Source organism: Chlorocebus sabaeus, chromosome 15 (assembly GCF_047675955.1).
Source record: "Chlorocebus sabaeus isolate Y175 chromosome 15, mChlSab1.0.hap1, whole genome shotgun sequence".
In the NCBI taxonomy this organism is placed as follows: domain Eukaryota; kingdom Metazoa; phylum Chordata; class Mammalia; order Primates; family Cercopithecidae; genus Chlorocebus; species Chlorocebus sabaeus.
The window spans coordinates 25002578-25146756 of NC_132918.1; the positions used below are offsets into that span (position 1 = coordinate 25002578).

Genomic DNA, 144179 nt, shown 5'->3' on the forward strand with positions numbered 1-144179 from the left:
TATATTTTTTCCATCTGTATTTTCATCTCAGCATACTACTACTGTAATGCACATCAGTAATTCATTCCTTTTACTTTAAATTGCGTGTATTGCTTACATTTTATATGAGGATAAGTTACAAGTTATTAAGTACATGCTTAATATATTATTAAGTGGGTGCTTAATTTAGGATGTTATGTAAGTGCTGTCTGCCACTCTGCATTGTACTTACTAAAAAAAAGAATGTATGTAATTTCATGAGAATTATTGGTGGTTTATTATAGTTATATATTTTACATTTTAAATATATATTATTTTCTCTTTTTAGATGGCAAGAAAGAAATTTAGTGGATTAGAAATCTCTCTGATTGTCCTCTTTGTCATAGTTACTATAATAGCTATTGCCCTAATTGTTGTTTTAGCAACTAAGACACCTGCTGTTGAAGGTAAGTAGTGCATTAAAAACATGTCTACATTATCGTGAAGTTAGGAGGAAGTTACTCCACAATAGTTATAGGTTTTAAAAAATAATCTGTGTAAGATGAAACACTCATAAAAAAATCCAGGGTCAGTTACACAACTACTCCACCTTTTTCTATTCATTATATTCAAGTTATTTCAATGACGAGCTATTGTAATTAAGGAATCCATGTTCTTTGACATTAATTGCCTTCCCTAGCTACTTGACAAAGAGCAAAGAGGCAATGGGATCAAATCGTTAATGTAAGGTGGAATAATAGCTTACTGGCGTGAGCATCATCTCATTAGTGGAAAAACCTGGGTTTTTGCTCCAGCCTTCTCACACTAGCAAAGGAAATGAGGATTTGAGCATATATTCTTTGTTCTGGCTAGATTTTATTTTAAGGAGAGAGAGGTTGTATGAAAAAGGCAGGTAGAGGAAAGTTGAAAAAAGACTTGGATAGTTTAATTATCTTTTTCCGAATATTTTAATTCCAATTTAGAGTTGGTACATATGGAACGCTGAATCTCTTCATTATTCTCTCTTGAGCAAACCAGCCTTGTAAAAGATGTTACACATTATCTTCTAGACTATAGTTAGCATTTCTTATTCCTGGTAGTCTTTTGTTTTGCCTACTTCCAGAAACTGAGAGCTTACTCTATTATGAAGCAATAGATTTTAATGATATCTCATTGCTGGAATGTTATTTATATGGAGTTGGTATCTACCATTCTTTGCTATTCCAGCTTTCTCTACTCTACCTATCAAATTATTCCCTTGAAAGTATGTACTTTCACCTATTTTCCTCTTCTCTAATTTCTTCTCACCTTCTCTTTATGCTTTTCGTAAATCATATTGCTCCATCTTGTTTCTTAAGCTATAAAATACAAGTTGTAAATACAGTATGAATGTATATTTTGTTACCTTTTGAATCTACACCAAGTTGTTTTGTAAATATATTTTGTATTTCTGAAGAAAAAGTCGATAGGATTCTACACTGTCAATTTTAAAAGTATGATTGGATCTTTTCCTTTTGATGACTAGTGCTTGAATTTGTGGGTCTTTTTTAAATGCAAAATTTATTTTAAAATTTTCATTTTATATGAATACATGTATTATTTCAAAAAGTACTTGTTACTTGAAAAATCTGAGAAAATTAATTTAATGTCATGTTTTATTTTATTGAGTTTTTTCCTCCCCCAGAAATTAGTGATTCTACTACAACTCCAACTATTACTACTACGACTACAAATCCTTCTGATTCAGGAAAATGTCCAAATGTGTTAAATGATCCTGTCAATGTGAGAATAAACTGCATTCCAGAACAATTCCCAACAGAGGTCTGCAACAAAAGTCTTTACTATTTTTAATGAATATATAAATTATTATATTAAGATAATTGTTCAATGTAGGATCAATCTTATTTAATAAAGAGCTAGACATAAATTAGGCTGCATTTATCTTTTTATCATAGCTCTCTATTAAAAATGATAGATAATAGAAGTTACTGAGTTTGCTTTCCTTTATCTCTGCTCAATTTAAACTAGCAAGTTAATATTCATCCATATTTAACAAATTATCATTAATTTTATAAATCTTCATGAAATTCTATCATCTCAAATCTACTTATTGAAGAAAGTATACCTTTGATAATATAGAACGTTTAAGAGATGATATGTATGTTCCAATAGAGTATTTGTAATGATAGCATTAAGAAGTATCTATGGAACATAAAATGATACTCATTTTATGAAAATTATTATTTGTTTTTAATTTAGCAATTAGAAGTGAAGAAGAGAAAATGGAGAAAATTAACGGTAACCAATTGGATTCATGTAACCCACGTTCAATCTTCCTTTATTCCCACACAGATTTGTGTGGGAAATCTGTGTGGGAATAAAGGTCTATGTGTGTGGGTGTATAGGCACATATACATGTGTATCCTCGGGGAATTGGTTTCAGGACTTCTGAGGATATCGAAATCTGCAGATGTTCAAATATCTTATATAAAATGGCAATATTTGCATCTAACTTATGCACATTCTCCTGTATACTTTAAATCATCTGTAGAGTATTTATAAATCTAATACTATGTAAATGCTATGCAAATAATTGTTATACCGCAGTTTTTTGTTTACATTATTTTTATTACCATGTTGGCATTTTTTGTTCCTTGAAATATTTTTGATCCACAGTTTGCTGTATCCACAGATGCAGAGGACTGACTCTATGTACTGACATTTTGCAAATATTTGCATTTGCAAATATGATATGCAATTATAAATTTCACCTTCTCCACTCCACCTTACCACACACAAATTAACTGAATAAACTATAAAATTTATTTTGTTCCTATTCTATCTTCCCTACATCATAGTAAGCATATAATTTTCTAATTAATTTGCCACAAACAAATTTGAAAGAGATGAGATTTTCCTTAGAGTAATACTATGAATAGTAGGCCTTATAGCTTACCCACTGATAGAATAGCTAAATAACATAGTATTTACTGTGATACACTGAGGAAAGTGGCCAGATATTCTCTTTACTTAACCTTTTTAGGTGGAGCTTGCAGTGGGCCAAGATTGAGCCACTGCACTCCAGCCTGGGTGACAGAGCGAGACTCCATCTGAAAAGAAAGAGAGAGAGAGAGAGAAAGAAAGAGAGAAAGAAGGAAAGAAATGATTGAAGTTGAACATATAATTCTATGAGGAACAATATGGGTTTTGAAAGTCTTATAGGGAAACAACATTTGAAAGTGAATGGTTTATAGTTTTGTTGCCTACTATTAATCTTCACTGTCAACTTAAACTGTTAGATTGCTAGATTGCTGAAGAATGTTTTCAGTGTGAAATAAATTATATTTGTGAAGTAAACAAGTTAAACTTCAGCCAATATATTTATGCTTGTTATTTATAAAATGACAACTTACAGTTTTAAAAGTTTAACTTAGTATATCTCAAATGAATTTGAGTATTTTCTTGACATTTTTAACTAGGAAAGTGCAACCTAACAAAATGATTTTTTTTTTTTTTTTTTGAGACGGAGTCTGGCTCTGTCGCCCAGGCTGGAGTGCAGTGGCCGGATCTCAGCTCACTGCAAGCTCCGCCTCCCGGGTTTACGCCATTCTCCTGCCTCAGCCTCCTGAGTAGCTGGGACTACAGGCGCTGCCACCACACCCGGCTAGTTTTTTTTTTTTTTTTTTTTTTTTTTTTTTTTTGTATTTTTTAGTAGAGACGGGGTTTCACCGTGTTAGCCAGGATGGTCTCGATCTCCTGACCTTGTGATCCGCCCGTCTCGGCCTCCCAAAGTGCTGGGATTACAGGCTTGAGCCACCGCGCCCGGCCATGATTTTAAAGAGATTATTATTTAAGTGGTACCTTATTCATAAAGTTCTGGACTTATATGGAAGCTTAGAGTGTTTTTCAAGGCTAAATTAATACTCCAAAGTCACTTTGCTAGTTTATAGGCAAAACTGGAATTAGAATAGTAGTATGTAAAGTTCAATGTCAGCTCATGTTTCACGAACTCAGTAGTCACTGTTTTTTAATGAGCATGTCATAATTTTCTCTAAGTGGATGAATTTTCAAGGTTGTATTTTTCTATTATACAAAATGGATTTAAAAAGTTAATAATAAAGGAATGGAAAATGAAATCTACCTGAAATTAGAAAATGGGCCTAGATATTTGCCTTTTTCTGCTTTAGGAGATGTTGCAATTTTCAAATACAACTTTTATTCAATCTTTGTCACTCAGGGTTTTTTTTTGTTGTTGTTGCTTTTGTTGTTATTTATAGTTGTATATCTTTAATAATACTTTTCATTAAATACCTTAAATATTCTTTAAAATACTTCAAATGTTAATTTTCCACCATCTTAAGTGATCCACTAAATAAATAATTTTCATCTTAAATATATACACTTACTCTTTTAAATATGAGAAGCATTCCATCTGACTACATATTATTTGTTCCAAATGTAGTGATAGAGATTGAAGTTGGTTAAAGTAATGATTTTCAAAAAATGTCCTTAATTAAAAAAAAGATTTATCTTGAATTTTCATATACACGAGGATAGATCATGATTGTTAAATATTTGAAAATTGGTTATATTAAACTTACTGTATAAATTATTGTATACTAGAAATGGCATGTTTATTGTATATTAGAAAGGGCATGTTTACTTAGTGCACAATGATGAGAAAATATAGAATAATCAAATGATTACCTAGGAAACAGCCATAATTCCATGCAAAGTGCATTAGCTCAGGTTGCCATAACAAAATTCCACAGAATGGTTAGCTTAAACAATAGCAATTATTTTCTCACAATCTTGGAGGCTAGATGTCCAAGATCAAGGTGTCATCATCAAGGCTGGTTTCTAGTGAGGCCTCTCTTTCTCGCTTGTAGACAGCTGCCTTCTCATTTTGTCCTCACAATGAGTATTTCCTCTTTATGAAGAGAGAGAGATCTCTGTTGTCTTTTCCTTCTCTTAAAAGGACACCAGTCCTAATGAATTAGGGTCCCACCCTTATATTTTTATTTAAACTTCATTAATCCCTGAAAGGACCTATCTCCAAATACCTTCACATTGGGGGTTAGAGCTTCAACATATGAATTTTGGGGGCATAATACAGTGAATATACATATCTATGTATTGTATACACATATGTTACTACATATAACATTATTACATTTAATATATATAATCACATAATTGTATATCATATATGATGAAATATGTTACAATATGATAAATTTATTATACTTTCATTTGCTAGAGTTTAACTGTGTCAAATGAAGCCAAAAGGAAAATAATTAGATAAGAAACTAAAAATAATGAGACCTGAAAAATAGGAAGAACAACTAAACATGTAAATAACAAGTATCAAAATCTTCACAAGATAAACTGAAATTACCAATATTTTTAAAGCAGCAACAGGGATATATGTTTTTAATTAATATATTGATGTGTATATGTAGTAGGTTAAATAATGTTTTTCAAAAATTCATATCTACTTGGAGTCGTTGGATATGACCTTATCTGGAAATACAGTTTTCCAGAAGCAATTAGTTAAGATGTAGTCGTGGTGAATTAAGTTGGGCCCTGGGCTGAATGACTAATGTCCTTATAAGAGGAAGGAACCACACACAGAAACAGACAGGGAAGAAAGCCATGTGAAATGGAAGCAGAAATTGGAAAAATACACCTATAAACCAAGGAACGCGAAGGATTGCCAGGAGCTACTAGGAGCTAGAGAGAGACAAGAGAGAATTATTTTGTGAAGCCTTTGGAGGTAGCATGGTTGCGCTGACACCTTGAGTTAGGACTTACAGCCTCCAGTACAGTAAGAGTAAATTTTTGTTGCTTTAAGCCACCTTTTCCAAGATTTTATGAAAGACATAGGAAAATAATATGGTATATTTTCAGGAAATGAATGTAAGCTTATTTTACTCTATATTTTTTAATTATTTAAATTGTGATTATAGTGTGCTTATTTCTTTCATTTTATTTTTTAATCTTAACATCTTTATGTGTTTATATATGTATTTATGTAAATGTATTTAGACTTTTATATACAAATCTTTCGTAGAGACTGCTGTAAATAATATTTTTTTGTACAATTGTCTCTTTGTATTGCTAGGAATATTTCTTCAGGTTAGATAACCGGAGATAAAATTGCCTGATCAAAAGTTGCACACACTTTAGGCTCTGATAAGTAATTAGATCCAATTGTACCCCAGTTTACAATATATATGTGTGCAATATATAAATATATACCCAAACACACACATATATGTATATAAGGTGTTTAGAGAGATTTTATATATATAAATATATTATATATAATTATATATGATATAATTATATATGTATTTTTATTATACATAAAATAAAAATGTGTGTATTTTTATTTAATATAAATATATATTTTATATATAATATATACTTTAATATATAAATGAATATATAAAATCTGTATTTTATATATAATAAATATACATATATTCCATATACTTAGCTATTTAAATATTATATAAAATATATAAATATATAGTACATATACTATATATATTATATATGTGTGTGTGTCTGTATCTGATACCATTTTAATTTGAGGATGAAATAGCAGAAAGGTTAGTGCACACTTTCAGCTGATTAAAATGGAGGTTTTTAAGAACTTATTTTCATGGAAAGTAAGCAAAGGGGAAAATCCTACAATTTTTCGAATTATAAAAGTGTGTCACACTATTAAATTTACATAGTAAGACGACTTGTAATGATACTGCTGTTCATGCATAGCATCAATATTTAGCTAAACTATTTATATATAAACATTTATAATTTTTCTCTCACTTCACATAGTATTTCATATGGATAATAAAATTACTGAGAATTCAGTATTTTGCTTTATTAATTGAATGCAATTGCAGCAACTACTTGTGATACTGGCACATAAACTAGTTAAGATAGTTTAATTAAATATTGAACTAGTAAGTAGGTAGAATTAAATCCCTTACAGATTTTAAGTGGCTTTACATTCAGGGCCATATTTTCATCCTTCTAGTTTAAATTTCAGCTTGATAGATAATTAGTACAAAATAAATATTTCATTTCTTCCATATGAATACCATGACAACAGAATAAATTATAATCGTTTGGAGATAAGGTTCCTTTAAAATACGTGAGCTTACAAAAATTTGTATAGATACGTGATTTTAATAATCACATCTCAGGTCATAAATTACTGACAGGGTGTAATTAATTCAATTTATTAAATGTATTTCTTCCAGGTAAAAGAAACAAAAGAGCAAATGCTATTTTACCATATTATACATTTGAAAAAATTAGATTATTTAAAAATATTCATTTATTGGAAAAATAGAGACTGGGACATCTAATAATAGTACTAATGATATAATTCCTTTTAAAATATTTTATCAGGGAATTTGTGCACAGAGAGGCTGCTGCTGGAGGCCATGGAATGACTCTCTTATTCCTTGGTGCTTCTTCGTTGATAACCATGGTTATAATGTTCAGGAAACGACAACAACAAGTATTGGTAAGAAGTCCTTTACCGTGTTGATTCAATATGATATATTGTAAGTGAAGCAAAAACGTGCCTTAATTTTTTCTTTGGAAAAATACCTTAAATAGAATCAAATAAGAAATATGTTCCTGAGAATGTTCAAATTTCTTATTTTTGCATGATTGTAACAAATTTTAAAAGTACTCATTTGTGATAAATACAGTAACATAAATATATTTAATAATTGTTAACATTATAAATCAAGTCACTCATGGCAGCTTTTTTTATTCTTTAAGGATTTGAAGCCAAATTAAACAGGATACCTTCACCTACACTATTTGGAAATGACATCAACAGTGTTCTCCTCACAACTCAAAGTCAGACATCCAATCGTTTCCGGTTCAAGGTTCGGTTTTTAAGGTTTCCAAAGAAGATTTAATACTAAAAGACATTTGATGGGCCGGGCGCGGTGGCTCATGCCTGTAATCCCAGCACTTTGGGAAGCCGAGGCGGGCGGATCACGAGCTCAGGAGAACGAGCCCATCCTGGCTAACGCGGTGAAATCCTGTCTATTAAAAATACAAAAGATTAGCCGGGCGTGGTGGTGGGCGCCTGTAGTCCCAGCTACTCGGAAGGCTGAGGCAGGAGAATGGCAAGAATCCGGGAGGTGGCGCTTGCAGTGAGACATTTGATGAACACACCTTTCATCCTACAAATATATTTTCTCTCTTGAGAAATATTTATTCCAAGGCGAAGGATTAATTAAACTGCACTTCTCTCAGATTGTTTACGCAAATATAACATACAAATAATAATAGTGTGCTCTGTACTTATTTTTGAAGGATTTAAATAATATCATTCATGCAAAATATTTAGCTCAGTGCCTTGAAGAAAATAAGCATTCTCAGGAAACATTTAAAATTTATTATTTAAACTACAGGCTATGATAGAATATTAATCTAAAATTTAATTTGAGAAAAGTGTTAGTGTTGTATACATGCAACATAATACTTTCTTTCATTGATTATAAATTTTCTTCATGATTTTAAAAAGTACGATTCTTCTTTTTTTTTAAGAATGTAGTTTACTAGTATAAATATTTTGGATTTGGAAGTAAAAACAGCACCAAATTATTTGTACATCACCTTTTTAGCAATAATTTCACGGAAACCAAATTTTTGTTTTTCTCAGTGATTCAATTTTATTTCAGTACTTCTTTTTAGTTTCTCTAAAAATTTTTAAACAAAATTTCTTATCTTTATGGATAAGATAAGTTTCTTATCTTTATATAGTTATATAAGGACCCAAACATTGAAAAGCATTGAGAATGATTAACTTCAGAAAGGTCTAGTATTTAGTGTCTTGATTTACTAGTATACAGTGATTGATTACTAGCATTCAGTAATCAATATTTGGTAATAATGTCATTTTTATATCAGTCAGTAAAAATCTGTACTTAATTTTATACACAATACTTCATAACCAGCTACATCTATGTATTTCTTTAATATTTATACACTTTGTGCATAGCCACTCAAAAATGTTAAAATTAAGGTTCTGAATAGATTAATACTCTTCTATGAAACTAATCACCACGTTATTTTTTGTTCAGAACTTGCATTTAATAGTTCAGAAATGGAATATTAAATAAAAGTCTAGAATCAAGTAATGTTAACTTGCTTAAATCTTTCCAGATTACTGATCCAAATAATAGAAGATATGAAGTTCCTCATCAGTACGTAAAAGAGTTTACTGGACCCACAGTTTCTGATACACTGTATGATGTGAAGGTTACCGAAAACCCATTTAGCATCCAAGTTATTAGGAAAAGCAATGATAAAATTTTGTAAGTATATTATTTTACAATTATATGAGTTTATTCTGTTATTATAGAATTGGAAAGTCTTAATTTCAAGACATTTTTGGTAGAAATAAATTTCCTCCCAAAAGAGGGTAAGTGGATAGGTTTATAAAGATTACAGTGATAAAAGAGTTTGGTTTCTTGTGGATGAAAGATGCTGGAGCATAAATCAGAATCTACAAATAAAGGTTGAACAAAGATGAAGGTGGAGAGCTTCACTAATGCAACTCTAGTCTTGCATATATTTGTGCATACATAGAATAGCTCTTGTGTCTTTCCCCCTATATTTATCATATTGTGTTACCAATTTGTAGAATCAGACAGTTACTATTCAAAGATGAAAGAGGAGTTAGTTCCCATATTAATATTAAAATAGTTTATATATATGTAGAATCCAATATAGATTGAACACCTTCATTATGATTGTATGAGGTGTGTAGGTGCAAGAGACTTAGTAATTTCCTATGAATGGTTTCAAGATAATTGCCCTTGTATCCCCAAGAATTGCTAATAAAGCAATTGTCAAGATTAAATCTCAGCAATTACTCTTACTAAATGTATTTTAGTACTTTGTTAATGACTTTGTGTTAAATCATAAAAATATTAAATACCATGTGAAATAAGCCAGACACAGAAAGACAAATACTATACGATCTTCCTTATAAGTGAAATCTAAAACATGTTGAAATCACAGAAGCGGAAAGTAGAATTATAGTTTCCAGAGGCTGGGAGTGGAGGGGAATGGGGAGATGTTGATCAAATGATTAGACAGAAACAACATGTTTTTGAGACCAATCAACATGGTGACTATAGCTAATAATAAAATAATAATTTAATGTATATTGCAAAAGTACTAACAGACTACTATAAATTCTAAATGTTTGCAGTAAAAAGTATGTAGGGTGATGGATACGTTAATTAGTTTTATCATCAAATCATGTGTATCAAAACATCACATTGTATCCCATTAATACAGACTCCCTCAGTATCCATGGAGACTGCTTTCAGGACAACCCCCGCTCCCCCACTGAGTATACCAAAATCCATGGATGCTCAAATTCCTTGTATAAAATTGTGTAGTATTTGTATATAACCTACGCACATCCTCTTGTATACTTAAATCATTTCTAAATTACTTATGAAAATGAATGCAATGCATATTATATGTAAAGAATTGTTATACTAAATAGTTTAGTGAAGAATGATAATAAAAATATGTCTGTATGTATTTAGTATAGATACACCATTCTTTTTTTTTCCCCCCCTCAAATAGTTTCCATCCCTGGTTGATTGAATCTATGAATTCAGAACTCACAGATATGGAGGGCTGACTGTATATACAATGACTAATTGTCAATAAAAATAAAAGCATACAAATCTTAAACGTCATTTAGCATTTCTTGTAGTACCTATTTCATCTGCATAAAACATAAAACTTTTTTAGGGGAAAAATGCTTTCAAACTTAATTTTTAAGGGTGGAAGCCAGTAAAATACTGTATTTTAAAATCTAGTACCCAGAGCAAGCAGAATTGGGTTTGAAACTTGGCTCTCCTGCCAACCAGTTTGTGGTCCCTAAAAACATCAATTAATTATCCCAGTTTGTGTCATCTGTGAAATGTGATTGATAATGGTAGTTATGCTTTAAACTTGTGATGAAAAGTAAAGGAAGAAATGGGTGTGAAAAATATTGGCAAAAATTGTGTCGATGCAGTGAACAAATTTTTTTTATGGGGTAATTTGTGTGTTTCTAAGAAGTGACCAAAGCTAACCACAGGTGTGTTTAAAATGAAATATTCTGGATAATGTTAACATAAACCTGTATCTGGTAGAACTATATATATATTTATTTCTTTATTTCTTTATTTATATATGATTAATATATGATTATTTCTTAATTTTTTTATGGTGATTATTTCTTTATTTCTTTTATATGATTATTTCTTTATTTCTTTTACGGTGCAGGTTTGACACCAGCATTGGTCCCTTAGTGTACTCTGACCAGTACTTACAGATCTCAACCCGTCTTCCAAGTGATTACATTTATGGTATTGGGGAACAGGTTCATAAGAGATTTCGTCATGATTTATCCTGGAAAACATGGCCAATTTTTACTCGAGATCAACTTCCTGGTGATGTAAGAAACTGTTTTTCTTGTTATAAATATAATCATTATAGTGCAGCAGATGATAATCTTAGCATATTTGAAAACATCGTTTATTTTAACTGATCAACTAAACTATTTGAATGTCACTGATATCAATACAAAAGCTTGTTGTTGTATTGTTTAGCTTGAGAGTGACAATTAATAGGTTTTAAATGGACTCAGTGACTAACAGATTTTGTGAAGTTTTTCACGGGATTTCCAGTTTATAAATGGTTTATTTTGACTTTCATGATCATATTTTATTATTCCTTTTCAAATCACCCTTGTACTTATACCCATCAATGGTTAGCCATTGCACTAGAATAATTCTGTTTTACATGTCTTCATACAATATAATGTCTGCCTAGCTACCAGATACTATCTCGTGCATCTCTGTCCTTCTTATTGTTCTATAATATATGATCATTTTCCATAACTTCAAATCTTTGCACAGTTTGTTTCTTTTCTGATAAGTACAGAAACCTGATGTTCTTCATCACTAATATTATATCATTCAGCTCTCAACCGAAATTTGATCTTGTAAGAACTTCTCCCAAACTCTCCAATAAGGACTTAGTCTTTATCTTTATACTTGACTTAGTATAATAATCATATTAGTGTGTTACTCCTGTATATGTTTGTTTCTATGTTTTTTGCTCAAAAATGTGAGATTTTTGAGAGCAAACATCATACCTTTAAAAAATATTTTTGATTCATGATTGACTTTGGTCAAATGTTTGTCAGTTATTTCTTTTTAATTGGCAATGCTGTTTCTATATCAAAAATAAACCAGTGATTAGTTGTTTTAAAGAGTTTCATTTGGTACAGAATTTCTAATGAATTTTACTAATTTCTGTTTACAGCAGAGTGAGATTAATTAATTAACACCAGAGACAGAATGTCAGAGCTAATTTCCATACATTCTTTCCTTTAAAAATCCATATCCACTTAGTCAGGAAGTCTTTTTCCTTTCACCATATCAGTGTATTTCCAGTTTGTCTCTATCATGTAAGCTCCTCATCAGCTCTCAAGAAACAGACTACTAAATTTTTATGAGGGTACATATCATTTTGGAAGCTCCTGCAGTACCTTGGGCGTACATGAGGCCTAATTGATAAACATGCCATTACCTTATCATGACTAAGTTATTATTTTAATTTTTTATTTTATTTATTTATTTTTGAGATGGAGTCTAGCTCTGTCACCTAGGCTGGAATGCAGTGACATGATTTGGACTCACTGCAACCTCTGCCTCTTGGGTTCAAGCGATTCTCCCGCCTGAGCCTCCCAAGTAGCTGGGATTACAGGTGCATGTCACCGCGCCCAGCTAATTTTTCGTATTTTTACTAGAGGCAACATTTCACCAGTTAGCCGGGAAGGTCTTTATCTCCTGACCTCGTGATCCTCCCACTTGGGCATACGCTATTAAAACTAATGTAATTATAATAAAACAGGACAGTTAAGTAATATATTAATAGTATATGTTATATATTTTATACATTACTATATTAATAATGTTAAAAAGTTTGAAGTTTTGTTTTACCTATAATATTTCATTGGTATGTATAGTGAAGACAATTAGTATAGAAACATGGGAAATAAATTATAGTAACAAATTAATTCATGAAGAGCGTATAAAATATATAATCTTTTTGTTTTAAATATATTTGAAAATTTTATTTTCACATTCTTGCCTTATAGAATAATAATAATTTATATGGCCATCAAACATTCTTTATGTGTATTGAAGATACATCTGGAAAGTCATTTGGTGTTTTCTTAATGAATAGCAATGCAATGGGTAAGAATAATTTATTTGATAATATATTTATAGATTTCACTTGAAATGTTTTAAATGCTCTCTTTATTTCAATCATGCATATTGTATGTCAGAGCAAACTCTATTATAGTTAATATTAACGTATGAAACTGTTATAAGTAGATTTTGAAATTAAAGAGAAAATCAATTTTTGCATGCCAGTGAATCTATTATGGGGAAAGTATGCTATGTTGTGGCATTCAGGAACTTTATTTTCCTTTCAGAGGAGTACCAAAACACATCCATGCCAATGGGTATTTTCATTCCCTCAATCTCATTTGTCTAGATAAGTAAACATACCACTACAAATGAAAATAAAAAAGATGTCCATGAAAATAGAAGAGTAAATTTTTTAGTTCATCATAATTCATATAATGTAGTATTTCAGTTTTTAATATTATGAGTATAATATCTTTAATAGGTGAATTGATGATAATAAAAAATTGAAGAAATTAATCACATTTCAGCAAGATCAGTTTATTACATGGTTATCCAGTCAGTTACTATGTCTTATATTTAGAAAAGTTAAATTAAAACTTTTGACACTTTGTCCTTTAGAAGTTAATATGTGATAATATGACCTTTCAGAGAATCTTCAATTTAAATGACTAATTAAAAACGCAGTTTTAGAGAAACATCTTTTGGTGTCAGAGAATTAATCCTTTGCAACTAACCCTTTGCAACGCAATATCCAGGGGGAGCTTTTGCCACCATCTGTGAAAGAAAATAGCTGGGACATTTTATTATAAGCCTCAGACATGTTGGCGTTTTACTTTTTCCCTATGTTATTTCTGCATTCAATATTTCATTATTTCTTAATTATTTCAAAATATTGTAAAATAATGTCGTTAATACAAATTAATTTAAATGGAATTTGCAATTCATTCCTATAAGCCCTTTCACGATTTACATATAAGTTTCACAATTTTATTTTGTAGAGATTTTTATCCAGCCTACTCCAATAGTAACATATAGAGTTACTGGTGGCATTCTGGATTTTTACATCTTTCTAGGAGATACACCGGAACAAGTAGTTCAACAGTATCAACAGGTGTGTTTCAGGTCTATTTTATACATTTTTTCTGCATACTTTTATTTCATCTAATATGACCACATATTTAGATGACTTTATTTTACATATTAGGGGCCTCTTAGCTAAATGTTTTTGAAAATCTTAACATATTCAAGATGCAGCTGGGTGATTTTTGCTTTTCCCAATGAACTCTATATGTACTCAAGTTTCTATGTTTCTGAATTCAAAATTTCTTACTTCTAGGCAGCTGAGTTCAAGAATTGGATTTCATTGAGATTTTGAATATTAAATATTTACTTATTCATGACTTTATATTATGGAGTAAAGCAAAAGGAACGATCTTATTTAACACTGAGAATAGGCAATAAATGTAGAGGTCATATATCCTTTTGGTCAAAATCCTAGAGGTAACTGAGTTGTGGGAAAACCGATGAATTTAGAAATTCCTATTTCTGTAGTGGCCCAAGCAAGTTCAGTGCAAGAGAATATCAGTGTCACATTACAACGGATGATATAATTTTGCACATGGAAATTTGGATGTAACTGGTGTTATTTTTTTCCACTAAAAACTGAGTATTAGGTTATATGTGATGCATAATCATACTTGACATAAAAATTTTTCTTTGGTTTAGACATATATATATATATGTATAGGATCCATGATTTCTAGGTAACAATCAAGAAATTACTCATGTTGGGTTATTGTTTTCTATTCAAATGAAATAATAATAAATTCATAGTAGGTAAACTCCAGGAAAATTGACTCCTATCCTGGGGCCTTCAGAGGGTTGAGTTTGAAACCTAGTCTGAAACTGTACATCTCAAGTTACTATCTAAGCAACTCTTATTTATATATTAAGTAGCATCTTATATACCGGAGCTCAGTATGGGCTTTAGAGAGCTGGGGAATCCAGGACCTACACTGAAGATGATTCTAAAACTTGCACGTAATTTCTCTCTTCTAACTGTTGATATATATGATTCCTGTTGTTATAATGGAAAAGAAAATTATTTTCATTGGTATAAGATTTAAAGATTATGCCTATTTTAAAAATCTTATTTTCTTGATATACCTTTTGACATAAAATTCCCATTTGCAAAAATGATCTCAAAGGATGATTACTATAAAAAAACTTTTAAAATTAGGATCCAAAAATCTGAAATGAGAGTAGCTAGGGTTTTTTGCTGTTTAATCATTTACAATGTGTAATCATTCCCAAATTTGTTTATAAATGTAAAATTTAGAAAAGAAACACACAACATTTACAGTCTCTCTAATGTAAAATCATAATTACGGTTCTAGGCTGGTCTACATATAGACTTTGTGTGTGGTTATCACATGAACAAGAGGGAGAAACACTACTCTTTGACATTTCAACTGTCAAACATCAGTTGGCATAGCTATCTCCCACATGTTCAGTAAAGTCGGCAGAATGTCAAACTATTTCAAAAAAAGTATTGTTACATATATGCTGATTCTTCACATATATATGAGAAGAAATTTATGTCAGCATATATGTTGATTCTTCACACATATATAAGAAGAAATTTCAATCACATGTCTAAATCCTTAATTTTATGGGACATATGGTGTTTAGGAATATGGTATAAAAATACTAGTTCTTGAAAGCTTTATTTGATATAAGGTTTATCTGATACCAAGTTTGAAATAGGTTTAGTATTTCATTTGAATAGAAAACAATAACCCAACATGAGTAATTTCTTGATTGTTACCTAGAAATCATGGATCCTATACATATATGTGTGTGTGTGTGTGTATATATATATGCCTAAACCAAAGAAAAATTTTTATGTCAAGTATGATTATGCATCATATATAACCTAACGCTCAGTTTTTAGTGGAAAAAAATAACACCAGTTACATCCAAATTTCCATGTGCAAAATTATATCATCCATTGTAGTGTGACACTGATATTCCCGTGCACTGAACTTGCTTGGGCCACTACAGAAATAGGAAGAGATGGCAATCCATTTGCCTCCAGGAGGAAGAAATGAAGCTGAGGCACTGCATGTCAATAAGAAAGCGTCTATGCAATAACTGGGTGGGAGGACTGCAGAACATATATTTTATTAACATTTTTGCAAACCAGGAGATAGATAAGTGCCAAAACGTAGGGAAACAGAAATTCTGTACTTTCAAACATTTTTTTCTGTTTTTCTTATATGGTGACTTGTAATAGAAAATAGGATGGTGGTGGAAAATTTTCCCTTTTATCATCATTTATTTGTTGTTTTTATTGTATTCTCTTATTTAACTTTCTGCAATACATGAAACATGTCTCGGCAAATGCTCCTTTTTGGTATGCTGCACTTTCTAATTTTTAAGCACAAACTAAAACATGAAGTATAAGACTTTAACTTGTTAAAAATTTCATAACACATTCAAATAGAATAGGAAATTGTTTAGAATCCAGGTAACACTAATTGTTTGTTTAAATTATATAAACTTAAATGAATATTAGAGATACAAGAAAATAAAAGGCACATTAACCTTGGTTATTAATGCTAACTATATTTTTTTTCTACTCAAACTAATTATATTCTCATTTACTTTAAGCTTGTTGGACTACCAGCAATGCCAGCATATTGGAGTCTTGGATTCCAACTAAGTCGCTGGAATTATAAATCACTAGATGTAGTGAAAGAAGTGGTAAGGAGAAACCGAGAAGCTGGCATACCATTTGTAAGTAGAATGAAGGGTTCGTGGGAGTATATAACTTGAGTTAAATATTGTCACATAATAATAGCTATAGGAAATTGTCATTAATATCTACTATATACATTATATAATATAATTACAAAGCTACCTTTTAACTGTAAAGTATATTTTATCTCATATGTAATGCCCTTGCTTCCTGAAAGTACAAATATATGCTTTTGAAGAACCGATTGTTAGTTATACTAGAACAGAATACATATTCCACTGTAAACAAAACCATTTTTAGTTTTAAAAATAAACCTTAATTTTGGAATCTATATATTTTCAAAAAATGCTGAAATGTATAACTTTTTGATTTTTGTGCATAGAAATCTACGTATATAAAAACAATGCATATCTAGTCATTATCACTGAAAAATATGAATAATCACTTAATGGTTTTGTACTTAATAATTAGAAAAACCAGTTTTACAAACAATACAATTGCTTCTTTAGTGAAATGAAAACGATGGATGTTCATTTATTTTTTAAAGATTATGTTTATAATACACATTCGTTGGAGTTAAAGATTGACCTGACTGAGAGCTCTTTCAGTACTATGTATTGAAATACAATCTTCTAACTTTCAGGATACACAGGTCACTGATATTGACTACATGGAAGACAAGAAAGACTTTACTTATGATCAAGTTGCATTTAACGGACTCCCTCAATTTGTGCAAGATTTGCATGACTATGGGCAGAAATATGTCATCATCTTGGTAATAATCAATTATACATTAATACATTTTTAGTGTCTACACATGTGTAAGTTAATAGATTTTTGCATAGTTTCTTCTTTCTATTATTAGGATCCTGCAATTTCCATAGGTCGACGTGCCAATGGAACAACATATGCATCCTATGAGAGGGGAAACGCACAACATGTGTGGATAAATGAGTCAGATGGAAGTACACCAATTATTGGAGAGGTAAAATATATTCATTAAAATTGTATCACTCAAATTTTCTTCTCTGAAACGATGAAGTTTCTGTGGATGTGCATGTGTGTGTGTGTGTGTGTGTGCGCGCGCACACGTGTGTGTGTATGTCTGCTTTCAAGTCTGAATTTTGTATTTTAATTGTGGAGGAAAACATTAGACGAAGAAAATAATCAAAGAATTTATAAAACAGTTGTTATAAGAAGTCATGTAAAATGTAAAGATATACCAGATAAATTTCTCCATGGCTTGATCTTAGTAGATTGTATGTGTTTAGGAGTTTATGCATTTCTTCTAGGTTTTCCAATTTATTGGCATATAGCTTCTCATAGTAGCCTCTAAAAATTACTTGCATTTTTGTGTTATCTGTTGTAATGTGTCCTTTTCAATCACTGATTTTATTTATTTGGGCCTTGCTTTTTTTCTTAGTCTAGCTAAAGGTTATTTGATTTTGTTTATATTTTCAAAAAAACAACTTTTCATTTTGTTCCTCTTTTATACTTTTTTTTTTTTTCAATTTCATGTATTTCTTCTCCGATCATTATTTTTTCTTTTCTTCTACTAATTTTGGGTTAGGTTTGCTCTTGATTTTCTAGTTCTTTAAGACACATGATTAGGTTGTTTATTTAAAGTTTTTCAACTTTTTTAATGTAGGTATTTACTGCTATAATTTTTCCCCTTAGCATTGCTTTCATTTTATCCCATATATTTAGTACGTTGTGTTTCCATTATCAGCTGTTTTAAGACATTTGTAAAATTTTTTCCTAAATTTATTCATTGACCCAATGTTTATTCAGGAGCATATTGTTTAATTTTCATGTTTTTATGTAGCTTCCAAAGTTATTCTTGTTATTTATTTCTAATTTTATTCCATTGTGGTGGAAGAAAATACTTGATATGATTTCAATTAAAAAAAATATTTTAAGTCTTGTTTTTGACCTGACATATGGTCTACCCTTGAGAATAATTCTTATGCTTAAGAGAAGAATGTCTGTAGCCATTGGATACCATATTCTGTAAAAATCTATCAGGTCCATTTAATTTATAATAAAGATTAAAGACAATGTTTCTTTGTTAGTTTTCTGTCTGTCTGGATGATCTGTACAATGTTGAACACGGGGTGTCAAAGTCTCCAGCCCTATTACACTGAGTTCTATTTATCTATTTAGTTATTTGTTTTATACATCTGGGTGCTCCAGTGTTTGATGCATATATATACACACATATATATGTGTGCTATATGTGTGATATATATATACATTAATTGCTGAATTGATCCTGTTATTATATAATTATGCTCTTTTTCTCTTAATATTTTTTGTCTGAAAATCTATTTTATCTGATATCAGTATAGCTATTCATGCTCTTTTATGGTTTCATTTGCATGGAATATCTCTTTTCATTTCTTTATTTTCAGTCTGTGCATCTTTATAGGTGAAGTGTGTTTATTGTGAGCAATAGATCATTAGATCTTGTTTTCTAATCCATTCAGCTGTTCTATATCTTTTTATTGAAGATTTAGTTCATTGACATTCATTGTTATCATTGATAAGTAAAGGCTTTCTCCTGCTATTTTTACATGTTTTCTGGTTGTTTTATGGTTGTCTCTATCTTCTTTCCTTTCTTCTGTCTTCCTTTTAGTGAAGGCAATTTTATTAGGTGGTGTGTTTTAATTTCTTACTTTCTATTTTCTGTGTATATGTTGTAGTTATTTTGATTTGAAGTTACCAGGATGCTTGCAAATAGTATCTTATGTATTGTTTTAATATTCTGTGTTTTCTGTGTACTTACTATTCCCAGTCAGTTTTGTATCATGATTTCTTTTTTTAGTCCTTAACATCCGTTTTTTTGTTTGTTTGTTTGTTTGTTTGTTTCCATTCTCCTGGCTCAGCCTCCAGAGTAGCTGGGACTACAGGTGCCCGCCACCACGCCCGGCTAATTTTTTTCTTTTTTTTTTTTGGGGGGGGGGGCATTTTTAGTAGAGACGGGGTTTCACTGTGTTAGCCAGGATGGTCTGGATCTCCTGACCTCGTGATCCACCCGCCTTGGCCTCCCAAAATGCTGGGATTACAGGCATGAGCCACTATGCCCAGCCTTAACATTCTTTTCTTTCAGACTAAAATAATTCTCTTTAGCATATCTTATAGGATTTGTCTTGTGTTGATGAAATCCCTCAGCTTTTGCTTGAGAAAGGCTACATTTCTTTTCCATGTTTGAAGGATATTTTCACTGGATATTTTAAAAATATATATACTTTGCTAAAATATATATATTTTTTTCCTACAGCATTTTAAATATGTCATGCAACTCTCTCTCCTGGCCTGTAAAGTTACACCAAAAAGTCTGCTGCCAGATATATTGGAGCTCCTTTGTAGGTTATTTGTCTCCTTTATCCTGCTGCTTTTTGCATTCTTTCTTTATCCTTGACCTTTGGGAATTTAATTATTAAATGTCTCAAGGTAGTCTCTTTTGGGTTAAATCTTCTTGGTGTTCTGTATCTTTCTTGTACTTCAATATTGATATCTTTCTATAAGTTTGGGATTTTCCTATCATTTTTGCTTCTAATATACTTTCTACCTCTCTCTCTCTACTTCCTCTTTAAGGCCAATAACTCAGATTTGCACTTTTGAGACTATTTTCTACATCTTGTAGTCATGTTTCATTTTTCTTTATTCTTTTGCTCTTTTGTCTCCTCTGACTGTGTATTTTCAAATAGCTTGTCTTCGAGCTCACTAATTCTTTCTTCTGCTTGATCAATTCTACTACTAAAAGACTGATGCATTCTTCAGTATGTCCATTGCAATTTTCAGCTCGAATTTCTGCTTGATTCTTTTAAATTATTTTAATCCTTTCATTAAATTTATCTGATAGAACCCTGAACTCCTCCATGTTATCCTGGATTTCACTGAATTTCCCCAAAACAGCATTTTAAATTTTCTGTCTGAAAGTTGACATATCTCTGTCTCTCCAGGATTGGTCTCTGGTACCTTATTTAGTTCATTTTGTGAGTTCATGTTTTCCTGGATAGTCTTTATGCTTGTGGATGTTTATCATTGTCTGGGCATTGAAGAGTTAGGTATTTATTGTAGTCTTCACAGTGTAGGCTTGTTTTTGCCCATCCTTATTCATAGGCTTTCCAGGTATTCTAAGGGACTTGGGTTTTGTGATCTAAGTCTTTGCTAACTGCAGCTGTATCTGCTTTAGGAGGCAACTAAAGCCCAATAATGCCATGACTCTTGCAGACTCATAGTCTATGGCTAGGGCTGTTCTAAATGCTCCATCTATGGGTGTCAGCTGATTTCTGCCCCTTCGCACTTTCCGTTGTGGCAGGCCAACACTGAGTTCCAATGCAAAAGACCACAATCGCTTTGCTGTCCCTTCCGAATGTGTACAGATTCTCCCTCCATGCACCATGGACACTGTTGGGGAATGTGAGAGGGGTGATGCATGTATTCCAAGACTCTCTTTCCTACCCTCTTCAATGAGTCTTCCCTTGATATGATGCTAAAATCAGGTACTGTGATCACTCATCTGAATTTGGTTCTTAAGAAGGTGCTTTGTCGTGTGTGGGAGTAGTTGTTCAATTTGGTGCTTCTGCTGGGGAACAGTCATTGGAGGCTTCTTTTCAGCCATCTTGTTCTGTCTCTCTGCCGTAAGCTTCATTCTTACCACATTCATCCAACTTAAAGTTTCTGGTGAAAGTCTTTTAAATAATTATGAACTCCTTCTGCAAAAAAAGAAAACTCACGCAGTTTCTTACCCTTAATTGATATTTCACAGAATACATATTAATACCAGCTTTGGTCCTTATGGACAGATCAGACAGCCAATTTGAAATATTTGGATACAAAACAATATAATTTAGCTCAATTTATCTGAAATTAAATTCTGCTTGCCTAATGTTATTATTGTAAGTAATAAGTAAAATAATATAAAATAATTTCAAGAAGCATAAATCAGAAAAAGACAGCATAATACACACAGTGTTTAACAGCATGGACTCAGATATAAGAGTGTTTGGGCTTAAATTGCTGCTGTACCTGTTATTAGTGGTTTGACTTTGAACAACTTACTTAACTTCTCTGCATTACTCCTGTAATCTGCAAAATGACTTTAATTATAGTACCTACCTCATCTGTAAGTGGTGATAAAAATAGTACCTGCTTTCAAAAATTCTAATGAAGATTATATGTTAGTAATTATGAGAGTTTTTGAAATAGTGCCCAGTATGTATCATATTCAGGTTTATTCATAAAAAATAAACATAAAGACACTTAAAAAATTTCTTGGAAGCATATGCCTTTGGAAATAAGCTAATGTGCTTTATTTTATGGGATATAAAATATATTATATAGAATATTTATTATGTATTTATTAAGCTATCCTACAAGGATGCTCAAAAACAAATTTACAGTTAAAATAGCAGCCTTATGCCATGTTCTGATAATTTTTTCTTCCTAAATGCTTCATATTTCACTTTCTTTTTACTGCTCTTCTTTAAATGCGTTTTAAATAGTCATGATAGTCTTGTAAATTTAGATAATGTATGAGTCATATATACCGAAAGAAGTAGAATAACTTTAATTTTTTACTATTCTCAACTTCTTTACTTTGAAATTCCATTGATTTATTGTTCTCTTTTTTTATGTATATATGTGAATGATCTATTCTTCTAGGTATGGCCAGGATTAACAGTATACCCTGATTTCACTAATCCAAACTGCATTGATTGGTGGGCAAATGAATGCAGTATTTTCCATCAAGAAGTGCAATATGATGGACTTTGGATTGTAAGTAGCTATTTTAAACCAACAATTTTGGTCAATAACTGTAGAATTATTTATCTGTAAAAATTACTAAGTCAGCAAAATATATTTTTTCTGATGTATTCAACATAAAATTTAAAGTTACTATAATGTTTTTTCCTAGAATATATACCCATCATGTGCATAAGTAAGAAAAAAATGCCAATTAAAGTTTTTCTTTTTTAGCAATACACTTTATAGAATAAATTTTATTTCTGTATCCAAGATTTTGTTCCTTTATGTGTAATAATTTACCCAAAAATTAGTTAATAAGATTTGGTGATAAACCTATTGCTTATCAATTAGCAAAACATTTATTAAAGTTTTTAACAGTCAAGCAATGGCAGCAATATGATCTGAATAAGCCCCTGTCCTTGAGAGACTTCTCTTTAGTAAGCTATGGAACAGAACAAATAAAAATTGGCAATAAGTTAAGTATTACTGTATTTAAAAAAAGCAACAAACAGAATCCTAGTTTGCTCATAAACTTATTAAAGAAAAATACAGTCATGCATGGTGGCTCATGCATGTAATCCCAGCACTTTGGGAGGCTGAGGTGGGCAGATCATTTGAGGTCAGGAGTTCGAGACCAACCTGACCAACATGGTGAAACCCCGTCTTTACTAAAAATACAAAAATTAACCGGGCTTGGGGCACATGCTTGTAATCCCAGCTACACTGGAGACTGAGGCAGAAGGATCGCTTGAACTCGGGAGGTGGAGGTTGCAGTGATCCGAGATGGTGCCACTGCATTCCACCCTGGGTAACAAGAGTGAAACTCTGTCTCAAAAAAGAAAAAAAAAAAATACAAGTGTTTAAGAGTTTCTTTAATGAAGTTGTATATCTGTAGTTATTGAAGGCCTGCTGCTAGGCATGGAAACTAAATTACAACTGAGTATAATTTTGAAAAAATACATAATGGACACACTAGTGATGGCTATATTTTCTTTGGTGTTTTAGGTTCACACCATCTCTATTTTCCTTAGATGCTCATTATTGATTCAGTCGTTATTCTAATTATTCTCTTATTTATTAAATCAATCAATCATTTAGTTAGCAAATATTTATTTTGCACCATATGTCTATCAGACATGTTGTTGGGACTACAAAGATGGAAAAATTATGTTTTATGCTGACAATATGGATTTGGGTAAAGGGTTAGCATAATTTTCAGAACTCCTATGATGACAGTAACAAAAAGAAGATAGTTATTTAACATAAAATCACTGATATCACACCACTAATAACCAGCAATTGGTAGACATAAAAAAAAAAAACTGTTATCTTGAGCTTTATTTTAAGTTCTAGTTCTTGTATTATTTAACTGATACTGAAAGTTTCTTAAGTCTTTTATTTTTTTCCTAGTTAGGAGCCACTTTGATTACAGCAAAGTTACAAGTATAAATAATACTGTAGGAATAGTGAGACAGAGCCTGATTGTGTTATAGAAAGACAGAATATTGCATTTCTTGCAATCATTGAAAACTGAAATTCCTGATTGACCTCCAAAGTGTGGGAGAGAAGGTTATCTGAGAAAGGCAAAGTATTTCCAACACTGATACAGAAGCATTGTAACTAAGCCTTAAACACACAAACAAAAAAACACAACATAAAAAGCAGTGCAATTTCAAAGATCAATGAACTTCAGTGAACTAATACATATCATGGATAAACAGTGGATATTTTACTTCTAGCTATTAGTTAAATACTTGCCATATCACACTGCTAAGCGGTTTATCTAATTATTTCACTTTCTTTGGATTATTGTTTCTGATCCAGCTAAACAAGTTGTTATTCAACTGATAAAGTTTTAGATTTATGTCAAGTATAAAAATAGTTTTATAATTTACTAGATTGGTAGTTTAGTTCCATGCTAATATTTGTGAATTTTAAGTTTAAATATTAAAATCACTGCGGGAAATGATGTGAGCTTAATTGTCATTGAAATATTGTTTTTGTGTATAAAATATAATAAATTTGAATTCTCTTTTTTTATGAGAGATAATTCCCTAATAGTTGAGAAACAAAAGCCTACTGTACTTAGTATACTTAAGACCAAAGCTATGATTTCAAAACAAAAGTGTTAGTCAATAAAATTAAAATTTTAATTTTAAAAATTAAAATATCATTTCCATTTTTTGAATACATACGCATGTTTTGATATCATGTTGTTATTTTGGTTCTATTCTTAAAAATCTAATAAGCAAAATTATTCAATGAAAAAACTGAATAATTTAATGCATAGTATTTGGAAACATAAATTTTATTAAGAAGATATGTCCAAATAATTTTATATATCCAAATAGCTAGAAGCATATTTGGTTATATTCTTTCTACATTTCATGTGATTCTTATAAAAATGAAATTCTTTTACAATTTTTTTTTTTAAAATTGGGCTATATTTATCTAGATTTAGTTTAAATGTGAGTATAAAATGCCATCAGAATACTATCACAATTTTCAAGCAATTTTAAAGAAGCTTGAGGTACATTCTCAGAAACAAAGTTGACAATTTTTTTTTTTTTCTTTTGAGACTCAGTCGTGCTCTGTCACCCAGGCTATAGTACAGTGGCACTATCTTGGCTCACTACAACGTCCGTCCCCTAGGTTCAAAAGATTCTCCCTGCCTCAGCCTCCCGAGGAGCTGGGATTACAGGTGCACTTCACCACGCCCGTCTAATTTTTGGATTTTTAGTAGAGACAAGGTTTTACCATGTTGGCCAGGCTGGTAGGTAACGCCTCAGCCTCAAAAAATAGTTTTTAATAGACTTAACATGATTTAAATGACATCTACATAACTTTAGATGTGCTTATTACTATCAGTCTACTGAGGCTTTTGCCTCATGACTACAATGTTCCAAATCTACTAGTTGTAATATTAAAAATGTTAATTTAATGCACTGGTATCTAATATTAAATAACTATAGTTTCACTTAAATCATTTGGATATGTTAGAGAATTAAAGTACTTTTATAATTTTCAAAATGCCACTTAAAAATACACTACAATAGATAAATTCTTTTAAAATATGTGTAGTAAGTTTAATTTAATACAGTCTTGCTATATAGACATACTTTAGACATATTTAAGGAAGGTTACTAAAATATTAAATGACATGTTTTATGTAAAATATGGTTAAAATTGTGAAAAATGTTATTTTTTGACTCAGTAGGCTAAAAATGTATATTATTGATTCAAAAAACTATTTTCCCTTTTATTGTGAGTTGGCAAAATAATCACATTCTGATTCAATCATGTAAAAATGGTCGTAAAATAAAACTTTTAAATATTTTTGTTAATTATTTTCAGTAAAACCAATTAATTTTTTTTCTAAAATATTTGTTCATCCTTAAATTACATAATAATGCTTACTTCCAGTGATGAAAGATTTTGTGAAATTTATGGCAAATTTACACATATGTAACTCAAATAGAAATGATATTAATATCATAGTTGAGTGTTTTGCCCTTGTAATCCCTCAACTATACGATATACCCGGATGTTAAAGTTGTTTAGAAAAAGACTCTTAAAATTTGAAATAATGCAGCTCACTATTCCCAAATTATACATTTCAGCAGCAGTTTTTAAAACTTGAATTTTATTGATGGAATCATGAAGAAAAATGTAGTTTACCTACACTTGTTTGCTGTATATACCATTATTAATTTCTACTGGACATAGGAAACAAAATTGAATATAACATTCCAGACAATTTCAAAAAAATAACTCAATGTACCTTTAGGTATTTTGTACTTCGGAATAACTATATTAATTTCTCTCATTTCTGCTTACTCTGAAAACATTTGGGAAGTGGAAATATATACCATTTAAATCTGTCATGATAACAAATCTATTGTTTTTTCCCTTGAGCACCATTAATTTATCATTTCAATTCCATGTATCAAATTTCCTTAGCTTCTTTTTATATCCACAGTCTAGACACTTTTATGAGAATATTTTGAGAATAACAGAATTGAATAATCATATTGAGTGGGCTTTGGTCAGAAGAACTCAATATTTAGGGAAGCTTTTGCAAACTAAATAAGTCTAGTTGTAGTTATAATTTTATGAAAGAAATGTCTAACTATAATACAAATGATTCACCATTACATTTTTAAAATTATTTTATTAGTGTCTTTAAGTGACACCATCAGTCTCAGATCTTTTCTAATCTGTTGATAAATATTATCTATTTGGGGAGTCTCAGAAAGCAGTATAAAAGATAGGTTTAACAATTGCAAAGTTAATATAGGAGTGTTAAGGTTAAAGGGAGGATTGAAAGCTGAAATAAGAGGGGAAGGATTCAAAAAGGTGAAAAGCAGTGAGTCTTCAAATATGGGCATGATGTAGATGGGGAAAAGGAAATGTAATTAAGAAAATCTACTTTTTCTGAATGAAGTAAAATTACCAGAAAGACAAGGATGTGACTGAATGTGGTGCGTTTATATGAAAGGAGACAATTTATTATAGAGATGTGAAAAACAAGGCTCATAGAAGTCCTCGACACAGTTTGCAGAGAAGAAAGACAAAACACATATTTCTTGAGTATATGTTTGGTAATATATGATTTTATAAAATTTATTTTTTTTAGTGCAAAGACTTAACTGGTTTATGGTCTCACAGCTAGTAGGTAGTGGGACAAGATTGGGGCCTGTGTTAAAATGGCTAGAAAATCCATGAACATAATATCCCACCACCATTTCTTCAAGAGCTATTTAGGTCTTGGTTCTCAGAGTGTGATCGTGCTGACCTAGGTTTCCCTGAGTGTTTCAGAGATTCTGTGAGGCCATAACTATTTTAATTAAAACACTGAAGTCTATTTGCCTTTTTAAAACTTTCATTCTTTTATGAGTGTATAGGTGCTGTTGGTAGGCAAATTTTGCCTCTAGCAATGTGCTTAGCACATCATAGAAACTAGATAAAGGTTAAATGAAACAAAATACATTGAATCAATGGATATGCAAAGAATGTGTATAATAATGGACTCATAATGAGAAGACTAACAGCTATTTGGAAATGACTTAATACTTATAAGTAATATCATATATATATATATAAAATCAAAACTAGATACATGAACTACATTTTGATTGTTTAAAATCTCTCTATCCCATCTAAGATACTTATCTGATACAGGCATTCTGTTTATTTTTAGGTTGTTAGCTTATATTTATCTTCTAGGAATTAATGAGCATTATGGTTATCTTATATAAAACATTTTCAAAGAACTAGAGAGTTTCTGCTAATAGGATTTATAATTATGTAAAATCTGCGGTTCTTCATTTTGTATCCATTCAGGACATGAATGAAGTTTCCAGCTTCGTTCAAGGTTCAACAAAAGGATGCAATGCCAACAACTTGAATTATCCACCTTTTACTCCTGGTAAAATTTATTTGGTTATCTAATTACTGTTTTAATTTAGAATAATTTTCTGTTTTGCTGGTAATTTCTAGCATATATTTCTAAATTACAATTTTGGTATAGTTTTAAAACCATAAAATCAACTTGTTTATTTTTTCTTCAGCCAAATATTCTCTGCCTAAGATTGTATTAAAATAGACTAATCTATTATAAGGCTTTAAAATGGGTCCATAAATATATGATGTACAATATAGTTGGGTGTAGGTATATTTCTATATTGTTAAAGGCTATTTTGTTATTGAAGTTAGAAAACAGAGTATTTACCAATGTACATATAAATCTAATAGTTAATCCAAGTTTAGCAAGAGTGAAAGATGAGGACCTAATTGGAACTTAGTTTAGGTTTAACTGAATTGTCCTTTTTCATCATTTTCGACCAAATATGGAATTTCATAGCGCAAATGAAATGGGATATAACATTTGTGATGGAAAATATATATTATAACGTTTATAATGGAAAAATATAAGAAATGTTTCTTATGTATTTTCTCAAAGATATTCTTGACAAACTCATGTATTCCAAAACAATTTGCATGGATGCTGTGCAGAACTGGGGGAAACAGTATGATGTTCATAGCCTCTATGGATACAGCATGGCTATAGCTACAGAGCAGTAAGTGAAATTGCATTCAAATAATTCTTTCATATTTATTTTTTTTTAAGTTTTTGATAATCTATCAATGTATTAATAGGAAATAGTAAAGTTAAGAAAAAGAAAGATAACATTTTATGCCTGCTGAAAAGTTATGGCATTCATAATATCAGTTCTCTTACTAATATTCGTGAATTTGGGACTCATTTATTAAGAATGATGTGGTAGGCTGGGTGCGGGGGCTCACGCCTGTAACCCCAGCACACTGGGAGGCCGAGGCAGGCAGAGCACCTGAAGTCAGAAGTTTGAGAACAGTCTGGCCAACATGGTGAAACCCCATCTCTATTAAAAATACAAATCTACCTGGGAGAGGTGGCGGGCTCCTGTAATCCCAGTTACTTGGGAGACTGAGGCAGAAGAATAGTTTGAACCCGGGAGGCGGAGGTTGTAGCGAGCCGAAATCATGCCACTACACTGCAGCCTGGGCGACAGAGCTAGACTCAGTCTCAAAAAAAAAAAAAAAAAAAAAAAAAAAATTGACTATTTATATGTATTTTATATATATATATATATTTTTTTTTAACTGAGACCCTTTATTTTAACTCCTAGATTTAAATTATCCTTTTATCCTTCAAAATTTTTACCATTTCTGAATATAACTGTGTTTTAAGCTTGAATCTCACAATTGACCTGGGAAAATATTGCCCCAGGAACAGGTCTTTAACTATTTTTCAAAAAGAATGATTTTAATTAAAACATAGTTTTCTAATTAATATCCTTCTAAGTAATATTCTAGTATATTTTTTTATAAAATATGATATTAAACAAAAGAAGAAAATAATAATATGTTCATTATCTGCTAATTTTCAAGCATCGTTTATGGTCCTGTGATATTATAGTCAATAAACCCAATACTGTTTTGAATATACTTATGATTTTCTCATAATTAAACAGTTATGATTGAGTGTTTATTCAAATTTATATTTTTCTGGTCCTAAATCATACGATACTCAAACTTTTAAACACTGTCTTCATTGTGTTAATTTACTTTGTAAACTCAATAGAGTATTACATGTAGCGGTGTTTAACTTAATATATCCTAGGAAAGAAAAAATAGGCTATGTTTCAATATAATAAAGATTATAACATGGAAAAGCACTTGAGAATATAGTTACCCATTTCCTAATTGCTTCCAATTATGAAAACATTGTAAATAATAGTTGGGTAACATGAGTGATGCTTGTAGTTGCGGACAGTGGTTAACTTCTAGAAACAAACAAACAAACAAAACCCTCTTAAATACTTTTTATCCCTACCTTGTCTGCTAATATTTGAAGATGTAGAAATGAATGTATGATTGGAGTCACCACACTACAAAAAGTGTATTGGGTTCAAGTTCAGGTATAATATTTTCTATTTATAAGGGAATTCAATTAGTTTAAATCATATATTTCAAAAACAAATGCTGAGTGGATACCAAATGCACATGTTTATTTAATTTGGTAAAGGATGATTGGAGTCATCCAAAATTTAGTGATTTCTAAAAGTTCCCTTTCACTATATTTTACCAGAATATATTTAAATAAGTAAATATTAGTAGTGACATACAAAATTGATATGTAATTTTGACAAAATTATTATAAATATTATGACATAATGCATTAGTCCATTTTCATGCCACTGATAAGGCATACCTGAGACTGGGCAATTTACAAAAGAAGATTTACTGGACTTACAGTTCCACATGGTTGGGGGGCCTCACAATCATGGCGGAAGACAAGGAGGAGCAAGTAACATCTTATGTGGATGGCAGCAGGCAAAGAGAGAGTTTGTGCAGGGAAGTTCCCATTTCTTTAAAACCATCAGATCTCATGGGACTCATTAGCTATCACAAGAACAGTGCAGGAAAGACCCGCCCCCATAATGCAATCACCTCCCATCAGGTTTCTCCCACAACATGTGGGAATTGTGGAAGTTACAATTCAAGATGAGATTCGGGTGGGGACACAGCCAAACTATATCACATGGCTTGGAATTATGAAATTTTATAATCTAAATGCCAACTTTATTTTTTAAAATAATTTTTATTAATTAATTTGGTTTTATTTTTAGAGCTGTACAAAAAGTTTTCCCTAATAAGAGAGGCTTCATTCTTACCCGCTCAACATTTGCTGGATCTGGAAGACATGCTGCACATTGGTTAGGAGACAATACTGCTTCATGGGAACAAATGGAATGGTCTATAACTGGAATGCTGGAGTTCAGTTTGTTTGGAATACCTTTGGTAAGACAGTTGCATACAGTATTCCTCATAAAAGCAACAATTATGTTAATTTTTAATGTAATCTTAATGAAGTTTAGTAAAATGATCAAAAGGTATGTTACAGAAATAATTCAGCTTTTTATTTTTATTGAGCTTATGAAGAAAATAAGAATACAGATGGCATCTATAATTTTCATACCATTAAAGTGAGAATGTAGTACTAATAAAATTCAGTGAAATGAAGACAATTGAGGAAAACAAATATAAATATAAATGCAGCATAGAAAAGCTTATATAAAAGATATAAAGAAAAAAATAAGGTGGTGAAGAAAAGTTCAAATATATTGGTTATAAAAATAAATGTCAGAAGTCTAAGTGTATTTAAAATACTAGATTACCAGTTTAGATTTTAAAAGATAGTCTTTTGTTTAGAATATAAAACATAAGAACAGAAAAAAAAAATGTTTAAAATTTCAAAAGTGGAGAAAATGTGTACTAGGAATTGCGAACATAAAATATCTGAGAAGTCTAACTCTATCAAACAACAAAAAAAGTAGTATCCAATGTTGATATTCAAGACTAAAGAGAGACACTACATAACAAAAATAACGTACAAAGTATTATAAAACTGTAGTGATTTGTTTTTGTTCACATGCACAAATAAAACAAACACCAAAAACCCAATCAATAAAAGTAACACCCCCCCACACACACAATCTTGTGTTTGAAAATTGAAAAATAGGCTGGACAAGGTGGCTGACTTCTATAATCCAGCACTTTGGGAAGCCGAGGTAGGTGGATTACTTGAGGTCAGGAGTTTGAGACCAGCCTGGCAAACATGGTGAAACCCTGTCTCTACCCAAAATACAGAAAGCTGAGCATGATGGCAGGCACCTGTAGTCCTAGCTACTCAGGAAACTGAGGCAGGAGAACCGTTTGAACTTGGGAGGTGGAGGTTGCACAGAGCCAAGATTGGGACTCACATTTTTGAGACCTTGTCTGAAAAAAAAAATTGAAAAACGTATTATCAAATTCATTCATGAGTCAAAGATAAACTGAATAGAATTAAACAAACAAACAAACAAACAAACCTTAGAAAATTAACTTTTAACAATTTTACTTATTAAATCTTGGGAAATTTCAGCTGTTAGTATTTAAAGAAAAATCTACTGATTTAAATACTTAAAAAGAAAGAAATGCTGAACAATTAGTGAAGTGCATGAATTTAAAAAGTGGAAAAAGAAAAACAATAAACCTAAAGAAAGATATAAGTAATTAAACTGAGAGAAAAAATTAATGCAATGTAAGCAAAATCTCTAGAGGAAAAATTTTAAAATACAAAGCAGTTCTTCAAAACTTTTAATAGAATAGACTAATTTATAGCATATTTGTTAAAAAGGAAGGAAAAACAGGCAATATTCAAATGTATTTTAGTATAAAGTGTCATTTATTATAACAACCAATTAATAAACCATAACCAACAGTCAATATTAAAACTAAATGTAGGACTTTTTGAGAAAATGTGATAGCTAAGTAAATTAAATATATACCCTGTTCGATAATAAGAACACTCAATATATTAGGAATAAGCATTCTCTACAAAATGTTATCAAAGTTTTGTGGAAATCCAATTTAAACAATAAAAGGGATTTTGGGAAACATAAAAGGTGACTCTAAACTTCATATGGAAAACAACACATTTTAAAGAAGTAGAGAAAAAGAATGAGGATTAGTTCTAACCAGATAAAGCTACAATTATTAACACAACGATACTGGACTGTGAATATGCAAATAGATTAACATGGCAATATAAGACACAGGCCCATGCGTATATAATTTGTTAAATGACAACACTGAAGGAAAGTATCAACTATTTACATGGACTATTGACTCAGTATTTAAGAAACAATATACACCCCAATCAGACATAGATTTGGTCTTTTCAAAAGAAGACATTCATACAGCCAACAGACACATGAAAAAATGCTCATCATCACTGGCCATCAGAGAAATGCAAATCAAAACCACAATGAGATACCATCTCACACCAGTTAGAATGGCAATCATTAAAAAGTCAGGAAACAACAGGTGCTGGAGAGGATGTGAAGAAATAGGAACACTTTTACACTGTTGGTAGGATTGTAAACTAGTTCAACCATTATGGAAAACAGTATGGTGATTCCTCAAGGACCTAGGACTAGTAGTACCATATGACCCAGCCATCCCATTACTGGGTATATACCCAAAGGATTATAAATCATGCTGCTATAAAGACACACGCACACGTATGTTTATTGCGGCACTATTCACAATAGCAAAGTCTTGGAATCAACCCAAATGTCCATCAGTGACAGACTGGATTAAGAAAATGTGGCACATATACACCGTGGAATACTATGCAGCCATAAAAAAGGATGAGTTTGTGTCCTTTGTAGGGACATGGATGCAGCTGGAAACCATCATTCTTAGCAAACTATCACAAGAACAGAAAACCAAACACCGCATGTTCTCACTCATAAGTGGGAACTGAACAATGAGATCACTTGGACTCGGGAAGGGGAACATCACACACCGGGGCCTATCACGGGAGGGGGGAGGGGGGAGGGGGGAGGGATTGCATGGGGAGTTATACCTGATGTAAATGACGAGTTGATGGGTGCTGACGAGTTGATGGGTGCAGCACACCAACATGGCACAAGTATACATATGTAACAAACCTGCACGTTATGCACATGTACCCTAGAACTTAAAGTATAATAATAATAAAAAAAGAAATAATATAAAATGTGTCAATTTCTCACATCGTGCACAATAAACAGTTCCAGATAGATTAAGGGACCTATGTGTGTAAAATAAACTTTATCCATTTCAGAAGAAAATATAGAAGGATAAATTTATGACATCAGGTTAGAGAAATAATGACTTAAGCAGAATACAAGGAGAACAAATCTTATGGGAAACACGTATAAATTTGACTACAGCAAAATGAAAACTTCTGTTCCTCAAAAGACTATTTGAAAAGGTAAAAATTAAAGCAACTCACCAGGAAATGTGATTTTCAATTCACATAGTTGATAAATGATATTCAGTTTGAAGTGCCTACCTTAAATCTATAAAAATTAAGAACAATAGAAAAGAAGTAAAAGATATAAACAGGCAATTCTACAGAAAGAGGAATCTATCGGGACCCAATAAAAATATGAAAAAGTTCTCAACTTCCCTGTAATCAAAGAAATGCAAGTAAAAACCATGGTGAGATATATTTTACGAAGAAAGATGATAAAAATTTGTCTGAAAAATATCAAGAATTGGCAAGAAAATGAATAAGGGGAACCTTCATGTGCTATTATAGAGCTTGCAAATGGTTACAAACAGTTCTGATTATACAATGTACATTATAAATAAAAAAGAAAAATAATCCTGTGTATGTACACCATAGAGTAAGAACACATTTTTTACATATTCACAAGGATATCTATACAGGGTGAGTACCCCCTATCCAAAATATGTGGGACCAGAAAAGTTTCAGATTTCAGGTATTTTCAGATAATTTAGTGTTTACATATATGCAACAAAATGTCTTAAAGGAGCAAATTTATGTTTCGTATACACCTTACATACATAGTGTGAAGGTAATTTTATATGATTTTGTTGAGGAAACAGTTTTGACTGCAACCTGTCATTTGTGGTCAGGTATGGAACTTTCCACTTCTGGCATTATGTTGGCACTCAAAATGTTTTTCTTTGAAGCATTTCAGATTTTGAATTTCTGGATTAGGAATGTTCAGCCTATATATAAATTTCACAGAAGAATTTTTATAGTCGTGAGTTCCTATACATTGGAAAACTAGAGCAACATTAATACAACTGAATCTCACACAAAAAGGAAATTTCATTACAATGCATACAACATGTCATTTATACAGTTAAGAAAGCATGCAAAACAATGCTATATATTGTTTATAGATACATATATACTTACACCAAAAAAATAAAGAAATATTTGTAAATGGTAAACACTAAATTCAGGATAATATTTTCTGGAGAGTCCTTGAATAAGGATAATGCGGTCTTATATGGGTACACATTGTGCAAAGCTCAATTTTATTTGGAATAATTAATTTCAAAGCTCAATGTGAACACATGGTCACAGTTTATTATTTTATTCCTACAGTTACATATTATACTATAAATAGGAAAAATCAGATCGAAGAAGGTTAGTTTGGGATTAAGAAGCAACATATTTTAATACAATAATTTCATCTTTTACAATGAATTAATGAGAACATCAAAATAAAAAATGAGTAAAATGTAAATACAAAAGGCAAAGAAAATGCATAAAGGGACAATGAAGGAAACGTGTAAAATAATGCAACTAGAGACAAGGATGGAGCAAAAATGGAAAATAAATTAGTTTAAGGAAGTGCATATAAAAGGAGTAAAACAAATTGTAAATAATGCACATTAATCAGTTGAGGCATACAGTGTGATGCTCTAGCCAAATTTGAGAATCTTAATATTATAAATAGTAAATATATTTGTTATTTAGGTTGGAGCAGATATCTGTGGATTTGTGGCTGAAACCACGGAAGAACTTTGCAGAAGATGGATGCAACTTGGGGCATTTTATCCATTTTCCAGAAACCATAATTCTGATGGATATGAAGTAAGTGTCTCTTGTTCTCCATGTTGTGAAATAAAACACAACCATAGTTTTTATTAATCTCCTTAAATTAAATCTATACAGTATATGGTCTGAAAGATTGTAGCATAATTTATAAAGGATTGTTAGAAGTCCCTTTCTCAAGTCCTATACATATTTTGTATATTCTTACATTTAAAAAATAAATGGTCAAATAAGGAAATCATGAAATGAAATGTAGTCACAGCACAAATATCTTAGTTGAAACTAATGCATACACTGTACAAATGTATTAGATTACCAGTATTTTAAATTAGAGCCAAAGCTTTTAGAGTATGAATTCTTGGATTCTAACAATGTAAGTTCCAGGTAACTTTTATACGAAGAAAAGTTATAATATACTGTAATGTATTTCGAGTTTTTGTTTAATTCATATGAAACAAGAATTTAAAGATACCCACAACACAATTACAGTCCAATGTCTTGCAATAATAAATAGAACTGGAATGAATACATAGGGAGAAAAACAAAACTAACACTTTTAGAACACAGTTTTGGACTGGTAGGAGCAGAAGTGCAAGACAGTACAAAGCTAGTCTACCAGCCCTGGGAACTCAGGATACTGTGGGCTCATCATGATAAGCATGTTTTTCAGAGAGAATAATAAAATTCAGTTAAACCATTACGTCAATTAAGTACATATTGGTTAAGAAACCATTCAATGTTTACACACTGGTTGCATACAGGGCTTATAATGTGTTTGAGAAGAGGCACAACTACTGAGCTCAGCCTGGAGAGAGGCATGATCAAAAAGAATTAAAAGGTACAAATTGGAGATTAGTTTCTTCTTAATACACCTAAATGATATTTTCAGGAAATGTGCATCCATGGGAGATTTTGATAGAAATTGCGTGACACTCCATGTTCATAGAAACTGCATGACACTCCATGTTCATTTGTGTTCTCCAAAATGCTGATGATAAGACAGAAATAAATTTTGAAATTTATTGGTGAAATAATGTGAATGACAAAGAGAGTGAGCATGAGAAAGTGGGGAGAGCCTGCAGACCACGGTTCAGGTCTGAACTTGATGAAGGTGAAGGGAAGGTGGTTTGGGAGGGAGAATTCCGAATTGCAGTCTAGTTCTAACCAAGTTTCAGTCAGGTGAGTGGGGAGTCCTTAAGGGAAAGCTGACCATTGACCTTTCTTGCATCTCCCAGGAATGAGTCTGCATCGTGTTCTTACTATGCTCATTCAAGGCTGGGAGCAGCATTGAGAAACACGGTTTTCAGTGCAAACTTAATAGTGGATTCAGGGAGACAGTAGTTGAGGTCTTCAGTTAATATCGTTACCAAAAGCAGGAGATGTAAACCGACTTGTCCATATCAGTGTTACTTGGCTGAAGGAGTCACTTATCTAGCCTGAGCTCAGTAGAGAGACTGCACTTCAAATTGTAAGTCTACAGGCTGTCCACGTAGCTCTGTTCCCTGTGTTCCTGAGCCAGCAACCTACCTGTGATAATTCTAATAGCAATGGCACAAGACAGTAAGTCCTTAGGCAAGTCTATTTCAAGCCTCTGCTTTAATGTATCACATATAATAACATCCTATTGGCCAGTGTGGATTGCATGACTGAGCGCCAAGTCAAAGCATGGGTAGGTACACTCTACCTTCACTGGTAGGGATTACAACATTCCATGATAAAGGCTGTGGGTACAAGGAAGCATGAAACATTGATGCCAATAATTCATTCTACCACAATTACAAGATAAAAATTCTCTTTTGTTAAAAAATATTTATTTTTTCTGTGGCAATACTTCAAATATGTTGAATTGTCCACTTCAAAATTAAGTTTAATTAAAACATATAACAAAATCTAGACATATTCATTCAAACACTTTGATGATGAAATTGGAATAATTTTAATTTCTCATAAACAAGCTGAAATTTATGTAGTTTGCTTTAAAAAGCAGATTAAAATGCTTCCACTTTAATTTTCACTCATATTTTAGCTTTCTTATTTTAATTTCTCTTTCTATCTCACAGCATCAGGATCCTGCATTTTTTGGGCAGGATTCGCTTTTGGTTAAATCATCAAGGCACTATTTAACTATTCGCTACACCTTATTACCCTTCCTCTACACTCTGTTTTATAAAGCCCATGTGTTTGGAGAAACAGTAGCAAGACCAGTTCTTCATGAGTGAGTACTACGTACAATAATTATAATAATACTTTTTAAAGTATTTTCAAACTTATACAGAAAAGATTAATAGAGATAAATCAAGATATAAATTAAATTTCTGATGCTTGTTTTTACATTTGTATAGATGATTTGAAGAGCTATATAATGATACTAGTAAATATAATTAATTGGATAATATTTAGGTAGAAATGAGAGAATTAAATAGAACTTACAAGGAAACGATATAAAACATGTTAGGATATTACCTCAGTAAGAAAGATTAAGCATAATATTATTAAAAATATATCAACTAAATATTGAAACAATAAACTAAACATAGATCAAGAGTACAGTATAGTACTTACTAAAAAGGGAAATTGTGTTTATCTTTGCATATATCTTTGACCGGAGTGGGGCCTTTCTGTGATGAATGACTTAAAGATCCTTTTAAATTCAGGTAAAAACTAGAGTTTACCATGAAAAAGCTCTAAGTGAAGAAAGTAGAATATGAAAGATTTCCTATACTTTATGAATCTATCTTATAGGAGAAAATAATTAAACAGAAGAGTTTTTGTATAAATAAAAGGTAACCTTGTCATCTATGATAGATTTTTCTGAGTACGAGATAAATTTATTTTCTCCTCTTTTCTTCCTTCCTTCTTCCCTTCCCTCCCTGCTTTCTACTTTCCTTCCCTTTGTTCCCGCCCCTTCCTCCTATCCTCCCTCCCCTCCTTCTTTCCTTCATTTCTTCCTTTTCCTTTCTCCCTCTTCTACTCCCTGCTTCTTCCTTCTTCCCTTCCTCCCTTCCTTCTTGAATGTCAGATGAATAATAAAGGATGTAAGAACTATGGATTCAAAATGTCATCTGAAACAAGCCCAATTCAAGATAATAACAATTCCCAGGAAAAAAACTGAAAAGATAAACTGAACCAGGAATTTGGCTAAATTTATTTTTTCATTATTATACTTTAAACATTGTCATTGTTCTTAGGTTTTATGAAGATACGAACAGCTGGATTGAGGACACTGAGTTTTTGTGGGGCCCCGCATTACTTATTACTCCTGTTCTAAAACAGGTAGGCTCTACAGGTTTAATAACCTTATTGTTTAAACTGAAGTTTGTACAACTAAATCGACCCTACATTACAAAACATCTGAATAATAGATGATACTCAGTGGACTGTTTCAAGTTGATAAATATCAAGTCGGAATTCTATGATGTGAAACAAATTTCAAAAAGTTATAAAAATATTAAGTAGATCTATGCTTACCAAATATGTAATATCTAACTGGGGACAAGAAAATTATATGAAGTTATTGTTCTCCTGAAAAAAAAAAAAAACTATATTATAGAATCAAAATCAAATCATAATAACAAAGGGCTCTCATTTAAGTAGACATATACGTTGAAATTGTGCTTAATTGTAAATAAAGAGGAACTGGAAAACTTGCTGATCAGATGAAAATGTTGGAGAAACACTGGAGGGAGTTGGTAATTATTACCTATTTTTAAAAGGTGTATGTGTCCATGGACGTAAACAGAAATAAACATATTCACATTCACAATGACCATGTGGTTTATAACAGTACATATATATGCATACATTATTTTAATTGCTATCTAAATTAATTATTTCTTTACCTCTTTGCTTTTATAAGTTTTACATATATTATCTAAAGCTAATAAAATAGCATTTTGATTATTATCTATAGGAAATATCGGAGTGTAACAACATAAAGTTTTTTTCCCTTGACTATGAAAACCCAACTTAATATTTGACAAGATCCTCTCTGTTAAAAATTGAAATTAAAAAATACATATTATCTTTCTTTATTTTAGGGAGCAGATACTGTGAGTGCCTACATCCCTGATGCTATTTGGTATGATTACGAATCTGTAAGTAATCTTAACATACTAATGGACTCACAAGTATATTTTTAAACATTTCTACATAGAAACTTAATTCCATAGAAACTTAACTACATAGCATACATATTTTTAGAATTTCTGTTGTTAACTATAAAAAATAATTTCAAACTTTAGAAATATGTCAAAATTTTTATAAGTATACCCCTTTTTGCACATGAACTAGACTCTAATATGAAGTTATATTATTTAGCATAAAGAGATATTATTTATTTTTAAATTTTGGAAATAAAAGTTAGCAGTAATTTAGGAAGGAGTGGCAACTTATTTTAATGCTTTTTCTTATTTTACATATTTATCTTATTGCCAGAAGACTTGAGTACTGAGCTAATCTTACATATTTGTTTTTATATGGTATATTCAAATATTTGAAAAAGGCTTTTATTTCAACCTTGAAAAGGCAAAATAACAGCACTCATATACACCATCCATTTTTTTCAACTGAACAAGACTTTTTGAGCACTATTTATTTTAAATGATATTATTTCGTAAATCACTTACATTGGCTAAGTATACCCTTATTTTTACAGGAATAATGATTTTAAGAAAATCCTTCCTAAAGACATAGTTAACTTTAAACCATAACAAAGAATAAAAAAGCTAATTAAAGTACCGTAAATTATTGTAGAAAGAAAATGAGTCTCTTTATGTTGTTTTTTTTTTTTATTTTTGAGAAAGTGAACTTACTTTTCCCCTGCTTTGTTCAGCAAACTAGAAAAAAAAAAAAAAAAAAAAACAGACAAAAAACTCTCTTAAAGTTAGAAAACAATATATTGTATTCATTTGGATGACATAAATTGCTCATAATAAAAATTGTTTCTATGCATACCTTTTAATTCTTGTGAAATAGAGTTTAAAGTCTTCAATAATATTAAGAATGTTTGTAATCTTCCAATTATTAGGGTGCAAAAAGGCCATGGAGGAAACAACGTGTTGATATGTATCTTCCAGCAGACAAAATAGGATTACATCTTAGAGGAGGTTATATCATCCCCATTCAAGAACCAGATGTAACAACAACAGCAAGGTAAAATCATTAACTGAAATCTAAAATAAAATTCAAATTCTAATATTTCATATTTGTGTTAAGAATCAGAGATAATATTTAGCTTCTTCACCTGCAGATATTTGACACACAGAGGTAATACTGAACTATAACCATCGTAGTTATAAAAAGAATGAAATTATTTTTATTATTATAAATATCTTGATTTTCAAAATTTCTAATTTACTTAGAAGTTAACTTCCTGTATCAAAAATTTACTCACATTAGCATAATTAAAGATAATATTTGATTCTTAATAAATATACAAAATGTGAATGTTTGTTATATAATTGAGTAAAGTATTTGTTAATTTTTACATATTTGGATTTCCATACATAAATGAATCCCAATGTATTTTTTTCTGCTAAAATGCTTTAAGTTCATAAATGAATGGGATATTTCATGTTAGGTAAAGAGCAAGAGAGAAACTAAATTGCTCACTAAGTGTAAATCTCAGAAATATTTTCTAAAAGTAAAAGAAACTTGAAAATGCTGGTGCTCCATTTCGCATCATTCATTCTGAGTACAAAGAGCACAGAAAGTGCCGTATTGAATTCACATACTTTTCCCTATTTTGCCACAACCCAACAGGAAGTTACTCTTTATTCCTTACCCTACTGTATTGTCTTCATAACATTAAGAATATCTGAAATTATGTTATTTATTATTTTCTTTTATGTAGTATGTTAGCGATACACATTAGTAATTAGTAATTTAACTGTTTTGGCATTCTAGAATGTAACTGATTCACGAGTATGTTCTCAAAAAATTGTTATATATGAGAGCTGTAATGACCAACAGCAACATATAACTTGGTAAATGCATACTGGAAGGAATACATCCTATACAGTCCAGGACATGCCTGGACGGTATAGCCTTGGAGATAATATTTTATGGTAAAATGTAACTTAAAAAAAAACCATATTTCTTGACTACATCTCATTTCTCCTGTTGTAATAATTTCATTTATAATATTCTTACAGATTCCACTAAACATTTTTAAAATTTTAATCTTTTTTTTTATTTTTTTGCTCACAAGAAGTAGACATTGAGATTTAGGGTTATACAGGTTGAGTTGAGCCTTAATATGACACATTTAATTTTTCTTATTTGAATGAAAATATTACATTGTTTCAATTTTGCAAGTATCTCAGCCTTCAAAAAATCCATTATTGCATTTACTACATTTATTCTTTTGACTCATTTTCTACATGTATAAAGTACTTCTGTAATCACATAAGAACATTGATATCAGTAAATTATTAATACGTATAAATAAAAATTTATTGATGTCAATTTTCTTACCTAATTCAGGACCCATAAAACAGACAGGTCGAAGTGGACTTATTTATAGGATATTGTATTATAACGCATTTATTTTGAATCATATATGCATCTAATTTTTCTTAATAGCCGTAAGAATCCTCTAGGACTTATAGTTGCATTAGATGAAAACAACTCAGCCAAAGGAGACTTTTTCTGGGATGATGGAGAAACTAAAGGTAAATCTGAAAGCGATATGCTTTAAATGTTCATTCTGATAACTGGAAGTTTTGGCTTTATTGATATAGGTTTTTTCATTTTTAAAATATCACAATTTTTATTTTTAATTCCTAAATTTTTATCTGTTGCAGGTTTTTAGGTTACTTTAAACATTTTACCATTGTTATTTGCTTTATCTATATTTAACTAAAATATCCAGTTTTGTGCTTTCGTTTGTTGTAAGTCTTTGACAATCTATCTTTATCTTTTAGATTAAAATAGTCAATAAATTCTCAGGTATACAAATTGCATTATATTTTCAACTGTTTTGAAGTAAGATAGTGATTATAACTAAAATTTTGTCACTGTAAACAGAAAATAAAACCAATATTTAAAGATTTAGTTATTTAATGTCAAATTATTTGAGGTAAGAATGTCATTGTATCAATTGTTTACAATTTATTTTCCTTATTATCTTTCATTGTATTTCTTGAGCTCCAAACTTGAGAATTCAGTATACCAAAGGAAATATTTAAAAGTAATTTTATGCTATGGTATTTCTAATTATGCCATAGTAAGTTTGCCTATTTGTATTTAACTATTCACTTACAATTTTCCTTATAAATTTTTAGAAACCTTTTAGAAAAATCTCATTTCTTCTAATAGAGGGCTGTTAGGTATGTGTTTTATATATGAGTACAAAAGATTATAATTTATCTTCTATTTTAATTAACTACTTCTTAGGTGTATTAAGGAATATCCTTGTACAAATTTTAAAGAGTTACAGATAAATATAAGAAGGACAACAAGAAAAAAAAGACTATCCTAAATGCCTTTAAATGTATATGAAACACGTGAATATTTACGTATTTTTGAAAATGTGTGTATTTAAAAATTACCACAGGATTCTGTAATTCTCTCCTAAGACTTATATTCACCCTCAGTTAACATTCATTTAAACAAATTACATTTATTTATGGCCTTATATCAATGCATTAGCAATCAAACTTATTCAAAGGAAAGATCTGTTCTCTGGGTGATTTTCTCAATGCAAGCTGTGAATTAGTTATATCATTAACAGCTACTAATCATAAATGTCCTCTGTCTTTCAATTATTATTATTCTTTACCAGTAGTCCTTTCCTTGATAAATGTAGTCTTTTATACCATTTACCTGACTTCCAAATTTATATCTCCAAATCAGTCTTCTATGTACTTCTCTATTTGTTTGTCTAATAAAAATCTAAAACATAATCTGCCAAGATAGAACTTGGATCTTACCACCATATATATGTTCCATCTATGGTGTTCGCTTTGTCATTTGATGGTAACTTCATTGCTCCAGATGCCAACACCTTGGAATGGGCTATTCTCTCTCACAATCTAAGGATTTCATTGGTTCTACTTTGATCTGAATCTTCTCATCAGTTCCACCACTATCACCACCATCTTTCATGTTAATTTAGGACAATAGCTTTCTATTTGCCCTGTAGCTGTTTTCAATCCCTTTTTAAATTTTATTACAATCCAGCAGATAATCATTTAAAAAGGTGATTCCAGTAATTGCATCTCTTCTCAAAACCCTCTAATGATCCTCCATTTTACTCAATTAGGAGACAGTGTTTTATGGAGACCTAGAGAGCTTATGGTTTGTGCTTTAACATTTGCATATGTGCACACGCACACCCCAAACGCACACCCACACATCTATTATCCTGTATTGCTTTCTATTTCTCAATTTCAGCACACCAACCTTCTTGCTCTTTCTTAAAATACCCTGGGGTGTAAACACACTAGGGTGAGCCCTTCTGTGAGATTAGATTCCAAACCTATTCTCTGGCTTATGTAGTAAGCCAAAAAACTTCCTGCATGGAAGTTTTATAAAAGTGGATTTCAGCTGAACTTACATTATTTGTAGTTATCAATCAAACAATGTCGTTGAGATGATACCTCCATTGATAGCATGTGTGGTACAATTATAAGATTATTCCTATTACTCAAATTATATAAATATTCCAAATACATACTGTCTACTGATAAAGATGCATATGAATAGCTTACTTTCATATAGGTAAGTAGCTAAGAATATGAATAATATAATTCAGTCAGTTATCTAATATGATACCTATGTAGCTATGTGCATTTAAAAAGTGAAAGAAAACCAGAATTCTGATTAATGGATTTGTAAGCAAACATGGAGACAGTAAAGTGATCTTCAGTTCAGGTTCTGAATATAATTTTATTTCCTAAGACTAAAATTTTAAGCAAATTAATGTTGTGGAAAGTATATTATATCAATCCTAGGATTGCCTTTATATTTTAACACTGTTTATGACAAACTACTTCAGTCCTTATCTTCAGTTTTTGTTTTAAAGAGATACGTTGAATAAAAGTTTTATTATATATGGTACAGAATCATTGTATTCATCCATCTTCCTCATTAAAGTTTATTTCAATTATAGATTAAGGTTTATTTCAGTCTTCAACGTGTCTCCAGATTTATTTTTTCCTTGAATACAAAAATAATAGAAAAAAATAAACATAAAGATGCAAAATATATTATAGTATGCCATGTCTTCCTAAGAAAAATTTACTGTTATGAGGTTTACAAGGGAGAGAATATCATTCAAAACAATACATTTTTAATTATATATTATTTACTGTAAGTTTGGTTTTCTCTTAATTTCCAGAAATATCTTGGTAGTCTTTGAAAAAGTAAACAAGGCAAATATGCATTCATTACCTCTACTCACTGTGAAAATAAAATACCATTATTATATTAGTTAGAGGAAATTAAAACATTTACAGAGAAAATGTTTGAGATGCTTCATTAATAAACAGAATCTAATTTGTTCAAATTTCTTAAGTGTTATATAAGTGTAAAACCAGAGCAGAGAATTTAACATTACATTTTGTACTGATCATGATATTTTTCATTTCAGATACCATACAAAATGGCAACTACATATTATATACATTTTCAGTTTCTAGTGTAAGTATTCTCTTTGTACTTATAGCTAAATGTATAATTTGTTCATGCCTAGGTTATTCTTTTATAGTGAATATTTTGGAAAAGGTGTTTACATTTGCCTACAGATTTTAATGGAATGTAATGAAATAAGTTGTTCATTTAAATTGTTATATTTAAATTGTTAAATTATAAACAAATTATCTTAAAATTTTATAAAGTTTGTGATCATGTAACTGATGCAAAGAAACCTTTAGAGTTCTTAACATGTTATGTTTGGTTTTAGGCAACATGCCCTAGGAAAACAATTTCAACATATTTGAAAATATTTTAATGAATTAGTCACAGTAATAATTGGTGTGGATTTTGGTTTATTAATTTTGAATAGTTAATAGAAATGATTTTTTTCATAGATGTTGCTTTTTTCATACATTGTCTTTTGGCAAAGTTAAATTATTCTTCATCAATGTTAGGACTAGAATAAGAATGAGTATATATGTGTTGCATATGAGTAATTAAGGTTGTCTCTGAAAGTAAAATTTTCTGGCATATATATATAAATTAAAATAATTATTAATGAGTATATTTCTATGTGCTACTTGGATGAGGAGAGCTGGAAGGAATAGAGGTGTAGATGATGACATTTCTTTGCTGTGTCATATCGGTATTGTTATTTCAGGTTTGTATCTGATGACCTAATATATAATATCATATACTATTTTTCCCAGAACACATTAGATATTGTGTGCACACATTCATCATATCAGGAAGGAACTACCTTAGCATTTCAGACTGTAAAAATCCTTGGGTTGACAGACACTGTTACAGAAGTTACAGTGGCAGAAAATAATCAACCAATGAGCGTTCATTCCAATTTCACTTATGATGCTTCTAACCAGGTAATTACAATCTTTTAAAATATTTTAGCTATCATATAATCTCACATTTAACATTATATAACCATTCGGGCACTTATATTTCTCCTCTCAGTGTGTCTTCCTTCCTTCTTTTCATTGCTTCCTTCCTCCCTTCATTTTTTCTTCACTTTTTCTGAATAATATTCCAATTTATGTCAATACAATTTGTATTTAGATATCAACATGAAGGGAACTCCTTGCAATTTCTCTCTCCCTATTTTATTTTCTCATGCATACTAGTTATATGGGCCTTGCTAATATTTTCCATAAAATTCTTCTAATCTGAACTCTAACCTACCTATTGCACACAAAAGAAATTCCAAATGTTTTAGCTGCTTTAGACTCTTTAATATATTGGTTCAGTTCATTTCTTTAGTCTTTCTCCTGTTTCTTTTTTAGTGAGGTGTCATTGTCCTCAAAGTATATCTTGTACTCTTCTGACTTCAATTTTGCGTTTACACTTTTCTTCTCCTGTGGAAAGCCTTCCTTGTGTTGTGATTTTTGTTTCTTTTGATAGTTGTAGTATAGAGGGGAAAAGAATAACAAAATTGGATGCAGTGTTATTGGATGCACAGATTCCAGCTCTGCTATCTCTGCTTCTAAACACATTAAATAAATCTCTCATTATTTTAGTTTTCTCATTTGCAAAATGTAATATTTCAATCATAATGTTGCTTTGGGTAGTAGATTGATGTATTAAAAAAGAGACTGTAATATTTAAAAACATGAAAGCAATTATTTTTGTCATTTACCTTTTCTCCATTTATATAATACCAAATTATTAGTAATATTGCCATAAATAATTTCTGAATTGTTTAAGATATAGAACATTGTCTTATAATATTTTTGTCTAACTCATAAGACCTCTGGCCCAGGGTTTTTCAATTATTTATTTTCAGAAAATATGCACTGATTAATTATTTTTTATTTAGTGGGTATATTATGATTTATATTTCATAGCACTATAAGAACAAATTGATATAAATTAAGCAATGCAAGCTTTTTGTGAACTTTATGACTCTAATAGAGATTAAAAGAGGCAATAATAAAAAAATAATTATATTGGTTAGGTATACAATATAAAGGTCTGTCTGTGGCTATTTGTATGTCTACTTTTATGTTTATAAATATATATACATAAACACTAGAAGTATACCTTTATAATTCTGCTGTGCATAGATTGATCTTTATATGAACTTTCATTACTCAAAGTAAAGTTTTGCAACTATGTTTGGTGGATATCAAAAAGTAAGTTATGCAGATGAAAATCTGGGTGTGGGATAAATTTGCTCACATTATTCCCAAGGTATATAAGAAATAATCAAACATAATTTTGAAATCCCAATTATAGACATAATTGTATGTGTGTGCACATACATATGTACATATATGTAGATATACATAAATACACACATATATATTGCATATATATAATTCTATTTTTAAAGTATTTTATCAAAACTACTAATGATTTAATTTGAAGAATTGCCATAATTGCCACATTTCATAAAATGTAAATTTTTTTTTAAATCATCCGATGATCAGATACAGTGTTTAAAAGTTTTGTTTGTTTGTGTTTTTTGTTTGTTTGTCTTCAAAGGTTCTCCTAATTGCAGATCTCAACCTTAACCTTGGAGGAAACTTTAGTGTTCAATGGAATCAAATTTTCTCAGAAAATGAAACATTTAATTGTTATCCAGATGCAGATTTGGCAACTGAAGAAAAGTGCATACAACGTGGCTGTGTATGGAAAACGGTAATAATAATTTTAATTATTACTCATGATATGGTTTTCACATAAACATTTCAATGAAAATTTTACATGTTATAATTTTAAATCTGCAGCATATAAACTAAATTCAATTAGATAATCATGTGGAATGTGAAGTTAGCGTCTCTGACAGGCAGTTCACTTTTATTTTAATTAATTATCCAAAGACATATCTTAGTAAATGCCAGGCTGAATTGATGCACAAATTGCTTTCCAGGCACTTTAGATAGTGTAACTTTACTTAATAAAATAATACTGTCTGTTACACTTTACTTGATGTTGACTGTAGCGGATTTGCTCATTTGGATAAGATATGCCAGTAGTGGACACTATTTCAAAATCATTGTCTCAAGTTATTAAGACATATAATGTTGAGTAGAGGGCTAGTTCTCTTCCACTAAGGATGGTAATCTCTGGCCAGTTATTTTGACTTTCATTTTAACAAAATAATGATGGCTGAGGGTGGCAGGTGTTTTTACCAATGTCACAGGAAGGACATTGTAAAACATTCCCTCTTGCTATGCCTGTTTTTCAAATTCTGAACTTTTCATTACATCATTGAGTTTTGTCGACAGATACATTTATTTAATATAACTAAATAATTAAATGCGTTTGTTATATCACTGGGATGAGTCAAGACATATCTGTCAGCAATTTTCCAGAGACATTTACATTTATATAAAGAGATGCATAGAATCTCTGCCTCCAGAGAAATTATCCCGATTTCTCTGCATTAATTGTTAACACAGCATAATCTGTATCACTAGTGAAGAATAGGGAAGAATGTAAGAAGATAAAAAGTGAAGAGGAGAAAAGATTTTAAAATCAACAGAAATGAAATGGTGAAGTTCATTTCTCTGAACCTTCTCTTTAAGTTGCCTCTCTTCAGCCAGATTCACATCCATTCCCCTTTACATTCAAAGTATGCTAACTTTATCAAAACAAATATGAAGGACAGGTGGGAACAATTCATCTTACTAAAGCATAAATAACTTCTAAACATGAACATGTGAAATTTTATCTTTCCCATTAAATACTTTTAATGTAATATATATATATAACGTTAAATCTACATAATGTTATATATAATGCTAATGTTATATATATATATAAAACTATATATAACTATATATAAAAATATATATATATACACACACACACATCACAGTTTTTTTATCTGCTCATTGATTGATGAACATTTGGTTTGGTTCCACATTTTTGCAATTGCAAATTGTGCTGCTATAAACATTCACTTGCAAGTATCTTTTTTGTATAATTACTTCTTTTCCTCTGGGTGGATACTCAGTAGTGGGATTGCTGGAACAAATGGTGGTACTGCTTTTAAATCTTTAAGGAATCTCCACACTCTTTTCCATAGTGGTTGTACTAGTTTACATTCCCACTATCAGTGTAGAAGTGTCCCCTTTTCACTGAATCCATGCCAACATCTATTATTTTTTGATTTTTTGATTATGGCCATTCTTTCAGTAGGAACGTGGTATCACATTGTTGTTTTGATTTGCATTTACCTGATCATTAGTGATGCCGACCATTTGTTCATATGTTTGTTGGCCATTTGTTCATATTTTCTTTTGAGAATTGTCTATTCATGCCCTTAGCCCACTTTTTGAAGGGATTGCTTGTTTGTTTTTCCTGTGAAATTGTTTGAACTTGTTGTAGATTCTGGATATTCATTCTTTGTCAGATGTGTAGATGGTGAAGATTTTCTTGCACTCTGTGGGTTGTCTGTTTACTCTGCTGACTGTTCCTTTTGCACTGCAAAAGTTCTTTAGTTTAATTAAGTTCCAGCTGTTTATCTTTGTTTTCATTGCATTTGCTTTTGTTTCTTGGTCATCAAATCCTTGCCTGAGCCAATGTCTACAGTGCTATCTTCTAGAAGTTGTGTAGTTTCTGGTCTTAGATTTAAGTCCTTAATCCGCCTTGAGTGGATTTTTGTATAAGATGAGAGATGAGAATCTAGTTTTATTCTCCTGCATGTGGCTTGCCAATTATTATGGCACCATTTGTTGAATAGGATGTCCTTTCCCCACTTTATGTTTTTGTCTGCTTTGTCGAAGATCAGGTGGCTGTAGATATCAGAGTTTATTTCTGGGTTCTCTATTCTGTTCCATTGGTCTGTGTGATTATTTTTATACAGTACCATGCTATTTTGGTGACTATGGCTTTATAGTATAGTTTGAAATTAGGCAATATGATGCCTCCAGATTTGTTCTTTTTGCTTATTCTCACTTTGACCATGCATGGTCTTTTTTGATTCCATATGAATTTTAGGATTGTTTTTTCTAGTTCAGTGAAGAATAATGATGGTGTTTTGATGGGAATTGTATTGAATCTGCATATTGTTTCAGCAGTATGGTCATTTTCACAATATTCTTTCTATCCATCCATGAGCATGGGATGTGTTTCCATTTGTTTGTGTCATATATGATTTCTTTCAGCAGTGTTTGTAGTTTTCCTTGTAGTGGTCTTTCACTTCCTTGGTTAGGTATACTCCTAAGTATTTTATTTTATTTTATTTTATTTTATTTTATTTTATTTTATTTTATTTATGCAGCTATTGTAAAATGGGTTGAGTTCTTGATTTGATTCTCAGCTTGGTTCTTTTTAGTTTATAGAAGAGCTATCGATTTCTGCACACTAATTTTGTATCCGAAAATTTTGCTGAACTATTTTATGAGTTCTAGGAGCTTTTTGGAGGAGGCTTTAGGGTTTTCTAGGTAAATGATCATATCATCAGCAAATAGCGACAGTTTGACTTCCCTTTACTGATTTAGATGCCCTTTCTTTCTTTCTCTTGTCTGATTGCTCTTGCTAGGACTTCCAGTACTATGCTGAAAATAAGTGAGAATGGCCATCTCTGTCTTATTCCAGTTCTTAGAGAGAATGCTTTCAACTTTTCCCCATTCAGTATTATGTTGGCTGTGGGTTTGTCACATGGTTTTTATTACATTGAGGTATGACCCTTGTTTGCCGATTTTACTGAGAGTTTTAATCAAAATGGAATGCTGTAATAGGATCCTGTGATTTTTGTTTTTAATTCTGTTTATGTGGTGTATCACATTCATTGACTTGCATATGTTAAACCATCCCTGTATCCCTAGTATGAAACCCACTTGATCATGTTGGGCTATCTTTGTGATATGTTGTTGAATTTGGTTAGCTAGTATTTTGTTAAGGATTCTTGCATCTATGTTCCTCAGGGATATTGGTCTGTAGTTTACTTTTTTGGTTATGTCTTTTCTTGGTTTTGGTATTAGGGTGATACTGACTTTATAGAACAATTTAGGGGGGGTTCCCCCTTTTTCTGTCTTGTGGAATAATGTCGATAGAATTGGTACCAATTATTCTTTGAATAACTGGTAAAATTCTGCTATGAATACATGTGATCCTGGACATTTTTTTGTTGGTAATTGTTTACTACCATTTTAGTCTCACTTCTTGTTATTGGTCTGCTCAGGTTATCTGATTCTTCCTGATTTAAGGTTGTGTCTTTCCAGGAATGTATCCATCTCTTCTAGGTTATCTAATTTGTGTGTAAAGGTGTTCATAGTAGCCTTGAATGATCTTTTGTATTTCTGTGGTGTCAGTTGTAGTATCTCCCATTTCATTTCTAACTGAGCTTATTTGGACTTTCTCTTTTTCTTGATCAATCTTGCTAATGAACGGTCAATTTTATTTATCTTTTCAAAGAACTAGACTTTTGTTTCAGTTGTCTTTTGTATTTTTTTGTTTGTTTCAATTTCACTTAGTAATGTTCTGATCTTGGTTATTTCCTTTCTTCTTCTGAGTTTTGGTTTGGTTTGTTCTTGTTTCTCTAGTTCCTTGAGGTGTGACCTTAGATTGTCTATGTGTGCTCTTTTAGACTTTTTGGTGTAGGCATTTAGGGCTATGAACTTTCTTATTAGTACTGTCTTTGCTGTATCCAAGAGCTTTTGATAGGCTGTGTCACTATTGTCATTCAGTTAAAAGACTTTTTAAATTTTCATCTTGATTTTATTTTTAACCCAATGATCATTCAGGAGCAGATTATTTAATTTCCATGTATTTGCATGGTTTTGAAGGTTCCTTTCAGAGTTGTTTCCAGTATTATTTTACTGTGGTCTGAGAGAGTGCTTGATATAATTTCAATTTTCTTAAATTTATTGAAGCTCATTTTGTGGCCTATCATATGGTCTATCTTGGAGAAAGTTCCATGTGCTGATGAATAGAATGTATCTTCTGTGGTTGTTGGGTAGAATGTTCTGTAAATATCTGTTATATCCATTTTTTTCCAGGGTATAGTTTAAATCCATTGTTACTTTGTTGACTTTCCATCTTGATAATCTTTCTAGTAGTATCAGTGGAGTGTTGAAGTCTTCCACTATTACTGTGTTGCTGATTCCCTCAGTTCTTAGGTCTATTAGTAATTGTTTTATAAATTTGGGAGCTCCAGTGTTAGGTGCATATATATTTAGGACTGTGATATTTTCCTGTTGGATAAGGCTTTTTATCATTGTATAATGTCCATCTTAGCCTTTTTTAACTGCTGTTGCTTTAAAGTTTGTTTCATCTGATATAAAAAATAGATACTTCTGCTGGCTTTTGGTGTTCATTTACATGGAATGTTTTTGTTCCCATCCCTTTATCTTGAGTTTATGTGAGTCCTTATGTGTTAGGTGAGTCTCTTGGAGGCAGCAGATGGTTGGTGAATAGTTATCCATTCTGTTATTCTGTGTCCTTTAAGTGGAGCATTTAGACCATTTACTTTCAATGTCAGTATTGAGATGTGAAGTACCATTCCATTCATTGTGCTATTTTTTGCCTGTATACCTTGTGTTTTTAAATTATGTTTTACAGGTCCTGTGAGATTTATGCCTTAAAGAGGTTCTGTTTTGATGTATTTCTAGGATTTGTTTGAAGATTTAGAGCTCCCTTTAGCACTTACCGTAGTACTGATTCTGGTAGTAGTCAATTCTCTCAGCATTTGTTTGTCTGAAAAAAGGTTATATCTTTCCTTCATTTGTGAACCTAAGTGTCCCTGGATACAAAAGTCTTGGCTGATAATTGTTTTGTTTAAGGAGGCTGAAGATAGAGCCCCAATCCCTTCTAGCTTGTAGGGTTTCTGCTGAGAAACATGCTGTTTTCTTTTGTAGGTTACCTGGTGCTTTTGCCTCATAGCTCTTAAGATTTTTTCCTTCATCTTAACTTTACATAACCTGACAACATTGTGTCTAGGCAACGATATTTTCACAGTGAATATCCCAGGTATTCTTTGAGCTCTCTTTTATTTGGATGTCTAGGTCTCTAGCAAGGCCAGAGAAGTTTTCCTTAATTATTCCTTCAAATATGTTTTCCAAATTTTTAGATTTCCCTTCTTCCTCAGTAACAATAACTATTCTTAGGTTTGGTCATTTAACATAATCCCATACTTCTTGGAGGCTGTGTTCATATTGTCTTATTCTTTTTTCTTTGTCTTTATTGGACTGAGTTAATTCAAAAACCTCATCTTCAAGCTTTGAAGTTCTTTCCTCTGCCTGTATGATTCTACTACTGAGACTTTCATTTCTTTGTTTAAGTCCATGTGGTAGGATGATATCATCAACAAAATAAGCTTGAATAGATGAAAAGTATTCAAAGACTAAACCCTGGGCGATTACAAACTTTAGCCAAGGAGGAAATGACAAAGGAGGCTTAGAAAGAACAGCTCAAGTATTGGGTTGGAAATAACATGCTGGGTCCTGGAAGCCAATTGAACAAAGCATTTAGAATGGAAGAAATGATCAACTATGCCAGTTGTTTGTTAGTAAGATAAGGACTGGAAACTGACATGTGGATTTGGCAACATGGAAGTCTTTAATAACTTTGGCATGCAAACATTAGATGTAGTACTAGGGATAAAAGCCTGGTTAGAGTGAGTTCAAGAGAAAATCAAGGGACACATTAGAGATAGTGAGTATGATGAACACTTCTATGTTTTGCTGTAAATAAAGCAGAAAAAATAGAACAGTAGTCAGAGAAACTACTGAAGTGACATTTACTTCAAAAAAAATGAGATGAATAAAATCAGTTTATGCTGTTAAAAATAACATAATGAATGCAATATTTTTGATGCAAGAGAGGGTGGAGATTTGAGGGAGAAATATTTTTATAGGTAAGGAGGCCTGGGATAGGGTACACAGATGAAATTGTTCACTTTAGATAGAAGCCAGACAGCATGCCCTCAAGAAGGTGAGTCAAACAGAGTATCTCAATTTAGTCAGCTTAGGCCCCTTTCTTTTAAAGAGCTTTTAGGAGGACTTATACAATTTCTTTAAAAGGAAATTGGAAATGTAGATAAATATATTTCTCCACAAAATATAGTAATAATCAAGGAAGATAGGGAGAATGGATTGTGGTAAGGAAACTAGCCATCAATGCCACAGTTTATAATTCTTTTTCTTAGGTTTTGTCTCTCACTTCTATGTAAACCAATCAACTCTGATTCTTGGCCAGGGTTCCTATTTCAAATCCAGGTCAGGATGTAATTGACCGGTATAACAATAAGTTAAAAAAAGAAGGATTGAGAGTTTCATTATAAGTAAAAGGACTCTACCGCTTGCCCTTTAGAGGCATGTCATAATGCCATTTTTATACACAATAATCAATAATCAATATGAAGAGTAAGAACAAACATGGAATCAAAATGTATTAGTAATATACTTGCTTTTGCAGACAACACAATTTAATGCTATTTTTTGAGTTAAAAAAGTACATTTGATCCTTCTGCTCTACCGTTCTTTCTGTAGAGCGTAAATGCAAATATTTTGTATAAAATTTTAGTACATGGGATCCCAAATTACATATAATATATTTTGTGTTATGACTGTTATTTCGTTTTTTTATTAATGAAACTTGTAAACCATACAATGTGTGACTAAACATCAATATAATTTTAAAGAGTCGAATATTACAAGGCTTATAATTTCTGGCAATGAACATGCATTGTGTTTTTAGGATTCTTCTCTATCCAAAGCACCTGAGTGTTACTTTCCCAGACAAGATAACTCTTACTCAGTCACGTCAACTAACTATTCATCAATGGGTGTAACAGCTGACCTCCAACTAAATACTGCAAATGCTAGAATAACGTTACCTTCTGTCCCCATCTCAACTCTTCGTGTGGAGGTGAAATATCACAAAAATGATATGTTGCAGTTTAAGGTATGCTTGATATAAACTGCCTCAAAGCTAGTTTTGATTTTGGGTAATTTTGGAGATTTTGGATAATTCTATGATTTGATATTTAATGTAATATTAAAGGTTATTAACAGTTTTGATAATATTTTGATTCTATAAAAATATTTTTTTCCCACACAACTCATAGCTAGGTGCCCAAGAAATGAAACTGATCTTTCTTGCTAACTTTGTGATTAATACAATGATTATTTTAAAACTACATTTAAATTCTTGCAAAATACATAAGTCATTTATTATCAAACTATGCTGATACTGTCATTAAAATAAACAAAATTGGATGCCTACTCTTTTTACTATTTTTAAGTTGTGGCCTTGATTTTCTGGCCAATGTAATAAGACACACCAAAGCAATAATTTCATTCAACTTTTAGAGATAGCATATTTTTGTAACTTAAGAATCCTAAGGGATTCCATTAAGATAGTATTAGAAATTTTAAATATCAATACAATAACTAGATGTAATATGTATTTCCAAAGATATTTTCTCGTACATTGTTGCTCACTATTTAGAAGCAGAAATGGCAACAATTATCATTAGCAAACTCAAATGAAAAAATCAAATAATAAATCATCAAAAATTATAGGACTAAATGGACTAACTATAAGGAGAAAAACTATTAAAAATGTTCATATTAAGTATTTTAAAATTATAAATGAGTCAATTATCTTTTAAATGTTAATTCACTTTAGCTCAATCGCTGCTTTTAAAGTATTTTCATATAAATCTTAGTGAAATATCTTTTGAGACTTCATAAAATAACTTGTAAGTTTGTCTGAAAAAACAAACACCGTGCAATGGTTAAAATTCAGCAAGGGGTAAAGAACAAAAATTCATATAATTAAAACAGTGTGGAACTGGAGATAGAATTGCCTGATTGTTTATTGAAACGAGATGGCACAAAAGGCTTGAAGATTGTGTGTGTGTGTGATGACACAAAAGCATAGAAGATACGTGTGTGTGAAGAAAGGTTTGCAAATTAATAATGAAGAAGTAGGTTATTTAATAATTTATATAGAAAAGTGCCTGTTTTTTATCATATACTAAAATAAAATTTAGAATGAGTTGCATGTGAAAACTAAACATAGCCTAAAACAAATTTAACTGCATATTTATTTTGTATCTGGCTAGCAAAGGCCTTTCAAGCCACAGATAAAAAGGCATAAGTAACATAGGTAAAAATCTACACATTTTCTTACATACAAATAAAACATGTTTTCACATGGAAAAGCACTATACACAATTAGAAGACAAAAAATGGGTAAATATCTGATAAATATGTGACTTAGGGAAAGCAATTTCAACTCATGTAATCAAGAAAAAATATCAAAACCTCTCATAAGAAGACATTTAACAGAAGAAACTAAAATATCAAGATAATTACACTCATTAAAAATTCTAGGAACAAAATGCAATTTAAAGTACAGTGGAACATAAATGCTAATAATGTAGAAAAAGATGAAATCTCATAAGAAATGAAATGAGTAACAATGAAAAATAAATGCTTTTAATTTAACATAAATTAGCACTAGAGTACACATTTTGGTGAAAATATTAATCAGTAAACAAATTCTGGAAAGCAGTTTGTCAGTAGTTATCAAAGACCCTAAAACGGTAAGTATACTCAGTCCCTAGAGGTATTTAAGAAATGTGCTGAAGAAATAAAAACACAAATAAACATAAATTAGCATTAGGGTTTATTGTATAATCATAGGTATGACAAAAAATATTGAAACAATTTCTGTTTTTAACCATGAAATAATTTTGGTATACCCATACTATAGAATATTTAGCTCTAAAATTTCTGTTTTGATCTTATTGTATAGAAAAAAAATCACAAAATAATTTTTAAAGGTTCAAAAATGCAGTACTCAGTTTGGTCCCATTATAAATGTGTATATGAAATTCTATATTGATATGGTTATATGGACCATGAATGTAGAGTTAGAAATTATATGGAGAAAAATTCTAAATATTCTAATTTGAGACATTATTTAAATTATTTCATGACATGTACATGCTATGTCAGCAATCAGAGTAAACTTTTTTACTACTTATCTGCAATAGATTTATGATCCCCAAAATAAGAGATATGAAGTTCCAGTACCGTTAAACATTCCAAACGCCCCAATAAGTACTTATGAAAACAGACTTTATGATGTTGAAATCAAGGAAAATCCTTTTGGCATCCAGATTCGACGCAGAAGCAGTGGAAGAGTTATGTAAGTGATTGAATGATTTGATATAAAGGATATTTTAATTTCAGCTTAAGATGGGAAAAGTAAAATGATTAACAACCTTCACTGTCCTAGAGTAGCATCGCACAAAAAAATTTAAGTTCTGTTAAATAACTTTGCCCATTTTAATATTTCTAGCTAAACATAGTCCATGAGACTATTTTAAAGGATTGACCCACAATTTTATCTACAGTTTAGAGGTGTTCAATTTCACTATTAGTATCAGACTCATTCTTCTAATCAAGTTGAGAACCAAAACCAAAACCTCTTTTAAAAAGCATGATGAGTGTTGGCAAAAATAAGTATTTGGAAACAAATGAAGTAAATATTTATTAAAACTGTTGAAATAGTTTATTGGTGCTTGAATCTGATAGAATTAATAATTTATCTGCCATGTATTAGTGAAAATAAGTTACAACACATAAGTCTAGATATATATTTATGTTACAATGAATAAATTTAATTTTAAAATTATGGTCTTTATTCAAAATATCTAGAAACTATAATATATTGAAATATACTTTTATGTAATTTAAATTTGCCATGCCATTCCTTAGATGATGTTATCAGGATGTTTTCTGGTATTGTCAGGATATGTACAAATAATGACTAAAACTGTATCTGGATCATTTTAATAATTTTGTTGTTATGACAATATTTTTGCTCAAAAACGTGTGAAGTTAAGTCATTTTATAAAAATATCTTGGTGCAAGGACATTATTCATTGTCATTTGGCAAGCATTATTCCCAATTAGTTTTCCAAAATAATAAATATAAAAAGTTAAAATATGCCCAGATTACTTGTAATACTTACGTTTCCTCTTCTTGCCAATGTTACTTTCCATCCTCCTTTATGTTCTTGCAAATGAGCTGAATAATATGTTTCTTGAAACACATTACTTCATACACAGCTATTTTTATGAACATAAAATAAAGGAAGAAAAACTCAATTGGGAGTAGTAATTGGCAAGAGTTCAACATTTAAATATCCATTAAACTTAAAATTCACTATAATATTGATTTATTTTTATTCTACATGTAGAAAAAAGTGTACTGTGATTAACTCAAGGGAGCAAGAAAATTGAGAACTTTTAATTTCTAGGTCACACATTACTGAGTCATTGATGATTTCATATTAATTTTATTTTTAAAAGGAATACTTGTCTAAAGAAAGACATGTACAATCATATTATTTATGATTCCCCTATAAGTGTACGAAACATATTTTACATATTCCTTAACTTAGCTAAAAGAAAAAATGTATTAGAATAGTTATCTATTTCCATTTGGTACCTGGGTATAATTAGGAATATAGAAAAAATATTGATTTTTTGATAATCTAAGAATTACCATTATCATTTGTGATACTATTTTGCATATATTTTGACAGACATAGCTTTATTTTCTTTTGTTTTCAGTTGGGATTCTTCGCTGCCTGGATTTGCTTTTAATGATCAGTTCATTCAAATATCGACTCGCCTGCCATCAGAATACATATATGGTTTTGGGGAAGTGGAACATACAGCATTTAAGCGAGATCTGAACTGGCATACTTGGGGAATGTTCACAAGAGACCAACCCCCTGGTGTAGGTACCAACATGTGACCACTCCATGAGGCAACTAAGACCATGAGTAGAATCCAAGCCACTTCTTTATAGGCTTGTGCTTTAGAATTGAAGTAATGACAAAGGCATTAGTTAGCGATCTCCAGAGCAGCTATAGCAATTTTCTGAGAAACAAACCCAAAAAGTCACCAGAAATTACAGGTGGAAGCAGAGGAGTGGATGGATAACAATTTGCTTGACTACTGTGAGAAGCCAGGCTTTGACTCATACCTTAACTGTTTCAAATGCATAGAAAGGATATGCTGATTCTGTATTCCCAGTCAAGTTTACCTTTACTACAGTATAGAAAATATCTGCCTAACGGTTTCCTTGATTGTTTTTTACTTCTCAGATACTGATTTGATCTTTTTTCCCTTTATAAACCACAGTTGCAGTTGTGTAATTTTATGTGGCCCAATTGCAAATTACATCTTTACAATGTGTTTTTATGTAGTCATGACACTTTTTCCAAAGATTTGTCTTGTTAATACAACACATTTTATGAATATTTAATGTACTGTACAACAAATAATATTATCTATAATATTCCAAACATATCATAAAAATATATTTTAACAAAAATTATTCTATTTGTATTTTTCACATGTGATGTGTACTTAAAAGGATATACTCAGTAGCATACTATAAGTTTGCATCCTATTGTAAGCATTTTTTATTGTTAGGTGCTCAAAGAGCTTGCATTTATAACATAATACTCCAAAGTTAGGTTATTGAAGGCTGTTTTCTATTAACACTAACTTGAAAGAATACGTTTTACCAAAACTGATTTCTTAAAATCCCTTCAGCATTTGTACAGATATTGTTAGATTAATATACTTTTGATTATTGGTATCTAAAATTACTTTCACTAGTAATTTTGTATATTACTGAAAATAAATTACTACAAAATCACTTTCAATGGTAATTTTATATATTATATTAAGAATCAAAAGTATATAATCTAATAATATCTGACTATGATTACAGTATGAAACAATGAATTAAATATTTTGTAAATATAAAAATGTAAATGTTCTATAAATATAAAATATATAAACAAGATATTTTCTGGACAGTTTAATTGTATTCATCACTTTTATCATTTCTAGGACATTTTACTATGGAAAAAATACCAGTTTATAGATAAGTTAAACATATAACCTTTGGAAAGAAACCAAACTACTCTAATGGCAATAGTATTCTACATCAGATAACGTGGAAGCATTTGTGGTTGTTACATATTTGTATATTAATTTCTATTAATATACAAATATTATATAAAAATATTTGTAAACTACTCTAAAGCAGGAAAAATTTAAACAATTATTTTCTAGGGAGACACATTTATTTTAACTGAAGCATGGTTTAAGGTTCGGGAAAAGAGGAATTTAAATACCACGGCTTGATTATATAATAAATTGTAAAATAACATTGATTAAATTCACATGCTATTGTTACTTAAAATATATTTGCTTAATTTTTATATTTCAGTACAAACTTAATTCCTATGGATTTCATCCCTATTATATGGCTCTGGAAGAGGAAGGCAATGCTCACAGTGTTCTCTTACTCAACAGCAATGCAATGGGTAAAAACATCATTTATTGAATATCTCTTATTTTATGTGACTTTTTTATAAACTAATACATGTAGATAAAAATGGAATCTTATTTTGGATTTCCAGATGTTACATTCCAGCCAACTCCTGCTCTAACTTACCGCACAGTTGGAGGAATCTTGGATTTTTATATGTTTTTGGGCCCAACTCCAGAAGTTTCAACAAAGCAATACCATGAAGTATGATTGCATATTTCTTTAAACAAAATTAAAAATGTTTATAGCATCAAGTAATTCTCTTAGTTCACACGTGAATTTTTTTTTGAAGGTAATTGGCCATCCAGTCATGCCACCTTATTGGGCTTTGGGATTCCAGTTATGTCGTTATGGATATGCAAATACTTCAGAGATTCAGGAATTATATGACAGTATGGTGGCTGCGAACATCCCCTATGTATGTATATCAATTTTAAAACAATGTTAAATATGTAATATGTAAAAGTAGAATGAAATAATTAAACATGTGTACTTTAAAATTAATTTAAGCATTATACTTTAAACTAATTAGACGTGCTTCGTTTTTTTACTAGCACCTTATGTATTGGGTATGAGATTTATATACAGTGTCTTTGTCAGACAGATAAAACAGAGGAAGAAATACCATTCCTTTTCCTTTTCCCTCCCTAATTATATCATGCTGTGTTGTGCTAAACAAGTCACTGTGCACTTGCTTTCCTCTCACAAACTCTGGGTTGCACAGGCAGTCACTATGTTCTCTTCATGTTAGAGTTCACAGAAATGTGTATTGTCAACAAGATAAGAATCTGTATCATCAACCGGAGAAAAAGTTGGATGTGGAAATAATTTTTTTTTGCCCTGGAATAGATAATAGTTGTAATATATAATACAGATTCACTCAATATTCAGGAAGCTAAATATTCCAAAGTATCCACAGATGATCAATCTCTAAATTTCCTCATTATTTAGCAAAATTAGGGAACCTTGGGTTGCTGCTGGCAACACCTAAACATTAAAATATAGAAGACTTGATATATAAGAGTTTATTCTAAGAACAATCAGAAAAACCTCATTATAAGACATTGGTATTTATAGTAGGGTCCAATATAGGGTTCTTGAATAACTAGCATGGGAAATTAATTACGTATGTTGACCATATAGAAACATGCAAGTGGAAATTTATTATTTAAAAGGAGGTATACATTATTGACCATACTTTCTATGATACCTTGAAGAAGAAATTGAGATAATGTCAAATAATATCAAATAATTAACAAATTTTGTATTTAGGCTTAAATAGAATATTCCATGATATAATGCAAATATTTGTTGGTTTAAACATACTTGCAATTGCCTATCTTACAGCAATTGTTGTTTATATAAGCAGGGCTATTATCCTAAAAATGACTTTGATGGATATTACAAGAACCAGATCATAGTAATTGATGTAATTAGTAATACTCCTTTTGCCAATATTAGAATTGTTTGAAATTATCCAACATTTGCTGTATAGTTCCCAGAAACAGCAACACTTCTTTCTGTATATACTGTACAAAATTCCTATTTGTCATTTAACCTAATTTCATAGCATCATAAATACTATTGCCCAGTGTCTGTTTCCTTTGAAAATTACATAATATATATCAATTTAGAACAGTTTTTACCTCTAAATCAAAATTACTAAATGAACTGTCAACAAAACAGAACATTTATAGAAAGTTGTTCTTAGAATACCTCATATCTTTACATGCTACTTTTATTCCTTGAACAGTAAACCACTTAATTCTTTTTAAGATCTAGTGAGGAGGAGCTCAAACTTTCATATTGCTGTTACTTTTATAAGCCTAATAAAATATGATACACTTACTATTTTGTATTTTTTGCCATACTGTGATGATTTTTTTGTGTATTTCAGGATGTTCAGTACACAGACATTGATTACATGGAAAGGCAGCTAGACTTTACAATTGGTGAAGCATTCCAGGACCTTCCTCAGTTTGTTGACAAAATAAGAGGAGAAGGAATGAGATACATTATTATCCTGGTCAGTACTTGGCGTTTATCTGGGTCTTATTTCTTGTTTCTATTAATTCTCCTAAAATGAGGAGGGGGAAGGTGTTTCAGAAATAGAAAGTATATAACTTTGAATAATACTCCCAAATCTAAAACTCTTTTCCTTTAGCACTTCATTTTATTTGCATGGGTTGTGATCAGCTACCTTTTTATTTAGGTATATCCCTAGAGGTTTAAATCCAAAACTGAGTTAAAGGCAAGCTGTTTTCTAGTTATCATCCAAGCTACAAATAGGTCTCTATTTATGGGAGTTATCAAAATGTAATGGTAGAGTTTCTATTTTTATATAATTATTAAGTCTTTCTCTGGTATTGCTTCTGATGTTTTTCGTATTTAAAAATTTGCCTTCAGATTGGTGATTCAGTGAGGATAATTTTTTATCACTAACATAGGAAGTAAGCTAGGTAGCCAGATAGCTCACCATAGAAATAAAAACAAAAACCTCTACTAATCTTGCTTGAAATGATAGCTAATGCATTTCTGACAGTCCTTAGAATTTCCTTCTAAGAAATTTGGAGGGCAATCTAGCTAGAACACTGATGTTTATATCATTTGTCATTTCATGTGAGAGCACATTATTATGATAATGTAGTAATGAAAACTTATGCTTCATAACCACTGTCCAAGTAGTTATGCTTTTTTTCATGTGTACTTTGTTTATATTTCATTTTAATTTTAGGATCCAGCAATTTCAGGAAATGAAACAAGGACTTACCCTGCATTTGAAAGAGGACAGCAGAATGATGTCTTTGTCAAATGGCCAAACACCAATGATATTTGTTGGGCAAAGGTACTAAATCGATATCTTGAAATGGAATAAATACAAAAATTATATTTCAATGAAAGTTTCCATTTAATTAGTAAAAGTTAAAAACATTCATGAGAGCTATACAGAAATGTAATGATTTAATAACTAATAAAATAATGTGCAGTCTTTGGTTCATTCCAAATTATTAGACACAAAGAAAGAATTCATATAAATCACATGTCCAAATATGATTTGTTTAATTTTAAGATGTATTTTATTATATTTCTTGGTACCACTTGTAATTTATTATAAAACTACCATTAGTAAGATGGCTACTCATTATTCTGTACTGCAAGATATTTAAATGTTCACTTTTCTTAAAAATATACTGTTAATAGTAGCAACAACATGTTTTGACAGCTATACTTATAGTTAGAACTTAGATCATGAAGTATAATTCACTGTATTTTATATAAGCAATTATATTCAGACCTGATATATTAATATACTACAAAAATATTTTGATTTGACTTTTATATAAAGCAATCAAGAAAAAATCTCATAGTAATAACTAGAATGAACAACAATGATAAAATCCTCAAAAAATCTATGATGAGAGACACAGTTAAATGAAATATGAGAGGCTTTTTGAATCTTGGACTGATATTAAGACATTAGTGATTAAATCTGTGAAATGCAAACATGTTCAGTAAATGTTTGTTGTACTGTATCAACATTAATTTCCTGGTTTTGATAAGTTCACTATTGTTATATTACATGTTAACATTAGAGAAAGCTGAGTGAAGAATATAGACAGGGCTGGGCACAGTGGCACATGCATGTAATGCTTGCAGTTTGAGTGGCTGAGGTAGGAGGATCTCTTGAGCCCAGGAGTTCGAGATCAGCCTGGGCAACACAGGGAGACCTTGTCTCTACAAAATAATTAAAAATTAGCTACGCATAGTGGTGCAAGCCTGTAGCCCCAGCTACTTGAGAGGCGTATTAGTCCAGAAGGTTTTTTTTTTAATTCCCTACTTTCTCCTCATTCTGTATTTCTACACATTTTGTCAGATTTCTACCCTTTCTCCCCTTCCTTTAGAGCACTATTCTCTGTCAGTAGCTAATCTCTTGTAAATAATTTCTTTTTGATGGATTATTTATATTTTTATATAGGACTTTCTAACTTCTACAATATAGATTCAAATTTCCAGAGCTTTCGGCAAACTGAATTTGAGCTCTGTTTTGTGTGTTTCTGATTGGAGGAGAAGGAAGAAAAAATGTTGGTAGGCAATGATGTCAGGCTGAGAATAGTGGTGGGATGTAGGGAGAGGAGGATTTAGTATTAATTCTGAAAGTCAATGGGATGTTTGACTCAGCATGACATTATTCAATCAGATCTTTTCTTCCTTTCAAACAAAAAAAAACTGCTTTTAGTTTTTAACCCTGGAGTAATTCTAGATGTAGTTCAAATACACTATATTAAATTAAATTTGCATATATGAAAAATATTATTTTTTTCATATGTATTTCATATGTATTCATAAGTATTATTTTCAAAATCACTAACTACCATAAAGGTTGACATTTCTATTTTGTATTTGCCATATTAAAGAGTAGACCAACATGGAAAATGGGAATAGTTTGCAAATGATATGTATGCCAATAATAATGATATTTGAAGGGATTACAGATCTGAAGACTTTGAGTTAATAATATGCCTCTAAAACTCCATTACACTTCATTTACATAGGAATCATATCATGTTGACTATGTTTTGATCTGCTTTTCCATGTCTTATCTCTTGTAGGTTTGGCCAGATTTGCCCAATATAACAATAGATAAAACTCTAACTGAAGATGAAGCTGTTAATGTAAGTTTTACTTTGGCTAACTATATAATGAAAAGAAATTCAAAACTTAGACTTCATTATTTTAATCATTAACTCAATTTGAATTCTTTTCTTTAAAAATAGATGGCCATTTTAAGTTATCTATATCAGACCATATTTAGATCAAATTTACCTAATTTTCCTAAATAACAAAGTATAAATCAGCCTATTAAGCAATTTTATATTTTGCTTTATTTAATCCAAGCATTCCTTCTTTTATTTTAAAAATTATGCCCTAGCAAGGTGACTCACGCCTATAATCCCAGCACTTTGGGAGGCCAAGGCAGGTGGATCATGAGATCAGGAGTCTGAGACCATCCTGGCTAACATGGTGAAACCCCATCTCTACTAAAAATACAAAAAAAAAAAAAAAAAATTAACCAGTTGTGGTGGCAGAAGCCTGTAGTCTCAGCTACTTGGGAGACTGAGGCAGGAAAATGGTGTTAACCTGGGAGGTGGAGCTTGCAGTGAGCCTAGATCACGCCACTATACCCCAGCCTGGGCAACCAAAAAAAAAAAAAAAAAAAAGAAAAAGAAAAAAAAAAAAGTTATTACAGTAATAACACTTAACATGAGACCTACCATCTTAATAAATGTTTATGCATATAATAAATCATTGTAAAATATAGGGGCAATGTTGTGCTGCAGATCTCTAGAATTTATTTACCTTGCATAATTGAGATTTTATGCCTGTTTCTTAGCAAGTCCTTATTTCCCTCCACTTACAGTCCTGGGCAACTACCATTCTACCCTATGTTTTATGAGTTTAACTGTTTTAGATACTTCATGTAAGTTGAGTCATACAACATTTGTCTTTCTGTTACTGGTTTATTTTACTCAGTATAATATCCTAAACATTCATTCTTGAAAGCAAAAAGAATAACTAAGATATTAAATGCAAATGATAACCAAAAGGGAACAGGAGTGGCTATAGTTATATCAGAGAAAATAAATTTTAAGTCAATGACTGTCACAAAAGACAAAAGAGGTCATTATATAATGACAAAAGGGTCAATTCATTAGGAAGATACAATGATTATAAATACATGCACCCAACATTAAAACACTTAAATATTTAAAGCAAACATTAACAGAACTGAAATGAGAAATAGCAATAATGTAATAATGTTTGAAGACTTTGTTACCACACTTTCAATAATAAATAGAACAACCAGAGAGCAAATCAACAATGAAACAGCAGTCTTTAACAACACTGTAGGCAAAATGGACTTAACAGACATACATAGAACTTTCCACTCAAAAGCAGCCATATATACATTCTTCTCAAGTGCCCATAGAACATTTTCTAAGAGCGATCACAGGTTAAGTCATAAGCCTTAAAAATTGTAAGAAGATAGAAAACATACCATTTATCTTTTCCACACAATGAAATTAAACTAGAAATCAGAAAAAGGAAATAAGTTAATTCGCAAATACGTGGAAATTAAACAACACACTTTTGAACATCCAGTGGAACAAAGAAAAGATCAAAAGAGAATTATAAAATTTCTTCAGACAAACAAAAATAAAAATACAACATAGCAAAAATATTTCTGGGATGCAGCAAAAGCAGTACTAAGAGGGAAGTGTATGACAAAAAACACCCACATTAAAAATAATAAAAATCTCTAATAAATAACCTAACATTACCTCTCAATGAAGTAGAAAAAGAATAAACTTAAAGTTAGCAGAGGGAAGAGAATAAGGATTAGAGGAGTAAAAATTAAAAGAAAAATACAAAATGAATAGAAAAATGTCCACAAAACTAAGAGTTGGTGATCCTTCTTTTAGCCAGATGAATTTATAATCATTAAATTATACAAGTTTAGGTAAGTGTAAAAAATTTGGGAGCTTAAAACTTACCCCAAACTACTTCTAAAACAGAGTCAAATAATTGAACCTACTAAACTTTGTCATTGAGGAAAAAGTGTTATTTCAACTTGAGTTCTGCCCACTATTCTTGAGTAATATTGTGTACCACTAGAGAGAAAAGCATCAATTTTTATATAGGTATTAGAGGACAGGTTAATTTATGTAGAATGGTTTATGCAGAATCTTTTCGGATTCTCTTCCACAAAAGGTATCAAGAGTGTTGGATTACATGTACCTGATTGATTTTCTGGATATAATCAATGCTTTTATTTAAGGGATAGAAGCAGCCACCTAATAGAATAAGTTAAACTAAAAAAAAAAAAAAAATGAATTATGTAAAGAGAAGAAAAGTGAAAATGAATAAACAAGATCTGGCGCTACCATTTGTTGTTAATTATCATAAGGGAGATTCTTGCATGGAAAATATTCAATATAATCCCACCAAGCCTTCTGTCCTTATGAGTAAAATGTAATTAATGGGTAAGATGATAAAAGTAAGTCCCTTTCTACTCCTAAAAATATTCATCAGAGGCCAGGCACAGTAGCTCATGCCTGTAATCCCAGCACTTTGAGAGGCCGAGGCGTGTGGATCACCTGAGGTCAGGAGTTTGAGACCAGCCTGACCAACATGGTGAAACCCCGTCTTTACTAAAAATACAAAAAATTAGATGGGTGTGGTGGGGGGCATATGTAATCCCAGCTACTCTGGAGACTGAGGCAGGATAATCGCTTGAGCGTGGGAGACAGAGGTTGCAGTGAGCTGAGGTCATGCCATTGCACTCTAGCCTGGGCAACGAGCAAAACTCTATCTTAAAAAAAAAAAAAAAAAAAAATTCCATCATACATATTTTGTAAATCTCTATTTTCCCCACTCTCTGCATTTTCTTTATGTCCTCCTATATCCTCTTCATGGAGAAGACTGTTAAGGCAATTACAACAGAATCTTAACATGTGCCAAAAAAGCATCCAGGTTGTCATGTCATGTTTTTGAGACATATCCAATTAACTTAGCTGCAGGTCAATCTTTTGCTAAGGCACGGTTACTCTGACACTGGAACTTATATGTTTCAACTGGCAAGTAGGGAATATTCTTAGTAGAGACTGGAATAAAACACCTCTTCTCTGCTGGGATGAAAAGGATTAGAAGTGAAAGATGAAAAAGAAGCAGTTGATTAGGGTGGTGAGATGGTTCTGGGAAGTGAGGAAGCTGTATAAAAACAGGCTTTACTATGGCCCTTTGCTCTTTCATTGTGCTCCATAAAGGTAAACCTGAAGTATGGGCTCTACAGTAATAGTGAAAAAAAAGCTTCCTCATTACTCTAGGAAGCACTAAAAATATGCTTTTGTGGGTTCTGAACTGTTCCTTTATAATTCACATAGGATCCCAAGACGGCTCTATTCTCTCCACTGACATCCCTCTTTATTAAAGTGATGAGGAGGAAACCACATATATTTATGTAATTAAGGTTGATGTCAATTGCCTTCATTATCAGTCATACATGACTTGTGAATCTGCCAGATACATTTAGATTTATATGTATATAATCTCTCTTTAAGACTTTCCAAATGTGAGTCTAAATTTTGGTTTTACAGGCTTCCAGAGCTCATGTAGCTTTTCCAGATTTCTTCAGAACTTCCACAGCAGAATGGTGGGCCAGAGAAATTGTGGACTTTTACAATGAAAAGATGAAGTTTGATGGTTTGTGGATTGTAAGTAAACTTTGAACAATCTACGTTTTAAGTTATTTGTTGTACAGTGATTATGCAAAATTCATACTTGGCTCAAATAATGTCAATAAAATATTTTACTTGAAAACTAGTTCACTTTTTTCCCCCATAGAATTTTCTTATGCAAAGGACTGCTACAGTTTTAAAAATTAAATTTATGTGTATGGATGCTATTTCCTGGACTCTTTCAATTTGCAAAATTCAAAAAGCAAAATACCCTCTTATTATATATATTAATAAATACTTGTAAACATTTATTTTACTTTTACCTAATATAGGAATAAGTCTCAGGCTTAAATAACCATTAGTCCTTTGTATAAGAAATAAAAATTTCTTAAATTTGGTAACATTGTCTTTTAAAGTTTCTTTTTTGATGTAACCTTAAAATGTTAGTAGTAAAAGTTTTATTAATATATTTTTGAGATAGCATAAAAATAACTTACTTTGCTACAAGTAAGTGCTTAATACAGAAAATTTCATGTAATATATTTCAATTTCTGGAGGTGAAATTTTTTAATTTGTTGATTTTTCCAGTGTAAAGCATTAATTTACTTATTTTTGAAATTGAAGAAAGCTTTATACAGATGTCACCATGTGGAAACTTTGTGGCTATAAGATCTTATAAAGCATATATTTTGTTAAAAAATTCATGGAACATCTATGTTTATTACATGTATCAATTGGTATACTAAAAGGGATTCTCTTAAGTATATTCCTGAGAATGACATCTGGATCCAGAGAAAATTATCTGTTTTCAGGTGGAGGCAATCCATTTTAAATGGTAGCTTACTTATTTATTTAGATCATGATTCTTTTATATATGGCTACTGAGATTCTGAGATATGTGCTCAATGGTGATACTTCTTGAAATTATCTGCATTTGTAAACTATTAATATATCTTGTAGTTTTAGCAGTAAAAGCAATTGGTATCAGGTTCAGGGCAGGAGTGGAGGGGAAGGAGATGATAAGGCACATACTATTATAATGCTAGGTCTTAAAAATATGAAAATAAACCTTTTTATAGGTATAATGAATAATACAGAGAAAATAGAACATTTTATTTTTCAAAAGGAAACTGAAAAAAGCGAACAAGATCAACTAATATAATTGAGATGTTTTATAATTTTGTTTGTTTAGGATAGTGAGTATATGTAACATTGTTCAAATATGCCAACCTACTTACTTTTTAAACTAGCTCTTTTCAGAATATATGTTGTAAATTTATTTTTTGTTTATCTTTCTCTGTCGTCTTTTTTTTAAGGATATGAATGAGCCATCAAGTTTTGTAAATGGAACAACTATTAATCAATGCAGAAATACGCAACTAAATTATCCACCTTATTTCCCAGGTACAATATTGTTGGTATGCTTTTGATATTATGTTATTATAATTTAATAGGTATATAATATAAACATATATATATGTTAGATATATATAGAATGTAGGGATTAGGATTTACACACCCAATTTTCACTACCCACCCACACACTGGACCACACCTTAACCCATTACCAATATTGTTTAACACTATTTTGAAAAAAAAAAAATCTACAAATATATGTTATCTACTCAAGCACAATTCTAAATTTGTTTGAATTTGTTATTTTGGTTTGCTTAATAATTTTCCCAAATTCAAAAATGTTAAATACTCTTTAAGATAAACAAATGAAGTTATTTTGAAAGGATTTTTTTTTAAGTGTTTCTTTACTAAGGATAAGGGAAAGAATACTAACACTTCTCTGTTTACCTTTGACATAGAAGGAAATGAAGATTAATGTGATGTTTCATATTCATCATCATTCTCTTATGCAGGCAGAAAACGTCGCAAACTATTAGCATCTAAAGTGATGGCAAAACTCTGGAAAAAAAATCTTAAACTGAGAAAAAGTGAATCGAAAGGCAGTGTTATAACATTTGCCTAGTCCTTAAATTCTGGGCTTTATGATACCAAGTGAATTTTTAATAAGACTCTAATCAGTGTTTTCCATCTAAATGCACTAGAAAGAGTAGACATTGAGGAGTGTACTTATTTTCCAGGTTTTTATTAATTCATGTAATTCAGTTACAATTTCAGACCATTTAAGTTTATAATTAACTCATACAAAGTATACACATGGTTAAAATATAAATAGCTATTATAAAACACTTTTTAATATCTTTGCCAAAGAATATATAATTATGAGTTACACGTTACATTGTAGGGAACTGTATAACACATTAATATTTTTTCACTGATTCTTTCCAGAACTCACAAAAAGAACCGATGGATTACATTTCAGAACAATGTGCATGGAAACTGAGCAGATTCTTAGTGATGGAACATCAGTTTTGCATTACGATGTTCACAATCTCTATGGATGGTCACAAATGAAACCTACTTATGAGTAAGCAATGTTCTGAATTATCCCCTCTGACTCTTCTATTCTTTGGATCTTACATTTAATGCTATCATTTTAACCATCCCAACAATCTTCTCTTGTATCCCTTTACTTTCCAATTGTTCTCTGTAACTTCTTCCTTCATAGAATTTAGAAAAATTGTGTTTCTTTCTATCTAATTTATCGAAATATCTTTATTGTTGTTATTTTAATTTTTATACTATCCCAAAATAAATCCTAGACCATTTGTCTTTTGTTCCTCATTATGTACCCATTATAGTGCCTGGCAAATTGTAGGTGCTCAATAAATAATACTAGAGTAATGTTAGTAAATGAGTTAATAACATATAATTTGATGTCATTAACACATAAAGCACCAAATGTTTGCCTAAATTTGTTATTTGAATTCATTATCAGGCCAGGCACAGTGTCTCACGCTTGTAATCCCAGCACTTTGGGAGGCCGAGGCGGGCAGATCACTTGAGACCAGGAGTTTAAGACCAGCCTGGCCAACATGGTGAAACTCAATCTCTGCTAAAAATACGAAAAATTAGCCAGGAATGGTGGTGCAGAGCTGTGGTCCCAGTTACTCGGGAGGCTGAGGCACAAGAATAGCTTGAACCTGGGCAGCATAGGTTGCAGTGAGCCGAGATTGTGCCGTTGCACTCCAGCATGGCAACAGAGCAAGACTCTGTTTCAAAATAAAAATAAAAACACAAAATAAATAAATTTATTATTAGTAAATGAGAGCATTTTTAATGATCTTGAACTTCTGAAATATTAATGATCATACTAATTATCTGCATTTTTAACAAACATTTATGTAAGGCCAATGATGATGGAATACAGACCATTCACTGAAAATCAATTCTTTATCAGCACTTTCCAACACAAGTTTTTCAACGATTGAAATTTTCTGGCAAGGCACAGTAGTTTATGCTTGTAATCCCAACACTTTGGCGGGCTGAGACAGGAGGATCACTTGGACCTAGGAAGTTGAGGCTGCAGTGAGCTGTGCTCCTACCACTGCATTCCAGCCTGGGCAACAAAACAAGAACCTGGCTGAAAAAATAAATAAATACATAGAAATCTTCTATAATCCTGGGCGCCAATGTGGTACTCACCAGCCATACATGACCATTGAACAATATGTCTAGTATGACTCAGGAATAGAATTTAAAATTTATTTAATTTTAATTAAGTAATATAAAATAATTACATATGAAATAATAATTAGTGGCTACCATATTAGACACCACAGTTGTAGATCCCTGGCTTTTAACTACACATTATAATCACTTGGAGATTTTCTTCTTAAGTTTTAGATTTTTTTTTAAAGTGTCATGTGCACGTCATGGAAAACAGAAGTATTTATCCCCTCAAGCATTTATCCTTTGTGTTACAAACAATCCCATTAAACTTTTAGGTTTTTCTTTTTAAGTACACAATTAAACTATTATTGACTATCATCCTGTTGTGCTATCAAATACTATATATTATTCGTTCTAACTATATATACATATATGTGTATATAGTACCCATTAACCATCCCTGCTGTATTAGTCTATTATCACTCTTCCATAAAGATACTACCTGAGACTGGGTAATTTAAAGATGTTTATTTAAAAACTGGGCAATTTAAAGAGGTTGCATTGACTCACAGTTCTGCATGGCTGGAGAGTCTTCAGGAAACGTACAATCATGGCAGAATGTGAAGGGGAAGCAAGGTGCATCTTACATGACTTTAGGAGACAGAGATAGTGACAGGAGAACTGCCATACTTTAAAAGCATCAGCCCCCAATGAGAACTAACTCACTATTACAAGAACAGCATAGGGGAAACTACCCCCATGATGCAATCACCTCCCACCAGGTTGCTCCCTTGGCAGGTGGGGATTGCAATCCCTGATGAGATTTGGTGGAATCACAAAGCCAAACCATAACACTTGCTTTCCCCTCACCCCCACACAACCCTTCGTAGCTTCTGGTAACCATCCTTCTACTGTCTATATACATGAGTTCAGTGTTGTGTGTTTTTAAAATTTTTGCACCCACAGTAAATGAGAACAGGTGAAGTTTGTCTCTCTGTGTCTGACTTAATTCATTTAACATTTAATGACTTCCAGTTTCATACATGTCATTGCCAGTGACACGATTTTATTCTTTTTTATAGCTGCATTATTCCATTGTATATATGTACCGTATTTACTTTATCTAATCATCTATTGATGGACACTAAAGTTGCTTCCGAACTTGACTATTGTGAACAGTGCTGTAATGAACATAGGAGGGCAGATATCATTTTGATATATCTTTTTTTTGGATGCATATTCAGCAGCAGGACTGCTGGATCATATAGTAGCTGTGTTTTTAGTTCTTTGGGAAACTTCAAACTGCTCTTCACAGTGGTCGTATGAATTTACATTCTCACCAACAGTGAAAGAGCTTTTCCTTTTCTCCACAGCTTCCACAGCATTTGTTACTGGCTGTCTTTTGGATAAAAGCCGTTTTAACTAGGGTGAGATGATATCTCATTGTAGTTGTGATTTGCATTTCTCTGATGATCAGTGATGTTGAGCACCTTTTCATATGCCTGTTTTCCATTTGTATATCTTCTTTAGAGAAATGCCTATTCAAATATTTTGCCCATTTTTAAATCAGAATATTAATAGTTTTTCCTATAGAGTTGTTTGAGCTCCTTATATATTCTGGTCATTAATCCCTTGTCAAATGAGTATTTTGCAAATATTTTCTCCCATTCTGTGGTTTATCTTTTCACTTTGTTGACTGTTTCATTGAGTCTTTATTTTTAATCTGTTTAGTCACTCTGTGTCTTTTGATTGGAGCGTTTAGTCCATTTATATTCAATTTCATTACTGATAAGTGAGGACGTAACTCCCATCGTTTGTTATTTGTTTTGTGGTTGTTTAATGGTCTTCTCATTCCTCTTTCATTTCTTCCTATTTCCTTTTTCTCTGGTGTTATTTGATTTCTTGGTTTTTTTTTATATTTTGCATATCTGTTGTATGTTTTTTCACTTGCAATTACCAGAAGGCTTGTGATTTTTAAATAAATTATTATTTAATTGTTCTTTTTTATAACCTAAGCATCTGAATATTTAAAATTTTTCCAGGAAGTTCTAATGAGCACACAGGGTTGAAAACTTCTTTTCTAACAAATAACTGAAGTTGATAAAAGAATAAAAAGCATTTTGAAGTAAAGAGTATAGATAACATTTCTCGCTTAGTAAAACCTTATCTTATTTCTAGCAATTAACTCTTAATCAACACAGAATAGATGAATGTATTACCAAAAATTCACTTGTTCACCAAACACTAAGTTATTTTAAGAGTGAACAAACTGGCATTTAACAATGCCTTTTTATTGGGGCAAATACTACTTTTGATTAGTCCTTCTGGAACACAATATTGGGGCATAATTATCGACAGCTAAATTTACTTTAACTAAAACTGTAGACATTAAAAAGAACAAAATATTTAAAATTGATGATCTCATTGGCAAAAATTATGTGCTTTGAGTTGAAACTACGTAGCTTAACAAAAATTGAAAAAAATAATTCCTCTCCACAGAAGACAGGAAATAAGTATACTTCTGAAGCACATTACAGAGTCAAACATGGTTCCTGACACATTGTGGATGCTTAGTAAATTTAAATAAATTCATCATTATCCTGTTATAATCACAGGTATCAAAGTTGTTTTGATAAGTTCAAGGTAGATACAGGTAAATTTCCAAATAGTCCATATGCAGAGATATTTAAAACATATGTAAGGTCCCTTTCCACTTTTAAGTAAAATTATGAGGAGGAAGTCAGCACAATCTTCCATAGAATATCCTTGAAAATGAAATCAATATACATATACTTATTAGTGCTAATTTTGCTCTTGTTCATAAAATTTTTCAGTGCAAGTTTCAACCACATTACTTAAATTGAGCAGATTAACTGGATTAAGTATTAAGTAGCCTAATTTATACAGTCTTAAATTTTTCATGTTTCAGATACTTTCTTAATATTTTAATTTTTTCAGTTACAAAAAAGTGTTGAACTCAGAAAATTTTAGAGACTAATTATTAATCACATGTATAAAGACCTTGACAAATGTAAAAGAATATTATATATAAGGTACATGTTACATGTAAGCAAATTATGAAGAGTAAAGTCTTTCTGTTTATCATTGAGGAAAACTGAACAAATTATAAACACACTTTTTTTCTCAAGTTATACAGACCACAGCATTTTGGTTTTTAGTGACATATTTTCTGTCTTACAAACTGCCACATATTTGACATTTAGCTATTTCTTGACATACTGTGCTCTTTCACTTAACATGAAACAAACAAGAAACCCAACAAAAGAAGCGATTGCATGGATTCAGAAATGGGATTTAATCAGCTTGAGAAACTGCAAATAGTTTTACAGAAAGAATCATGGATACCAATGGCAAATAGAAAAAAACTTCATATAGAAATCCCACACCAAAAGTTTTGAGTCTTCAGTTGCTCTTGTCTCTTGTAATTTAAAATTCAGTGTTGTACTGAAATAAAGCCTATTCTTCAAATGTAGAAAGAAATACATTTAAAAATCTACTTCAAATTATGGGTTCAAATTTCAGACAAATATTCAAGGATTATGTAACTACACATATATTTTCATTTCTACCAATAATTTTAAAGATGTTAGGGATTAGTACACACTATTTATTAGAGGAGACTTGGAAAATTAAATGTCTTTGACTCCCTTTGAATGCTTAGGTTGTGTTTAAATATGTAATTTTTAAATAAGTGCCCGAGTTTTATAATCATAGAATGGAATGGAAAAAGTCAATAGTTATAAATTATTTTTGCAGATATTCCTATAAACGGGGATAATCTGCAACTTGGAAAATTACATTGCTTTGCTATATTTAATGCAACTTTCTGGAAAAAATAAGAGTGTCTTTTTGAAGTGGGGGAATTGTAAACTATAGGAAGTGGTCTCTTGTATTTTTTTTTTAATAAAAACTAGTCTATGAAAAACAAACACAGTATACCTCACCTCTTCACTAATGTAGAAGTTACTTTAGTTATAGCTGTAACTTTCTATTAATCAGCTGTACATCTCCAGACCAGATAGTAAATGCATGTCTTCCAGACATTAGATTCTGAATGATACAGATGAATGGAACATTGATACAGTTTGTATATCAAAATGTAAAATTTGAGATATGAATCTATAAAACTCTTTCCATGATATAGTCTTTCACATTGTCTTCTTACTAAAGGAAATTTCAAATTTCATTAATTTATTATACACTAAAACAAGATGAAAATATTTTAACCTGCAAAATACTTGTTATCCAATTTCAAAATTAAAACAGATATTACATTTTCTGATCTAATGGTGACTATTTGAAATGTGAATTGGGAAAATATATATTTCTAATAAATACTAAATACATAATACTAAATATATTGCCTTCAAAAATAATTCAATAATATATCCTTGATTTTTCAAAGAGTTGTTTTCATAAAATTGAGGATAACAATTCTGTAATAATTTTGTTTCTCTATTATACACCAGTCTATATTCTAAAATAATTTAACACCATCCAGTCATGAGATAGAAGTGTTTGGAAAATGTTTATAAATTGATTTCATCAGTAATTAAAGATAATAGTCAAGTTAATTAATTTAACATTTTCTTTTAGAAACTATGACTAAAATAAAGATACTCATTTATTGTTGGAAGCTTAAAAATATGTTTAAAATTTTTAAATTTAATATTCTCTTCACATATTTCATTTTTGTAATATACATGTAGCGTTTCTAAATTGTTTTACTTCTATAAAAAACTGTTTTATAATAATCAAAGATATATTCTAATTTTTAAAATATATTTCAAGAAAATGCTCATGTAGGCAATAATAAACACACAACAAAAATATCTCTTTCCTATAAGCTGAACTCTCCAATGTCAACTAGTAACAAAGAACAAGCTCTCTGGCTTAAAGGTGTTTCTCAAGAATAACTTAAACTAAGTTAATTGTGACTGAGCAATTTGTAAAATTGAAACAATGTTGGAAATAATTATAATATATTTACCATGTTTGAAATTTATATCTTTAGTGGTGCCAAATAAATATTCTGTGTGAAGGTTTACAGAGGAGATTCCTCTTATATAAGAGGTTAGAATACCCTTAAGAGAAAATTATTATGAAAATACTTCATTTATTTTATAGTTTTAATTTACAATTAACAATAGTAAATATGGAGCACATTGTGATGTTTTCATACATTATACAGTGTGAAATGATCAAATAATGCTAATTAGCTTATTTATCTTCTCAGATATTTATCATTTATTTGTAGTGAGAAAATTTAAAATTCTTTTAGCTATTCTGAAATATACAATATATTATGGTCACTTTGCTAAATTTATTCTTCCTATCTAACTACAACTTTGTACCCATTGTGTGAAACTACTTTAGTATCCCTATCAATCAGAAACCTGAGAAAGCATATATTCAGCTGTTAATTTAAAGTATCAGTAAATAATTTTTGCAAGTGTAAGGTATATAATAAAGAAAAAAAAGAAATTCTTCAGAAACGTAATTTTCTTGCATATGAACACATTAAGAATTTGTGACAACCCTGTCCTTGTAAATAATTTTTATATTAAACAAAATTTTGTTTGCAAACTAAACTCCAAAAACACATTTTCATATAAATTTATAGAATTATCACCAATTATTACTCTTCATATTATATATTTATTTCTTATTAAATTTCAAAAAATGCATGTAGTGTATATTTAAAAGATTAATATTCCTAAATGGCACTTTTATATTTGTTATGAAAAAATAAAGCAGTGAAGATCATTTTCTTTTTTTGGTCTTCTAAAAGAGTGACAATTTAGAAGTAGAAAGTTTTAAGTTGACTAACATAATATTGCCTTTATTAGCAAACGATGGTTTCATATATTATGTTTGTTTAATACATGTTTAGTTTCCTGTACTTTTGACTTGAGACATTTGTTAATTCCAAAATTTCTTGAGCTTACATGCCAAGAATTGTATTAGATATAAGGGATGCAAGGAAGACTAAAGTATCGTGCTTGATTTTAGGAATATCACGGTGTCATGGAAGGGGCTTTATATATGTGCAAACACTGGGATCCAGCAGTAACAAGGAAATGATTCATTGCTGTTGATAATGTGTTAGTGCCCAGTAAAGTCTGCCTGATTATGTCTTTGTGGTATCTTCTTCTAAGATAGTTCTGTAGCTCTAATTCATGTTCAAATTATTTGAGTAATATAAAAAAAAAATTTTATTTCCAACTAATATTAGAGTAAAATGTTATTAATACTCTTATAATGTAATCTCAGTGTTCAGTCAGAGAGAAAGACAGAGGGGAAAAAAGGGAGATAGAGGAAAATAGATGCAGATGATATAAAATAATTATTGCTTTTTTTCTAAAACTAGAATATATTTTAACATGCATGTCATGAAATTAATTCTCCAAAGACTGAGAAGGGAAATAAATCATATGATTTCACTTACACAACCCATTCTGTTGAGAAGATCTTACTTCCAATAGATTATACATTGAAATAGATCAATTATTTTTAGTTTTAAGACCCAAGAATACTTTGTTCTCATCAAATTAACCCTTTAAAGCAAAGAGTATGATAGTAGGCATTCTCTGCACAGTAATATGTACATTAAGTGTTGATATGTTACAGTTGAGAAGGGTTGGAGCAACGAATAATTAGAGCATAGGCCTTTATTAAAAATACATTCAAGTAAAATAAAACCTTGATGTGATGAATTTGTTGATTTCATTCAATTAATAGTTGATTTAACTTGTATTCATTGAAGGAATATATAAAGGCCTCTTAATACCTGCATGTCACTCTGGTAAATGTTGGAAGGGAAAAAGATGTCCTTTATGCTTCTGAGGATTTTATAGTTTAATGAGAGAAGACAAACTTATCTACAGCCAGTTGTAATAAGAGACAATATAAGCACCACAAATCACTTTTTTTTTTTTTACAAAGTAGTCATAAGTAGATATATTTGGAGAAAATATCTCGTGTAAAAACTCAAAAATACTTCTCCACTATATTAGTGCATTGCAGAGGACAACGGGAAAAAGAGGGATTGTAATTTCTCGTTCCACATTTCCTACTGGTGGACGATGGGGAGGACATTGGCTTGGAGACAACTATGCACGATGGGACAACATGGACAAATCAATCATTGGTAAGTGAAAGTCACCATCTTTATTATTATTTTGTGTTTTCTATTAGATATTCACCTTTGCTGATGCTAGGTCATAAAATTTGTAAGTCCTCAGAATTTTGTTCTTCACTTTATGGCATAGAGCATCAGAAAAAGACAGTGGGCCAGGAAGCTGGATGAGAGTGCTGTGCAGAAACTAATGATCTCCAACTAGTTTATTTTGAGGAAATACTGTCATTGTTTTTGGCCTCAGATTCCTTGCCGAAAAGGGCAGGAGCTGGCAAAGATAACATCTACAGTCAATAAAGAAAAATGACTAGAAATTCTAGATTTCATGGCTATTACTGAAAAGTCAAAAAATAACAGATGCTGTCAAGGTTGTTGAGAAAAGCTGACACATATACTGTTGGTGGTACTGTGAATTAATTAAACCATTGTGAAAAGCAGTGTGACGATTCCTCAAAGAGCTAAAAACAGAATGACCATTCAACCCAAAAATCCCATTAGTGGTTATATACCCAGAGAAATAGAAATTATCCTATCACAAAGATATGCACAGGAAGGTTCATTACAATACTATTCACAAAAGACATTCTTCATCAAAGACATGGAATTCACCAATTCACTATTCACCAAAGACATAGAATCAGCCTAAATGCCCATGAATGGTAGACTGAATAAAGAAAATGTGGTACCTATACACCATGGAATACTATACAGCCATAAAAAACGAGATCATGGCCTTTGCAGGGACATGGATGGAGCTGGAGGCTATTATCTTAAGCAAGCTAACACAGGAACAGAAAACAAAATACCACATGTTCTCACTTATAACTGGGAGCTAAACACTGTGTACACATGGACACAAAGAAGGTAACAACAGACACCAGGGCCTATATGAAGTTGGAGTGTGAGAGGAGGGTGAGGATTGAGTAACAATCTGTCAAATACTATGCTTAGTATCTGGGTGACAAAATAATCTGTACACAAAACCCCTGTGACAAGCAAGTTACTAAATAATACACTTGCAAATGTACTTCTGAAACTAAAATTTAAAGGATTCTAGATTCTAGGAAATATAAATCACTGATAGATGCTAAAAAATGAAACTTTTCGAGACAAATTTGAAAAGAAATTTGTGACAATAATTGAATAAGCGCTAAATAAGACATTATCATTTTAATAGGGAAATAAATACTTTTTTTTTTTTTTTTTTTTTTTTTTTTTTTTTTTTGAGACGGAGTCTTGCTCTGTAGCCCGGGCTGGAGTGCAGTGGCCGGATCTCAGCTCACTGCAAGCTCCGCCTCCCGGGTTCACGCCATTCTCCTGCCTCAGCCTCCGGAGTAGCTGGGACTACAGGCGCCCGCCACCTCGCCAGGCTAGTTTTTTGTATTTTTAGTAGAGACGGGGTTTCACCGTGTTAGCCAGGATGGTCTCGATCTCCTGACCTCGTGATCCGCCCGTCTCGGCCTCCCTAAGTGCTGGGATTACAGGCTTGAGCCACCGCGCCCGGCCGGAAATAAATACTTTTGTGCTCTATGTTCAGTCTTAAAATTTGTTCACTGTTGATAAATAAATTCAAGGAAAAAAATTAATTCTTAGAAATATTCCTTTAAAATAAGAACTCAGAAATCACATTCATTCTATTTTATAGAATTGATTACTCCTTAGAGGATTTTGTTTAATAAGGATGATTCAATTTGTTTCAAATGATAGTCTGAAATAAATTTAACCTATAGTTCAATAAGACCTATAGTTAAATGACTGCAGAAATAGCATCTTTATTTTCAAAAATGAAACTGTGGACACCACTTCCTTCTCACAGTATAATGTGTTTATAATGTATTTGTTCTCTGGATATGTCGCCTGGCAAGTGTCAAGGAAGCTTATAGTATCTCATTTTTGTAAATATCACTAATGCTACAAAGTCAAAATGTATTAGCATTATGAGAAGCATTATGAGATAATTACATTCATAATCTGAAAAATGTTTCATGTTTGGAGGTTGATATTAAAAAGAGAACATCTTCATAAGTAGAAATAAAAACCAATATTAAAATACATGAAATAATAACTTTCTAAGATATATTTTCTAACTTTTGTAGGTATGATGGAATTTAGTCTCTTTGGAATATCATATGTAAGTAGTTTTATTCCTTTTATCTTCATAAATTATAAATATTCATAAATTATTCAAATTTAACTAAATATAGCAATGTATTTTAGACTGGAGCAGACATCTGTGGTTTCTTCAACAACTCAGATTATCATCTCTGTACCCGCTGGATGCAACTTGGAGCATTTTATCCATACTCAAGGAATCACAACATCGCAAATACTAGGGTATGTAATTACTACATTTACTTTCAATATTTTCTTACTTGGGCTACTCTTCATTATACTTTTGTGTACATGGCCTATTTAGCTGGCATATTTATTGATGTTATATATAATTTCGGAGTAGTGAGGAAATTCTCTGGAAGAACTTTTTTTGAGTAACTGGGGAGCAACAGACACCAGGGCCTATATGAAGTTGGAGTGTGAGTAACAATCCTCACCCTCCTCTAAAAATTATGGAAAATTATGAACAGTTAGAGCCAATATCTAAATAAGCACTAAATTTCATGATGCTGATTTTCAGTGAAGAAATGCAGAGAAATGATAAATTAGCAAAATGCACATGATGGAAAGGTTAAAGACAGAGCTGGGTTTTAAAAGATGTGTTCTGCCTATAGTAAATAAATGGCAGAGCTCATGATGTGCCGTGAAATCTATATGACCCCCCCTACTGGAAAGGTGGGTAGAAATAGAGTAGGATTTATTTTAGAGAATGCTGAAATACAAGGATTGTAGGCAGAATGGAACCACGTTTTGAAAGAATTTGAAAGTTGGACAATAGAGACATAACTTGATGACACAGTAATATCTCAACAGGAAAATCTGCTGTCAATAATGCAATTTAGAAAGCTGTAATACTGGGAAAGTAGAGCATGAATCAATGAAAGCTTGGACAGAGATGCTTTATTGAGAGTATACCATTTCATATTTACCAAGTCCTTGCTCCAATGATTTATATATTCTAAAAAGGGATATAAATAATAGACCATTATATATGTAATAGGTCAGATACAAATAAATGTCTATAAGGGAAAAATATATTAAGCTAAAGTGATGGAGTTTTACAGAGATTCTGCTTTAGGAAAAGTGCTCAGAAACATATTAAATGAAGAAATACTAGAGCAGAGATGGGTGTGGGGAACAGTAACCAATATAAATATATGGAAAATTCCACATGGAAGGAACAAAGTAAAATACCCAAAGATTGTAATGTGGTTGGGGTGTTTGAGGAAAATTCAAATGCAGAAGGAGGAAATGACTGAGGAAGTATTTCTAAATAAAAATCTAGAGGACAGAAACCTCTACTTAAGTTTAACTATGAGTTGGTACAAATGAACTGTTGAAATGTATTACTCAAATTGTATGGTTTATGATTAGATGCTTGTGTATCAACATGTTAAAACTAAAATCATATCAATGAGGTCAATAAGCAACAGATAATGATTTTTGCCTTTTTTCTTCTTCTTTTACTTTGGAAATATCAGTAATAAGATCACATATAGTTTAATAGTTCTTGGATCATTTTTACTTTCAAGGTTTTCTGTATTCTAATACTGCATATAACAGCTATGACAGTAAATTTTCATTCAAACTTTCTTACTCCTGAAAATACAGAAAGATTGGAATCATCATTGATATGACACAACTATAAAGGGCCCCAGTCATGCTGATGTCAATGAAAAACATTTAAATGTTACCTTGAGCTTTGTGGTAGCCTTGTTTATTCCCCTGGTGCAAATCGAAATATAAAAAAGTAATAACTTTTGTTGCCTATTATTTTTAAACTAATACATGCAAGAACTTTTTTGTAGACTTTTAACCTTCCACTCTAAATCTTAGACTAAAAATTTTGTCTTTTGAGCTGGAGTGTGCATTCCAGAGAATACTCAGGCATGTTCTTTCCTTTCATTCAAATTTGTGCCTTCTCTTCTATCAGTTTAGTACCACAATCTGCTCATTTCTCCTGAGGACCCACAATGTGCGTGGTCACCATCATTTGCTCTGCTTGTCTGTGTTTATTTCAATTCACTTTGGATAACGTATCATTCCATTTCTCTCCTATACTTATCACTCTAACACTGACTATCACCTAATTGACAATATATTTGTCATCTATTAAAATGTAAACTTTTCTCTGGATATGTTCACTTAAACTAAATCAAGCCATGGACTTAATTTGAATTTATCTTATTAAAATATTGTGTACCTTTTCTCTTTATCATGTGACAGAAATATTATTGCATAATATTTTGGGGGAGAAAGTACATAGCACATGATAATAAATTAATATGATTTCTTTTTAGTTCTTCAAATATGAATATGAATATTATGATTTAAACAAAGACAAAAGTTTATAACTATGTTATTTTGCTTTGTTTCAGAGACAAGATCCTGCTTCCTGGAATGAAACTTTTGCTGAAATGTCAAGGATTATTCTAAATATTAGATACACCTTATTGCCCTATTTCTACACACAAATGCATGAAATTCATGCTCATGGTGGCACTGTTATTCGACCCCTTTTGCATGAGTAAGTACAAAGTTTGTTTTCTCTTATCACAGAGAGATACTTTTCATTTAATTTGTCCAATGATCTCTTATAGTGCAATATAAAACATTTTAGATTGTTAACTTTTCCATTGTTATATTAGCATACATTTTTGATTAATAAAGCATTTACACAAATATGTCCATTAATAGTCTAGCATAAACCATTGAAGAATGAACCACATTCATTAGTTATTAAAAACTAATAATTCTATTTCAGAATAATTACTGTATACTAGGTATTGTTTTACATGCTTTGTATATGTGTTTACATTGAGTATTCTCAACATTTGTAGGGAGATAAGTAATGTCCCTCATGATTTAATTAATCAAGGTTTACTGCAGTTATGTAATCTACTATATACAGATGTCTGACTGGAGACCATCTCACCTTTTCCTTGATGTATCCCAATAAGATATACAGGAACAGTGTCAATATTAGCCTTATAAATTTGTTTTGGATTAACCTCTTAAAGCTCAAACTTACATATGACCAAACCTTAAAAATTATATTTCATGGAACATATTTGCAAAAATTTTCACCCACTTTAAGTTGAATACAGCAAATTCTTATTGTAGATATCACAAAAAGCAAAACATGCAGTCAAACATAAAAACAAAAAAACCTGAATAATCACAGTATATTTAACTTTTTGAGCACCCTATATTACTAACATAATTGAATGAGCTGATTTGTTAGATTTCACTATTGATAAGCGCATTTTAAAAAGGCAAATATTTACCTAAATAAAACAATAATACCCAAAGTAAATTTACCAGAATAAGTTAATTGGTATGCCTTCTCTTTTGATGACAGGATAAGTGATCCAGTTTTCCTAAAACAACAAAAAAAGATTCTTTCTGGATTCAAATTATGTTCTGGTTGCTTTATTACTTTGTCATCTACCATAATCCCTTCTTTATTTCTGATAACATTTTATTGATCTCCTTTTTATTTACATACTTTACCCTTTTTGCTATTCCTATTTACCTCCCAGGATAATCGGCGTATCAGCTCTGGGTTGAGTCACTAGTCAGAAATATTATTATTAACTATACAGACTGTTGTCCTGTTGAGAATACCTGAGTTCCTACTTTCATGAATTTATGGAGGAGTAAGCCCAGCTTTCCAATTCAGCTTTTAATAAGGCAAAACAAAACCACAGCAAAAGAACAAACAAATTTTAAGAAATAACTTTTCTTTTTCATTTCAATTGGAGAAGAAATGTTAACATTTAACAGTGGCTCTTAAAACATTTAAAAAAAAAAAAAAAAAAAAAAACTTTTGTTTTTCCTAGCCATTTATATCCCAAGTTCAGAAATCCATTAACATGTTACAGAGCCTTTAGGAACATGTAAATCTACTATTCAGAGAGTTTATTAAGTAGGATAAGCAAACTGTTTTTAAAATTAATGAATTAAAATTATTATAATATGTCTCACAATTTTCTTCCAGAGTGTTTTTAATATGCTTTTTAACTTGTTGATCATATACTAGACAAAGTTAATATTTGTACCTCTATTAGTTCTCTTCCAAAGTAATTTCTCATTTAGTTGATGTTACATGTCCATCACAATTCTCTATTTTCTCAGGAAATTTAGTCATAGTCTAGATTTACTCATAAAGTATTATGCTGCTGCACATTGTACTATTACAATCCAACTGATACATTTTTAAATTTTTTTGTCATTTAGTTTTTATTTTAATCCAGAAAAGTCTATAATACAAAATATGATTTGAATAATGATTTTATGGTATTCAGGAGAAAGTTATTTGTTTTAATTTAATTATTTGTGATAATTTTGTCAAGGTTCTTTGATGAAAAACCAACCTGGGATATATTCAAGCAGTTCTTATGGGGTCCAGCGTTTATGGTTACCCCAGTACTGGAACCTGTAAGTCCTACCACATATTTTTGTTTACAAAATTTTATTTGGTTTATATACAATTAATGGCTATTTATTTACATTCCAGTATGTTCAAATTGTAAATGCCTACGTCCCCAATGCTCGGTGGTTTGACTACCATACAGTAAGTATTTAAGGAATTCTGGGGAATTGACTAAACAGAAATGGGTAATTGTTTGGTCCCAGCCTTTTCATTAATGGTGTGTTGGATTTACTTTCCACTTAAAAAGAGTGGAAAGTAACATTTCTGGTAAATTATAACTGAACTGGATTAACCCACAGTGAAAGAGAGTTAATTTATTCTGCTGCACTTTGTTGTGTAGTCATTGATTTATTTTAGCAAATAAACATGGTAATTACACATTACACACAAAAAGATAATTGCCTTTTATTGGATATGTAAAATGATCATTAAAGGTAGTGCAGTCCTTCCAAGAATAATGTACATAAGTCAAGGAGAGCTTTTGTGACCTTTCAAAAATCCACACACTTTAGGCATGTGAGCTCCACAGAAACAACACTATAAATGACTTTCAAAGCTATCATAAAGACTTATATTTAACTAGATTCTAAAGATATACTTTCAAAAAATAAATTCCACTGTGTATATTTAAGGTATACAACATCATGTTATGAGATACATATATATATATAGAGAGAGAGAGAGAGAGAGAGAGAGAGAGAGAGAGTAAAATGGTTACGACAGTGAAACAAATTAAGATTTTCTGAATAAATGTTAATTTTTAAATTTAAAAGTGTATCATTTGATTTTTTAAAATGTATATCCTCAAGTACCAATGTTGCTGATGATTCCACTTCTTGCTCCACCTGTTCTTCTTTCCATCCCTTTCATTTCCAGAGCAAAGATATTGGTGTCAGAGGACAATTTTATACATTTAATGCTTCTTTTGAGACAATAAACCTACATGTCCGTGGTGGTCACATCCTACCATGTCAAGAGCCAGCTCAAAACACATTTTACAGGTAAGTGAACTGTTTACAAAGCTCAGGTGAAATTATGAGATACACCATGCTAGCATTGTTAAGAAATAGAAAAGGTTTGAAATTTTACCCCATTGCCAAGCTTCTACATTAGCCTGCCTCAGTACTATGATTGCCAGGTCAGAGACAAAGGTGTTTGTGGTTTATGACATAGCAAGAAACAGGAAATTTATCTTAGCATCAGGTTTTCTTTTCCACCAAGTCCCATGGGGATGACATGGAGAGGCCCAGGCAGGCGTTGCACATTAGGAGGTCTGTGTCACAAACAAGAAATCCCAACTTTAGGAAAACAGTGTCTTTAATAAGACTACAAACAAATCTGTCCATTATTTGTTTTGAAAAAAAGATTATCTTTTTTATATTGGACAGAAGAAATATTAAGAATTTTTTTAAAACCCTGCCATTCAATACTAATCACTTTTAAAACATCCCTGAAAAGACAGCTCAGAAGACAGGCTGTCAGTGCCTCTGCATATGACATACAAAAATGCAAGAGACCCATGGAAAACTGTCTTCCAACAGGATATTTCCTCTTAAAGTAAGAAAGCTTCCCAGATTAAAATATAAACTAAACCTTTATGATCTATCTATAATATGCAGAAGTAATGACAAATTAATGTCTTATATTTTGAATGATTGCCTCAACAAGGTTTTACCCTACTTTTCTGCTTCTGACATGTGGAAGATCTAGTATTATGAAGATCATTTTATGAAAACATGAAATATTGATGAACTTTTTTTTAAAGACTTATTTTTTAGAGCAATTTTATACAGCAAAATTGAGAAGGTACAGAGATTTCCCATTTACCCTCTGCTGTCTCACATGCATAGCCTGTCTCATTTTCAACACCCCCCGTAAGAGTAGCACATTTGTTACAGTCGTTGAACCTACACTAACACTTATCACCAAAGACTATAATTTACATTAGGGTTCACTGTTGATGTTGTAGATTCTCTGGGTTTTAACAAATGTATGATGACCTGCATCCACCACTGGTGTCATTTAGAATTGTTTTACTCCCCTAAACATCCTTTATTTGCCACCTATTCATCGCTGTTTCAACCCATGGCAACCACTGGTATTTTACTATCTCTTTAAAATGGTATTTTCCAGAATGTCATATAGTTGGAATCATACAGTATGTAACCATTCAATTTGACTTTTTTCACTTAGCTATATGCATTTAAGGTTCCTCCATGAGATACCTGGGTTGTATCTCATTTCTTTTTAGCACTGAATAATATTCCATTTGATGAACCTTTTTATAAACTTTAAGTCAGTATAGCTTGGAGGTGTCCCTTTCTTTTCCATTAATTTTCTGTTTCCCTTTCTTTGCCTTTCTTTGTCTGTCTTGTGATATATTTCCTGACTCATTATAGTCCATGAAAATGTATACATTCACGGGCAGTATCACTACTCCATCAAACTACTAAGTGTCCTGCCGTCCAAGAGGAACCAGACCTGTTTTTTTTTCTCTTTTCTTTCCTTTTCTTTTTCTTTTCTCTTTTCCTTTTTCTTTTCTTTTCTTGTCCTCTCCTCTGCCTGCCTTTCTTTCTTTCTTTCTTTCTTTCTTTCTTTCTTTCTTTCTTTCTTTCTTTCTTTCTTTCTTTCTTTCTTTCTTTCTTTCTTTCTTTTTCTTTCTTTCTCTTTCTTTCTTTCTCTTTTTCTTTCTTTCTTTTCTTTCTTTCCCTTTCTCTCTCCTTCCTTCCTTCCTTCCTTCCTTCCTTCCTTCCTTCCTTCCTTCCTTCCTTTCTTTCTTTCTTTCTTTCTTTCTTTCTTTCTTTCTTTCTTTCTTTCTTTCTTTCTTTCTTTCTTTCTTTCCTTCTCTCTTTCCCTTCCTTCCTTCTTTCCTTCCTTCCTTCCTCTTTCTTTCCTTCTTCTTTCTTTCCTTCTTCTTTCTTTCTTTCTTTCTTTCTTTCTTTCTTTCTTTCTTTCTTTCTTTCTTTCTTTCTTTCTTTCTTTTTCTTTCTTTCCTTCCTTCCTTCTCTCTTTCCCTTCCTTCCTTCCTTCTTTCCTTCCTTCCTTCCTCTTTCTTTCCTTCTTCTTTCTTTCTTTCTTTCTTTCTTTCTTTCTTTCTTTCTTTCTTTCTTTCTTTCTCTCTCTCTCTCTCTTTCTTTCTCTCTCTCTCTCTTTCTTTCTTTCTTCTTTCTTTCTCTTTTTCTTTCTTTTTTTCTTTCCTCTTTTTTTTTTTTTTTTTTTTTGACAGACTCTTGCTCTGTTGCTCAGGTTGGAGTGCACTATCCGGCTCACTACAACCTCCAACTCCCGGGTTCCAGTGATTCTCCTGCCACAGCCTCCTGAGTATTTGGGATTACAGGTGCCTCCCACCACGCCTGGCTAATTTTTTTTGTTTTTAGTAGAGACAGAGTTTCATCGTGTTGGCGAGGCTGGTCTGGAACTCCAGACCTGTTTCTTAATGACCTTGTCCTATATAAATATGAAGCCTATCCCAGATTTTCTGTCTAGCACCATTTTTATAATTGATTGTCTGGCCAGGCCCTTCTCTTCTTTGCCTGAGCACCTCTACCTGGATTTCTCTTTCTATCATTTAGCAATAGGTCCAATTTACCAGGGACAATGGATCTGCTCTGTGTTCTCCGACTGATATAGGTGTAAAGTTCTTATTCCAATCAATCTTTATGTCCCTTTCAAAATTCCTTGCTTCAACATTCAAGTTCTAGAGGACGCTGTCTCTGTTTTTCTTCTCTTTTTGTGCTGTATCATCTCTTGGTCATCTATATGCTGACAGCCCCAGTCGGCATGAACAGAATATTCTAATCTCCTCGACCTACCCAGGTCCGTTTCTACTAATATTCTATCCTGATATCAGTTAAACAGGAGATACAATCATTGTACCTGAAAAGTGAGGCTTCATGGAGGAGTCCATTCATAAGTTGTGCCTTGAATAAACCTTATTTTTTTATGAGAGAGAAGACAGATTATTGTACAGTATAAAAAGTTGTAAAAACTCTTTCTAATCACAAGTTTTAGTATATGTCGGGAAATTGCAGGTTAAGCCATATTTTTGATGTTTCTAAATTATATTTAAACCCTAGTGACTGTGAACTGAAATTCATATACATATTCATGCTAAGATATGTTAATATATTTCACTGAAAAATATCAAATTACTGTGGAGATTTGAACTCTAGAGATTCTGGAAATTTTAGGAGACTTCCATGGCCATATATTCTTTAGCATTTGTGATTGGAAAAGGCAGACAGCTAAAACATTTGATCTGATAAATTATTTCAAACAATATGAGGCTGCTAAATCAAGTTGCTTCTCAAAGATTGCTGAAGATTTAACATGGAAGCAAGTATTGAGTTCACAAATAGCCTATGTAGGAACATGCTTGAAAGGTATTGTCTATACAAGGATGTAACTTAGAACTTGGAGACTACTTTATACATTCTTATTAATTTTAACCAGTGATAACTCAGTTATTTATGTACAGAAATCTGAGGAAGGCTTAAGTCATAAAAGATTTAAAAATGCTATTAAAATTGTTTCATGTTTAATGCTTAATGACAGGATTACCCAAGAGAGGGCATGAGGAAATATATTAATAAACTTAACGTGGTTTTAATTACTTTCAATGAGGCCACTTTTGATTTGTTACATTATGTTAACTCTTGAGATCAAAAGGCATGCATGATATTTCCTATTAAATACGAATAATTTTTTTTTTTTTTTTGACGGAGTCACACCCTGTCACCAGGCTGGAGTGCAGTGTGCAATCTTGGCTTACTGGAACCTCCACCTCCTGGGTTCAAGCAATTTCCCTGCCTCAGCCTCCCAAGTAACTGGGGCTACAGGCACCCACCACCACACCCACTAATTTTTTGTACTTCAGTAGAGATGGGGTTTCACCATGTTGGGTAGGATGGTCTCGAACTCCTGACCTCATGATCCGCCTGCCTCGGTCTCCCAAAGTGCTGGGATCACAGATGTGAACCACTGCACCCAGCTAAATACGAAAAAAATTATTGTTTTATATATTTTCTGTTAACTAATTTAGAAAAATGGGAATGCTTTAATTTTCTCGGTCTAAGTCATTTGCACACTCCTTAATGCTTGTGTTCCTGTAGATCCTTAGGTGCATATCATATCATACCTAGACATATGCTATCCTACAAACATGGGTAAAATTATATATTTCTTTCTTATAGTCGACAAAATTACATGAAGCTCATTGTTGCTGCAGATGATAATCAGATGGCACAGGGTTCTCTGTTTTGGGATGATGGAGAGAGTATAGGTGAGTGCTCTATTTAGTAGATAAATTTAATTGATGACATATTTTATCACATTACTTTTATGTTTTCTATTATTGTTCTTTGGAAGCTGAGTACAAAGCTATTAATATTATTCAAGGCTAAAAGATTTTACTAAATTCACTGAATCAAGTTAAATAGATAAACAATGTCACAAACATTTAAAGACTTTTCTTATCCTAAATTAGTCAATCCCTATGGTAAGTGTCTAGGTAAGAAATTTGTGTGGTCAGGAATTACGTATCCATTATCTTTGTACTTCCAGAAGCTAGCACAGTGCTATTCACATAACAGACACTTGGCATATATATAAAGTTAACTTAGCTGAATAACCACATTATTATATGTGCAAAATATTGATGCTGTAGGGACAAAAAGGAGTGATACTTTTCCTCATTTACCATAAAGGTCACAGCGAACACCTCTATAATAACAAAACACAAGTTAACAAGAGAAAAGCATAACAAGCATATGTGATCATAGTTTTACGTGAAACAGGAACCTTCAGAATAAAGGCACAAAGACACAGAGAACGCTCTCAGACTGTATTCTGAGTTTCAATGAAACAGGAACTGCCATGTAGAAATGTGATTGGACAAAAAGGGTATAAGCTAATGGAAACAGATTGAGTGAGGAAATCTAGCAAGGCCTGTCCATATTCTTGTTGGATTATTAATTTTAGCATTTCTTCCTCTCAGGTATGGGGTGAGACCCCTCTGGAAGGAGGTTGTTAATTTCCTCATGGCCCGCTGTTACAGAAAAGCAGGGAAAGAGAGTAACATTTCTAGGCCTTATAGCTAGCTTTGGGGGAAAAGGGTTCTAGTTTCTATGACTTGCCTTTGGGGAAAGGAATTCTAGTTTCTATGACTAGAGAATAAGGGGCAAGAGACAGGAAGGCAGGAGAAGGTCAGGGAGAAACTTTGCTTCCAGTGTTGCTTCTGGGACCTTTATTTTAAGAAATCACTTTCTGAGCCCCCAAAATGCACAAGCGGTGCCTCTACAACAAGGAGGTAGTCCAGAAACCAATTTCAAGTAAATTTGATTTCTGTGTTTTTATGTCTACTGTTTTCGCTTGTTTGTTTTTGTTTTTAGTATTTAGCATTTTTTTACATGAGGAGATATATTTTACATTAGATCTAGGCTTATTCCATTCATAACTGTTCCTCTAGACCATACTAAACTTCTAAACTCCTAGCCATGTGAAATCCGTTAGCTGTTGTTATCAGAAACACCTGGGACAGCTTGCTAAGAATGCAGATTATAGGACTCATTCAAGTTTCATTAATTTTAGGAGAAACTCAGAAATCTCCCATAGGAGATTTTTATGCTGTATGTAAAGACTGATAGAGGATAGGTTTACTGACTGCCATTTAACAGTGTTAGTACTACTAGATGTGCGTTCTGAACATTTTCTTGACACAAACTTTAATCATAAAAACTGACATCTGTGTGAAGTTGATAGTTCTCTACAATTTAATATTACAATTTGAATAACTTATCCAAAGATAATAGTTTTCTCATTAATAGCAAAGACATGCATTTTTTATCTTTTAAGATGAATCATAGTTAATATTCTGCAACCATAAGAAATAATCCATTAGTAAATAAGTATAATAAAGTTGATAGAAGAATTGTATGCTAGAGAGCAAGATTCTTGGGAAAAATAAATCCCTCTTTATAACATTTTGTGACTTAGAAAGTGAAGATACCAACATGAGTTAGTCCTTTGCTTTTAGAGCTCTGACCTTCATTACTGCAACAACTGAGGGTCTATGAAGTTTTCAGCCTTTCCCTTTGCGTCCAACAGGAAATTTGCCTTCAATTTCCCAAGGGTGTAAAGGTTAGGTCTGCAACTTGGGATCTTTGAATCTCATAATTAACAAATTAAGTCAATTCATTTTATCCGTTCGGTAGACAAAACTTCTCTTAGAAGTTTCTCCAGCTCTTCCTATCAAACTAAGGCATAGATGAAAACATTTGGTGTGGACTTTACCCTATTCAAGTTTCATGGCAGACTTTTTGTAATCACTGGAAAGTCCCTGAGCATAATTCAAATATTTCTCTATGATCTCCTCATGCAAGTATAAAAAATAGCTTTTTGCCAATTGGGTCTACTTATTTTGTTATGTTCCACAATATCAGTATACTTGGTATAATTAAGTATAGATATTTTTAAATAGTCCCTTGAAATATCTTGAGTTAACAGCAATAATCATATATACCAAATGCTTATTCTCTGGATTTGTTAGATCAGAATCTCCAAAGAGGTTTTCTCTCGCAGCAAACACAACAATCTAATTGATGGGCATCCTATCTGAAATGATTTCTTTTTTTTAAACAAATATGTTCAAATTTTGTGATATATTATAATGTGGTAACAAATTATCATGAAATAATTAAAGGTAAATCAAAATGAACTTTTGAAACTTAACAGTAAGTAAATTTTGACCATTCTTGATTAATAAAGTTAGAGCTTAGTAAAATGTTAATTTTTCTACTTATCTTAATGAAATAGCTATGTGTGTGTCCCTGACTAAGATCATATGTGAGATACTTCTTCCTCTTATTAAAAACAACAAAGCTACTCATATCTTCCTAATAGCTGTCACCTTTGCTTTTTTAACTCAGATTTCTATACTTAAAAGTTTGTTCATGAAAACTTAAGCTGTAATTTCATATTGAAAATAAGAACTAAAATGATTAAGGAATATTGACACTAATATGTCTTGTAATACATCTTAAATTAGCCATACATACATTAGCATATATAAAAAAAGTTTTAGGCAGAATATCTACTTTAGTATAGGTAAAATCAATAGCAAATTAATTTTAGTGGGTTAATGAATACAGCCCTGATATGTATAAGGAGAGAAGAGAATTAAAATATATTGCTCTTTCAGTGTTACCCCAATATTGTTTTATTTATTTGACTCTACTTTGCTCTTTCTATCTTATGTATGCTTATTTGTGTTTTTACATAGGAATACAATCTTAGAAGCCAAGGAAAACTGGGCTTGATTCCAGACCCTGACAGTAATTAGCTTTTATGGGTGTTTTTTTTTTTTTTTTTTTTTTTTTTTTTTTACCTTTGGAAATTTATTTAACTGCTTTGAAAGCCACTTTATTCTTCTATACAGCGGGAATAATAATAATAAGATATCTTTCAGAGTAAATGTGATAAAGTATTTAGAATTTGATAAATAGCATTTAACAAGTTTTAGCTCTAGGATTATCATTAAAATGGGTTTTAAATACAGCAAGATTATACTTCAAACTGGTGATGGTGGCTCATGACTATAATCTCAGTTCTTTGGGAGGCTAAGGCAGAAGAATCATTTGAGTCTAGGAGTTCAAAACAAACCTGGGCAACATAGGGAGAACCTATCTCTACAAAGATAAAAAAAATTAAAAAGCCAGGCATGGTAGTGAATGCCTGTAGTACCAGACACTCAGGAGGCTGAGGTGGGAGTATTGCTTGAGCCCAGGAGGTCCGCTGTAGTGAGCCATGATTGTGTCACTGCACTTCAGCTGGGACGATAAAGCCAGACTTTGTCTCAAAAAATAAAAACTAAAAAATAATGATTATACCTTAAAGAGGTTGCTATAAACCTATATCTTATCAGTTTAATTTTAGTTGACCTGTAACAATCTCTTAACAATTGAATTTGTTTATTCAAATGACACTAGAATGTGTTGCTACCATGTCTTTTTTTTCCTTTATATTATTTTGTCAGTCACTAAGGTGTCAAATAAGTATCCATTGATATCATCACTGAATTCTGTTTATTCTTGGACTACTTGTGCACTTCTTGCCACCTTCTCAGTGTTGTATGTGAAAGTGATTTTCAACTTGTTACTGCTTTATCATTACCCCTACACACACATATACCACCTAGCTTGTCTTCTTAGGACCTTACCTGGTGACTCATCCTTCATTTCCAGGGCTTCTTGAATTGTATCTGAATTACTTAAATAGGCTTAGAGAAAAAATAGATACACCTTGATACTATTGGTACTTTTTATACTGGGAAAGAGAAGCAAAATATACAGGTATTTACTATGGTTCTTCTTTGGAAATAACAATATATCACTTTTTTTTCTCTCTCTCTCTCTACAGACACCTATGAAAGAGACCTATATTTATCTGTACAATTTAATTTAAACCAGGTATGTAAGATTATTTATATGCAATTCTGTTAAAGAATATTTGAAGTTCACAGCTGGGTGGGGTGGCTCATGCCTGTAATCCTAGTTCATAGGGAGGCTGACATGGGAGGATTGCGTGAGGTCAGGGATTCAAGATCTGTCTGGGCAACATAGTGGGACCCCATCTCTATAAAAACATTAGCCAGGTATGGTGGCATGCAACTGTAGTCCCAGCTACATAGGAGGCTGAGGCTAGAGGGTCACTGGAATTTAGGAGTTCTAGATCGCAGTGAGCCATGACTGTACCATTGCACTTCAGCCTGGCAGTAAAGAATTCACTTCCCCTTCTCTTGCATATTTGATGACTGAATCCAAACTTTCTGAGCCTAGGTGGCAGAGGGAGACCCTGTCTCAATAAATGGATACATAGGAAAAAAGGAAGAATATTTGAAGTTTTTTCATGTTTATTATATAAAATACCTTATATCACATACACAGAAAAATAATTTATTATACTATGAAATATACTTTTGTGTATTTCTTTTTAGATTGAATTGCTTTTGCAAATGAAGTGTTTATGTTATTCCTTTTTCTTTATCTTACAGACCACCTTAACAAGCACTATATTGAAAAGAGGTTACATAAATAAAAGTGAAACGAGGCTTGGGTCCATTAAGGTATGGGGGAAAAGAAACACACCTGTCAACGTGGTTACTCTAAGGTATAATGGAAATCAAAATTCGCTTCCTTTTAATGAAGACAATAACAACACGGTAAGTAACATAAAAAGATGTTTTTCAAAATCGTACATATTTAAAGCATCTACGTGGACTTCTTATATCTCTCATCCATAAGAAACATAATTATGAGTCAATTATGACATTCTTCATATATTCCTTTTCATTGGGCCTCCATGTTTATTTCCTTATTATTATCCTTAATAAACTGTCATACAAATCAATCTAATGACATCTATTTTATTATTATTATGATACAATCAAAGCAAAATTAAATTAAAACTTAAAATAACTGTTATCCCTATATGATAAAGTGCCTCAGAAAATACATTTTAAAAATAAGATATCTGCATTTAAGCATTGAATATGTCTTGAAAATGTATTTGAAAATTCTTGCAAACTTAATGAAACTGTCAGCACCCATTAATACAGGAATGTGATACATATGATACAGATACTACACAAGGAGTCAGGATTCTTGTGTTAAAGCATCATTGCTGCCAGTATTTAGCTCTTTACCTTGAACAAAAAAACTTTAGGCCTATTGTTGTATCTAATTGAATTAAAAAAAAAAAAATTCAAGTAAATGATCAATCTCTTAAGCTCCTTCCAGTTCTAAATTCTGTGAATCTATGGCTTGCAAAGGTGAATTTCAAACACATATTCTAGAAAACAGCTAACTGTTTTAAGTGTTCATTTTAAGTTTAAGCCTACTTATGCACTTATGCACTACTAAAATTGTGTAAATTTGTGTGTACCCACCCTTTACTGTTTAAACTTGGGTAAAAACAAAGAGCCATTAATCAGTCACTTTAAATGAACTTAACTTCTAAAATAGTCAGTTGTTTGACTAACTTGAACCTAAAAAAGAAAAAAAAAAAAAGTCCGTCTTGGACGCAGTCTTAGATCCTTGTAGGTGTCAGAGAATGCCAGAGTTAAACAGCACCTGAAAGTCTGTTCCATCTTTTTGAAACTTAACACCCATCCTACTGCTATTGCTGTTTTGTTGACAAGTGGGGCTTTCCTTTAATATGGAACTATGTTTTTCTTACTGCTTTTGCAGTACAACTCGCTGTTTTTCTTAAAACTATATCAAGGATGGGAAATATAAAATATAATTTCCCAACTTTGATATATTTAATGTGTCCTTCCCCAGTAAAATAAAAGTTAATATCTTAGTGCCTTACACTCATATTTTTATTTTTAAAATTTGATTTGTTTATAAAATTCCAGAATACCTGATTTAGTCCAGTAGTCTTATGTGGCTGACAAAGAAATTAGGTCCCCAAAGAAGTAAAATTAATTCCCCAAAATAACTACTCAATAGTTATCAATCACAATTAGAAATCACTTTTTTGGACGGTCCAATGTTCAATCAGATAAATAAAAGATGGTTTGGCTTAAATAATGTCTTGCTTTTTATTTACTAATTACAATGATGAAAATTAAGCTCACAACTTTTATGGTAAAAATAAAGTAAATAAACAATGCCAAATAAGATAATTTAATATTTTGGGGTGTTATTTCAAGGTCGTTTTGATCAAATATGTAGCGTAAAAACAAACCATTAAAAATCACTTTTTCTACTCTCTTTAAACACACTCACAAAGAATTTTAAGCATTGAGAACAAATATTTGAGTTTCATTACCTCAGTGATGATGAAATATACATTTACTTTAACCAACAACTCTGAGCAGTTCCTTCTAAGTGTATTTAAATAAACTCAATATTTATGAGCAATTACTGTTTTCCAAGCCTTCATAGATACATAGGAAAGGAAGAGAGGATGATCAATTTCTTTCTCTACCCTGCTTGCCCTTTAATTTATGACAGAGATTATTTAATTGCTCTAGCAATATAATTTTTAAAACATTTTTGTAGCAACAATTATGTCCAACTGATTTTTGTAAAAAGTATTAAAAGCTATGTAGTGTATTTTTGCTTTCTACATTTAAGTTAAAAAATAGTTTAGATCTGTTTTAAACCTGTCTAACGAATACTCAATTCTTTAACTATTACTTTTTAAATTCATTTATCAAGTGTGGTAAATTAATCCAGATATGCTGTGTTTTAAGGAAGATTAAATTTTATAAAGTCCTTATGAAAAGGCCTAGTATGTGGTAGGCAGTAAAGGATTCACCTCCCCTCCTCTTGCGTATTTGATGACTGAATCCAAACTTGCTGAGCTAAAGCACAGAAAATCTTGTCAGTTCATTGGACAAAAAGCAGCAATGGTAAAGTCTTCTGAAATCATCATATTATAAAACTATGACAGAAGATCATTTGACTACAGCAACTTAATAATCTCCATGATAGAGATAATAATCTCTCTACAGTCTACTTCAGATTATCTCCAGTGAAATAAAGTAACACATGCAAAATTGAATCATTGGCAATAAATTAAGCATCATAAAATATTTTTTGATTGAGGTAAAATAACACTTTTAAATCTAAACTTTGACTGAAAATGTCTGGATAATACTTGAAAAAGGGATGCATTGAGATTCATGTAGTGCAGTTATAAATAACTCCGTATTTAGAAATTATGTGAAAAGAGTAAAGTCATAGAAATCAATAAAATTGACCAAGAGTTACGGGTTTTTCAGTATCTTTTGACAGCAACTCCACCTTTCTGAGATTTATTTTAACCTTAGGTAAAATGGGTAGGTTGGGTGAAATTGTTGCTGAAATGGTTGGAAACTTTCCTAGAGTAAAACTTTCTCAAGATATAAAAGAAAATAAAGGTATATACTATTTATTAGAAAACTTGTTTTTGAAATATCATTCATTAAAATAAGAAAAATGTGGTTCTGATTAAACAAGTAATTATCATTTTACTTTTTTAGATATTAAATATTGATCTGACCCAGAACAATGTTACTCTAGAAGAACCAATAGAAATCAACTGGTCATGAAGATCACCAGCAATTTTAGTTGTCAATGGGAAAAAACACCAGGATTTAAGTTTCACAGCGCTTACAACTTTCCCTCTTCACTTGGTTCTTGTACTCCACAAAATATGGCTTTCATAATATCGAAAAGCTATTTCATTAATGATAATGCTAATTTTATTATAGTAATGTGACTTAGATTCAATGTTAAGGCATATTTAACAAAATTCTAATAGCCCTATTTATCCTCTTTAAGCATCAGCTACAATTGTAAATTAGTTACTAAACATGTATGTAAATAGCTAAGATATAATTTAAACATATGATTTTTAAATTAAATAAATTTTTATGTAATTATAAATTATATACTATATTTTTCTCAACGTTTAGCAGATTTAAGATATGTAACAACAATTATCACAAGATTTAATTATTTCTTAGTATGTATATTTCATTAGAAAAAGAGAATAAACATATGTAAGTATATAAAATGTGTATTTTGTCTTTATTTTCCAAATGGAAATTGTCTTAGCTTGCACTACTATAACAATTTATCGTAGACTGGGTGGCTTAAACAACAAACATTTATTTCTTACAGTTCTGGAAGCTGGGATGCCTGAGATCAAGGCATTAGCAGATCCATTGCTGATGGTGGCAGTCTTTATGGCTTACAGACAATTATCTTTTTGTAACCTCATATGGCAAAGAGAGAGGAAGCAAACTCTCTCGCGTCTCTTTTTATAAGAGCACTAACCCCACCATAAGAACTCCACTTTCATGATGTAAGTGACTCCCAAAGGTCCCATTTCCAAATACCATCACACTGGATATTAGGCTTTCAATGTATGGATTTTGGAGTACACAAACGTCAGTCTAGAGATTCAAATTTCCTGAGCTTAGTTTGCTTTATATAGAAGAGAAATAAATAAAGGGCATTCAAATGGGAAAGGAGGAAGTCTAATTGTCTCCGTTTGCTGATGACAAGATCATATGTGTGTGTACATATATATACACACACACACACATAAATACTGCACCAAAAACTATTAAAATTAATAAATGAATTCAGGTAAGGTGCAGGATACAAAATCAACATACAAAATTTAGTAGAATATCTATATGCCAATAGTGAACTATCCGAAAAAAGAAAACTATCCCATTTACAATAGTCACACACACACATAAAAATCACATCACCACCACCAACAAAAAAATATCTGGGAATAAGTTTACTCAAGCAGGGAAAAAATATGTATAAGGAACACCAGAAAACATTGATGAAAAAATTGAGGAAGCACAAATAAGTGGAAAGATAACCCATGCTTATAAATTGAATATGAAAATACGTTAAAATATTTGTACTACCCAAAGTGATCTACAGATTTGATGCAATCCCTATCAAAATACCAATAACTGTCATCGCAGAAATAGATAAAGCATTCCTAAAAGTTGTAGTGAACCACAAAAGACCCAGAATAACCAAAGCAATCTTGAGCAAAAAGGATAAAGCTGGAAGCATTATACTACCTGACTTCAAAATAAACTACAATGCTGTAGTAACCAAAACAGCATGGTACTGACAAAACAAACAAACAAACAAACAAACAAAAAAAAACATAGACCAATGGACCAGAATAAAGTCCAGAAATAAATTTGTGCATTTAGAGTCAACTGATGTTTGGCAAAGGTGCCAAGAACACACATTGAGGAAAAGATACTTCCTTCAGTAAACAGTGATGGGAACACTGGATAGCCACAGGCAGAAGAAAAAAAACAAACAAACAGATCCATATCTCTCAGCATATATAAAAATGAACTCAATTAAAGACTTAAAGAGTTGAACTATGAAAATACTTGAAGGAAACATAGGAAAAACACTTCATGACATTGGTCTGAGTGAGAAATTTTGGATAGAACCTTCAAAGCACAGTCAACAGGAGCAAAAAGAGGCAAACATAATTATATCAAATTAAAAGTTATCTTTATAGCAGAGAAAGCAATCAGTAAAGTGAAAAGATATTCCCCAGAATGAGGGGAAATATTTGCAAACTGTGCATCCAACAAGAGGTGCACGTCCAAAATATACAAAGAATTCGAACAACTCAATACCAAAAACAACAAATAATCCAATTTACAAATGAGCAAAAGGCCTAAATACACATTTCTTAGAAGAATACATACAAATGGCCAGCAGATATATCACAAAATGTCCAACATCACTAATCATCAGGAAAATGCAAATGAAAACCACAAAAAGTATTATCTCACCTGAGTTAGAATGTCTCTTATAAAAAAGACAAAAAGAAAAAAAAAAAAATCCTGGCAAGGATACAGAATAAAGGGACATTTTACATTGTTGGTGGGAATATAAATTAGTATAGCAATTATGGAAAACAGTATGGAAGGTCCTTAAAAAATAGAACTATAAAATGATTTGGAAAATTTCACTACTGGGTATCCAAAAGCATTGAAATCAATGTGTTGAAAAGATATCTGTACCCCTTTGTTTATGGCATCACTATTCACAAAAATCAAGAGAATGAATCAACCAATATGATCATAATGGAGGAGTGGCTAAGAAAAGGTGGTATATATATGCAATGGAATATGATTCAGCTATGAAAAAGAATGAAACCCTGTCATTTGTGAAAACCTGAATGAACCTGGAGGCCATAATGTTAAATAAAATAAATCAGACAGGGAAAGACAAGTACTTGATAATCTCACTTATTAAGAGAATACCTCTTTTCTTCTTTTTTTTTTTTTTTCTTTGTTATACTTTAAGTTCTAGGGTACATGTGCATAACGTGCAGGTTTGTTACATATGTATACTTGTGCCATCTTGTTGTGCTGCACCCATCAACTCGTCATTTACATCAGGTATAACTCCCAATGCAATCCCGCCCCCCTCCCCCCCTCCCCATGATAGGCCCCGGTGTGTGATGTTCCCCTTCCCGAGTCCAAGTGATCTCATTGTTCAATTCCCACCTATGAATGAGAACATGCGGTGTTTGGTTTTCTGTTCTTGTGATAGTTTGCTAAGAATGATGGTTTCCAGCTGTGTCCATGTCCCTACAAAGGACACAAACTCATCCTTTTTTATGGCTGCATAGTATTCCATGGTGTATATGTGCCACATTTTCTTAATCCAATCTGTCACTGATGGACATTTGGGTTGATTCCAAGTCTTTGCTATTGTGAATAGTGCTGCAATAAACATACGTGTGCATGTGTCTTTATAGCAGCATGATTTAGAATCCTTTGGGTATATACCCAGTAATGGGATGGCTGGGTCATATGGTACATCTAGTTCTAGATCCTTGAGGAATCGCCATACTGTTTTCCATAATGGTTGAACTAGTTTACAATCCCACCAACAGTGTAAAAGTGTTCCTATTTCTCCACATCCTCTCCAGCACCTGTTGTTTCCTGACTTTTTAATGATCGCCATTCTAACTGGTGTGAGATGGTATCTCACTGTGGTTTTGATTTTCATTTCTCTGATGGCCAGTGATGATGAGCATTTTTTCATGTGTCTGTTGGCTGTAAAAAGAAGAAAAGAAGTACAGTCCCCAAAGGCTGAAATAGCATGTGGGTTCAGGGAATTAGGATAGTTCCATTTTTCTGGAAAGTATGTCAGTGGCAAAGCCGTGGGAGATGAAGATGGGTAGATGGGAAGGAGCCATATTAAGAGGCACATGCTGGATCTTCTAGCTTCTTAAAGGGTAGTACCGTGATCAGATTTATGTTTAGAAAGATTTCTCCATGAGAAGGACAGATTGGTAACCAAAAGGGTAGTTAGAAGATCATTTAAAAATCTAGTGAGCAGTGATGAGGGTCTAAACTATAAACTAAAGCTGTAGCAGCTGAGAGGATGAATTTGGGAGAGATTTGTAAAGTAGAAATCAAGGTCTGAGGGTAAGGGAAGGGAACAGTGAAACAGAAACAGGAATCTGGGATGATCCTTGTGTTCTGATTTGATTAGCTGGATGAAAAAGAAGGCTACTTAGTGGAACACCATCTGAGAAGTTGATACAGGGAAAATGAGTCCATAAATGCCTAGGAGACATTCAGGAAGATTTATTTAGTAAGCAGGTAGTGACCTGAACCTGGAACTCAAGAGTTAGGTCTAGACTGGAGGTTCAGAGCTGGTGGTACTCATGTCTGGTGGTAACTATGAGCATGAGTGAGAGAGCCCAGCATAGCATACAGAGTATTAGTGACACAGATTCATTATTTCCCAGTGTCTACTGCAGTGTATGATTTGGGGATGGAATTGATATGACACTCATCATTAATAATCATTATTGGAGCTAGAAAAAAGGGTTGAAAAAAATAGTATGGAGAACATTTTGGCATTTTCAAATTACCATTTTTTAAGATTCAGAATTATTTTCTATTGAGAGACAGTTACTCATAGAATAAAACATATCAATCAAGAACCAAGTAAATTAAAAGCAAAGTAACTGACTTATTTTTGTTAGAGAAAATATATGTTCATATGTCTAAATTAAGAATTGTAGGTAGCAAATAATGCTTGGTAAGATTTTGATGGATTTGTACATGTGGAATTATAAGATGTATTTAATAAATGTAGAAATAATTAAAAAAAAAAGAGAATACCAAAAAAAAAAAAAAGTTTATCTCATAAAAATGAAGAGTACAATAGTGGTTATCAGAGGCTAGGAATGGGAGAAATGAAGAGGGTATGAAGGGAGATAGGTCAACAGGTACAAGGTTACATTAGATAGGAAGAATAATTTCTAGTGTGCTATCAGGTAGTAGAGTGAATATAGCCAGTGATAATCAACTGCATGTTTCAAGGTTGCTAGAAAAGAAGATCTTGAAAGTTACAGCCACAAAGAAATAAAAGTTTGAGGTGATGAATATACTAACTACCCTGACTGGATCACTATACAATGTATATATGTATTAAAATATCTCTCTGTACTCCATAAACATGTACAATTATTACGTGTGAATTATAAACATAATTTTAAATATAAATTGACCATAAGTTAATGGATTTATTTAAAAACTCTCAATTCTATTCGATGGATCAGTATGTCCACCTTTATCCCAGTACCACATTATTTTGATTACTCTGGCATCATGGTTAAGTTTTGAAATCAGCAAGTACAAGTCCACTAATAATTTTCTTTTCCAAAATAGTTTTGCCTATTCTGTGTCTCTTGACTTTTTTTAAGAATTTGAGAATCAACTTGTAAAATTCTATAAAAATAGTAGGTGGGGTTTCATAGAGTATGTTTTGATTTTTAGCTCAGTAGGGGGAGTACTGCCATCTTAATAATATTAGGCATTTCCTTCTAATCATAATTTTAACAGACTTCCACAAGTGTAATTTTATATTTTGCCTTTATTCTCATTCAGCTCAAAGTATTTTTTTTTAACTTTTATTTTATGTTCGGTGGTACATATGCAGGTTTGTTATTTAGGTAACCTCATGTCATGGGGGTTTGTTGCATAGATTATTTCATTATCCAGATATTAGACTTAGTACTTAGTAGTTATTTTTTCTCATTCTCTCATCTCCTCCCTCCTTACACCTTCCACCCTCAAGATGGCCTCAGAGTCTGTCATTCCCTTCTTTGTATTCATGAGTTCTCATCATTTAGCTCCCACTTAGAAGTGAGAACATGCGGTGTTTGGTTTTCTGTTCCCGCATTAGTTTGCTAAGTATAGTACCCTCTAGCTCCATCCATGTTCCTGAAAAAGACATAATCTCATTCATGAAAAATTGAATCAAACTGAATTACAGACATAAATCTAAGACCTGAAATAATAAAACTATGAAAAGAAAATATTGGGGAAATTCCCTAGGACTTTGGACATAGATTTCTTGAGCAATATCCCACAAGCACAGGAAATCAAAGTAAAAAATAGACAAATGGGATCACATCAAGTTAGAAAAATTCTGCACAGCAAACAGTCAATAAAGAGATAATTCATTGAATGGGACAAAATATTTGCAAACTATCCATTTGATAAGGGATTAATAGCAAGGTTATATAAGAATCTCAAACAATAGGAAAAAAATCTAATCATCTGATGAAAATGAGCAAAAGACATGAATAGACATTTCTCAGAAAGCATACAAATGGCAAACAGGCATATGAAAATGTACTCAAAATCACTGATCATCAAAGCAATGCAAATCCAAACTATAATGAGATATCATCTCATCCCAGTAAGACAGACAACAACATATGTTGGTGAGGATGTGAAAAATGGGAACCCTCTTACACTATTCATGTAAATGTAAATTAGTATAGTCAATATGGAGAACAATATGGAGTTTCTTCAAAAAACTAAAAATAGAATTATCATACAATTCAACAATTCTACTGCTAGGTATATACCGAAAAGAAAGCAAATCAAAGTTATATCTGCATTCCCATGTTTATTGCAGCACTATTCAAAATAGCCAAGATTTGGAAGTAAGCCAAATGTCCAACAAAAGATGAATAAATACAGAACATGTGGTACATATACATAATGGAGTATTACTTAGCCATAAAAAAGAATGAGATTTTGTCATTTCAAAACAGCATAGATGGAATTGAATAACATTATATTAAGTGAAATATACCAGGCACAGAAGGACAAACCTCACATATTTTAACTTATTTGGGGAGCTGAAAATTAAAACAATTGAATTTATGGAAGTCAAGAGAGGAACAATGGTTACCAAGGCTGGGAAGTGTAGTAGGTGGGTGGTTGAGGGGAAGTGGGCATAGTTAATGAGTACAGATAAATATTTAGAAAAAATAGATAATATCTACAACCGGATGACCAAGTCAATAATAATCTATTATACATTTCAAAATAACTAATAGAGTATAATTTGATTGTTTATAACAAAGGATAAATGCTTCAGGTGATGAATATACCATTTATCCTGTTGCGGTTATTTCACATTGTGTACCTGTAACAAAATATCTCAAGAACAGCGTATATATCCATATATTGCATACTCATTAAAATTACAAAGTAAATAATTTTTTTAAAATGTGTTTAGAACCCAGTCTCTACTAAAAATACAAAAATTAGCCGGGAATGATGTCAGGTGTCTGTAATCACAGCTACTCAGGAGGCTGAGGCTGGAGAATCGCTTGAACCCAGGAGGTGGAGGTTGCAGTGAGCCAAGATTGCGCCATTGCACCCCAGCCTGGCTGACAATAGCAAAACTCCATCTCACAAAAAAAAAAAAAAAAAAAAAAAAAAAAAAAAAAAAAAAAAAAAAAAAAAATTGTTTAGGGGAAGGAAATAATGGTACAGCCACCTTGGATAGGAGTTTGCGAATCTTAAAATTTAAGTGTTCACTTGCTATCTTGGCTAGCTATTTCATTTCCATGTATTTATCTAACTTAAACAAAAGTCTGTGTTCACAGGAAAAAAATTATTTGTAAAATCTTATAGCAGCTTTATTCCTAATTGCCGAAACCTAAAAACCACCCAAATGTCTCTCAACTAGGCGATGCATAAATAAGCCATTATATGCCACATTTTCTTTATCCAGTCTAACATTGGTGGACATTTGGATTCGTTCCAAGTCTTTGCCATTGTGAATAGTACCGCAATAAATATGTCTGTGCATGTGTCTTTATAGTAGAATGATTTATAATCCTTTGGGTGTATACCCAGTAATGGGATTGCTGGGTCAAATGGTATTTCTGGTTCTAGATCCTTGAGGAATCGCCCCACTGTCTTCCGCAATGGGTTGAACTAACGTACACTCCCACCAATAGTGTACAAGTGTTCCCATTTCTCCACATCCTCTCCAGCATCTGTTGTTTCCTGACGTTATAATGATTGTCATTCTAACTGGCATGAGATGGTATCTCATTGTGGTTTCAATTTACATTTCTCTAATGATCAGTGATGATGAGCTTTTTTTTCATATGTTTGTTGGCTCCATAAATGTCTTCTTTTGAAAAGTGACTGCTCATATCATTCGCCCAGTTTTTGATGGGGTTGTTTTGTTTGTTTGTTTTCTTGTGAATTTGTTTAAGCTCCTTGTAGATTCTGGATATTAGCCCTTTGTCAGATGGATAGAATACAAAATTTTTCTCCCATTTCGTAAGTTGCCTGTTCACTCTGATGATAGATTCTTTTGCCATGCAGAAGCTCTTTAGTTTAATTAGATCCCATTTGTCAATGAAAAAGAATGAGCTCATGTGTTTTTCAGGGACATGGATGAAGCTGGAAACCATCATTCTCAGCAAGCTAACACAGGAACAGAAAACCAAACACCATGAGTTCTCACTCATAAGAGGAAGTTGAACAGTGAGAACACATGGGCACAGGGATGGGAACATCACATACCGGGGCCCATCGGGGAGCTGAGAGGAAGGGGAGTGATAGCATTAGGAGAAATACCTAATGTAGATGATGAGTTGATGGGTGCAGCAAACCACCATGGCATATTTATACCTATGTAACAAACCTGCACTTTCTGCACATGTATCTCAGAACTTAAAGTATAATAATAATAACAATAATAATAATAAAAGATGCTCTAATAAAGTAACTATTTAGAATTTTAAAATATAAACTACTATACACCCATAAATGAAATGAACTACTGATATGTGTAAAATTCTGGATGAAATTCAAATGGCTTACACTAAGTGTAAGAAGCCAAATTCAAAAGCCAAAACTTTATGTTTTCCTTTCTGAAAACATTATATAATAGCAAAATGATAGAGGCAGAAGCTAGACCAGGGTTATCAGGGGAATGGAGTGTGGTAAGTGATTTACTACAAAAGGCCACAGAAAAACATTTTCAGATAATGGAACAGTTCTATATCTTTAATTTGGTGACAGTTACACAGCTCTATGAGTTTCTCAAAACTTGCAGAACCACACACCTAAAGTGTAAATTTTACCATAAAAGAAGTCATATACAAAAGCAAACATACAATATGATGTCAAGTATATAAAGAGATAAAAAACCAGGCAAGACCAACTAATTGTGGTAGAAGCCATGATTGACAGCCTTCATGGAGGTAGTAACTGGAGAGACATAGAGGTGCTTTCTGAATGTTGGCAACATTATTTTTCCTGATTACACTATTCGTTTTAAAGATGGGTTCATTGTATCCAGAACTTAAAATAAAAGTTGAAAGAAATAAATAAATAGTGACAAAAATCAAGAAAGCAAGCGAGCAAGAAAGACGGATTCTTTTTGCAAAATTTTTTTTTAGCTCTACGTGTAGTTTTGCATGCATTTTTACATGTATATTTTATATATATATTTTAATAAAAAGTTATTAAACTTGAGGGATTTATAAGATGAGTTAAATAGAAACATGCTTAGTGGTTTACATTTAGTTCCTGTATATTTTTTCTTGAAGAAGTCCTTGTCTTATTATGTGAAAAAAAATGTTAATACATTAGCATAACACACTCCATAATCGTAAATTTTATATCTAGGACAAAGATTATCTTAACAGCAATAACCGTAGAATAGATGTAACTATCCTTGTCTCTGAAACCATATGACAATATACAATCAAATCCTGATAGATGTTCTTTTTATAAGCCATTTTGTTCCAAATTAATTTGACATTTTCCAAGATTCAGCTAATAGTTTTCTGCTGGTCTCTTGCTTCATGTTCTCTCTTGATTATATTATTAATTCTTTTGGTTTCAAGTATCCTCCTAATGAGAACAACTATCACATAAGCAACCCCCATACTTTTTTTACGCTCAATTTCAAACTCATGTTTTAATCTGCCTATGAGGTAAGGTATACTTTTTAATTATTAAAATGTATTATATGGCAATATAAGTCACATGGCTCAAAAATTAAAAAAAATAAATAGTAGTGAAATTATTCTCTGAAACACCTGGCACTAAGTATTCATTTATCCCACAAGCAATGTATCATCTTCTTATATATACCACTGTGGATATTTCATACACATTCAAGCAAACTTATTTATATGTTCTTTTCCACCACAACCCCCTTTAAGTTACACAAATGGTCAGACTGGCATGTGCTTTAGTTTTCTGAAACTCACTCAATCAGAAATTGAACATGTAACATCTATAAGTCATAAAATTAAGATCAGAGAATGTTTGCAGGTCACTGAGCACATTTAATCTCACCTTTCCCCCAAGACAGTTGCCCCTCCTTTCTTTCATTGCATATTCAAAATTCTATAGACAGATGCTTGAAATTTGTATTTATTCGTGTATTATTATTATTATTAATTATTGTTATTATTTTAGAGACAGGATCTAACTCTGTCACCCAAGCTGGAGTGCAGTGACACAGTTATAGCTCACTGCAGCCTTGACTTACAGGTCTCAAGCAATCCTCTCCACTCATCCTCCTGAGTAGCTAGGACTACAGACAAGCATCACTACACCCAGCTATTTTAAAATTTTTCTGCAGAGATAGGATCTCCCTATGTTGTCCAAACCCTGGACTAAAGTGATCCTGTCACCTCAGCCTCCCAAAGTGCTGTGATTACAGGCATGCACCACCGTGCCTGGCCCTTGAAAATTTTGACATTATTTTTTATTTGTTTATAGTTTCTTCAACCCCGTCCATCCAACCTCATCCATTTTTTGCACAATGGCATTTATTTTGTCCCTCCTTTTCTCTACAACAACTATCACATAATGAAGACCCTCATTACTTCGTTTGTATCATTGAAAACAATTTGTAATTAGACTTCCTGACTTCAAACCTTCATCCTGTAATCCACCCTAAACACTGCCTCCAGATAAACTGTCCCCAGACTTCACCGTCATGATTCCTCATTTACTTCTCACTATACTTGAAAAGTTCTTCATTTCTTTGTGACACAGTTAAAGTTTAAAACCATTAGCCCATCATGAAAGAGCCATCATGTGAGGCTCTCTGCAACTTGAAACTATGAGAGTGAGTTAAGGACAGTGGCTGTGAAATCAGAATTTCTATTTCTGAATCCATATTTCACCAACTGGTAAATGATGACTGTGTGGTATGATAATTTTTAAATATCATCTTAATTTGTCTTCATTAACATTTAATAGGTATGCAGTATCATCTTACTCATTTTATAAATGAGGAATGTAAGGAACAGAAGGCTAAATAAGTTGCCCAAGGCCGTATATCTAATACATTAAAAAAAAACTGACTTGACCGCACATATCACCAAAGCACTGTACCATCTCACTTAAGCTCTCTAAACTTCAGTTACCTCGTCTACATAATAGGGGTTAGGATGGGGCCTATTTAATGAGCTATTGACAGCACGCATGGAACTTCCACTCCACTAGGCACATGGTAGTCATTTACTGAAAAGTATCTCTATATATCTAAATCTGCTGTCTCCTGGGCTTTATTTTCAGAATGCTGTTTTCATCACATTTTCTGGCCAAGTTATGTATCTTTTGAAACCTCTTAAATAGAATTCAAATTTTTTGCAATTATTATCACTAGTGTCATTTGATAATTATCCATATAAAGCATAATCAATAAATTAAATATTTGTATATTTAATTTCAATAAAATTATTCAAATGTTTATGTATTTTATCTGTCAGTAGATTCTAAGTTTCTTTTGACAGAAGTTTTACTCCTTTTTTCCATCTTCAATGTTCTTACAATGATGTCTGGCTCACAAAAAGCATAATAAAAAGCTGTGATCACATCACATTTTGAAAACACCTTACTTAGACTTATGACAACTGTATCAATCTGTTCAGATGAAAATAAAAGAAAAAATATTTCTAAAATGCAAATAAATGTTTTTGTTATACTTCAAGTATCTAATATTTTTTTCTTATAAAAATGGCATTAGGGCTATAAAATACTAAAATACAACAATAATCTCATATGTACTTGAGAATTCTTATCTGGTTTTGGCAGTGAAACTTGTTTTATTGTTTGGCAAAACTTCATGCAGAAACAAATTTCAAACATACTACCTCCCACTGCTAAGCTTTATTCATTACATGTTTTGTACATTTTTCACTGCATCATGACTATTCAGAAAGTTGAAGAAGACTGCAAACACCTGAACGGTAAATTTTCGATATTAACTTATATAACACAACAAAGTAGACCCCAAATCTAGGTTTCTATAATTATACTATAGGGTTAATACGAGTAAATAGAAAATTTTAATACCTCATTCACACCTGAAGAATAATTTTGCTATGAGCCTTTCTTTTTTTTTTTTTTTTTTTTTTTTTTTTTTTTTTTTTTTTTTTGAGACGGAGTCTCGCTCTGTCGCCCAGGCTGGAGTGCAGTGGCGCAATCTCGGCTCACTACAAGCTCCGCCTCCCGGGTTCACGCCATTCTCCTACCTCAGCCTCCCGAGTAGCTGGGACTACAGGCGCCCGCCACTGCGCCCGGCTAATTTTTTTCTATTTTTTAGTAGAGACGGGGTTTCACCATGGTCTCGATCTCCTGACCTTGTGATCCGCCCGCCTCGGCCTCCCAAAGTGCTGGGATTACAGGCGTGAGCCACCGCGCCCGGCCTGCTATGAGCCTTTCTAAACGTAACCTGGCAAACTGGCACCGCATTTGGTGAATTTAGCCAACTAGGGAAACACCGAAGACGTTTTCATTCATTTCTCTCATTGAACTCTGATCAATCCCAGGATTACTGTGAGATGTGGGCCTCTATGAAATGCAAAGAAGTGAGAGATGGGCACATAGAGATGACGTAGGGTTGTTTTCAAGTGTCCTTGACACTGGAATATGGGCATTTCCAGTAGATATTTATAGACTCTATACTGTCGCAGCTTTGGCAGCCAACTTTGATGGGCATAGACTTTTTTTCATCTTAGGTTGTTAGATCAGATTGCAAGAGACTGAACTCAGGCAGTGGGCTTTATTGTATGTCATTCTTAGCAAACTATCACAAGAACAGAAAACCAAACACCGCATGTTCTCACTCATAGGTGGGAACTGAACAATGAGATCACTTGGACTCGGGAAGGGGAACATCACACATCGGGGCCTATCATGTGGGGGGGGGAGGGGGGAGGGATTGCATTGGGAGTTATACCTGATGTAAATGACGAGTTGATGGGTGCAGCACACCAACATGGCACAAGTATACATATGTAACAAACCTGCACATTATGCACATGTACCCTACAACTTAAAGTATAATAATAATAAATAAATTAAAAAAAAATAAATAAATAAATTAAGATACACAAGGACGTAAGAGAATATAAGAAAAAAACAGAGGAGGCTCATTAGAGAATTGGTAGCTTTAAATCTGCCATTTCTCCTCCTTTTCTATTATTACCATTTTTATACAGACACTACCAGTGGTTTTTCTCCTTTCCAACCTTTGCCACTGCTTACCCGTGACTTGTGTATTTCATCTTCTCTCTACATTTCTTGGTTTCAGTCCCATTTGTTGTTTTGCTCATCTGTTGCTGTGGAGAGAGAGAGAGAGAAAAAAAAAAAGCAAAACAAAACAAAAACTCATTTTCAGACTTTGTGGTTTAAAACAATTTATTTTTCATGGTTCCACTAGCTTGCATGGGGGTATGTCGTATGGTGACAGTCAGATGTAGGTCGGCACTGGAGCAACTTGAAGACTGGATTGGCTTGAAATAGATTACGTCTTTACTTACATTTGTTGTCTTAGATTTTATCCTCATGTTTTCCCTCTACATTTTGAGTTGCTTGGACTTCCTCTGTAGAAACTCAGAGCTACAAGAGTCACGAAGTGATTCAACTAGAAAAAGTTACAAACTAACCAGTTCACAGAGCTGGAGTTGAAGGAACAGACTCTCTCCATGGAGGAATGGCACATACAAAGAGGGGAAAATTGATGAAAGACCTGTGTTTTATATTCTTTCCCTTTTGCTTCACCTTTCTGTCTTTTGCCACATTGTTGGCACTAAACGCCTTCCTTTCCTCCACTGTATTAATTTCACTGAGGCTCATAGTTACAAAAATTATCTTATATATATTAAGCAAGATACTTCTTGGAAAATTAATATATACTCTATGTATCTATCAATCATCTGTCCATATAATTTGAGGTTAAATACTTTAGAACAACATGAAAAGATAAAAATAAAGGGGCAGGTTTGTGGAAATTAAACCTGAGCTATGTAAAAATTGTGCACATTTCTGTTTTCTCTGATTTTCCCCAATCATACCATGAAATTAAATCTGTTGTCTTTTTTTTTTTTTTTTTTTGATTATTAGGTCATCCCAAGGGCAAATTTGCATTTGACATAAATAGAAACAGTGGTTGTCTGGGAAATGTCTTATAAAAAGTAGAATAAATATAACGAGAAAATTGCTTTTTTTTTTTTTTTTTTTTTCCTTTTTGCACAGATTTGAAAATGTCATGGTAGGTGAAGAAAAATTGAAAATAGAGAGGGGCACACTAGTATCAGTAATGCTCTCTTTCAGGAATAAAATGTGTCTTAGTCTACCTGATAGGTTTTACTTACATCAAAGGGGTGAGAGAAGAACTGTCTCTGGGAGACATTTTGGTTCAACAACGTGGGGAATGTTGAGCGTCATCTTTTGAGCATTCTGAAAGGTTACAGAGCAGACTGAGGAACTTCTTTCTGTGGGTAATTACAATTTTAAATATAAGTTTCAAATTTAATGTAAGTCATATTGTGTCCAAAATTGGTGGGTTCTTGGTCTCACTGACTTCAAGAATGAAGCCGCAAACCCCCGCGGTGAATATTACAGTTCTTAAAGATGGTGTGTCTGGAGTTTGTTCCTTTTGATGTTCAGATGTGTTCAGAATTTCTTCCTTCTGGTGCGTTCATGGTCTCGCTGACTTCAGGAGAGAAGCTGCAGACCTTCGTGGTGAGTGTTACAGCCCTTAAGGCACTATGTCCGGAGTTGTACATTCCTCCCAGGGGGTTTGTGGTTTTACTGGCCTCAAGAAACTGCAAACCTTTGCAGTGAGTGTTACAGCTCACAAACGTGGTGCGGACCCAGACTGAGCAGCAACAAATTTATTACTAAGAGCAAAAGAACAAAGCTTCCACACTCTGGAAGAGGACCCAAGTGGGTTGTTGCTGGCTGGCTGGCTCCTGCAGCCTGCTTTTATTCCCTTATCTGGGCCCACCCACATCCTGCTGATTGGTCCATTTTACAGAGAGCTGATTGGTCCATTTTACAGAGAGCCGATTGGTCCATTTTATAGAGAACTGATTAGTCCTTTTTGACAGGGTGCTGACTGGTGCATTTACAATCCCTGAGCTAGACATAAAATTTCTCCCCGCTAGATTAGCTACACACAGAGCATTGATTGGTGCATTTACAAACCTTGAGCTAGACACAAAGTGCTGACTGGTGTGTTTACAAATCTTGAGCTAGACACAGAGAGCTGATTGGTGTATTTACAATCTTTTAGCTAGACACAAAGGTTCTCCAAGTCCCCACCCAACTCGGGAGCCCCACGGGCCTTGCCTCGTGGACCCTGCACCAGGGCTGAGGGAGGAGCTGTCTGCCAGTCCTGCCTCATGTGCCTGCACTCCTCAGCCCTTGGGAGGTGGATGGGACTGGGTTCTGTGGAGCATGGAGCAGCACCCCTGGGGGAGTTTTGGGCTACGTGGGAGCCCACCACGGAGGGGTTCCAGCATGGTGGGCTCCCGCGAGGAGGTGGTGAGGCTTGGTGAGAATTTGAGCACAGTGTGGGCAGGCTAGCAGTGCTGGGGGACCAGGCACACCCTCTGCAGCTGCTGGCCTGGGTTTAAACCCCTCACTGTCTGGGGCCAGGGGCGCTGGCCGGCCACTCCAAGTGCAGGGCCTGCAGCTGCCCTGAACTCACGCTGACCCATGAACGCCGTGGGCAGCCCCGGTTCCCACCCATGCCTGTTCCTCCACACCTCCCCACAAGCAGAGGGAGCCAGCTCTGGCCTCGGCCAGTCCAGAGGGGGGCTCTCACAGTGCAGTGGTGGGCTAAAGGGCTCCTCAAGCACCGCCGGAGTGGACTCTATTGAGGCCGAGGAGGCCCCGAGAGTGAGGGCTGCTAGCACGTTGTCACCTCTCAATATAACCATAAGGGAAATAAACTCCTTTATTAGCCCATAGTATGTTTTATTTTTTCTAGATACCACTGACGTCCCAGAGACTGAAGGAAGTGGTAAAGTAATCAATAAACGAAACCTCTCATAGTCTCTCTTAAGATTATGTGTAGTATCTCACCATTAACAAGTACTATAGTTTGCAGTTGCTTGTTAATTTTTTTTTCTTAACTTTTGTTTTCTTGCAAAATTTATTTATTTTTCTTATTTTTTAAAATCAAATAGTACTTTATATTTCAGGACCAATTAAAGTTTGAAGAAATTGTCCAAAATGTATTTTTTAATGATTTTTTTTCTTTTGTTACTTGTTTGTTCTCATATCTTTGTCACATTCTTAGGTATTTCAATAATAATAAAAATTCTCCGGATAGCTGTATATATGTTTTCTTTAACTTGATATATCATGTAGGACTTGCTATTATTGTCCTTTGATCTTATAATTATTCCCTTAACCACCTAGAGCTTTCCAAATTTTATTTCTCAGTTATGTTTCTGCCCTCTTTCTGGTTAAGATTTTGACCCCGTGATATGATATTTTATTCATGATCTGTCATCTCACTTTAGTATTAAAATAGGTCGTAAGATTCTTTGATGTAACGTTCTGTTTATTATAGATATCAATATTGGTTTTATTTTGATACGAAGATTAACAGTATGTAATGACCACTTGCTAGCATCATTTTATTTTAAAAATGAGACAGTAAAATAGATTAACCATAAGATAAAACATATATTACGGTAGTTAATTGAATTATCACTGCAGAGTTTGTACTTATCGTCAAATGTTATTATATTTCTTATCATTAAGTTCGGAAAAAAGGATAGCTCACTTAGGTGAAATTTACACTTGAAACACATAAGTATAATAAAATATGCAAAAATGTCACAATCAAAATATATGATAATTGTTGGAAACTAAGGCCAGAGAAAAATATTCCAAAAGCTTTTATACCCTTATTTTTGTTCTTCTTATATGTTTTATAACTAATATTATTATACAAAAATATGTAGTCTTCTGTTTATAGGAGTTACCACACTACAGCTTCATTTGAAAGTATTGTGTTGTAGTGATCTGGTTAGAATATTTGTTTATTTTTGGAGAGAGGTTTATTTAATTCTTATCTTTATAGAAACTGAAAATTTATATGCCTCTTCCTGAGTTTCCAAGTTCCAAATTCTATACATACAAACTATAAATGAAAAATTTAGGTGAGCTCTTATTAAAGGAGCAGACACAAATGAAGTTGAGGGAAACTGCACTGAACTCTTGATGCTGTGTTGCAAGCTGGGATCATATCCCAAATAAATGTCTCCCCTCCATGTGACTTCCATCATGTGTATAATTAAAATCTGTGCCATTGCAAAGTTGTAAATTACAATGCCATAGACCAACCTAGTCATTCATGAATTGTCCAAACCAAGAATGCAAATGAAAAGCTTTATGACATTTCATTTCAGATTTTTATATTTGCACTTCTGACTTGAATTTCAAGGAGTTTTCTGAATTATTTAAAGAAGGCTATAACTCTTACTTTTCAGATTGCTTCAGAAAGATAAAGCTGCACTTGCTGACTTGGTAAAAATCATTTTTCTGAGCTTTCAAGACTGTTGGGCAGCTTAGATAGTCAGAAAAGGCAGCACTAACTGTGGCTACACATATTCACTTCTCTGAATTACTGTAGGAATATTTCTCTTTACTAAATATTTTAAAATTTTGCATTTACATTTTAGCACTATAAACTATCAAAAAAGTTGTAATTATGCTTGAGATAATTATGCATAGTCTGCTAGCCCTGACATTAATATCTGTATGTTTTGAATTTTTAGAAACTGTTTTGACAAAGTTGCGTTACATTTTGCTTTGCAGAAATGAGAATTTCAGTAATGTAAAGAATTGCAGAGCAATGATCAATTGCCAGAAGCCGCATATCAGAAGGATCAGCAGTGGAGTCTTCGTTCTGTCTGGAGAAGAGCTGGCTAGACAAATACTCATGTAATTTTCTTATGTGACTTTTGTAACAGGGAAGGTTGATACTGTCAACTGAGATATTGAGATGATGAAGTGGGGAAATGGGAGAAACTTCATAGTATAGAAGAGAAGTTGCTGGACAGATAATTTAGCAGGCAATTACTACAATTAGCAAACTTTCCTTTATTTATTCATTGATATGCAAGGAAGGAGAGGATTAGGTGGAAGGTAATCGAGCATCTTGCCCAGTCACGTAGCTAGAAGTGAAGTTAAATATTCAAACCCAGCTATTTCTGGCTTAAAAGCCAACTTTTTACCCAGGGTACTGGTTAAAATTATACTTGTTAATGAAACAACCTCTGAATAGAATATAACATTAAAAAAAATGACCTAAGAATAGAACTTGGAAAGTTCAATATTTAGGACTTGGGAGAATAGAAGGACCTTTCAAGATTGTTCTAGATGATATAAAGAAACAGAGTCATCATCTGAAGTCAAAGGGAGTAAACAATCACAAGTTGAAATGAGGAAAAAAAAAAAATTACAGAGGCACAGTAAATAGAAAAGTCAAGTATTTTATCCAACTTCAATAATGAAATGATGAGGTGGAGAAGAAAGTGGACTGAAAGCCAAAAGATCCAGTCAAGTCCAAACTGTATCACCAGTGTCTCTGAGCAGCAGCATTTTCAAACCGCACACGAGCAGTTTCCATACAACACCATTCTGCTCATCTTTATTAAGTTCATGGTAAGTCAAGAGAAATTCAAAAAATGACTTAATTTCATTAATAGTAAGAGACCTGAAAAAATGCATAAATAAATTAACTTCAATTTAGATCTATTTTATAGCTAGTCCTAATTGTTAACACCTTCTTTTACATTCTGCACAGTTAATGTATTTCATTATAAATACAGCATTTGTACTGTAATATTTATCTATATCAGAAGAAGATAAAAATGTAAAGAAATTATAATGAAGGAAAAGGAAAAAAAGGAACTGAAATGTCCAGAAGGAGGCTTCATTTTTTTTTTTTTTGGATTAGGATCTTTGTTTTTTATTAATATTGCTAATATTAATTTATTAATATTAATTTGCTAATGTTTATATTACTATTGAGACTATTCATATATTATCAATGTTTGAGAAAGTTGATTTTGTACTTAACACATAGCAAATGTTTATTAGAAATGTAGAACAGAGATATTTATAATAAAATTTCAACAGCACTGAATGAACTGCCATGTTAAAACATTATTAATAATTAGATTAGTCATTAATATTGAAAATAATTGAGAATTAAAATGGTTATCTTTTGGGGTGTATCTGCTATGATCAGGTTTTACAGTAAAAGTAATTTCTAATTATTGCTTATATTATGTCATTCTTATTTGCAATAAAATACACAATGCTGAGTTAGATATATAGAATTAATTTGTTAAAATATTTAAGAGAAAAAGATCATTTTTTGTTTTCTTATGCTGTAATAAAATGTGATGGTTTTTCAACTTTTGATCCTAAAACACAAGAACAATTGTCTAATCTAATATAGCTACAAAAATGATAAACAATGGTTAGTCAAAATATTTATCTCAGGAGATGATCCCGCAAAAAATGTAAGAAATTTTATGTAGAAATCTCTTTATGAAGACTAAAAATTTAATTGCTATACAAAATGTACCATGAAATCCTGAAATATTGAAATCTACATGAATTAGTTTACACAGTGATTTCCAAACTTGTTTATAAAATTTATTTTCTATAACATCTTCAGTGAAACTATTGTCTCAAACACTATAATTAGTAAAGTACTGGTATAGTCTCCTTCTTAAATTTTACTTATTCTCAGATTTTAGTTGTACACATTTTTCAGGAGGCAAGGTAACCCATTTTCTGAAATGTCTTATTTCCTAGATTACACAAATTATTTTCACAGTCATATATGACAAATCCTACAATTATGATTTTCTGTGAACTACAATTATATCATGACTGAATTATTTTACAATACAGTATAAGCATATTTTATTAAATATACTACTTTCTATTTTTCAAAATAGAAGATTCAGACTTCATATTTCTGAGTTACATAGCAAACTACTAATATATTTCAAATTAAAATCTATTATTCTTCACTATCATTGAATATTAGACAATGCATTTCATCTGTTAGACTCAAATGATTCCCTGAGAAATAAAAACAATAATTTCACTCTGACTCTGAATGTTGTTTTGGGAATTTGTGACAATATGATATGTATGAAGAGTCATATTCACTGGGCATAGGCATATGTTTCCAATACTGCTTCTTTTGTAACAAAGGCAGAAATCAGTTTTAAAAGAGTAAACTTTTAAACATTTTCCGGATTTCTGAGAAGTTTGATTATGCTGTCTTCTAGCTCGACTCCTGATGTGTGTTTGTTTCTAGGATAATTTAGCCGTGGATTATTTTCCTGCCTTTTCTCTCTCCCTCTCCCTCTCTCTCTCTTCTAAGGAGCATATTTCCAAACCAGCAACCCTCAATCCCTCATAGGACACATTAGGAAAAGACAATATTATTTTCCATATATTACCAACGTTTTCCAAAATTTAGAAAATAATACACAAATAAATAATGTTAATACAAATAATTGTAAAGTACTTTATAAAATCGCACTTTTAAGTTATATTTGTTACTGAGCAAAAAAAATAAAAATATTTACCAACATCAGAGAGTCACATTGGTTTAGATATTCTAACAAACCAAAACATTCCTTGGGATTTGATAATAACATGCTGGTCAATAACTATGCCCATATTGTTACTGAATGGTCTTTAAATTTTACTTTTTCTATAATACAACAGCATTATTCAGGGACAGTCAGGTCCAGCTATTCTGTTCCATAGCCACATAAAGCTGTGAATTGTTCAATATTCAGAAAGTTCATGTGGGCAAATGAGCATCCCTGCTATTGAAATGACTTACAGATGGACCATGGGAAAAGGTCTGACCTTGTAGATATCTTCATGGGATGTCTGGACAAGAGTATAAGATTGCATTTTATTTCTAATTTGTATATATATTGAAATTACGAGCAGAAAACTAGCCAGGAGTTTAGAAACTGGTTATAAACACATGGAATATGGTTGTATTCATCTCTATATACCTAGTTCCTCAAACTCTGAATTGGAGTATGCTATTATTCAAAGCCCTCTGAGAAATGAATGCATTGAATAGACATGCTACAGTCTAAATTATGATAATAAGGAACTATATCTTAGAGTTAATTAAATTAGTTAACTATATCTTAGAGATAAATTAAAAATAAATGGATTTTTAATTTATCTTGGAAGCAGTAATTCACACACTCATCTATAAATATTTACAAATTATATTCTTCCCTGTTCTACAAGTCTAAAACTGTTAGTTCTAGAAGAAATATATCTTGTTTGTGAGGGTCCTAAAATGTTGACATTTATAAATATTTATAAATAGAGTGACATAAGAAGTTTAATACTCTCAGGCACAGTGATTATGGTTTATGTATACTGAATACAAAAGAAAAGAGAAGGAAAGATTCACATAGAATATAATAATTATTTTCTAAGGAAAAAAGAAGTAAAATTGAGTATTCTGGAAGGTGAACTGAAAATGTAAAGGAAATATAAAGGTTCAATTCCATATCTATTAAAAACTGAAGTAGAAACAAGTAGTAAATAAAGACTCCAATGAGGTCAAAGCAAACAGTGAATGGCACATAGACATTCATTAAACATCAAATGAATGCATCTACTAATGTATGATAGTAACTTCTGATAATTTTAGCAAAAAAAAAAAAAAAAAGTCGAAGGATACACACAAACCAAGAAACAATCAAGTATAGAACTCTCCAAGCTCAATTGTTAATTTATATAAAATTTCCTTTTATGTAAACTATGAAGCAGAAAAACAATAGACTGGTTTTGAATAGTCATTAGAAAGCAATATAAAAATAATTAATAAATTTCAGTTACAATTAACAAATGATAAATTGAAGTTGGTGAGCAAAAATACAGGATAAATTTGAAGATATTAAAAATCTCTAGAAATTCATTTTCCAAGGAAACTCTACACATTTCAACAAAATGTAATTGATATTCTACACAAAATAGGGCATTAAGGACAAAGCAAAACACCATAAACTACCTCTCAATTAAGAAATGAAACTTTTGAATTTTTCATGCAACAGAGTGCTTACACAATGTTGCAGAAAGAAGAGATTGTTAAGATGTTAATCAACATGATGGCAAATGAAAACTGGGCAGAAATTGAAGTAGGAAGAGAGCATGAAGTCATTTGGGAAAGAGAAACATCCAGCTGTGATCTGCTTATGGATGGCCTTAAATTTCATGTAATGTTTGACGTAGCAATATCACTCCTGAGAATTCATTGTGAGAATATGAAGCAAATAAATCAATGTTAAATAAGAGTTATACACGTTTTTTTAAAATATAAGTAATATCTAAAGATCTTGAGACCCTAAGTGAAGAAAAACTCCAAATATTACATATAACAATTAAATATCATGCATATGAATAAATTCTGAAAGGAAAAGTTAAATATTTAACTTAACTATATATATATGCAAATTTGTTTGACACATTGACAGATACATAAACTACTGTGATTTGTAATATTTTTTGGGAGTCTAAAATTTTTATATTCAATGTATCGCATGTTCATTGCAATAGAAATTGATAAAAGTAAGGACCACTATATTTCATCTGGAGACAATCACAATTAATTTTTAATATATTTTTATTATAATCACATTGTAGACAGATGATAAGTAAATGACAGGTAGATAGATTTTTTTCTTTTTATATCTTGTCCTCCGGAACTACGAACAGCCTAGTGTGTTCTGTATTTTATTTACTATATGATAATTATTTTTCAGTTTCATTAAAATTTTCATATTTAGTGACAGCACATTATTTTTTAATTTTCCTCTTTTCATCAAAAGTTACGTTTTGTCCATTGTTTTGTTCTTTTTTATGTTATAAAATACCCCATTTTACCCCAAAATGTCAAGCTAATGGTCCCAGGAATCTTGCTGGAACAAATATGTTTTGTTCATTAGCTCTTGGGTGAAAAGAACAGATAGGCAATGAAGAGATGGAGAAAATGGAAGATAATACGGTGTTTATATCCAATCCCAGCCATCAGGACAATAGGGAATTTGAACCAAGAAATAAATAAATAACTGGAAGAAGGTAACCATGCAATAATCCTGGAGTAGCCTGGAACAGTGGAAGCCTTGAGATGAGAACAAGCATGTGGTGTTTAGTACTGAAAAGACCAGTGTGTTTAAGGCAGGCATAGGCCATTTCAGGTAAGGTATTTGGGGCTGTAAATATGATAGTATATTTATTTCAGCCATAACAGGAAACAAGGGAATGAAATAATCTGATTCATGTTTAAAACAGTATGGCTACATGTGATGATTACTTAAACATTTGGATAAATATAGACAGTGGTAGAAATCTTTTGAAATTATAATTAAAGCAGAACCACTTATTTAAAAAGAAGAAACAACACTCCAGCATGTACAGATGTTGGAAAGGAAATATATGTTTTCCTCTAAAACAACATATAAATTAGTAAGTATTTTTACCTAATAGTTCCTAATTTATCATCATGACCCAAAAAGATAGTTCAAAAGAAAATAAATAGTTAAAAATTATAGTTGCACTAAAAACATTCCTTAGCAGTTGGATAATATCTGAGTACCCTATAAAATTTATTATAATAAAAATAAGAAACAATTAGAAATACACACATACATTAACGACTTACTTCCGAGGTGGAGAATTGAACCTTGACTACTGAGCTACAGCATGGGACTGTCTCTAGTTCCTTCCCCAGAAGGAGTCTAGAGTAATTAATTCTGAGCTTGCAAAGGCTTTCAACATTTCATATGATTTTTAGAGCTAACTATGACATGAACCCTAAAATTCCTGTTCCCTGGAAGGCGGAGAAGAAGAGAAAGTACCGCCACCTGGTTAAAGGTCAAGCTCCCAAGGACATAAAACAAAGTGAAGACTTCATCCAGTTTTTTTGTTTGTTTGTTTGTTTCAGGGGCCTGCAGTGAAGTTTGTTACTGACCAACTTGCTGGGTCATCTTGAAAAGCGGGCTTACAGGTGTTCTAAACCCATGTTTTATTTTACAGAAAAATGAATTCATAGCACAAAATACACCAACTTAAGACTAGCCTTAAATTCTTTTTCCCTTTAATCAAAACATTACAGAGGAGATAAACATTGATTTTTTTCTTTCCATTCATTTAACCGTTTGCACACAGATAGAGAAGCCGAAAATGTGACCGGTAAGAAATTCTCATCCTTTTGCAGGCATGCCAGGGTTCTGGATTCCCTTTCCCTGAGCGGCCCTAGTGATCTTGATTGGGGCACCATTGCCCTGGAGGCCAAGCCGCAGCATAAAGAAATTTTTTTTTTTTCTTTCGTTCTGGCCAGAGTAAAGCACGTGATAAAACATAGACATTAGCCGCTCTGCTTAGCAGCCAATATCAAACTAGCAAGGCTTAAATTTGCCTTCAGCTGAGCCCCATCACCTTCAATCCAACCTCCAACTAGGAGTTACAATACATGGTCTCTGCACAAGATGGTCACCCTGAGTAACAGAAACAGATAAGAAAGGGAAAGGAGACAGAGAGAGAAAAGCACTGCCTGTGGCAGGGTGGGGAAGGTGAAATGATCTGGGAGGCCAGAGAAAGACCCACCCATTGCAGCCACATTGAAAATTCAGTCAGCTGCTGTCGGTGGAGCAGGGATCTTTTCCAGCAATCCTATCAGGTTTCAAGTTTCCCCCTTTTAGGGAGGAAAAAGCTCCCGATGACCCAGGATCCTATATATGCCTAATCCTATTACCCACAGCTGTCAGCAAAAGAGTGCAACGCAGATTGATCCAAAGAGAATAGCAGTGAATATTCCATAGTGCCGGACCTGTTCTTAAAGGGACTTTACCTGTCCAGTGTGGTGGCTCATGCCTGTAATCCCAGCACTTTGGGAGGCCAAGGTGGGCAGATCACGAGATCAGGAGTTCGAGACCAGCCTGGCCAACATAGTGAAACCCCATCTCTACTAAACACACAAAAATTAGCCAGGCGTGGTGGCGGGCGCCAGTAGTCCCAGCTACTCGAGAGACTGAGTCAGGAGAATAGCTTGAACCTGGGAGGCAGAGAGTACAGTGAGCCGAATATGTGCCACTGCACTCAGCCTGGGCTACAGAGTGAGACTCTGTCTCAAAAAACAGACAAACAAACAAACAAAAAGGTCGGTGTGGGTTGGGGGGGAGGCTTTACCGAGTGGAGCCTCTAACCCTCTACATTTTAGAAAGGATTCTAACCCTCCTAAGTTGGGCCTCTACCCCGAGGTTGGTAAAGCATCCTTTCCTTTTATTAAAAGGAACCATGCAGTAAGAATGTGTTTTCTTTTGTAACAGCACAAAATTGGAGAAATTGGTTATTTTGCTAAGGCTCTGACTGGAATAGTGTGTTTTCCTTTAGGGAATTAAAATTGACTTCTAGAGCCAATAAAAGCCCTGTGGAGAACTGACTTCATAGCTTGCCTACAACAGTCCCTATTGAGGGTTTCTGACCTGTGGTGAATAAAGGTCACTTTCTGACACGTCCAGGAGCTGCAAGTTATCTTGGGACTTCAAGAGGAAAGATATTTACACACCTCGTAGGTATTTGAGGATACAAACCAATGACCAGGCTCAGCTTTAAAAAAAAGTTTTTTCTAAGATTCGTTCTATGGAACAGAGTTCCATCAAAACCAATTTAAAAAGAGCTTATGTGAAAAATAACTATTCTTGCTGCACTTCATACAAATAATCAGGCCAAATATAATAAAGCAAATCAGTCTTACCATGATTTGTCCTTAGTAAAAATGGGAAACTGGAGAGAGAAATATTATGTTTCAAGAACTATGGTTCACTTGTTATTAAATTCTAGTCTCATTAGTTGTTTCTAAGTTTGTTTCTGCAATTTGGGCTAACCCTACTTATTCCTGTGAACCAACCAGCGATCTCCGATTGTTGTTCAGCAGAAACAAGAGGGATGGGGAATGTAAAAATCTGGATCAGTATTCAAATTCTGGGCACATTACAATCAAGTAACAACCCAATATCAGTTTAGTTCCAACAGTTGCCTAGTTTATGAAGAACCTTAGTTTACTTGGAATAAATTTACTTATTTTGCTTTACTCCTGTGAAATATATTGCTGTTATCCTCTTTGTGTAGGAATACAGGAGGAGTTTACCAAATCTTATCTTAAATTAAACACTTATTAATCTTCCAGATACCACCTTTTGTTGAAACTCAGGAGTTATGAATGGACCTTACCATACTGATGCTTTGTATCTGAGCTCCTCTCTACCTTGAATGCAAGAGACCCCCATATTTAGGCAGAAATATCATTTCCCCTATTCAGCCCGAAAAAGTTACAGAAGATGGACCTTCATCCCTCTACAATCCTTCAGATTAAGGGTTCTCTTATAAAAGGAAGGGAGGGAATGTCAGAGACATGTAAGCCAGAGCAACTCCATTGTAAACAGGAGCTGGGTAAAATGAAGCTGAAATCTACTGGGCTGCCTTCCCAGATGGTTAAGGCATTCTAAGTCACAAGATAAAATAGGAGATCAGCACAAAATACGGGTCATACAGACCTTGCTGATAAAACAGGTTGCAGTAAAGGAGCCAGCCAAAACCCACCAAAACCAAAATGGCCACAAGAGTAACCTTTGGTTGTTCTCACCGTGATCCCTAATCCATCATGACCGCTGTCTTTGTAAAAGGGGGAAATTTGGATACAAGGACAGACATGCACATATGTACTACATAAAGGTAAAAAGTGATGTGAATGTGATTGTAGAGATCAAGGTGATGAACTTACAAACCAAAGAGTGACAAAGATAACCAACAAAGGACACGGATCTAGGAGACAGGCATAAAGCAGATTCTTCCTTACAACCCTTTAAAGCAGATTCTTCCTCACAACCCTGAAAGGGAACCAATCCTATCATATTTTGATCTTGGATTTCAAATCTCCAGAAACTGTGAAACAATACATTTCTGTTGTTCTGAGGTACCTAGTTTGTGACGCTTTGTTACAACAGTGCTGGGAAACAATTACAATGTGTTTTTTAAGAGGAAGCAGTTGGGCTTCCTGACATAAATCACTGACAAATTACTTGTATGCACTCACCAATCTTGCTATGCAAGCTCTTTTTAAATTGGTTTTGATATTCACCATTTAGATCATGCTCTTTAATTTCATTTTTAATTATTTTGGTGATATGACCTAGGAATCAGTGGCTTTTAGTAGCAGCCATAAATCAAAGAAAAGAATGTCATAAGTAAACAACAAGCTAATTATGAATCTGTTTCTATATTATTGTTGTCTAGGTGTTTTATACTTTCAATGTTACACAGCTATCACCAATATTTTTTGAGGGCCTACTATGCTCAGAATGGTACTAAAGCTTGAAATGATGACACTCTTTTTTCTTTTCATAGAAATGATGAGGCAGGACACAAAACCCTAACAGTTTATATGTAGGTAAATACCTAGCTATAACAGAGGCACATATTTACTTTCTACTCATGAAATCTCCCATTGTCCCCACTAACTACCTATAATGTATCACCAATTTACCTCAGAGGAGTAATTCACATCCATTTGGCCTACTTGAAAAAAAAAAAAAAAAAATCCTGGTAAACAGGAACTAAATGCATTTTAATTTCCTACAAAGCTGATCCAAAACATTTATTTTATAAATTTGATTATATTTATGTTTTATCATGTTATAAGATAGTTTTATATAATTTTGCATTCCATTTATTTTGTATTACATACATTTTGCCAGTAAAAAGCAGAAATCAGGTACCCTTGACTATGGGATCCTGGGAGGCAGGGAGCAGTAAAGACAAGAAACTGAGAGGAGAGGGGAATTGGAGCCCCATGGTACAGTCAACCTACCTATACTTGTTTCTTTCCATTTTTTTTTTTTTTTGTATATTCCCTGTGATTTTTTCTTTGTTATTAGTTAAAACAAGAGAATAAGAAGAAGGGGATGCTTTTCTTATATACCCTCAAAAGTTAAAAATATAATTGTAAAAAGGCTAACATGATTCTATTCTATTTTACATATAAAACATTCATGAAAATATATAGTGATAGTTATACACAATTTTGATATAGGTAAGTACAATATTCTGATGTCATTGTGTTGGTTTAAAATATTTACTAGATTATTAACTGCTTCTGCCTATATTCTACATGTTCAGCAGAACATGTAAGGCCCTTCTCAGTGTGGCCCACATCTCTCTATTCTTTATCCTCTCTTCCTGTTATACACCCATACACACACTCACACCCGTCCACCATTAACACATATTGTTGTAGCGTATATACATATATATATATATATATATATATTTTTTTTTTTTTTGAGATGCAGTCTCACTCCATCGCCCAGGCTGGAGTGTAGTGCTGCAATCTCGGCTCACTACAAGCTCCGTCTGCCGGAATGACGCCATTCTCCTGCCTCAGCCTCCTGAGTAGCTGGGACTACAGGCTCCGGCCACCATGCCCGGCTGTTGTAGCCATATTTTTGAGAGAATATATTTATTTTTGAGTTTTCCAATTTATTGGCATAAGGGGTTCATAATATATTCTCATTACTTAGAAAAAGAGACTTTACTTTTTAGAGTAGATTTAGATTTACAGAAAAGTACTTTAAGTGGAACATACAGAGTTTTCATACACTCATTTCCCTCCCCACCACTACCCCACGCTCTCAACAACCATATAGTTATTATTATTATTATCATCATCATCATCTTGCTTAGGGTGGCACATTTGTTACCATTGATGAATCAATATTGTTATTATTGTTACCTGAAGTCATTACCCTTAGCTAACAGGGTACTTTCTTTGTGTTGTACATTCTATGGTTTTTGAAAGAGGTGTAATGCTATCTGTCTACTATTACAGTATCATACACAATTTCACTACCCTAGAAATCCCAGCTATTCATCTCTTCCTTCCTCTCCTCCCCCTCAAATCACTACCCAAAATGACCCAGCTGCTTATCTCTTCCTTCCTCTCCCCGCCACCAAAGCCTAAGAACGATTGATATTTTTACTTACTTTTCCAGAAAGTGAAATAATTGGAATTACATATCATTTAGCCTTCCCAGATTGGATTCTTTCACTTAGCAATATGCACTCAAAGTTCATTCATGTCTTTTTTTATTGCTGAAAAATATTTCATTGTATGGATGTACCACAGTTTGTTTATCCATTCATTTTTCTTAAAGGACATGTTGGTTGCATCCAAATTTTTGCAAGTAAGAATGAAACCACTATAAACACTGGTATGCAGGTTTTTGCATGGACATAAGTTTTCATCTTATTCAAACAAATACCAAGGAATGTGATTTCTGGATCGTATGGTAAGAGTATGTTTAGTTTTGTTAAGAAACTGCCCACTATTCCAAAGTGATACCATTCTGCATTCCCACAAGCAAGGAGTAAGTTTCTGTTGCTTTACATCCAGCATTTGTTGTAGACAGTGCTTTGGATTATAGCCCTTACAATGGGTAAATAGTGGTATCTCATTGTTATCTTGATTTGCAATTATCTAATGACATATGATGTTAAGGATTTTTCTAATGCTTATTTGCAATTGGTATGTCTTCTTTTGGTGAGGTGAATGTTCAGATTTTTTTTCCAATGTTTAACTAAGGTTATTTTAAGTTTAAAAAGTTCTTTGTATATTTTTATACTAGTCCTTTATCAGTCACATGTTTTTCAAAGATGTTCTTTCAGTATGTCGCTTTTCTTTTCCCTCACTTAACATTGTCTTTTGCAGAGCAGTTTTAATGTTACCAAAGTCTAATTTATCGTTTTTTTCTTTAATGGAGCATCCTTTTAGTTTTGTATATAAACAATCACTTCCAAAAGCAATGTCACCTAGATTTTCACCAACGTTATCTTCTAAAAGTTTTATACTTGTATATTTTAAATTTAGATCGGTGAATCATTTTGAGTTAATTTCTGTGAAAGATATATAAACTTGTGACTAGATTTTTTGGTTTGTTTTCAGATTCCAGTGTTGCAACACCATTTGTTGAAAAGACTGAATTGCCTTTGCTCACATTGTTAAATATCAGCTGACTATATTTGAGTGTGTCAGTTTCTCACTATTCTGTTCTGTTCCTTTGATATATTTGCCTATTTTTTCACCAGTACCACACTATCTTGACTTCTGTAGATTTATAGTATATTTTGAAATTGGATTGCACCACTCCTCCAACTTTATTCTTCTCTTCAGTATTGTATTGGCTATTCCAGGTCTTTTGCTTCTCCATATAAACTTTGGAATCTGTTATAAATATATAAAGAAAAAAAGTTGGAATTTTTATTGAGATTGCATTGAGTCTGTAGATCAAATTGGAAAGAACTGCCTTGTTTTTTTGTTTTTTGTTTTGTTTTGTTTTGTTTTGTTTTTGAGATGGAGTCTCTCACTGTCACCCAGGCTGGAGTGCAGTGGTGCAATCTCGGCTCACTGCAAGCTCTGCGTCCGGGGTTCACGCCATTCTCCTGCCTCAGCCTCCCGAGTAGCTGGAATTACACATGCCTCCCACCACATCTAGCTAAATTTTTGTATTTTTAATAGAGACTGAGTTTCACCGTGTTAGCCAGGATGGTCTCCATCTCCTGACTTCGTGATCTGCCCGCCTCGGCCTCCCAGTGTTCTGGGATTGCAAGCGTGAGCCACCACGCCTGGTCAGAATTGACATTTTAACAATATTGCCTTCTTATCTATTAACACAGGACGTATCTCTACTTTGTCAGATCTTTTATTTATTTATTCATTTATTTTTGTCGAGACAGAGTCTCGCTCTGTTGCCTAGGCTGGGGTGCAGTGGCCCGATCTCAGCTCACTGCAAGATCCGCCTCCCGGGTTCAAGCCATTCTACTGCCTCAGCCTCCCTGGTAGCTGGGACTACAGGCATCTGCCACCACTTCCGGCTAATTTTGTTGTTGGATTTTTAGTAGAGACGGAATTTCACCATATTAGCCAGGATGGTCTAGATCACCTGACCTCGTGATCCACCCTCTTCGGCCTCCCAAAGTGCTGGGATTACAGGCGTGAGCCACTGCGCCGGGTCTTTTCTTTGTTTTTTTTTTTCCTTTACCTGTGCTTTATCAAATAAGAAGTGGTCCCCACTATAACTAGTTTTCTTTAAAGTTTTTTTTTTTTTTAATCATCAATAGGTGCCTGATAGAACATACTTTTTTTTGTTTTTTTGTTTTTTTTTTTTAACATAATTCTCTACAAATTCACCTTAAAGTATAAAACTGAATTATCTCTAAGTAAGCTTAATTTTTGTTTTGAGCCATTACTTTGGCTGAGTTCAAAACCATAAAACCATACTCTCAATAATTTCAGTTTCCGTCCTCTCCAAAGTTGGATCTATGTTTGCAAGACTGTCATGGTATGATGGCATTTGTAAGTGGATCTGTCTGGTAATAGATGTCATCTTTCCCTTTAGCCATCAGCTCAATCAGCCACCTTTTCTTCCTCTAGGTTGAGGAGAGTATCCCATAGGAGCTTTTTATTCCTCTCATTTGGCTTGTTGAGAGCTGTTTAGTCTCTCTGATAGTTTGCTATGTTTAAAAATATAGGAGTCATTCTGCTTCATTCATTCCATACTAGGACATAGAAAATGTCTGTAAGGTTTTCTTTGAATATATTCCAAATACAACAAACTGTTTTGCTTCTTGAGGTCTATTTGAGGATCTGTCGGGGCAGGCCATCAAATTGGAAATAGGGAAAGGATTTCTGTGTTATAGTCTTAAGGCAGAATGTCTTTGTCTCCAACTGACATGGTTTGGCTGCGTTCCGACCCAGATCTCATCTTGAATTCTCATGTGTTGTGGATGAGACCCGGTGGGAGGTAATTGAATCATGGGGGCAGGTCTTTCCTATGCTGTTCTCGTGATAGTGAGTAAATCTCATGAGATCTGATGGTTAGTAAAAGGGGGAGTTTTCCTACGCAACCTCTCTTTCCCTTCCACCATCCATATAAGATATGATTTGCTCCTCCTCGCCTTCCACCATGATTATGAGGCTTCCCCAGCCACGTGAAAGTGTGAGTTCTCCATTACGCCTCTTTCCTTTGTAAATTGCCCAGTCTTGAGTATGTCTTTATCAGCTGTGTGAAGATGGGCTAATACACCAATACACTTCAAATTTAGCTCTTAACACCTTTCTATTATTGGATGAGGACTATTCACATTATCAAGAATAATCTTATTTACTGAATGTCAATTCATTGTAAATGTTAAACACATCTACAAAATACCTTCACAGCAACCTATAGACTAGTGTTTTACTAAACAACCGAGCACCATAGACTAGCTAAGCTGACACATAAACTTAACTATCAGTCGTTTAAATTTCCTCTAAAACTCCCTGCAATATTTTTCAATGTAACATTTTCTTTCTTAAGTTAAAAAATGAAATGTATTTTAAATTGAAATATGCTACTTTATAGAATTGACAAAATCCTGTAATACCATTATTCTTTCTGCCTAAAATACCTTTCATCTTTTTTAATCTTTTCATTTTAAAGAAATTATTTTTAAAATGTATAATCGACACATGATAATTATGTATTTTTATTGGTTACATAATGATGTGGCCATAAATATAATGCATTTGTTAAAGGATACAGAATTATAGCTAGATAGGAGGAATAAGTTCTAGTGTTCCACAGCACTGTAGGATGACTACAGTTAATAATAACATATAGTTTCAAATAGCTAGAAGGAGAGTTTTGAGTGTTCTCAACACAAATAAATGATAAATGTTTGAGAGGATGCATAGGTTCAATATCCTGATCTGGTCACTGTACACATTATTTTCTAAATTTGAAACCGTTGACTCCATTTTTGACTTTTTTTCTGAAGAGAATAGTATTTTTTAATTTATAAAATACTTTTGTTACAGGTTCTAAGAAACTTGGTAAACTCAGGGCCAATTCTGAGGATGTAGTTTATTTTTTTTTTGTATTAAATTTATAAATATTTTAGCTCAAAAATTTCCTCCAGTACATCTTTTTGCCCAAATTCAGAGTGCCTTTCTTTCATACGTATGTTTTCACAAGACCAAATTTTTCAAGTAAGGTTCTTAATTAATTATTCCTTTGAATGTTTGCCAAATTTAATTCTGCAAAATTATATAATTTTTCAGTGACTAAACACTTTGAATCATTTTAATTAAGAAATATATTTCATAACAATAAAATAAAACATTGTAGATAATAAAACATTATATAAAAAATAGACTATAATCTCTGTAGCTAAACCCTAAGCCTTCATTTCTATGACATATTTTATGTACTTCTGAAGTACATAAAGTAATTTCCCAAATTTTCCAACGTTGTCTGGAGTTTTGTGTATTTTATATGGCATAACATAGGACACAGCATAAACTTCTATCACAAGAAGTTACTGGCAAGGGCAGCAGTATGGAATACTCTTTACTTTAACACCTGAGACCAGATGAGCTGGCTATCTCTAATGTAAGCATTTGCATCTGTGGACAATTCACTTTATCAGAAAGTACATACTCTGTCTTTGAAAGTGCAGCTTTTTCATTACCTTGTATCTGTAAAACAATGAAAGATTGATACAAGTTACAGTAGATATCTTTCATATTAAAGCAGATATTAATGTGCAAATGCTAGTCACTGTACTCACACTCTGAATTCACAACAAAAACTGGAAGTACAAAGTGGAGGTCTACAAAATTCTTTCTAGTATTTGTTAATGTACCTTTTAGTAATGTAGTTTTATTAAATACATGGAAAATATTGGCACAAACACTAAATGGGATAAGATGCTAAGACAACGGTTTTTACCTTGAATTTTCCCAGGCAAACCAGAAACTAAGTTTACTCTAAGTGTAGGTGTAAATCAGCATAGTGTATTGATTATGACTTTTTGGTAAGTGACAAAACACAACCCAAGCTTCCTTATGCTTATAATAATGCACATGAATTAATGTGTTCCCATAACAGAAACATATAGAAAAAGATCTAAAGACTCAAGAAATGCATTCGATTCTTTATTTTTTTCTGCTTTTAATTTCCGTTTTGCATTCCTGTTTTTCTCAGGTTTATTTCAGTGAGTTTTTCTCTGCATGGCAGTAAAAAGATGTCATCAGTATCTTAACGTTTTTATTATATTTTGAGTTAAGAATATCAGAAAAAAAAAAACAGAAAACAAAACCAAAAAAAAGAATATTTTTTTTTATGGCACCAGCACAATTTTGGGAGGTGAATGGTGTACTCAATTTAAATCAACTTACCATCCTTGAACCAATCAGTGTGACTAGGTGGGTAGGATTTACTGGATAACTAATTTGTCAAGTGCCTAGACCAGTTTTGGGAAACCAGCACCATGTAATTGATAACCCAAATGGGTAGAAAAATAAAGTTCCCCAATGGAGGGGATGTTGGAGAGACAAAAAAAAAAAAAAAAAAAAGAGAGAAAAAAATCCAGATATTCACTACAGTATAGTGGGGTGGAAAGGGGAGTGTCTAGAAATTGGTCTCATTGGAGTGGAGAGTACATATTGTACAAGTGGAGAGATGATTTTTAGATGAGATGGGAAAGTATTAAGGATGGCCTTGAAATCCAAGCAGAGATGTTTAGATTAATAACAGGGAATCTTTGCACCACTGCACTCCAGCCTGGGCAACAGAGCAAAACTCCGCCTCAAAAAAAAAAAAAAAAAAAAAAAAAAAAAAAAAAAAAAACAGGAAATACTAGCATTAAAAAGAAGAAGAAGAAAAAATACTAGTTTCTAGAATTTTTTTGGCAAAAAAATTTATTTTATTTTTTCCATACCAAAGAGTAATAATACCGTGGTAACACTTAAACAATGTTTTTTGTGATTCATATTCTAGGTCTGCCTATGAATTAAGGCAACATAGTAGCAGGATAAACAAATTATTTTAAGTGTCTTGATTCACTCTGGTTTAGTCCAATTTATGCTGCTATAACAGAATACTTGAGAGAGCAATTTGTAAATAACAGAAATGCATTGGCTTACAGTTCTGGGGATTGGGAAATCTGAGGTCAAGATACCACAGGTGTGGTGTTTGGTGAGGCCATTCTCTTTTTTCAAGATGGCACCTTGTACTCTGCATTCCCTGGAGAGAACGAGGGCTGGATGCTCATATGGCAAAAGACAGAGGGCAGAGAGAGCAAGAGAGGACTAAGCACAGTCTTTAATATAGTACAAATCCCACCCACGAGGGTGAAACTGGCATGACCTCATCACCTATTAAAGGTTCCACCTCCTAATTCTGTTACAATGGCAATTACATTTCAACGTGAGTTTTGGAGGAAAGAAACATTCAAACTGCAGAGCTTTATTTTTTAACTAATTATTTTTTAACAAATTATGTTCATATATAATTATTGGGTATACAGTGATGTTGTAATATGTCTACAGTGTGGAATGAATAAATCAAGAAAATTTGCATATCCAGCACCTTAAATACATATCATTCATTTCTTCCATATAACTCATATAACTGTAATTTATATATATATACCTTATAGCATTTTAAGGATTTAGCAAGCTCAAACACTAAAAATTTAGGGGAGTGATTATATATTTACTCAGTGTTCATATAAAATGGGAATCATTGAGCTATGCCACATTAATACCTTAAAATCAGCTTTTATGTTTTCTTACTACTTGTAAATTTTGAAGACAAAAGGATATATTTATATATACATTTATTTCACTGTTTTGTTTAGTCTGCTCATTACTTTGGAGGACATTCAGAAATGACCTTAACAATAGCAAGTAATTAGAAAGACAGCAGTACATTTGGTGAGAAAGGGTATAGAATGAACTGTGACAGATATACACATTCATGGTAAAAAAGGACAAGGTCATAGCAGTGAAAATCCAATAGAATCCACAAATGGAATCTTCTTCAAAAAAATAAAAGAGTAAAACAGAACTTTTGTAGAGAGTAGTAATTATCTACGGCACTTAATGATAGGAAACAGATAATGTTTGAGGAAGATAAATAGGAGAATGCTCCGATAAAGAATGAAGAATTAAAAAGTTTAAGGTATTTACGTATTGCTTAAAAGGTTAGAAAAAATGATTCAGGATGTGAGTCACAGATTTAAGCCAGGTTCAGTAATTCACCATGTGATGTGGATCAAATATTTCACCTCTTAATTTAACTCTGGCAAAATAAGGTGGGAGAGTGAAATGCTTCTTTAGGGCACAAAGTTGAAATTATATTGTGATGAAATCTAGGTTCATGATAAAAAGAAAATCAAACATGGGGAAAGTTGATGATTGGAATGAACGTAAACGGAACCAAAGGATAACCCATTAGATGTGGAAGACTTCTGTCAAAATTTAATAAGCTAAAGTCATTTCTGGAGATCTCGAGTCATGTTACATAAATTTTCATGTATTACATCCATTATTACTTAGGTATTAAAATAGTATGATTGCTGACGCTTCAGGATATTTTTTGTTTAAAAGGAACACAAATTATTTTAACAATTAGGGAGTTTTCATTCAGCCATCCAAATAACTTTTTGAATTTATGAAAAAAAATGGTTGAAGAATTCAGGAGAAATTGTTTTTAAAAGAGAGGATTATCTATACCATTTAGAATAAATTATTGTCTAGGAGTTTATGATCAAATTAACATTTTTAAAGTACATATATGGGTAACTCTAGACATTCTACGAGTGATTATTTATAGCTTATTTATACCTCTACTCTGCCAGATTCACCACTAATAACTTCCTTGCTCCACCAGATAAATATATTTACCTTATTTTCTTGTCATCATCATCAGGGTACACACACGCACAAAATATAATAATTGTTATTCCTAGGAGAATACCAAGTTATGTGTAATATTTCTTTAATTGCCTAATATTTTTATTTAGGAGAGCTATATACTTATTCCATTTAACATGGACATTTGAGAGTATACTAACTGGATCAAATGTGCAAATTTTTTAAAAATGATTTTTTCTCTGTTATCAGAATAAACAACTGGAGAATCTCGTTCTATTAACATCTTTGAATGTCTTACATTACCAATTGTATTGAAATTCAGAAGCATAGCTATTGTGGTAGGATGGTTATTAACAATGTCTGGAGAAATGTGTTCTCAGAGTGTGCCCGTATTCTGTACCTGATTTGATAAAGTTATTGCTTCTTATGTTCTCTCATTGTTCGTAGTAGGGAAAGGAAGATATATTCAATATAAAAACAGAAACAGAGAAAAAGAAAAAAAAAACAAATAAAAGTGAACAGGATGGGCAATGACAAAGGTATAAAGAAAGAAAATTATCCAATTGACAGTAAATCTGAGGCATTAAAATGTCCTATTCTTTTAAAAGGAAGCACTCTGACTCTCTCTCTTGTTTATAAGGAACTTGTGTGGAAAACAGTAAGTCAATGTTAGTGAAATGCAGTTATCGAGAGCCTCCAGAAAACACATATAAGACAACTAAAAAAGGATCTAAATGGAGCATCTAATATCGCTTCAACAGAGGAATTAAATGTCTTCAATTTTCTTCATTCTAAACCCAAAGAGGAAAGAAGCTAAAAATATATAAGCACATGATAATAAGCTGAATAGAAGAGACAACATAATATGAGAGGTATAAACATAATTTTGGAAGATATATTGTAATAAACCGTTACTGACAGTAAAATGGAGACAGCATAAAGCGATTATTGAACACTAGAGTAGAATTTCAATAATGGAGACTAAAAAACAATGCAGCAATGCATTCAAAATTCTGAGAGAAAATTATTTTTATAGAATTTAAGTTCAGTCAAAACAAAATTAGCGCATAAAAAAATAAATTATCTGACCCATAAGGACTGAAAACATTACTTATAGTATTCGTTTACTAGGCTGCTTAAACAATTACTACAAATTTAGCAGCTTACAACAATACACTTTCTTTACTTCACAGTTTCTGAGGGTCACAAGTCCAGGCACAGTTGAGCTACACCTTCTTCTCAGGGGCTCACAAATCTCCAATCAAGGGACTAACAAGAGCTTTGTTCTTACCTGGTAGCTCAGCTAGCGAAAGATCCATTTCCCCAATCATGTGGTTGTTGGCAGTATTTAGTCCCTGTAGTTGTAAGATTAAAAACTTCAGGGTTTTTTGGGTATTTTTGTTTTTGTTTTTGTTTTTTTTTCCAGCTGTCTTCCAGATACTGACCTCACCTCTCAGAAGCTGCCAACAGTTCCTAGCCATGTGGGCCTCACCAACATGGCTGTTTACTTCATCAATACAGCAAGGAAAGGGAGATACTACAGCAAGACTGGTGCTTCAGTTTTATGTAATACTGTAATATTATCCTATATCTTTTGTGTGTTACATCGGTTAGAAGCAAATCACAGGTACTGCACACGATCAAGGGAACATCGAACAAAGGCATAAATATCATGGGATGAAAATCATGTGGGACCATTCTAAAATATGTTCAACACACATACCATGGCCCTTTTCCAAGAAATGGACAGTGTGCTCCACAAAGCAAGAGAAGAAAGAAGAACATATCTCATTGTGGAAACAAGAATGATGAAACAGGGAATAGGCAAAAGGAGTTCCCAGTATGCCTAGCACAACAACTGTACATCCGGTTTACTGAAAAGTCAGATTTTAATAAGGAGCAAAGATGGAGAGCATCAGGACATTGTAAAGAATAATAGTGATGAGAGATTATCTGATACATTCAACCACGTTAAAGGTCTTATTGAATGGGCTTTTTATCTCTTGTAGAGTTTGGGAAGAATTCATGATAAGCACCTAATTTAGAAAATCAGGAGGAAAAAAAGAGGAATTCTTGACTCCAGAATAAATAAGAATATGTTATATTCCAGGAAAAAAATATTAAAATAAAAAGGAAATTTAAATCATATGGAATTTCAGTTTTAGTAATAAGCTGTATTTGGTCCTCCAACAAAATATTGTTGAATATTATTTTTTAGATATTTCTTAGGGCTGGAAACAGAACAGGGAAAGAGAAAAATCCCTGTCCTTGTGGAACTTACATTATAAGAAGGAATGATAGAAAATAAATAAATATGAAAATTAATATACAATGCAACCTCAAGCAGTAATGGGTGTTAAGGAAATTAAGCAGGATAAGAAGATAAAATGACACAATGGACACAAAATGGGCAGGGCTAATAATGAGATAATCTAAAATGTATAATTAAGTAGGTGGAGATAGGAAAGTGAGGTGACACAATAAGGTAGAACCTCACATCTTCCCTAATATAGAAGTTATAAAATTAATTAAAATTGTTAAAAAATAAATCCACTATTCAAATATGTGTTATTGTTATTTTTTGGAACATTTTAATAAGGAGATTAGACAAAACCAGTCCAATCACTTTCAGCTACTCACACTGATTTCAGATGAGAAAGCACATGGGTAGATTGTGAAAGTGCATAGGGTCTATCCCTGACTAGGGTGACAGGAAGAAAATATGAATAAATATATGGGATCCAAGATTAATACCTTTCACTTGGAAGTAGACACCAGAATAATTAATTAATTAAAAATAATATCTATGTTCATTGCTTTCAATGCATAGCACACACTATTAAAAATTCACTAGGAAAGACAAACTACTTAGAAAAATAGTATTTGGAATTAAGGATGAAATTAGGATTAAAAAAGCTATATGTATTATTGAAACATAGTTTATTTTAAAATATACTGAAACACATAGTTATGACACATTTTGAATATGAGACTGACTTGTGGAGTTTTCGTTAATGCCCCAGTGTTACTAGGAGACAATATATTATGAAATCTTGAGTCTGAATCGAAACTATCTTTAGCAGTTAAACAGAGTGAGGAGACAAAATATTTTAAATAAGATAAATAGTTCACTGACCAAATGGCTAAAGAAAGTTTACCCTGGTTCTTTGACTAGTAAAGGTCAAGTGCAGGTCGTTAAAAGTGATGGGATAGAAACCAATGTTTTCATTTACGCATCATAAGAAAATTGTTTGGCTAGTGAATGATAGAGGGTATTTTATTCTATCAATAAAAAAGAATCTTTCCTGAATTGGGGAATTGAAATTCAAGGGATAGGAAGCAAATCTCTGTTATTAAAATGATTTAAAAAGAAATTATTAAATTAATTAGTATTTCTCTTTCAACTCAAAGTCTATTGTAATTATAAAGCAGATATTCCAGACATTGCACGTCAAAGATTTTGTATCTTTTGAAGCCTTATAAAACGTCTTCTCAACGCTATCCAAATGCTTGTGGTACCTAGTATGACAAGATAGAAGCACTTCCTTCAAGGAGCTTGCAGTCTAGTGGCTACATAATTAAGGGAAACAATGACTGCAGTAAAATCTTGTAGGTCTGCAAAAATATCTGATGAATAGAGTGCTGTGGGAAACAGATAAGTTAGTGTAGGTCATCTCCTTACCTCTCAGGATAGTTTTTCTAAAATGCGCCTGGATGCATACTATGAGTCTACACAGAGTCCAATTATTATGTTTGAAGCCCTATGTTAAAGTTAAGAAGGTGTTAAGGAGAGTTTTTTTTCACTATATCACAGTATGCCTTTTATGTGGATCACTGGGTATCTTCTTTTTCCTGTGCATGCAATTATTCTGCATAGTTAATATATTTTAATCTCAGTAAAAATTAAGTTTATATCTATTCAAAATTATCCCTCTTCAAGTTGTTAAAAGGCACTAAATATATACCTAATAAAAGGTATAGGCATTGAAGACCATATATTTTAGGCTTATATCTGATTCTACTTTGTCCCCACCCTTGTATTTCCCACTTTATTGCAATCTATATATGCCATTTTGTGCATTTTGTGTGAATATGTCTACATTGTAGTTTATATATCTACACTGAAATAATACATAAAATAAAGCTACAAAGTTATCAAGATGTTAATTAACCATCAACCAAACATGTGAATGTGCATAACAAGAATGAAGAAGGCATATAGGTGATTAGCAGAAGGCATAACTAGAAAGTTAGATTTTTAAGGGTTTTGTACATTTAAGTATGAACTTTGTGCTTTATCCTGCAAATATGGACTACTTCTAAATACTTTTTAACAAAAGACTTAATAGAATTTGTGTTTTAGAAAGTAGGTCCTGCATAAATACAAGATTTGTACTGGTTTTTGAAGGACAACGCAACTGGCTCTCTTAGTAGCCTTGAGTGAGAAATGTACCTTAAGATGAGAAATCTGTAATGATTTTGTACTAGGCACATGGGGAAAACACATTCCATGTCAATTCAGTTAACTGGTTAATTATTTAATGCAGAAGACCTTTCATGATGCAATCATGCTTCTGTGTCAGCATGGTGGTCACTAGCTAAGATGGTAGGTTTCTACATACGTAGAAACTTTAAGTTCAACAATTGGCAGTGCCTGTGTTCTTTTAGCTATTCACATGTAACTGCATGTTAATTCACAATTATAAGATTTTCTATGTTCTCTGTAAAGATCTTGAAAGAGATTTTGAAAGGAAAATAGAGCAATCTGTTCTCAGTTAACAAACACTAAATCTCATTCTGTGGAAAAATGTCAGATCTATGTTGCTTGAGACAATATGGTAAAAAGAAATGTATCAAGTTATTTAAACCCTTCTTTCATGGTTGAGATTCCAAACAAAGATTATTTTCTTCCATCCATTGTAAAGAGAATTGGAGTTTACTACTTAATTTAGTTTTCAAAGCTGTTTATGTTTTAGTAAAATTTTCTTTTTTCTTTTTTCTTTTTTTTTTTTTGAAGGGGAGTCTCAGTCTGTCACCCAGGCTAGAACAGGCTCACTGCAGCCTTCACCTCCAGGGTTCAAGTGATTCTCCTATCTCAGCTTCCCAAGTAGCTGAGATTACAGTCGCCCATCACCATGCCTGGCTAATTTTTGTGTTTTTTAGCAGAGACATAATTTCACCATGTTGGCCAGGTTGGTCTCGAACTCCTGAACTCAAGTGATCTGCTCACCTCGAATTCCCAAAGAGCTGGAATTACAGGTGTGAGCCACTGCACCTGGCCTTCTTTTATTTCTTAAAGACATTTCTTTCTAAATTGAATTTATTTATTCATTTATGATCCCTAAATAAAATTTCAAGAAACTACTTTCTTTTGTTTATTAAAAGGAAAGCAGGTAAAGGCAGCTTCTATTTTATAATCGCAGTTGTTAAGAATTAGCAAGGCTTTCTAGACTGATTTATGCATGACATCCTCATTGCATGCCATGACAAATGTTAATCTTCAAGATGAGAACGTTTACATTTTTTACTTAGAGATTTGAAAACAAAGCAATACAACTGTCCACTGCTAATATTCATAATGATTTGCTTGATCCTCATTCTGACAGCCTTAGCTCAGATTGACAACTTATTGCAAAAACCTGACTCTGCAAAGTTTCTTTTATTTTGTTCTTTTGAAGTTTTATTAACACCTTGTATCTACATTCCTTAACTCATGTTAATGAACGAATGGAAGTTTTGGCTTATTTACTTGGCATGATTCAAATCTTATTTGTTAACTTACATTAATGTGTTAATGTAATAGAGCAATAACAATAATCTGCCCTTTTCAACATGTAAAACCAGTTTAAAAATATATTTTCAAGCAAAATATATTTTTCTAAATATTTTCAAAAACATTTAGGACATAATACTCATTTTTTGTTAAATGTATTACCTTCACCCATTCACTGAGTGCCTGTGTTGTAATAAATGTAAAAAATAAAACTTAAAGAGAAATTAAATTGAATGAATATTATAAAGAAAGTTATACTTAAATGAAACATTTTACTGCAAAGAAACTCACACCAACTGGTATAATATAGTAGTTCTCAACTGAATAAAATTTGACTTTCAAGCAACATTTTAGTGCTAAAGTTGAGAAACCCTAGTGTAGTACGATGTAATTTACCTTAACATTTTACGTAAGACTAATGAATAACCAAGTCATTGCTATTTCTACTGCCCAAAAGATTCTTTTCAAAACAACAATTTCAAATACACAGATAAATGTCTCAGAAGATATTGCTCCACATTTAAATTAATTATAATTAAAAACTTCAGTATTTACTTAACTCTGGGTACAGTTTCATAGCAACTGCTCATTTTCTGTAAATATTTGTTGACATCTCTCTTAATGGGCAAGAGAATAATTTGGTAAGGTTTTTTTCCTTAAATTCCAGTTGTTATTAATATGAACATAGGTTAAGGCACAACAAAACTTTAGGACTTCAGCTTTTCATCTTTTCCATAAACTGAAAAGGATCCAATATTGCTTTGAGAAAAATCTTAGCTCTGCACCATGAAAGACTGCACTCAGTTTTGAGTTGATGCAGGATAGACTTAGAGTTAGGCACCTCAATTTTCATTAAAAAGTGTCATTCCTAAGTCTAGCTTATTTAAGGCTTGAAAACACAACTTGCAGTACAGGATCAACAATATATCTGTCTTCGGATGAGGAAGATAATACTTAGGAACATGCTAGAAGCATGTGCAATCTCTTTATTTGTCTGTACTGTAAAGTGGAATTAGGCCATTCCAGGAAAACCTCCATACCTGGGACTACATTATGGCTATCAGCAGAATAGATTTTTCTAAACTGTACTTTGATATGGTATCATCAACCCAAACAGAGATATGAAATAGTCCTATGAACCTCCTTGTTTTAATTCCCAGGTTTGAAAACATTTTTCACAATGTCCTCCTTTTCAGAGTTCACAGGGGCAAAAATAGAAAGAAAAGTCTTTAGTTTTTGTTCCGGGGTAGTTATGGTACTCCTGGGACACAACTATTGTGGAAACTGTTGATTGTGCTAACGTATATGGTTGTCAGAAAGCACAGGATTGAACTTGAAGACCACCATAGCATACAGGAGTTTGTTTTTCATAAACTTTCTTCAATCTTTTCTCATATGTACTGCCTTTATATTCTCCTTGCTATTGTATCCTAATTTAAATATTATGAGTTTTCACTGTGTTTAGCTTTAAAATATATATTTGTGGTTATCATTTTTGCATTTTTCAGACTGAAATTATTGTTTTGATGCTTATTATAGTATGTCAAGTGAAATTTTAAGTAGCCCAAGTCTTCTTTACATAGAATAGAGACCTTATCCCAAGTGTCTCTTTGATGACTCTATATCATACCATGATGGTGCAGAGATGGCTTTCCATATAGAGTTGTTATGTTTATCACAGTAAATTAGCTCCTAGAAACTGAGACTCTTCTCTACAGATATACTGAAGAAATAGTCAATGGATTTTATGTGTTTAGGCACTGAATCAGCTAAGCTATCCATGTGGCCATCATTTTTTTCTATTTCAAATGCTGAAATAAAACATATGGAGCAGAAAATATTTCGGAGGGGATCTTTCACCATTTTTTTTTTGTGGGATAATCACAGAACTGAAAAAAAAAAGGAAATGGAAATGAGATTGATATTTTTATAGCCTGTATAAATTCCAGATTTAGATGCAGTTATCCTTTATGTATTGTGATAGGGTGGTGGGGCCTAAGGGAATACCCTGGGTCACTGGGTTAGTAGAGAATCTCTCTGGTTTCTGAAAGTATTATTCTCCTGAGTATAACACTCTGATCCTTCCCTGTCTCCCTTCCTCCCTCCCTCCCTCCCTCCCTCCCTCCCTCCCTCCCTCTCTCCCTCTCTCCCTCTCTCTCTTTCTCTTTTTCTTTCTATTTATTTATTTTTTGATGAAGTCTTGCTCTGTCGTCCAGGCTGGAGTGCAGTAGTCTGACAGGTCACTTCAACTTCTGCCTCCCAAGTTCAAGCAATTAT

At 32.3% G+C, this 144179-nt stretch overlaps 1 protein-coding gene across 1 annotated transcript; it reads left to right on the top strand.

Annotated features, from left to right (window-relative positions):
* The first annotated feature begins 307 nt into the window (after positions 1-307).
* Positions 308-99319, top strand: SI (sucrase-isomaltase). The gene is made up of 47 exons (XM_007972209.3): positions 308-425; positions 1643-1779; positions 7384-7501; positions 7765-7874; positions 9163-9314; positions 11293-11464; positions 13175-13274; positions 14231-14343; positions 16905-17030; positions 17636-17767; positions 17858-17977; positions 22663-22776; positions 28090-28174; positions 28709-28826; positions 30918-31089; positions 35618-35734; positions 37756-37910; positions 38884-38968; positions 39733-39789; positions 40722-40846; positions 42278-42366; positions 45288-45337; positions 46042-46212; positions 47831-47986; positions 54995-55201; positions 57303-57457; positions 58891-59059; positions 60569-60665; positions 60762-60874; positions 60963-61088; positions 62568-62696; positions 63405-63515; positions 65281-65343; positions 68827-68943; positions 70224-70311; positions 71209-71347; positions 79470-79603; positions 81688-81722; positions 81809-81925; positions 84082-84230; positions 86059-86143; positions 86223-86279; positions 87015-87139; positions 91331-91419; positions 95553-95602; positions 96187-96354; positions 99166-99319. The coding sequence occupies exons 1-47, from the start codon at positions 308-310 to the stop codon at positions 99232-99234; spliced, it is 5484 nt and encodes a 1827-aa protein (XP_007970400.3). The 3' UTR covers positions 99235-99319.
* The last annotated feature ends 44860 nt before the right edge of the window (positions 99320-144179 follow it).

Coding starts and splice junctions, on each gene's coding strand:
- SI (XM_007972209.3), top strand. CDS start 308: ATGGCAAGAAAGAAATTTAGTGGATTAGAAATCTCTCTGATTGTCCTC. Junction 14,344..16,904: donor TAGTTCAACAGTATCAACAG/GTGTGTTTCAGG, acceptor ATTTACTTTAAG/CTTGTTGGACTACCAGCAAT. Junction 96,355..99,165: donor ATGAAGACAATAACAACACG/GTAAGTAACATA, acceptor TTACTTTTTTAG/ATATTAAATATTGATCTGAC.